General features: G+C 40.8%; 5 protein-coding genes and 1 long non-coding RNA gene across 10 annotated transcripts in view; 3 read left to right on the top strand and 3 right to left on the bottom strand.

The window, feature by feature from the left end:
- LOC115569009 (uncharacterized) overlaps positions 1-1,723 on the top strand; it is a 10,410-nt gene extending 8,687 nt beyond the window's left edge. For both annotated transcript variants that reach the window (XM_030396858.1, XM_030396865.1), the window contains exons 4-5: positions 79-393; positions 875-1,723. In XM_030396858.1, the coding sequence (XP_030252718.1) occupies positions 79-393; positions 875-1,013 (454 nt within the window). In that variant the 3' untranslated portion in view covers positions 1,014-1,723. The remainder of the gene's footprint in view (positions 1-78; positions 394-874) is intronic.
- A 13,121-nt stretch (positions 1,724-14,844) lies between these two features.
- LOC115569003 (uncharacterized) lies at positions 14,845-34,074 on the top strand. 2 transcript variants are annotated; one of them, XM_030396832.1, is made up of 10 exons: positions 14,845-14,921; positions 16,213-16,344; positions 19,588-19,661; positions 28,266-28,360; positions 28,775-28,988; positions 29,282-29,394; positions 31,194-31,305; positions 32,194-32,395; positions 32,674-32,976; positions 33,378-34,074. In XM_030396832.1, the coding sequence occupies exons 2-10, from the start codon at positions 16,256-16,258 to the stop codon at positions 33,571-33,573; spliced, it is 1,398 nt and encodes a 465-aa protein (XP_030252692.1). In that variant the 5' UTR covers positions 14,845-14,921; positions 16,213-16,255; the 3' UTR covers positions 33,574-34,074. The 2 variants fall into 2 exon arrangements, with proteins under 2 accessions (XP_030252692.1, XP_030252703.1); XM_030396843.1 differs by having other exon boundaries at positions 14,862-14,879.
- Positions 34,075-42,766: 8,692 nt separating this feature from the next.
- myo7aa (myosin VIIAa) lies at positions 42,767-82,507 on the top strand. The gene is made up of 50 exons (XM_030405222.1): positions 42,767-42,827; positions 51,234-51,347; positions 51,586-51,738; positions 52,354-52,371; positions 53,367-53,551; positions 53,656-53,777; positions 53,877-54,019; positions 54,122-54,235; positions 54,477-54,545; positions 54,680-54,764; positions 54,914-54,990; positions 55,229-55,348; positions 55,511-55,653; positions 55,759-55,969; positions 56,160-56,295; positions 56,395-56,501; positions 60,687-60,824; positions 61,886-62,044; positions 62,606-62,698; positions 64,296-64,390; positions 64,473-64,557; positions 64,764-64,982; positions 65,107-65,214; positions 65,382-65,591; positions 65,997-66,203; positions 66,377-66,553; positions 66,661-66,750; positions 66,842-66,969; positions 67,088-67,214; positions 67,490-67,609; positions 67,815-67,988; positions 68,186-68,413; positions 68,530-68,697; positions 68,911-69,028; positions 69,139-69,265; positions 69,718-69,887; positions 74,040-74,230; positions 75,545-75,669; positions 75,963-76,120; positions 76,280-76,433; positions 76,651-76,806; positions 77,138-77,243; positions 77,324-77,437; positions 77,694-77,781; positions 78,066-78,172; positions 78,349-78,534; positions 78,845-78,961; positions 79,593-79,676; positions 79,847-79,966; positions 80,300-82,507. The coding sequence occupies exons 1-50, from the start codon at positions 42,810-42,812 to the stop codon at positions 80,390-80,392; spliced, it is 6,555 nt and encodes a 2,184-aa protein (XP_030261082.1). The 5' UTR covers positions 42,767-42,809; the 3' UTR covers positions 80,393-82,507.
- Positions 66,618-67,552, bottom strand: LOC115574044 (uncharacterized). Its single transcript, XR_003982413.1, has 3 exons — positions 67,469-67,552; positions 66,825-67,239; positions 66,618-66,742 (listed from the first exon to the last, which is right to left on the bottom strand). It is a non-coding gene; the product is annotated as an uncharacterized LOC115574044 (long non-coding RNA).
- saxo2 (stabilizer of axonemal microtubules 2) lies at positions 70,315-73,606 on the bottom strand. 2 transcript variants are annotated; one of them, XM_030405216.1, is made up of 4 exons: positions 73,374-73,606; positions 72,451-72,605; positions 71,431-71,582; positions 70,315-71,340 (listed from the first exon to the last, which is right to left on the bottom strand). In XM_030405216.1, exons 2-4 carry the CDS (start codon positions 72,573-72,575, stop codon positions 70,445-70,447), a joined length of 1,173 nt encoding a protein of 390 aa, XP_030261076.1. In that variant the 5' UTR covers positions 72,576-72,605; positions 73,374-73,606; the 3' UTR covers positions 70,315-70,444. The 2 variants fall into 2 exon arrangements, with proteins under 2 accessions (XP_030261076.1, XP_030261069.1); XM_030405209.1 differs by having other exon boundaries at positions 72,451-72,609.
- A 1,009-nt stretch (positions 82,508-83,516) lies between the features above and the next one.
- gdpd4a (glycerophosphodiester phosphodiesterase domain containing 4a) lies at positions 83,517-121,681 on the bottom strand. Of its 2 annotated transcripts, XM_030404500.1 has the most exons (18): positions 121,464-121,681; positions 105,445-105,657; positions 104,187-104,292; positions 103,589-103,692; positions 103,366-103,459; positions 102,344-102,403; positions 102,126-102,224; positions 101,928-102,021; positions 100,196-100,341; positions 100,019-100,101; positions 98,551-98,701; positions 97,722-97,940; positions 96,519-96,676; positions 92,217-92,364; positions 90,796-90,878; positions 89,405-89,484; positions 88,420-88,537; positions 87,400-87,526 (listed from the first exon to the last, which is right to left on the bottom strand). In XM_030404500.1, the coding sequence occupies exons 2-17, from the start codon at positions 105,504-105,506 to the stop codon at positions 88,443-88,445; spliced, it is 1,782 nt and encodes a 593-aa protein (XP_030260360.1). In that variant the 5' UTR covers positions 105,507-105,657; positions 121,464-121,681; the 3' UTR covers positions 87,400-87,526; positions 88,420-88,442. The 2 variants fall into 2 exon arrangements, with proteins under 2 accessions (XP_030260354.1, XP_030260360.1); XM_030404494.1 differs by lacking the exon at positions 88,420-88,537 and having other exon boundaries at positions 83,517-87,526; positions 121,464-121,679.
- Positions 121,682-126,918: the final 5,237 nt, after the last annotated feature.

The raw sequence follows: 126,918 nt of genomic DNA on the forward strand, positions 1-126,918 counted from the left end.
TTATATACTGCTTATGCTGCTAAGGCGGACGGCCTTTAAAACGCTACCAATACATATTTGTAATCATTCTATCACCAGTTGGTCAGAGCTGTTGCCTCTGCTGGAAGAGAAATATGGTGCCAAACAGTGCTTCATGTTCCAGAACAACGTGTTCCCCAACACCGTCACAGATACTCGTCCCAGCTTCATGCCCTCCAACTGGCAGAATGTGCCTGGGGTGAACATCCTGACTCACCTGTACCACGAGCCAGTTGAAAGTGGTTACGGCGACTTCAAGATCATTGTCAACCCTCGAGCTGTGTTCACCCTGACGGTTCACGGGCTGCTGGAACCAGGAACATTCGAAGCCTGCTCCTGGGTGGACAGGAATATAGCACGGATGTACCACACGAGGTAGACTCATGCACACCCGCTTCTGCAATGATTTGTCTTCTGATATTTATTTCATGCATTTGAAACAAGCCACTCACACATTTGCTCTGGCCGTCAGTTTGTTTACATGCAGCAGTTACCCGTCTACAGGAATCTGAGTCCTTTAACACTGTGTTTGATATAGCTCTCGAATTCACATTCAAGAAAATTTTATTTTAGTTTTTTTAATCAAATTACGTTTACATCATTGCTTAACCACCAACACAAGACACGCTCATCACCGCCACCCACGGAGTATAGCGGCGCTGACCTAGCGGTATAGCGGCGCAGCGCCGCTGTTCCACCGTCTGGGGAGAACCCCGCACCTTATAATAATACCCCTTCTATCTAGGTGTTGCTCATGTAATGTGGGTCTACTAATCTCTCAAATGCAAATCCACCAAAGTGGCTCCTCTCACCTCTCACTGTTTGTAAACGTCATGTCTGCTTTCTGTCTGTGCAGACATGCAAAACAACCCAAGCTGACACAGGATAAGCTGACTTATGACGACCGACTGCTGAGCTACGGCGCCCGCTTCACACCGAATGTCAGTACCGTGCTCAGGGAATGTGGACTCCTGCAAAAGGACAGCATTCAGTAGCATCTATTCATGCGTGTGAGCCGGTCCTGATACGATGTGGATGGTCATTGTGTTAGCTGGCTAACCACTTAAATCATCCCACATGCAAGCCAGCTGGTCAACTTCCAAGCTCATGGTAGGTAACAGAGTTTAGCTATAAAGCAGCCAACTTGAGAACATGTGGTTAGCTGTCTTCATGTAAACTTCACTTGGGTACTGAAGATCTTGACTCTCCTGTGAAGTGCTGCCTCCTGTCTGTCTGAGTACCAAGTTTTATGTTTCAAGTTAATATCATGTGACTGTTTCTGTTTTGTTTGGATTTCTGTTTGTTTCATACTGTATGAATAATTTTCTTTGGTGACTGATTTATACGAATCTTTGACATTATAATAATAGGTGACTACGGTTCTGTGAATGTACAGCAAATTAATTACTGCAATCATCTCGGGGAGTCGGTCTGCAAATGTTTGTAAATAATGAAGAACTTCTATATTTTTATGACAGAAATACAGCTTCTGTTTCACAGCAGATGACAGAATATTTGGATTCTATGGCAGCATTGTTTAAAAACTTGAACAACGCTGACATTAAATTGCATTGAGTTATCAAGAGTACTTGAATTAAATCTGGATGACAATCTATTCGTTAAGTTATTTTGTACTGTCATTGTCTTTCTGAAGTAAATCCTGTTGTATTTAAAAAGTACTTTTTCAATAAATGAATTTGCAGAATTTTACAGTGGCATTCTTTTTACACTTTTACAGAACAGTTTTTATAAAAAAGGATATTTGACGTCTAAGCGTATAGAAACTGGGCAGAAGTTGAAAGGAAACAGGAAAACCAGACAAAACTTCCAGCTGTTGTTCACATCATTTAACATATGAGCTGTTCATTTAGGGCTGGTGATGATGTTGACAAGGCAAGTGCTTTACAGGGGCATAAATGACATTAAAAGACTGTGGTATCGCAGCTAATCATTTGATGTGAGCATACTTAACTATTGACATGGGTTACAGTGATACTCCCTGCAGAGAGCATCATGTGTGTTATGTTAAAGTATCTATAAGAGTCCAGCAGAGGGCGGACTGAGACCGTTAAAATGGCCAAGGTTCATATTATGCCTGCAGTAGAAGTAGAGGCTTTCAGCACGTAGCAGAGTTGTACATGAGACATGCTGCAAGTGGTTCAGTAAAGACCTTTTGGAAAGACCAATTCCTGTGTGGACAGTGGATTATTAATGAAGATACGACAAAGACATTAAAAATTGTGTCTAAAATTAATTGAACTCCTAAAACCTCCTGGCTCAGTGGTCTTCTATGTTCAGAGCTTATCTCTGGACGTAGCAGTTCTCCTTCAGGATGTTGTCCTCAAGGTCAAGTTTATTTCTATAGCACATTTAAAAACAGTCAAAGTTGACCAAAGTGCTTCACAGGCTCAAAAATGAACAATTCACAAATAAATCATCAAACAAACAGAGCACACAAAACAACAGTGCGTGGAGGCGAGATGTCCAGGCTTCACTTGGACTCCTATCGGTTGTTTTGGTTTGTCTCGCCTCTCGTCCTTGGCAGGAGGGACTGATGTGTGATGCACAGAGTAAAACAACAAACAACGCTTGCTGACTTGTTAAGGCAAAAATCCATCTCCCGGAAAATGATGAAATTGTCAATAAAGTTCACAGATCGAGCAGCACATGTAGCTTTGAGAGAGGCAAATGTTTAGGGTGCTGATGGAACACATGATGGCAGAGAAAGAGAGAAAGAAAGACACAATGTAATGATACATGAACATTGTTTATTATTATTTTTATTTTTAGGAAAATTGTGGATGCAAAGAACCTGCCGTCTTTCTAGTAGGTCATATTTTTAGCTCAAACACTTCGCAAGAACGCTCAGATCTCTGCAGAAACAAGAAATTATTAAACGTTTTCTTTTGAGTTTGCCGGCTTTAAATTTAATATACAGAAGCTGCAACATTAACACTAACATGGCGACTTCCAAATAATAAACATGAGGATAGATATCTCTACTTTTATACTCATGATATGTTTGTGTCTTTACGAGTGACTGTCTCTTACTACTTGAAATGAGTTTAATAATTTAATCCATCTCTCTTTAATTTGCTTTAGTTTCTTGAATTAGAATTATTATGAAAGTATCAGAAGTCTTTCGGTGTTAATATGTCTAACTTGGTAGATCAGGTTATATTAGCCAGCGTTCACAAACACTGGCAGTCAAATAACATGTTCCATGATTTATATTCGTTCTTCTTCAGCAGGAGTTAACACTGTCAACACTTGGACCTGCTGGGAATGTGATATATACAAAGCTCAACAACACCCAGCAGACATTGTTTGGATGGTAGTGTTGTGTTCCTGTCCGCATGAACAATATGAACAGTAAATCAAACAGTCTATAATCACACATCTTTTGAAATAATAAATATCCATCAGGGTTTTTGTTCAACATTCAACATTTATAATTAACATTTCACAGGTCACATGACTTTGGCTCTTGAAGTTAATTGTTTTGGTTTCCGTGCACACAACTTTCCTGTTCTGCTCCATTCTCACGGTTCATTCTCTCCGAAATTAGGTAAGAAGCTGTAACTTATTCAACTGAATTATAACATTTCTTAAATGTAAAAACAAAAATTAACTAAATATTAGGGCTGTCAAAGCAACTTCTGATTAACGAATCTGAAGAAGAAGAAGCAGAGTTGGCGTTCGGGAAAAACACGGTGGACTGAAAAGTGAAAGTGAAAGTAAATGGAGAAAGGACTTATGAACGGCAAATTAACTTTCAAAACACTGCCAGATGGTTCGGTCGATAGGACAAAAGTTATCTGCACGTACTGTCGACATGAAATGAGTTATCACTGAAGTACAGCGAGTCTCAGATATCATTTGCAGCCAAACACACGGCAGATGCAGAGAGCCCACCGCACCCCTTCGGCAAAAACAGACATTGCCATGTTTTGTATGGAGGACCAAACCTGACATAAGTATAAATAAATAAATAAATGCATAAATGCATAAAAAAATACATAAATAAATAAATAAATAAATGCTGAAATAAATGTATAAATAAATAAATGCTGAAATAAATACATGCATAAATAAATGAATAAATAAATATATGCTGAAATAAATGTATAAATAAATAAATAAATAAAAGTAAATAAAATAAAAGAATAAATGCTTTTTATTTATTTATACATTTCTGTTCACCTACATTTATTTATTTCTGTATTTCTGTTCACCTACATTTATTTATTTCTGTATTTCTGTATTTCTGTTCACCTACATATATTTATTTCTGTATTTCTGTGTCCATATGTAAATGAGGAGGTAGGAGGTCCTAACATCAGTCAAGAGCATGATTGGTCAAATCGGAGAGCCAGACAAAAGCAAACGATTCCTGATCTCAAGCCTCGGTCTCTGTAACGTTGTAAACAGCTCCAGTTAGCTTAATGGCCTCGACCAGTGTGACAGGTTAACTGGCGTTCATTTTAACTTGCGAGGGTCCCAGATGTGCGACGAGCGCTACAGAGCACAAATCGTCCAAAAGTGCATGTTGTCGGTCTCATATCTTTGTTGTGAATCTCTGTACTCTTAAAGACCTCATGTGTGGAACAGTATTAAGCATTTGTTCACGCCGAGCGGCTCGAGAGCGGCGTGGACACCGCTGTTAGCAGTTAGCTGCTAGTTAGCTGTTAGCTGCTCGCTGTAGCGCTAAGAGCGTAGCGTCCAGGTTAACTGTTGACACATGTTACCACCGAGAGTGAGATACATGTCTGGGCTTTCCTATGAACCATTGTCGCTACTGGTGTTTGTATCACAGGTTGATCTGGACGTCTCACGATTTGCCACAGCTGATTGACCTCACGCTGAGCTCGGGCTGGATGTCAACGTACTCTGCAGACTGTTTGACCAGCAGGCTGTATGACAGTGTACAGTTTTCACACCGACTTAGCTTCAGCTTAATAACGATGTATGCGGCTCGGAACGATGGCTTTAAGCGACCATTTGAACAGTGCGGAATAAAAAATACCCGATGGTAACCGGTGTCACAAGGTAGCCTGGACGCTGCGCTACAGCGAGCAGCTAACAGCTAACATAAGAGCTAACCGGGGTCTCCACTCCGCTCTCGAGCCGCTCGGCATGAACAAATGCCTCAGCCTGTTCCACACATGAGTTATTTGAGAGTACAGACATTCACGACAAAGATATGAGACCGACAACATGCACTTTTGGACGATTTGTGCTCTGTAGCGCTCGTCTAGAATACACATATACATGACTTGGAGCGATGAGCAGAATGTTTTTCCTGGTTAGCGGACATGGCTGAGGATCCCTCTCTCTCCAGACGGGATTCTCAAACCACACCACCAGCACACCTGGGACCCTCGCAAGTTAAAATGAACGCCAGTCAAATTCATAACTAAACCAGAGCTACATGAACAAGTGTCAACAACTGCAGCTAACAGTTAGCTGAGCGGGCTTGCTAGTAGCCAGCAACATTCCTGTACAGTGTACAGGAATCAGCGCTGCTAGTAAGGCAGAAGTAGTAGACCCTCATCGAGCACACTCCTGTAACCAATCATGCTCTTGACTGAGGTTAGGACCTCCTACCTCCTCATTTACATATGGACACAGAAATACAGAAATAAATATATGTAGGTGAACAGAAATACAGAAATAAATAAATGTAGGTGAATAGAAATACAGAAATAAATAAATGTAGGTGAACAGAAATGTATAAATAAATAAAAAGCATTTATTCTTTTATTTATACTTTTATTTATTTATTTATACATTTATTTCAGCATTTATTTATTTATTCATTTATTTATGCATGTATTTATTTATGCATTTATTTATTTATACATTTATTTCAGCATTTATTTATTTATTTATGTATTTATTTATGCATTCATGCATTTATTTATTTATTTATTTATACTTATGTCAGGTTTGGTCCTCCATAGTTTTGATCCCATTTAGGCTGAAGGGATATTTTTTGAGCCTTTTATTTTCCTGCATGATTTGAAGTGTTGAATAAACATTTTCATAAAGCAAGCATTTTAGCCTAACCCTAACTCGTTCTTATGTTGTTAAAAGTGTTAAGAACATGAAAAAATACATAAGGTACATTTAGAACAGAAAGAAATGTCCCCAAAAAAAATTGCCATTAATTTGCGATTAATCGCGAGTTAACTATGGACAAAATGCGATTAATCGCGATTTTCAAAATTAATCGTTTGACAGCCCTACTCAGGGGCGGACTGGCCATCTGTGTGTTCTGGAGAATCACAGAATGGCCGGTACTCCAGGACGGCCGGCGGCCGCCATGCATTCATCATCAGTTTCTTGTTTTTTTTCATGTTAATCTACTGTTTCACCATCCAGACCGGTAGGTGGCCACAATGCATCTCTAAATTGGATGCCAGCTGGCAGCCGCCCATGCCCACCAGCAGTGACGGACTGGTAATCTGGAATTGCAGCAGATGCCGGAGCCCTCGTGGACCGTTTAGGCCGGCCGACTAATCAGAGAGTGGCTTAAAAGTCGCGGACATACGGCCTCTTGGTCCAATTCACCCACATCAATTACATTTTCAATCTGATCAGTATTTATATGCCACATACAAGTCTCTATATCACAGTCATGGTTACCCTCTACAATCACAAACTTTTACATCAGTCTGCATTGTTTTGTAGCAAAAATGTCTTATTCAGATGTTCAAATATGTGCATGGTTTGAAATAAAACAATTCCACCTGCAATTTTTTATTTGATTATTTGTTTGCATAAGATAAAATGGAAGTTGGAAGTTAGAAGTTGACTGCATCAAGCGACACAAGGGGGGAGCGGAGGAAAAGAGAGAGAAATCTAAGAGAGCGCTGTTGGCTGACGGTGAAAAATGCTGCAAACTGACTGATTTGTTTTGAAAATCAAGTGCAGCTTCAGCTAACACTAGTGCTAATACTGCTAGCACTATTTTTAGCAACACAGCTGAGTCACCACACCAGGGAGAAAGACAGGACAGTGAGGAATACTAGCCAGGGGAAATGAGCAAGAGCAGGATGAAGAGATAGATATGGATAAAGAATGATGGTTTTATTATGGAGCGGCTGGCTGATGATTTATGAAATTGTTTTATGCATTAGGGTTGTGCATTGCACATCTATCTAGCTATCAAAGCTGTGTGTGCACTCCGTGCATCAAAATTCTATCTGCTCCCCCCCCCCCCCACCCCACACAAACACACACACACACACACTGCCGGGGCCGTTTTTTGTTCCCAGTCCGTCACTGGCCCTACTAAATATAGATCTAGATTTAGAGTTGTTGTTTCATTGGGTCCATGCATGCAGTAAGCTCACTTATATTGAAGCTGGTTAGACTTCTTCCTCTGCCTCTTCCTGCAGACTCATATGGCAAGCCGTTTTAACATTTAATCAAACCACACTCCTATCTGTAATTACATTTTAGATAGCCATAATAGCATTTCTCCAAGTCAAAATTGCATTCTCACTCGTCAGAATGGTAATTAAAGATATCCGCAAAAAACATTCTTACTAGTAGAAATGTTATTTTAAGATATCTACAACTTTGATTGTACTAGTCAAAGGTAAATGTGAGATATCTAAAAATCCTTAAAAAGTACAAGTGGCCATTTTAACATTTAATAGCTAGACTGGAAATGTATTGCAGATATCTGTAATTCAGTTCTTGTATTGCAGACATTCACAATGACATTCTTCCTAGGGCGGCGGCAGCGGTGCATGCAGGTGCTGGTGCAGGTACTTACTCTCGCTCAAAACCCGAGATTCATAAAACGACTGATGGGAAGTTGTTAGTGGAAGATGAGCTTTTGAACTTTCTCATCGTCAAAATGAGGACACTAAGCCACGATGAAATAGGCGGATGTCTGTCATGTCTTCTGGATCCTCATCCAGTGGAGCTGCTGCTCCGTCATAGACCTCCTCTGCTCTTCAATATTTGTCACATAACATTACTTTAGGATTGTTTTTATGATTAATTTATCAATTTTAGTGTTTCCTCAGTTTGTAGGTCTCTAATGTGAAGTGTGCTAAACAACCCTAATGCATATGAGGCCTACTGTGGATTATTATGGACTATTGTGGCAGTAGATTATTGCTCCGAGTGGATTATTGTTAACTCTACTGAGCTAGTTGCGTCTTTCTTTTCCACATTTATTAGAATATTTATTGTGACAATATAATTTGAACACATTTGCCTACATTCCTACAGTTTAGTTATGTTTTTGATGTGTTGCTTTGTTTTATTCAAAAGAATCATAATAACACAAATTAAAGTCAATTTAAAGTGAACTATACAATATAGGACCGTTAGTTCTGCCCACAGAATATATGTTAAGATCAAATCATCAGTTAAGCAAGTAGTTCACTTTGTAATACTCTTTGAAATATAAACTAAGATATTCCTTCAATATCACATAAAGCTCATCAGTCATTTATCTTTGTTTTATAACTCTTTGAAACTGCTTTGACAACTTTGAAATTGGGTGCATGCTTTAAAGGGACACTGTGCTGTATATTGCAAGGTTTAAAATAAAAACAGATTATGAATTTCTCCATTAGTGTAACATAATTCAATTATACGGTATGATTATTTGTTAGGATCTGTTTTGCTTGGTAACCTGAGGAGATTCGTCTTTGCAGGAGCTAGAGATGCACCGATCAGGATTTTTGGGGCCGATCACCGATCACCGAAAGCAGTATCTGCCGATCCTGATATTGCCGATCACCGATCACAGCGTCAAATCCATAAATTCTTCTATATTATTGTCTTGTATAACTTTCATATATTTAATTAATGATTCTTCTTACACAACATTGTAAAGGAACATTGTATTATTAAGTATAAAAATTAGGAGATGAGAAAGTATCATGAATTGACCACCGTTTTATTGCAGGCTGAGGCAATGTGCAATATTTCACACTCTAGAGACTCTTAGAGACAACTTGGACTCGGCTTACATAGAGTAACTGTAGCTTACTAGTGGGAATGCAGTCAGGGTGGGAATTTTGTCATTTTAGGGGCAAGTCCATTTGGCCTTCACTTTTTTTTTCAGGGGCACCAAGGCCACATGACAGGGCACAAAGGCCACTGGGTAAAATGTGTTGATTTACCTTTCAGACTGATACCATAACATCCTAATTTATAATTAGACATGGATTGTGTATTAAAACGTTTTTTTTATACCAAAATCAAGTTAAAGTTACATTAGAAAGTAGTTTTTGTTAAGTAGGGTTAGGGTGAGGTGGGTTTTGTGACACCTCACTGAATATTAGTGTTATTGAATATTTCTCCCAATAGAAATTCCCCAAAATTATGGCAAAGCACATTTTTTCCAAACAAAAAATTGTAGAATAACCAGCAGGAGACCACTGATGTGTGGAGTGATTTTGGTGACACTACACTCTGAATAATAGTGAAGTTATTGAATTTTTTCTAGTTTCTCTTTTCGGTGTTGCACTTTGTAGACGGTCCCTGCGCCCTCGTCTCACAGCTGGCTGACCATACAGACCAGAGTTAATGTCCAGCCGCTCGTTTTGATTAACATTCACTTATGAGTTATTGATCCGGGAAGTTCGAATCTGTGAATATATTTCCAACTTTACCGGACTAAATCCTACCACATAAATCAGTTACGTATCATGTCAAAACCGGCTGCGCTCGCTCGCTGTGCTGTAAGTGTCGTTCTTCTGTTTTGAGACGCTGCTGCTGTTTGAGAGGCTTTCACGTGAGATCATCGTGATGATGAGACTCCACCTGCGCGAACCGCGGACTCACTGAAGTTACTGTGAGTGACTACTGTGCACTCAGGTGGCTGTAATTCAAGGCAAGCTCGCTACGCTGACCAGGCCAGGGGCACAGAGGCCACTGTGGCTGTACGATGAGGTTTTTTTTCACGGGGCATCAAGGCCAAAGTGGCTATGAAATTCCCTCCCTGCATGCAGTTAATGCACTGTCTTTATACTTAAACGTCATCTGATCGGCCTGATGTGATCTATTTTGAGAACTCCGATCAAAACCAATGGGGGCATTATCGGCCGATTGCGATCGGTTGCCGATCGATCGGTGCATCTCTAGCAGGAGCAATTCTGAAGTATTTTGGAGCCGCAGACCAGGAAGCAGCACTGCCGCCATCAGCACCAGAGCTCCACAAGCAGCTCTCAAATGCTGGCAAGGAAGCAGAAATGTTGAGGAGGGGCTTAGGGTAGATCTGCTTGAAACACAAGACTCAGATGATACTGATAATCATCACAGAGTGGTGTGATTGTGTTATATAGTTCTGTATGGTTCCTTTAAAGTATAGTTTTTATTGTTGGTTTGTTTTCATTGTTGCATTTTTATTGTATGCTGGTTTATTGTGTTGGTCCTGAAGGGCTTGTGTTACATTTGAAAGGTTCCTTACTACCTCAACAGTATTATTGTTAGTTCTTTTGTTTTTATTGTTTGCATATTAATATGGATGCTGGCTCATTGTGATTTTCTTTTCTAAGTAATAGCCTATTTTATTTTCTCTAGTTTAACTTTAGCTTCGGGTGGATGTATGTTATATGTTTAATGTCAACTTAAAATAAAATTAAATTGAGGACACTCCATCAGTTTCATTAATTGACCTATCAAGGATCCCTATTGTTTACCTTGTATTATCATTTTCTATCAGTTCAACTTACTAGTGTGGGTCAACTTAAGATGTTTGATTTAAATTTGAGAGAGGTTTTCATGACTCTAGCCTGTTTTCCTCTTACAATGTAATAGATTGTTGCATCTTTATGGATCACCCAAAAGGGTTAGGAATCTATCCATCATAGTTTGACAGAATAGGGGCCCCCAAACAGCATCTTGCATAGGGCCCCCAAAAAGACAGAAACGGCCCTGTGCTATCTTATGGAATAAGAAATATGATCAGCTGGTTAATCTGGTCAGACTGGAAGTTTATTGGGCTGTTGGATTAGAGTTTAATTGTAATGACAAAAAGTTCATTATCTTAGACATCTATACACCATATGAGTGCTACCAAAATGAAGATGAATATCTTAATAGATTGTCATGTGTTTACGATCTGGCTACTACTGATCATATACCCTTTTTTATATTGTTTAATCTGTGCAGTGTACCCTTACTTTGCCTGTGGATAGCGATTCACTAGCAAGGACCACACCTTCAACAAGATATGTTTAAACGATTTATTATGAAAGAAAGAGAAACAAAACAAAAGATCTTGGTTCTTCGAGATCTTCGAGTGTGTTTTGGGGAAGCTCTGTAGAGAATCCGCCGCCACACTCGGGCAGCGACGGACCCCCTCATGGTCCTACGAAGGAGAGGAACGAAAAGAAGAAACAGGAAGAGAGAAATTGGGTGGGGGACAGGGGCGCAGAATACGAGAGTGAAGACGAGGAGAGGGTCAGGTGGTTATTTATAGGAATATCGGAAGTTAGCGCTGTTGAGGCGTGGTCCTGCTCCTGAAACTTCGCCATATAAGCTTCAATACAAATGCAGGGAAACTCGACTGGTCTAACTTAACTAAGGAGGATCTTAAAGAATACACTTCTCACTCTGACGCCTTTCTGGGAGGTATTAAACTACCAAAAGATGCCACTGTATGCTGTGATATGAATTGTAAGAACCTGCAACATAGTAATGACTTATGCTCAATGTATGATTCTATTGTGGAGTCTCTCCTTGCCTCCAGTAAGCATTATTATAGACTCAAGACCAATGTATATCATGTAAAGCCAGGCTGGAATGACTATGTAGAAGAGCTTCATGTTGAGGCTAGAAGGGCTTTCAAAGCGTGCAAATGCGAATTTTAAATATGCCTGTCGATTTATCAAAAGGAATGAGAAAACAATGAGGGCTGACTCACTTGCACATAAGTTGCAAAACAATAGCCACAATGATTTCTGGAAATAAGTTAGAATGATAAACAAATGCAAAACATCACTACCGTCAAATATTGATGGAGTAAGTGGTGCAGATGAAATTTCTCGGCTGTGGCAGAAACATTATTCTGATCTGTTAATCTGTGTTAAAAGCAATTCGTTTTTAGTAGGCAGCTCAGATAACAATGAAAATGCAATTGTTTCTACACAGGAAGTCTATGAGGAAGCCATGAAGCTGGGAGATAAGAAGGCATGCGGTATGGACTATTTAACTGCTGAATACTTAAAATTTGCTTGCAAAAATCTCTAACCTCTGCTTGCTATTTGTTTTACTGGGCTATTAGTCCATGGTATTCTACCTGACTCCATTCTATCTGTTGTATTAGTGCCTGTTATTAAGGATAAAGCTGGTAAATTAAACAGTTCTGAGAATTACAGACCTATAGCCTTAGCCTATAGCCTTAGCTAGCATTTTATCCAAAGTGCTGGAGAAAATTTTACTAAATAGGCTGGAACAATACATCCTGACTACTGATAACCAGTTTGTTTTAAAACGTAAACATGGCACAGATATGTGTATTTTTGCCCTGAAGGAGATTTTAGATAAATATAATAGGCAAAATTCCACAATTTTTATGTGTTTTATTGATGCCTCTAAAGCGTTTGATCGTGTTAATCATGTAAAACTATTTAACAAATTAGATCAAAGAGGGGTTCCTAGATTTATACTGAGAATTTTGGTCTTCTGGTATGCTCATCAAACGATGACAGTTAAAAGGAGGAACTCTATATCTACTCCCTTCTATGTGAACAATGGTGTTCGACAGGGTGGGATTTTCTCCCCGTTTCTCTTCAACATTTATATGGATGATCTATCACTGCAGTTAAATGAATGTGGAACAGGGTGCTTAGTTGGTAACTCTCTCATTAACCACCTTATGTATGCAGATGATTTAGTGATTCTATGCCCATATAGTGCTGGTCTTCAACAGCTGTGGAGGATATGTTCACAATATGGGATAGATTTTGACATCAAATATAATGTAAAAAAGAGTAATATTATGATTGTCAGAAGCAGAGAAGACAGAAAATTAGTATTTCCTGACTTCTTCCTGTCTGACATTGCCCTTAAAGTGTGTAATGAGGCAAAATATTTAGGCCATTACATAACCGATGATCTATCAGATGACAAGGACATTTACAGACAGTGCCGAACGCTGTATGCACGAGCAAACACGTTGGCGCGTAAATTCAGTATGTGTTCAGTGCCTGTGAAGACCTCCCTGTTTAAAGCTTTTTGTACCCCTTTATGTATGTACATGTATGTGCGTATATGTATTTTATTCGATTCGATTTTTCATTGTGCTGTCTTCTCTCATGATGTGTCCCTAATAAAGATTGAACTGAATTACAGTTCGGTCACAGACGTTGACTCCAGTTTCCTCCCATTTGTTCCTCATTTGTTTTGTTGTGCATTTTCTGTTTTCAAGACATATTGCCTTAAGTTTTCTGTCTTGATACTTTGATGTCTTACTTGGTCTACCAGTATGCTTGCCTTTAACAACCTTCCCATGTTGTTTGTACTTGGTCCAGATTTTAGACACAGCTGACTGTGAACAACCAACATCTTTTGCAACACTGCGTGATGATTTACCCTCTTTAAGGAGTTTGATTATCTTCTCCTTTGTTTCTATTTACATCTCTCGTGTTGGAGTCATGATTCATGTCAATCCACTTGGTGCAACAGCTCTCCAAGATGTGATCACTCCTTTTTAACTGCAGACTTGACAGACTTGAGACGTGACAGTGGAGCGACTTGAACCTTTGTGAGTTATAAATCCATTAACATAACTTCCTTGCGGGGGCTAATGTAGTGTCAAACTACTTGTCTAAAGTTTACAGTTATCTGACTTATCAACTATAAAACACTCACAGATGGAGTCCTAAATCAAGGATGAAACAGCTGGTCTTCAGGTCAAAGATATTTATTTCACACAGCAGGATACATGCAGTGAGCTCTCCCAGGATGGAACTGAACTCTCTGTCTGATGCTCCATCTTATATACTATTCTGATCTGGGGGTTTCCACGCCCCTGGATCCTCCTTCCTTTAGGCCTAATCAATACCCTTATCCTCGATTAACTTCCATTTTTAGATTATACGCCTTAGATTATGGCCTTCTTGGGGATTCCTTCTCCAGTGTTTTCTACAGTGCAGGTCTCCTAGGTACTTTCTGGCTCTTACATAAAACAGCTGAGCACTTCTAAATAGGGTGATGGTATTGCAGCTCAGATTTTATACTCTACACTAACAAGTCGCCTTCCACTTATTCACTGTGCTTAAATATGAGTCATATTTCAGAAGAGCGCCCATTTGTGCTTGTTAAGCTAACTGCTTGTTAATGAGAGTTTAGAATAATCTGACAGCTGTCTGTGTCGGCTGTTTATCTGCCACAAATCTTAAACTTCTTCCAGATATTGAGTTTACTGTGACTTTGCTGTTGTAAACATTGCTGTTCCTACTAACAGTCACAGTGGTCATTTCTTGGTTTTGTCACATTTTTAGATGTGTAGCCTGTATTTCTATGTTGCACTTGCCCTCCAATAAACAGTCTAATAATAAACCAGTGTTTCATTGCTTTTTAAGAATTGCAGCTGAATTGCATGTTTTCTAAACCTCAGTATTATGATAATGTGAATAAACTCATGTTGACAATAATTTGTTGACACAAATGAAATGGAAATTGCATATCACTCACAGCTACACAGGATACACAGCTAAGTCGTTAGCTTTATATAAGTACTTTGTTTATTAATTTAACATTAATTAATCTACATATTGTGTCATTAAGGACTGAAAAAAAATTGGGGCGCGCCCCTCTATAATCATGAGCGCGTCCCTACTTCCGTCATTTCACACACGTCACATGTGAGCAGCGTGAGAGAGGTGAGTCTGCTCCTCGTCTCTCAGCAAGGAATGAACGCTCAGGTATGTTTGTAAGCTCAGAATGATGTTTAAAGTGCCTGTGGCTGCAGGAATATTACAGAATGACTTTTATAAACTCAATATTTATGGAGTCTCACTGTGTCGTCGTGGGCTCACATAACGCATAGATACTTTACTTTAAATATTCAAATAAGGCTGATGTGTGAGATGTAAAAATGTGAAATATATGATTAAAAGAAAACCAAAAAAATGAAGTCAGTAACTATTGTTTTATAATATATTAGTTTGTCACAGGTTCCGCAGTACTGCGGTCAGAAAACGAAAGTAAATTTCCGTTATTCACGAGGAGCTCCTATAATATAAAAGATGTGAAGGGGAAATGGAAAACTACTTGTTTCTAAACGATGTTATTTGTAAATGCAGGCCATCGATCCGATTTTAGACCCACAGGTTGATACAAAAGGATTTTTTTCAAAGTTTTTTTTTAACTGGCTGATAGGCGGATCATCTACAGTCTCATGGAGGCGGAAAAGAGTTTCTGCATGTGTTTCTTCAGTAACGGTTCTGTCAAGACTGTAATTTCATTTCTACAAATCGAGGTCTACAGGGCGTGTTTTTTAACACATGCAAATAAAACCAACAGAAATGAAGAAGTGAAAAGTGTTTTTTAACTCGTGTCAATAACACGTAAACGGAAAATGGAGACGTGACAATAAGTGGCGTGTGGTATAAAGTGTTGGGGACTTAAGAAAGGCTCAGAGTTAAAAACATCGCTTAAAAGGTTTCCCAATGTGCTGCTGAGGCCAAGAATTACAAAAACAAACATTGCACCTCTAAATGTTAACTTAAACGACCTTTATACAGTTTATTTTTTTACAATCATAACTTATTCTAAGCCCAGTACCTGAGACCTCCCGCCTCCCAACGCCTGCCTGTAAGTTCTTTTCTATGTGATAAAACAAGCTTCATCGATTCACACGATGAATGACCGGATTATGATGCAGGCGGCATTTGTTTTAAGGAATCTGTAACACTATGATAACACTTATTCTAAATGTATTTTCTTATTTTATTTCTTATTTTTTCTTATCAACTTTTTTAGCGAAGCCTCCTGTTTGTACGTCATTCAGAGTTAAAGGTTGAGTGAATGTGTCGTGTTTGGAGCAGTCGAATATTCAGTCGTTCTGTTTTGTGATAAGCATCAGTGGTTAGTTCCTGTTGTAGCTCTGTGATGATATGCAGTTATCAGGTCTCGGGCAGGACTTTTTTAACATGGTTATGAAAATTAAGTTTGCTCTCATTGTTTATATTACCTAGACCTTTGTCCTTCCAGGTTTGTCCACCTGTCAGCCTGACAGCAGCAGCACTGAGGCATCATGTCTGCACCTCGACTCAAGAAGTTCAGATGGAAGATGTATGTCACCATCCTGATTGTTATCCTGCTGCTCTGGACCTACACATATGGGTAGGTGAAACGACTCGTCTGATCTGCAACCATATGACAATGAAAACTGTTGACAGTGAGGGTGGATGGAGACTTAGTGTGACTTAAACAACCCAATTTCCAGGATCTTATGTATGTTTCTGCAAACCAGATGTGACGAAACTTTGTTTCAGTTCTACCTGATGTTGTGACATTGCCGTCTATACAGTCTGGTTACATCAAGGCACACAAACCACAACCCAGGGTTCAGGGAAAATATCAGTTTTGTCTTAAAGCACCTGGTTTTGTTGCCTCAAACATGGCTGGAAATGTCCCTTCATCTCATTCAAAATATCCATCGGTGTAATGCTTACAAATGTTGAAATTCCATCTTGAACAGTGGTCTCTGGCTTGGCAGCCCTCTCAGCTAGCTTATTAGCAGTAATGCAACCAGCGCTTCCTCCACATCCTGCATGGTGTGGTGTCAACAGCAGCCGCAAATCCTTTTATGATTGAGTGATGGGAAATGGAAAGGAACATCTGTCATGTGCACCCATTAGGAAATTAATTTATTCTCTTCTGTGGAAGAAATGTGTTTCTCGAGTCTATACAACAAAAAGACAATAAGGCAAAAATGCATAAACAGTCACAGAACAGCAACACATGTTGTTAAAGCCTTTACAGCTCAGGGCACATGACTTGTTTCTTTCTGGGGTTGGTTGTCTGTATCTGCATCCAATGGGGAAGAGGGAGAAGTGTGTTGAGGGGATGGCAGGAGTCAGTGAGGGCTGTTAGTGTGGACACCAATTAGTTTAGAAGATATGTTGATGACTTTAAGGTAGGGCTGGGTGATAAAACGATAACGATATCTATCGTGATAGACAGGTGATCAATATCAATAGAAAATACGTTCGATAGAACGTTCAATAATTTCACTGAACTCTGTCAGAAACAGGTGATCTGCAAGCGGCGCAATACAGTGTGAGACCCAGTTGCTGGACGAGGGTTTAAGTTCAGACACAGACACAGACCGTAGAACCTCCGTATCCCTACGCATTAGCGCAACTGGGCCGTTGCGCTAATGCGTAGGGGTACGGAGGTTCTACGGTTAAGAAAATGTAGTGCCAAAAGAAAGGGCGGTCTGACGGAGATGTAAAGCGGTGTGAATTTTCTCTATACAACATACACTTTCAATGATATAGATTTTTTAAGGTGGGCCTCGTTTTAGGTGGTTAAAATTCGCTTTGCACTGGACCGTGTTTACTTCACTTCAAAGCTGAGCGTCTTGGCTGGAGTGGTTCTCTGCTCCTCCAAACTGAGGCTGTGCTGATCGGTGATTACGGTAGGAAACAGATCGACTATAGATATTTACTTTACATGACCCTGCTTCAAAAAACACCAACTATCCCATTAACATATTGTCGAGCAGCAATGTCAGCATCTACACTGTTTTGTCTCGTGTCTTTCGATTCTGAAATCTTGAAAATAATTTTTTTGTCCCAAAAATCTCACCTGTGGTCACCATTTAAAGGGTTATTTTTGAAATTTTACTTATTTCAAATGGGTATAAAAAAAAATGATAATTATCGATATCGACTGATATGAAACACTTATATCGTGATACATTTTTCAGCCATATCACCCAGCCCTACTTTAAGAAGCTTATTTTGATTGGTTAGGGTGAGCATTGTATCGAAGAGGTAGGAGGTGATGTGAAAAAGAAATATTCACTTGAGTCAGATGAGATCAGACCTCCATACATATTTTAATTAAAAGAAAAATACAGTCAGACAATCTTCAGAGTTCAATTATAAACAGGTTTTACTGTCAGAAGCAGTGTTGATTCAGAGGCAACTGTTTGCAAAACCACATTGGTGAACCATATCTCCTTTCATGTTCCGCCATTATGTCATCCTTTAAGTACTCAAAACCATGACAGTATTCTTACTGTACATGATATTTTTTTATTTTGCATGGGAGCTGATAATTAGCCTGTGCCATCCGATCACTGTTGACGTCATCACCTCCCTTCTCTCCGCTTTAACATCCTCATTTCCATAATGTGTCCTTATCCACAGCTTTTCAACAAAGTTATCCTCATTTTAAACACATTCCCTCTTTACACAGTTACTTCTTGCTGTTGTGTTTATGGTAAGCCATGTCAGCCTCATTGCCACGGTGGTTTAGCCAGTAGTATTTGACAGCCATGTGTTATTGTGACGCGCTATACTGTTTTCTCAGTTGCATGTGCAAACTTTGCCTGCTGTAAAAGCTCCTGAGCATTATATTTAGTTGGGGCCTAAGTTTTCAAGACATAATCCTGTGACGTGACGGGTTTTGTTTGCAGTTTGTTTACCATGACGTTTCAGAAATCTGGCATCTATATTCACTACAGCTGTGTTGCAGGGGGGCAGGTTGCTTTAAGTTACCTGTTAAACCACCTGTATGAGTTTATTTTCAGATTTTGCACTCTATACTTACTTATTATTATTTCCATTTGTATTTTAAGTCTTACAGTTTTTGAGTAAATGGATGAAACCACAGCGGCTGAGTGGTTGATCCAGTTATATTCACTACAAAGCTGTATTTGTTTTACTACTGCGGCTTCCTGGGAGAAGGGAGAATATTTTCTTTTAGCAAGATTTTCTGGTAAATACTGAGATGAGTCATCTCGAGTCAGACTTTCTTGAGTAACATACTTCATATAGTTAGTTATTTAACCTTTATTTTACCAGGAAAATTCCCTTTAACAATTAAAATCTCAGAAGTGTACACATGTGAGAGGGCCTCGGTGAAGGACAGGAAATACAACAGGTAGAGCTTGGTCACATTCTGGTCACTGCTAATTAAGGTTTTAATGTTTTGCTATTAATTCCAAAGTCTGTGTGAAACACTGACTATATCATGGAGCGGCTGAAAATCACTGTGGAGCGTCTCTGAATATTTTCTGTAGCTCAAAATGTGTAATAAGAGATACACTGACACTAATGCTTCCTAGCTTCTTCACTTTGTTTCCTTAGTGGGTTTCGTCTGCTCGTTTAAGATTAACACTCGTTGGTGTCGCGATATGAGTGTTTTCTTCATCAACTTCCTTCCCCGTTTTACTTGACACATAAAGCACCACCAGCTCAGAGTGCTGACTTTTGGCTCTAAGTTGAGCAACAATCTCAAGTTTTGTACTTTTATTATACACAACTGCTTCTTTGCATATGTGCTTAAAATTCATTTAAAGTGTCTTGTTAAGAAAAATGTTTATCAGAGAAATCCTTTGCTGTGGATGTGCAGGCCTGATTGGATCTTCCCGTCACTGAATCCAGTGCCTTTGCCAGAACCACTGCATCGTGGTCCAGGACAACCAGGTAAATGAAGCCTTACTGAATACTGCTCACTGTTTAAGATTTTGGGTGTATTAAATATCTGCTGACATCTGTCAGAGGTTTCCTCTTCCTGTCGTCCTCAGCTGCTCTTCATTAATCTACTTTCCTTTTTCCTGTTCTTAAAACTCTCTAGTGATCATGCTTGATTCACCGTTAACTCATTCACTGTCTTTCATCTTTCTTTTACATTTAGACCCATAAGATTTCAAAATATTTCTCAAGTCAATGATATTTTACAGTCTATTCCAGAGCTTATCATTGCTCGTGTATTTGATATCTACACCACAGCAACATCTCAGTGAACTGCTGCTTACATTAGTGTGCTGTTATTACGGAAATGGAAGCGTCAAATGTTGTAATACTGTAAACAAACATTGTGATTGGCTCTGTTATATAACGTTTTGATCCTGTTGGGCATAATTCAAACCTGTGCACTAAAAATATCTGTTAATGCTGTTCTGCTACAGCAAATAGGTACATGTTGAGGAAAATGTAATACAACCTTAAAGTCCATGTAAAGCAGAAATAAATTACAAGTTTGTCACACAACAGAAACATGTGTCTCTGACCACTGAGCCAAATTTGAAAGATTAAAAAATTGCCAAGTATTTAAAATTAGGTCTCAAAATCATGGAAAAACAAGCACTTCTCTCTGCTGTGAAACGCTGGGGGCGGGTCAGAGGCGCTGGAGCCACGCCCATGTGCGGGAGGGGAGCCGCCTCCGTGTACTGTACAAGGACGTAACCTACAGTAACAATGGAAGCTAGCAGCGTCATCGGACAGACCCAGCCCGACCTGTTTGAGCCATCAGAGCCAGAAACTGACTCTGAGTCAGATACTGATAGTGCTCAGCCTTGTTCCTCACAGTCCATGTTTTACATTACACAAACGTAAAACCCCAGTCTACATATAATTCCGTGTCATAGCTATATTGGTGCACATAAAATATTAATTGTAGACTATCATTGTGCTGTCAGATGGACTCTGCTCAGGGAATGAGGCCAAATCATGTCATGATTAAATGCAATAACATTTGCTAACATTACATGGGCATTGTCAGGCCTGGACTAAATGGGCACCGAAAAGGGGGAGATAAGGGGAAGGATTCTAGGGGCCCATCATTGACAGGGGCCCAGAAAGGCCCCTAATAAAATTGTAATGCTGACAAAAATAATATGACACTAATTTGTTAGTTTATAATCATAAATATACATCATTTAATGCACTGATAATAACACTAAGTTTATTTTGGAAACATTTCTCCAGCCCCAGTACCCCCATCTACCCCTGAACCAGCCCCAGTACCCCCACCTACCCCTGAACCAGCCCCAGTACCCCCACCTACCCCTGAACCAGCCCCAGGACCCCCATCTACCCCTGAACCAGCCCCAGTAGGCCTACCCACAACTGAGGAAGGAGGTGAGCAGCTCTGTGTTGAGTTAATCTATTATTATGGAAAAAAAGATAAATTGAAATTAATGAATAAAGATAATTCTGAAATAAAAACACATAGTCTGTATTTATTTCAGAATGATTTAAATGGTTTAAAAAGCATATAGCCTATAACTTTATTTTGTTTTGTTGAAATTTAGCTATCACTGAAACTGAACTATAAACTCACTGAAATACTATGTTTGGTCAGTAGTTTGGGACTCTCACCGCTTGCTTTGCAGTAGAAAAAGGGGAGAAATTTTCAGGTGCTTGCAGACTAAGTGACTGCTCTCAATCCAATCAGAGAAACGTTAACAATATTAAATCGCAACGACCATAGAGCCTCATTTATGTATTTAATTCCACCACGTACAGTTTTGGAGATAAATTATTTTTTTATTTTTTTTTAACAAAATATAAATGTATATAACAAACTTAATAAAAACAACAACAAAAACATAATGTAAGACAGCATACAGTTTTTACATTGAGTGCAGTAGCTGGTCTAAGTATGTGTGTGTGTGGGGGGTGATGTGCATGTGAAAGAGAAATTGTGTGGTATTGCTATAATAGTAATTTTGGAGATAAATTAGACCTAAATGCAGGGCTACAAGAGGGAGACAGTGAGCAGTGGGGTACTGGTTGTGAAAATCACATTTTCTTTTATTTTTGATCAAATCACTGACAGTAAAACAGAATGGTGGGAGGAAACCTGAATCTGGTGATGGTGATGCTATTTCAAATGGTATTACAGGAAATTCTATATAATTCATGTATGTCATGCATTTGTATTTTTCAGGTAATTTAATTTAAGAGAATTTTATATTTTGACCATTAAAGTTGCAGACTTGCAGACAATTAATCTAAATTCCATTGTATTCTGAGTGTTCAGTGCTTCCCCTACCAAGTAACTGTCATGTTGTTCTTTTCACACATATAGGAAATTATAGTCAAAAATATCATTAAAATGCACAGTTTTATGTAAACAGCATAACAAATTTTCGCCGGCCTTATGGCCGGCTATACAGGGGCCCAGTAATATTTCTTTTCATGGGGCCCAAAATCTCTGGCAGCGCCCCTGACTCGAGGCACAACAAATGACAATGAATTTCAAAACTTTGCAAGACAAGGCAAGGCAAAATACTTAACAAGACAAGGCTCTGACGAAGGGCTTAGGTGAACGACAGACGAAACACTTTGGCACAGGACAAGAGGAGACACGGACTTATATACACAGAAGGTTTATGGGGAACGGGTGGAAACAATCAGGGATCAGGGAAGACGACAGACACATGAGGAAGGGCAAGTGACCTGAAACGAGAGGAGAGTCAGAATTTCAAAATAAAACAGGAAGTACACGAGACAAAACACTCAAGACAAGACAACCTCACCGCTGTGTGACAGGCATGACAGGATGCACGATGTAAAATCACTTTCAGGATTTGCACCTTCAGCAAAATGCATTTAATTGCCCAAATGTACATGCAGCGAAGCCGGTAACGCGAGTCTAATCTGACCACTTTTTTTAGTGAGGAGTAATCTAACACGGTAATATTTCCAAACCACTAATCAGATTAAAGTTACTTATTTATATCACTGTGCGTTACTATTATTTTTGTCATTTTCCTTAGTAAAAATATATATTTTTGCTTTCTTTTTGCGTCTCGGGGAGTGACGTCACATGCACGAGAAGTCACGTTTTCAGCACGAGGACACTCACATGTAAAACCAGGCAGCGACACAAACAACATGGAGGGAGGAGAGAGATGCACCTTTTGTTGCTGGAAATACAGTCATTATTTTGAGTTATTTACAAAAAAAAAACCCACACACACACACACACACAAATGAATGAATGAATATGAATGAATGAATGAATGAATAGTTTTATTTCGGTTACAATATAAAATACTTAAATCATGTGCAATCAACTGGCAAACTGTAATCCTTAATTATTTTACCTTTCAATGTTTTTTTGAAACTCAACAGTGATCTACACAATTTCAGTTCATCACTAAGTCCATTCCATAATTTAACTCCCAAAAATGAAACACATCTATATTTAACATTAGATCTCACTTTACATATTTCAAAGACACACAACCCTCTTAGATTATATTTTTTTTCTCTCAATTTAAAAAATGTGTACAATGTCTAAGAATTTTAAGATGCCAGACTTTATAAATAATTTATTAGTGGTTTCGCGATAGGAAGCTTTATTAATTATTCTCATAACTCTTTTCTGGAGTTTAATTTTAGGGTCTATGTATGTCCTGCATGCATTTCCCCAAACTTCAACACAATATGACATATATGGCATTATAAGTGAGAAGTATAATATACACAGACATTTATTGTTCAACATATCCCCTACTTTGTAAATAATACCAATCGATTTAGCTAATTTCTTTTTAATATATTCTATATGTGGCTTCCAAATGAATTTATGATCTAAAATTACTTTAGCAATTTCCTCTGGATTTTCAATAATTGAATTGTCATTATTTACAAAATATGCTGGAAAATCATTTTTACTACGGTTTTTTATCAAACGATTGAGCACTCTCCAGGTACCCTTAATGTTATTTTTGTGTTTTTGCAGCAAATGATCAAAATAGTCTTTTTTGTGCAGTCTCATAATAGATGTCAATTTGTTTTTATATTTTTTGTACTTGTCCTCCTTTTCCTTTGTTCTATATGTGATAAATTCCCTATAGAGCCTATTTTTCTTTTTACAAGCTTTTTCCAACCCTTCTGTAAACCATGGTTTTCCCTTCTTTTTTGGATTTTGTCTGTACTCTTTCAATGGACAATGGTGATCGTAATATAACAAAAATGTATCCAAAAATGCATCATATGATTGATTAGTATCATCTACATAAACTTCCTGCCAGTCATGATTCATAAGATCTGCCTTGAGTGCCATTATTGCCTCTCGTGATTTTATTCTAACTAAGTTACTAGTCTGTGTATTTGTTCCTACTTTTAACCTTTTGTTCATTTCTAACACTTCTGTTTGAAGTGGATCTCTGGATCCGTGTCATTTTCCAACTCATAAGGCTTGTGATCTTTAAAGTCAACAAACTTAAAATCTGTGTGTTCACACATTTTTACCATATTTTGTCACTCACAAGCAGTATTTTGCCATATACCTGTTTTCCATGACACAAAATAAATGTTAGCCATTTCCCCATTATGCCACCTCTCTACCATGTGATCCATCATTTTCATTTGTATCGTTCAAGCTCATCAATGTCTCCGATGGCTATCACTTTAGCCTGTTCTGGTGTTCCATTTAGTCATATCATTATTCTGCAGTTCCTTGTCCAAGTGTCCTGAATCCGCTTTTCCCTTTTCAGGATTGTAGCTTGTCTTGCAATTTCACCATTTCTCTTTGTCAGATGCTCATTCACATATACCCCTGTGCCCTTCAAATGTTTTGCCTGCTTTAGCACCTCATTTTTGTATTTTCTCCTCACAAATCGAATGATGATGTTGGGCCTGTTGGGCCTGTTGGGCCTGATGTCCCGTCGTTGGGGTATAGTGTGGAAAGCAGCTATATTTTGACTGTCTATAGGAATGTTTTTATTGTTGAAGAAGTTGATGACTTGCTGCTCAAGTGTTTGTAGTTCACCTCTTGGTGCATCCTCACCCTCCTTATCCCCTGCTGTAATCCGTGCGTTGGTACGGTGGGTTGTCTCAAGTCCAGATATCACAAGGTCTTCCGTCCTTGTGTACTGCTCCAAATCATCTACTCTTCTTTCAAGCTCGTCAATTTTCTTGTCTTTTTCTTTGATCACAGCCTTCAGTTGTTTCACTTTTTCAATTAATTCCAGTAGACCCATCTGTTGCTTTGCCACCTTACTTAGCTCCTCTGACATGAAGTTCAAAGATTTTTTAACCTCCTCCATGTCTTCTCCTAGTTTTCTTGTCTTTAGCTGATTAAGACAGTACTTGGGAAGGCAGAACAGACCCAGGTAATCCAATGTTGCTGGTATGTTAACAACACTGCGGCCTGCCACCAAACGCGGCCTTCCACCAAAATATCCAAAATCCTCAAAAATGGCATGAAATAATCATCCCAGTTGAAAGGTCTCTTTCTTGTAGAGATGAAAATACAACTCAAACATGTCGATTTCAAGTTATTTTCCTGATTTTTGATGGATTGGAAGAGCCAGGTTGTCTGACCTGCTCAGTCACGTGACTGATCAAATGCTTGATCAAGGGCCGGCACAACCCGGCCCGCGGATATTGTCAGTCCAGGTATTGGAGATATTCCAGGTTGTTAGGATCCGTGGAGGCCTTGGTGATGGGCCTGCTGTTAATAATAGCTTCCACTTCACAGAGAACTGTGTGGAGTCCCTCCTCATCCAAGCGTTGTACCTTGAGGGTGGAGTTCAGTTCACCAATCTGATCAGCCTTTCCCACACTCCTCCATGATGTGATCCAGCAGGGGGGTTGAACTTCCACTTGATGCCCTTTTGGAGTAACACATCATGCACCTGTGCCTGGTTCCACTGCGCAATTGCTGTTTTTAGCTCACGTTCTGCTCCCACAAAATTTGTCCCATTGTCAGAGCACAGCTCGCGGACCTGTCCTCTTCTGGATATAAAACGCTTCAGAGCATTTATGAAGGAGTCAGTATCCAGAGAAGGTGCCACCTCAATGTGAATAGCTCTCAATGAAGGACAAGTAAACAGACACCATACCTTTTCACTGTACACCTCCTGCTCCTCACTTCGAAGGGTCCAAAATAGTCAACTCCCACACAAGTGAATGGAGGTTCATCAGGCTTGAGCTGTTCTGTGTGCAAGTCTGCCATATGGTGCACTTGGACATAACTCTCCTAATAGCAGTGCTTACTCCCGTCATCCAATATTTCTCCCTGAGCTTGGACAACATGTGCTTGCGGCCGCTGTGTCCTACTTCTTGATGTATATTCCTCAGCAGCAGGGTAGAAATATGAAGGTCTTTTGCCAGAATGATAGGATGCTTAGACTCCAAAGGCAGTGCTGCTTTACTGAGACGTCCTCCCACACGCAAGACTCCATCCTTGGACACAACTTATACAGTTGACTAGTTTTCTTGACATTTTGTCCTTTTTCCAGACACGAGAGCTCCTCTAAAAACGTTTTCCTCTGGCAAAACTGAATTATGGCCAGCTCAGCCTTGTCAGTGTCCTCCACTGTAAGAGCTCCCAGGACAGCTGTGCTTTTAAATGTGCACCTTTCCTGCTCCATCATTTTCTGTTGCTGCATGCCCTCTTCACTCTGATTGGCTGTTAGCCTTTTTCTCCTCCTGTTGCAGGACCACAACCATTCCTTGTATTTCTGCCACCAAGCCACAGCTTTCTTTAATCGGATCCATGAGGAATAATGATGGATCAGTTGAGTAGTGGGATCCTCTCCAGTTTGTACAGCATTGACAAGGGCACTTTTCTTCACCTCTGGATCGTCCTGGGAGAGATGGCTCACAGGCTCAGGGTTCACAGGCCATTCTGTTTCAGGTTGGCAAAGAAACAGAGGTCCCATTAACCAGAGTCAGAACAAGGGGACTAAACATACCCAGAGGGTCATAAATAGAGCTTACAGTAGAAAGGATGCCTCTGCGGTTGAGTGGTCTGTCCTTCCATACAATTTTGAGTTTAAAGTTGTTTGACTTGATACACCACTCTACACCCAGCACTCAGGGTCAGTGCTTCCTCCTCTGTCGCAACTCACACCAAACAGTCATCCACATAGAAGCAGTGCTGCAGCTTGTCCACCGTCTCCTCTTTGTGCTCATGTCCAAAATCCTCTGCACATTTCCTGAGGGCAAAGTTGGGGAGGATGTAGCTCCGAAAAGGTGCACCTTCATTCTGTATTCATATGGTGCTTGGCTCAGGTCTCCTTGTGGCCACCAGAGGAATCACAGCAGGTCGGCGTCATCTGGGGGCACTTGCACATGGTGAAACATTGCTTCTATATCAGCCATGATGACCACAGGTTACCTCCTGAACCTGGTCACAACTCCAATTAGTGAGCTGGTTAGACCAGGGCCTTTCAACAGCTCTTCATTCAGAGATTGTCCTTTGTAACTGGCACCACAATCAAACACAACTCGGAGTTTTCCTTTTGTCGGGTGGTGGACACCACGGTGCAGTATTTACCAAACCCTACCGTCACTTCTTTCCAGCTCTGCATCAGGAACTCTTTCAGCATAGCCTTTACCAAGGAGATCATTAATAAAGGTGTGATAATCCCTGTAAAACACTGGATCCCTCTGGAGCCTCCTCTTTAGATGGTATAGACGCTGTTCCACTACTTTCCTGTTATTTGGCATGCTGATGTTTGAATTTTTCAAAGGCAGGGCGACCTGGTAGTGACCATCGATGAGTTTGGCTGACTTTGTGACCATGTCCACGAACCTCAGGTCTTCTCTGGACAGACCCACTTGTTCCATATCCATCTTAAATTGCTGTTGCCACAGTTCATCAAATTTTCCAATGGACACACGGTTCACAGTTACTGGCTGCTCACAGTAATTGGCCTCTCCACCATTTCCTGTCAGTGGTCCATTTACCGTCCACCCCAGCACCATCCTTATAGCGTAGGGTCCATTATGCTCACTGCGGATGACTTCCAGCGGTTCCATGGCTCGTGGGACATTTGTTCCAATCAGCAACTCAATTCCAGCCTCAATCTGTGGTAAGGAGATGTGTTTTAAATATGGCCACCTTGTCAGATCCTTATTTGTGGGTATGTTTGCTTTGTGGACTGGCATTGACAACTGAGTGTATGCTTTTGGCAACTCAATGAAGCTGTCATCTTCAAGTGCCGCCACCTCCAGCTGCCCCATGGTCCTGAGAAGAATGTTGGCTCTCTTCCCAGACAAACTGAGCTTTTGCTTCAGACTCTCAGTACAGAACACTGCAGTACTTCCCTGGTCCAAAAAGGCATATGTGAGAATGATTTTATTGCCCTTCTTTGCCTTTAGTTGGACTGGCACAATAGGAAGCTTGCAAGCCATCTCACCAGCCCCTGTAAGCCCACTGGAAACCAAGGTGCCATCCACTGTAGCCTGGACACTTCTCCCAGCCAGTTCTGCAGTTGCCACAGCCTTTCACCATGCTAAGCGCTTGTGCACCAACTCATTTAACATTTTTCACTCCTGCAGCTCCTCCAGGACATCAAGTTTCTCTTGTGGCAGGCAAGGGGATGAAAACAATTCTGGTATCAGCGTATCAGGAGCACCGCAGAGGAAAGAGGGAGGTCAGTGAAGAGGGCAGGCCACCAATCGTACAGGGTTTTACCCCCTGTGGTGCCAAATATGGCAAAAGGGTTGTGTGTTAACATAGGCCACTAAATATTAAGTGAACGCCAACGGAATTAATCAGTCATGACAGTATTATTTGTATAGCATCCTTCAGTTTAGCACAAATGTTCACTGATGAATGACAAATTGACTTATAGTTGAAATATGAACAATAAAAACAATGTAAGACTGTTGCACACACAGAGATATAAGATTATGTGTAAATGTGTTTTAAAGTGTAGTAAAATAAATGACTTAGGTAAAATAAGAATAAACTTTTTTAAACACCTTCAGAATAAAATGCAGATTTTACATTTACATGCTCCCTGTTGTGTTGTAATAAAGTCCTTACTTGTGTTTTCTGGTGCCAGGTTCGTGTTATTGCAGTGGCGCTGAGGAGCGAGACGGTAGAATATCATTGTGTTTTCTCTTGTGAGGGGCAACTGCGAAAATCTGAAGGTTCCAGATACGTCCACAGCGATCACTTCGACTTTGCATATGGGACTGCAGACATCATGTGTCCTATCCCCTCCGACTGTGAGAGCCCATCTCACATTACTGTGACCTCTAAAGCCGACCCTGAAGGTACTAAATGAAAAGTTCTGCACATAAGGTCTTTAGCATGCTAGCAGCAGGGCTGGAGGGATGGAGGCCGGGACTGAAGAATCTTGGGGCACCAAGAAAAACACATATACAGCGATATATACAGTGTTTCACTGTCAGCAGTGTTTGATTCATACATCAGCATGTATTCTCTGGTCATGACTTCATTTAGTTGTTTTTTTGTTTTGTTTTTTTGATTGTAACAAATTGAACTTTCACAGTGAATGAATGTGGCCATCAAAATGTTTCTGTGTTTCTTGTCTGATCTGACGTAGAAAAACCTGAAGTAGATTTGGAGGTGAAGAACAAGAAGCCAGAAAATGACTCCTTTCATTACAACTTCACTGTCTGCTTCTCCACCATGTATGAATACAAGAACGTGCTGCAGGTAACATCAGATTAACCTCATTTTCAACTTTGTTACTTTCTTAATAATCAAATTGGGCTTAAAAGGTAAAACTAACCTAATCAAGACAGGAAGAAATTAGTAATGCTGAGGGACGAAATAAGACAAACTCAAACTTCCATCGGCTTTATTTACTTATAGGCAAGGCCGGATTACCCAATGGGCTTCATGGGCACAGGCCCCGGGGCCCACATGCACCTGGGGCCCAATGAGCGTCAGCGCCTCCGCAAAAAAAAAAAAGGAAGACATGATTTTTGTAGGTTTAATATCAGAGGGGGCGAATGGCGAATTTAAGTTGCACACAGTGAAAGCACTACACCCTAAGTTATTTTAAAACCGATTGATATTGTCATTACTGCTATTTGTATAATTTCTACAAGTCACTGTTTAAGTTGAGTGACAGCGACCCCCCCACCCGGACCTCGCCACTTCCCGGGGCTTGCTGCACCCCGCGGGGGAGGGATGAGGACTCCCTCAGTGCGCCCCAACCGCGTCGCGCCACATAAAACGCGTCTGGGTTCTGTGTCAATGTCGGGTGAGGTTAGTTTCAGGTTGGGTATTCGGCGGATATTCACTCGGGTCCAGCCGCGTCTCTAGTGAGGTTCACCCAGTCTGAGCAGCACGAGGATGGTCAGCTCACCTCCCAGAGCCGCGCTGAATCCCTGACAAGTGATTCAGGGACCGTCATTAAATTACTTAGCAGAAATATATTAATACAAAATAATTGCAGGTTTCTTCCAATATCTTACATGTCATGGGACCCAGTGGCTCCAAACCAGCAGCAGATTCTATTAGTAAACTGGAGAAATGAGACACAGCTCTTTCTATTGTACTTTAGAGCTTCCTCTATTTTATATGAATATTAATATGCAGAATTCTTTTTTTTTTTTTCACAATAGCTTCCATGTCATGTGGCCCACTGACTTCTGAAACAAATTCTGTTTCCATAAAAAATCTAAGAAAATAATGGTAAAAATGTTCCCTTATGCTCAAGAGGTTAACATATTTTCAAACAGCGATGTCAACTTCTATACTGTTTTGTCTCATATCTTAGATTCTGATTCTGAAATTCTGGCAATACATTTTTTTTCAAAATTCTCACCAGTACTTACCATTAAAAGGGTTATTTTTCAAAATTTTCTTGCCCCCGGACCCCCTAGTGTTGCTAGGTTACCGACTCAGAGCACCGTTGCTACAAAAGAATCTGGGGGAAACACTGTCTCAAGTTTACTAATACAATCTGCTTACTCTACAATCCAGCAGCGGAACACCGCCGCAGAATGCATATAGGGAAAACACTGGTGTGTGTGCGTGGGGGCCATCCAAGAATTGTGCCCAGGGGCCCCTGCCCTCTTGATCCAGGCCTGCTTATAGGCTGTTATTTTCCAACATGTTCTCACTCCCAACTTGCCAAATACAACAGTTGATAAGTTGCCTTAAGATTCAAAGTTTGCACTGCAGAGCGTCAACTGCTGTTGTTTGTACATTTCTGTAAGGCACTTTGAGATACTTTTTTGTATGAACAGCACCATATAAATAAAGGTTGATTTGATTTGATTTGATTTGAACGTAGAGTTGGCAACAATATGTAATATGCAACGTCCACTTCAACTTTCAAACTAAAGCTTGCAGCCAAACATTTCACATACTATGACATACGTTGTCAATCAGTTGTGGTGTGGTTAGGTTTAGGCACAAAAAGTACTAGTTTTAGGAAAAAAACATTCAGCTTTTTTTTCTGCCTGTCATGAACTTACATGCCTCTGTTGTTTGTACTGTAGCTGGTCCAGAATCTGGAGACGCTGCAGTTACTGGGCGTGAACAGAGTCGTCATCTATAAGACCAGCAGCAGTCCTGAGACACAGCGCATACTGGACTACTACACACGCAAAGGTGGAGTATGATGGAGGTGGAATACGTTTTGTATGTATGAGTGTGACTGCACAACTGCAGCAGGGGTATTGTTATCTGTCCAACCATCATACACACTTCCTCTTTCACTGCCATTGTTTAAGCAGCCACCCTTTTCCGTGCACGACTTCCTTCCTTCTGCCCCTTTGAGAGGAGTTGCAGGACGTTTATAAACGAGCTGCAGTATGTCAGGTCAAGATGCTGTAAGAAAGTTCCACCAGACAAAAACAAGTACAAAGCTTTTCAGGCCTGTGGCTTTCAGGCCTGTTTCTTCATTAGCTGGAGCTTGTCCCTGGTTGCAACCATATCCAATGTCCTGAAATCTCCTGTATTTAAACCGGATATGTTTGTGTACAGTGGGTGTATCAGAGCTTGGAAAAACCGCGACCTGCTGCCACTGGTACCAGTGGGACTGAAAACACACTTAACAGGCTCCACAGAGTAAATAGAATAGAAGAAGAGAATAAATGGACTTTGGCTTGAATTGCACACAGAGCTATATGGAAGTGAGGTGAAGAGGCCACAGCATGTTCACCAGTTCAGTGTCTTCATTTGAAGAAGCATCAGCAGGATGTGGTGCTACAATAAGCAGTATCTTAATTCAGCTCTGATAAAGCTGCTGTAGGAGACCTGATGTCAGAATCAGCAGTGTGTCATTCTTCATCCTTCATGTGTACGAAGGCATTTTAATTCTGGTAGAAGAAGAATCTGGGAATGGCAAACTCTGCCATTACAAATAAACAATTGAGTCAAGAACATGCTAAGACATAATACAAAAGTCATTTTTGGTAAGTTATTTTGTAGACTGTAAATAAGTCTGTGAAATCCCTTCTGTTCTTGTGATCTGATCCTCACCTGTCTCCTCCTCAGGTTTGGTGGAGGTGATTCCTTGGACTCTGTCCAAATTTCTGAAAGTGTCTCGCAGCTGGCGGCCTGAACGTAGTCCAGGTGATACCCATTACTTCGGCCAGATTCCTGCTCTCCATGACTGTCTTTACAGATATATGTATCAGTCCAGATACGTGGCCCTGCATGATAATGACGAGCTCATTCTGCCCCAGAAAGTCTTCAGGTAGCTCTTTATATATGAAGTGTCTTTTTGATAAATCTACTTTCAGCTCTGCAAAATGATTCCTGCTGTCAAAAAAACATTCCTTATTGAGTTGTTACAGCACACAGACAGTATGACATACACTCTTACTACTGAAAGGGAACATTTATTCATGTAAGACTATTCAGACACAAGGCAATTGAACTTGTATTGATTAATTGCTTATATACTGCTTGTGCATTTAAACGGACGGCCTTTAAAACGCTACCAATACATATTTGTAATCATTCTATCACCAGTTGGTCGGAGCTGTTTCCTCTGCTGGAAAAGAAATATGGTCCCAAACAGTGCTTCATGTTCGAGAACAACGTGTTCGAGAACGACAAGTTCAACAAGAAAGTCAGCGACTGGCAGAATGTGCCTGGGGTGGACATCCTGACTCGCCTGTACCACGAGCCAGTGCATAGTGGTTACGGCAACTTCAAGATCGTTGTCAACCCTCGAGTCGTGTTCACCCTGACGGTTCACGGGCTGCTGGACCCAGGAATATCCGAAGCCTGCTCCTTCGTCGACAGGAATATAGCACGGATGTACCACACGAGGTAGACTCATGCACACCCGCTTCTGCAGTGATTTGTCTTCTGATATTTATTTCATGCATTTGAAACATGACACAGCACACATTTGCTCTGGCCGTCAGTTTGTTTACATGCAGCAGTCACCCGTCTGCAGGAATCTGATTCCTTTAACACTGTGTTTGATATAGCTCTCATATTAACACCATGTGAAAAGTTTTGTTTTGTTTTTTTAATCAAACTTAATCACTGACACAAGACAAATAATCTCTGGAGAGACTTAAACCATATAACACACCTTATAATAATACCCCTTCTATCCAGGTGTTGCTCATGTAATGTGGGTCTACTAATCTCTCAAATGCAAATCTACTAAAGTGGCTCCTCTCACTGTTTGTAAACGTCATGTCTGCTTTCTGTCTGTGCAGACTTCCAAAACAACCCGGGGTGACACGGGATAAGCTGACTTATGACGACCGACTGCTGAGCTACGGAGCCCGCTTCACACCGACTGTCACTACCGTGCTCAGGGAATGTGGACTCCTGCAAAAGGATAGGACTCCGACAACCCTGACCAGACCCACAGGTTCGGACCGGGTTCAGGCCGAAAAAATACGCAAATAAGCCGGGTCGGGTCGGGCCTCGAGCTTCCTTTTTTATAAAAACACATTTCATAAAACACATTTCTTGCAGGTTTATTTGTAAATATTGTTCGTTGTGAATCATCGCTGTTCACGTGTGGTGAAGAGTAAGTCTGGCTGCCTGCTTCATGGGGAGGGGCAGACGCAGACCAGACGCCGCTGCTCACGATACCAAGTGTATTAGGAAAACAATGCAGGCGTGTGGGAGGTCTGCAAATGTTTGTAAATAATGAAGAACTTCTATATTTTTATGTCAGAAATACAGCTTCTGTTTCACAACAGATGACAGAATATTTTAAATCTATGGCAGCGTTGTTTAAAAACTTGAACAACACTGACATTAAATTGCATCGACTTATCAAGAGTACTTGAATTAAATCTAAATGACAATCTATTCGTTAAGTTATTTTGTACTGTCATTGTCTTTCTGAAGTAAATCCTGTTGTATTTAAAAAGTACTTTATCAATAAATGAATTTGCAGAATTTTACAGTGGCATTCTTTTCACACTTTTACAGAACAGCACATGTTTATAAAAAGGATATCTGACGTCTAAGCGTATAGAAACTGGGCAGAAGTTGAAAGGAAACAGGAAAACCAGACAAAACGTCCAGCTGTTGTTCACATCATTTAACATATGAGCTGTTCATTTAGGGCTGGTGATGATGTTGATAAGGCAAGTGCTTCACAGGGGCATAAATGACATTAAAATACATTAAAATGTGTTAAAATGAATTGAACTCCTAAAACCTCCTGGCTCAGTGGTCTTCTAAGTTCAGAGCTTATCTCTGGAAGTAGCAGTTCTCCTTCAGGATGTTTTCTCAAGGTCAAGTTTATTTCTATAGCACATTTAAAAACAATCAAACTTGACTAAAGTGCTTCGAGGGCTCAAGAATGAACAATTCACAAATAAATCATCAAACAAACAGAGCACACAAAACAACAGTGCGTGGAGGCGAGATGCACAGGCTTCACTTGGACTCCTATCGGTTGTTTTGGTTTGTCTCGCCTCTCGTCCTTGGCAGGAGGAACCGATGTGTGATGCACAGAGTAAAACAACGAACAACGCTTGCTGACTTGTTAAGGCAAAAATCCATCTGCTGGAAAATGATGAAATTGTCAATAAAGTTCACAGATCGAGCGACACATGTAGCTTTGAGAGAGGCAAATGTTTAGGGTGCTGATGGAACACATGATGGCAGAGAAAGAGAGAAAGAAAGAGACGGGATGTAATGATACATGAACATTGTTGTTATTCTTGTTATTATTATTATGAAAATGATGGATGCCGTCTTTCTAGTAGGTCATATTTTCAGCTCAAACACTTCGCAAGAACGCTCAGATCTCTGCAGACATAAAGATATTATTAAAACTCTTGTTTTGAGTTTGATGGCATTCAATTTAATATACAGACGCTGCAACATTAATACTAACATGGCTACTTCCAAAAAATAAATACGAGGATAAATATCTCTACTTTTATACTTAATGATGTGTTAGAGTCTCTAACAGTGACTGTCTCTTACCACTTTAAAGGAGTTTAATAATTTAATCCATCTCTCTTTAATTTGCTTAAGTGTCTTGAATTAGAATTATTATGAAAGTATCAGAAGTCTTTCGGTGTTATTATGTCTAACTTGGCACATCAAGTTGATGTAGTTCCTGTTGTGCACCACTAGATGGCAGCAAACACTCATGACAAACTCTACAGGCATCAAGACACCCGGCAGTCAGCTGTTAGCACTCAGGTGATATAGTTTTTAATATTGTTAATATTTACATTAGTAACGAATTGTTCTTTGAATTTAGTAACATTGAGATCAGTGATGAAAACTAAACAATAAGTTTTGCAGTACCAGAACTTCCCCCACTAGGTGGTGCTGAACAGTCAGCTTTCAAACATTATTCTTAGAACTCACCACTTTTATTTGATAACTTCAGCTATAAGTTACTTTGCAGATTGTGTGTTGAATTAGAGCCAAAATACGTAAGTTAATAAGTGCATTTTTTGCCAGAAAATGACTTTTGATGCTTAGGTACATTTAATATCAGATACTTTAAGTGCTCATTATATGGGTGAGTCTTTACTTTTAATTGAGTATGAGTTTTGGATACCTTTTACAATGTTGTTTAATGTAAGTAATTATTCAGTTTAATAACAAAGTGTGTATATTAGCAGAGGTTCTATTAAAGGGGCGCTGTGTCGTTTTGGAGAAGATAGTAAAACTTCTTTTTGAGCTTCAATACTTTCAATAGTAATGAGTTAATGATACAAACCTTTTCCATCAGTGAATAAACAAGCTGCTCTCAGAGGAAGATAAAGTCTCAGAACACTGTTTGAAACTAGAAAGGTGGCAGGGTCCGCCACATATAAACAAAGTAAAACGGTATGAAATTGTGCTGTCTTTTAAGGTCAGTTTATTTATCCAGTTTATTTGGTCATGAAAACAAATCTCAGGCAATAATTCCTGTTGGTTTTTTTAATATTGCAAAGTCTGTTTTTTCCAAAAGTATTCAACCCTAATGCATTAAAAAAAACAGTCTTGAGAGAGTTCATACTCTGCACAGCTAGCCAGCTGCTGCTTGGATGTTACAGTCGACGCACACTGGCAGCCACACTGAACACATCAGGGAGCCCGGGTCGTCTTGCAGCACAGTGTCAGAACTCTTCACACTTTACAGAAGCATGAATTCATCAGCCCGAACAATCTGCTCCATACAGTAAGTTGTAATCTATGATCCCAAATCTAACTCCTGCCCACACCTATCCAGCTACTGATGGGCCCCCGAGGGAGACACACTGAGCCCCCACTGGGAGAGCAAAACCCTCTAATGGGACGGCTGTTGACTAATATTGAACCCATGGCCGATTGATTATGGGTAACTTTCCAGACAACCCAAATTAAAAGTGATAAGTGAAAGGCTTTTACTGTGCAGAGGAGGTCTGGAGGCATGATATTTCCAACGGGCAATGTCGTTTTTTTCATGGTCAACACATTTACTTAAAAGTGTTCGTGTGTGTGTGTGTGTGTGTGTGTGTGTGCGTGCGTGCGTGTGTGTGTCTAATTACAACCTCCTCTGTGCTTTACCTCATCACCCCCCACTGACTCTCTCTCCAGCCGTAACAGGGATCGGTAGCAGTGAACGAGCAGCTTGCCGTGTCACCGTTAATACCAACAGGAGTGAAAGAGGGCGGGAGGAGAGAGGAGGAGGAGGGAGTCATTCACGCTTCATACGTCTGTACACCTTTACATGAGAGGGTGAAGCTCCTAGACAGCTCCTGGAACTCAGCACTGGATATAAAGAGTGAAACAATCAACAAATGATCTGCAGACAGAGGCTGGAAAAGAGATAAATCCACACTGACAAGAGGAGAGAGAAGAAAAAGAAAGAAGCCACGAGAGGCAGAAGTTCAGAGGTAGGAGGAAAGATAGAGATGAAGGTGTCACCCTGCTTCTTCAAGCTTCTTGCCAGTGTCTGAAGACTGAGATATCTCCTTGTCTTCTCAAGTTCTTCATCCTTCCATCCACAGAGGAGGACATCAGTTAGAAGACCAGAACTTGAGTGAAGGAGGGACGGAGAGAGAAACTGAAGAAGGAGAGACTGAGAAGAGTGAAGATCACGCAAAAAGGTAAAGACAGTCAGTCAGTGGGCTTAAAGACGCATGGTGGCTTTGTGCATAATCTCCTTACTCTCCTTACTACTGTGTGTGTGTGTGTGTGTGTGTGTGTGTGTGTGTGTGTGTGTGTGTGTGTGTCTGCATGTGTGTGTTTAAAGGGCCATGTTGTATTTTTGCACCTTGGTCCAGTTAGAAGTTACAAGTATCTCACGAAATGTACAGAAATGCGTCAACAACACAGGAAACTCACTTCAGACTCATTGTAGGAGTGTTGAGCGGCGTCAACAGTCTGCAGCTTTAAACTTATGACTTGCTTTTTTGATGGGTATCATATTCTGCACGTCTAATTATTCATGAATCACCTGCAACCAGTTTGTGACTGGACTACAAGTAAAAACCGTTATTATATACTGTTCAACAGGGTTTCCCATCCAGGGTCAGTACATTCAGTCGTCACACATTTATATTTATTATTTTCTTTGGACTTTCCTCAACTTGTTTGAAATATTGGAGAGTTTATTTACAACTGACATGAAACAATTTGTGAGGGGAAGAGCTGAACTGGTGATATTTAAGAAAACATAAGTATATAAGTCTGAGATTATTTTTTTATCCAGCCGTGCAGCAGATTAAGTCTGACTCCCGGTCCCTCCCTGGGTACTCACAAAGCTTTTATACTCTTATCTTGAAGAATACGTTACGATTTCATTTGGTGAACTGGGTGTATCCGAGGTCATGTCAACATTTATATTTCAACACAATCCGCTCATGTGAGCAGATTCTAGCTGACAACACAGTAACATCAGTTATTTAAAGCAGAATTAATTGACTTCTTTTGCATATTGAGGTCGTCAAAACAAGCAGAAAACAACCACTGTGTACCTCAAGAGACAATAATCTGATCGCCCCTGTATTAATCAGCTGGGAGATGAATGCAAGCGGCAAGTTCACTACAATTCACATGTGCAGTAACACAAGGCCTGAAGACAAACTTTAATATGTAAAACACACTTCTCTAAGACTTACTACGTCCTTTTGTTTGCCCGTATTCAAAAAACACAAAAAAACATCCAAACTGCATCACTCACTGGAAATTGTGCGCGTGCAAACCTCCATGCACAGTGAAAGCCGTTCACCTGTCACTCTCTATTGGGTTGCCTCAGAAATTTGCCCATAATCAATTCAATATTAGTCCACAGCCGTCCCATTAGAGGTTTCACTCTGCCAGTCTGCCCTCCCAGTGGGGGCTTGGTGATGACTCCCTCAGGCTCATCAGTCGGCCGTGAAGGGTGCAGCCTTATGAATGTCTTCCAAAAGAGACTGTCTGCAAATGTGTGCTGTTGACCTCTTTGTTAAAGTGGCTATAATCAATATTTTTTACTATAACTATTTCATGAAATGACAATGGGAAGGGTTTCTCTGGAGTTACCAGCTGAAGCTACAGCTAACCTCAGCGTTACAGAGTTGAGTTCAGCTCATTGTCCACAACTTTACTCGTTTCCCTCTCATCACTCCTACAGACTGGTTTGAGTCACTGCACACAGCTGTTTTCAGAGAAAAAACACTAAAAACTCATTGTTTTCTAACTGAAACCTCAAACCGTAGACAGACACATGTTGAGACTTCACCTTTGAAGCATCTCTGTCTTTGTTTTATTCCTTCACTTCTTTGGTTTTCCGTTTCTCTCTCTTGTTGCAGGATGTTTTACTTTCACCATGTTTCTCACTTTTTGCTAATGCGTCTTAATGTACAGGTATAAAATCTGATATGTTTAGACCACACACACACACACACACACACACACACACAGTGGCTGCACACAACCTTTGTTCCAGATCTCTGCAGGGATAATTAGATGCTGAAATATTGATAGGGAGTGTGTGTGTGTGTGTGTGTGTGTGTGTGTGTGTGTGTGTGTGTGTGTGTGTGTGTGTGTGTGTGTGTTGGAGTGTGAGAGAAACACTGAGAGAGATGTAGTCTTGTATGTCATTGTTTACAATACTTGTGTATTTGTGGTGTGTGGTCATTCTTTCAGGACTTCGTATTTAGTCATTTTTAGGACATTTCCTTCATTGGAGAGTCAACAAAGGTCAGTGAGGGAGAGAGAAAGATAAATGCAGCAGGAGGTCTGAGCTGATATTACATTCTCTTCTTGATTTACAGCCTGTTCATCGCTGTGCTCTGCAGCCTTCAGCTGCTTCAGAGCACGAACAGTGTCTCTTTAAGTCGATCAGCGAGGAAATACAGGTTCTCTTTCCCCTCCTCACTACCTTTTCTCCCATAACTAGCTTGTATATTTGTGATTGGATCGCTGCTTTTAAATAGCAGAACAGTTGCTGACCATAGCTCCAGTTTGTGCCTCTCACACATGGTTGCTGGTTATATTAACAACAGCAAGCATTCACAAACATTGGCAGTCAAATAACATGTTCCATGTTAGTTAGAGTTAACACAACACTGGGAATGTGATATATACAAAGCTCAACAACACCCAGCAGACATTGTTTGGATGGTAGTGTTGTGTTCCTGTCCGCTCAGATCCTTTCTTAGAAACCAGGAAAAACTGTTCATATATTGTCTATGGAAAAAGCAAATGTAAGTGTATTTGTTTTGTTTTTTTTACCCTGGTCTGGGGGAATACTCAATTCTGATTGGCTGCAGGGTGTCCATTAATCCCTGATATATGGACACCTACTAAGTAGTTCCAGTCAAATTGTCTGTTCACCGTTCTAAATTAATGCGCTAGCTAGCATGTCAGCCTGTCTCTAAAATGAAATCTGAACATTTTATTTCCAGCGCTGAGTTCAGTCTGTCAGTCCTTCAGTGTCTTATCCTCTGAACACCACAGGATGGCGACTGTAACACACAAGCTGCAGAAAGTTCACTTCCCCTCTAAACTTACTGATACTTTGTGTCACATAAGCGAATAATCTCACATCCCGTTAGCTGTTCAGCTCTCTACTTCAGGCTGCGGCCACAGTAACGTTACACACAGCCGATCATTTGTTCGTGAAAATCTTGATATTGATTTGGGGACAATGACATGACTGGATAGCTAGCTAGTCTTGTTGTTAAACATACTGTCAAATTATATTTACTGTTTGTCAACCGTACGCAGTGTTATTGACTTTGAATCTTGCTAGCATAGCGTTAGCTTTCTGACTCATCGCTGAGCGGACTAGAATATCTCCCGTTGCCAAGTCGTATCTATGGTCCGTCCTATTTACTGGAGGAGTGAACAACGTTTCCGTTGCCTTACGGGTGGGGAATGATTGTTCCAGGTATTAGTCAAACCCTCAGGCGTTACCAGGGAAACTAAGTTGAAAGCTAAACGCATGAAAATATAAAGCGTTGTCCATTAATCCCTGATTATGGACACCTTGTCGGGCATTATCCCTTACTTATAACACAACAATATTTGATTGGCTATCATTCAGTTGTAAAATAATTGTGATCAGGCATTCTCAGAAGAATCTTAAATGGACAGATCGTTTTTGTCCCTCTTTTCTTCCCTTCATCTTATCTCATCTCTTCATTGCTTTCTTTTGCATTTTTTCTAACACTTTTTATGGTGACAGGCGTGTGAAAGAACACTAAATCACACCTGATATTTAAGTATTAGCACTGCCTTCATTGAAGTCATGAGGGAGCAGTTCCAGTGTCCGTGTTTAAAAGAAACCTTCTGAAAGGTTCCCAGCGAGCGAAGTGACCCCCTCCCCTCGTAACAGTTTAGCTTACAAGGAGTCATTTGGCCCCCTGAAAGGCAGCTGTCACTGCTGTCAGGTGTCATAGGTCAAACGATCCAAATAAAGATGGATAATGAGACAGTGAATAATTTACCATGGCTAATTCCCATGTACACACAGGCTTGCCACCTTGGTGAGGACTCTGGTGAAAGCAGGTACTGATTGAAATGAGCATTATTCCAAACTAGTTATTGTTCACTTTTTTGATTGTTCATGAGAAAGATTAAGGATACTAAATACTCACAAAATGACGTTGTAAATGCACTAAACTCTGCTGCAGTGCATCAAAGAATCAAACCAGGACTCTGCTTTGTATCTCAGGTGAAACTCTGACTCCACATTCAAAGAGAACTGAATGTCTAATGAGGTCGAGGTGTCACGGCTGCCATGTGTCATAAAGTCAAAGGATCAAACTAAAGCTTCATTAAGGGAGGCTGCATTATTTACTAGCTTTAATACCTTTACACACACACACACACACACACACATACACACACACACATACTCACACACATGCACACACACATGCACACACACATAAATATAGCAGCAATTACTCTGTAGAGCTAACATGCACATTCAAAGCAACTGACCTTAATAAATAACACATGCAAGGACACGCAACTACCTGCTAACACACACGCACACACACACACGTACACACACTAATGGACGACAACAAAAAGAGGTAATTGGGTTTGTTAAGTGTCGTGTGACACGATCAGTGAGGTGGAGTCAGTCACAGGTCACATGTGAGCTAGTTTGATCTTTAATGTGTCTTATTAGTCCTGGATATTGAATTTAACGTGCTTAAAGGAGGAAATTCATTAATTAGAGTTCCTGTTTTTATAACCATCCTATTGACATTCCAAATCAAATGTTTCTGTAACTACAGACAGTAAACAGAATACATATTCATCTCTAAAATGTGCGTGCTGGACACAAACACAACAATGCTGATGTCTAAATAAGCATCTGTTTGCTACATTTACATTAAAGTTAAGTAAAGCAAATGTTCTTCAGTCGTCCGGTCGTCAGTGATTAACTCATGACATTTATATGATAACATGAAACAGAATGTGTTAGCTTCCACCTGGTTAATTGAGCAAATTCTTCTTAAGAATTAAATTGAAAAACTTTTCATTACCTAAAGAAAAATCACTAAACATAAGTAACAATACTGGACACTATGTATTTTTACTGCATACCATTAGTACATAGTTTGTGTTGTGTTGTTGATTTCTCCCACAATTCACAAATATGGTAAATAGACATTTTTCATGGTGTTTTTCCAATGTACTGACCGCTGTTCACATTCACCCATCCACACACATCTTCATACATGCTGCCATGTGTGTTGTGCAATGTGTGTGTGTGTGTGTGTGTGTGTGTGTGTGTGTGTTACCTGCAGTGTTTTATATGGATCCTATTAGCAGACTCGGCTCTGCTAGTTAATTTGACCCCAACAGAATTTTAACAAGCACGTTTTTATGTGTCTGCTGCTCCTTTGATCATGTTTATAGCTAAAACAGTACGTGTGTGTGTGTGTGTGTGTGTGTGTGTGTGTGTGTGTGTGTGTGTGTGTTATGCTCACATTGTGTGCCACTGGAGCTGATCAGCACACTGAGTCATCCCTATTGTCTTGTTTATTTTTTAATCACTCTTGTTTTTGTTGATAGATTTTCCGTTTTACTTGTTGCTGAACTGTATGTAAATATGAAATAAATCCACCAAGTTTACTATCAATAAAAATGTGCTATACGGCTATAAATAGATGCCTTTATGGTTCTCTGTGTCTCTCGCAGGGTCGACCGGTGACTGCTGATGTCCAAACATAAAGACAGGAACCAGAACCATGGTCATTCTACAGCAGGTAAACACACACAGCACACACACACTGACATGACAGAGAGCTGAACTTTTGTAACAAAATATTAACTTTGCATTCTGTGTGTGTGTGTGTGTGTGTGTGTCTGCAGCTTGTTGCAGTGAAGGTGCAACACTCGTTAATGATCAGCAGCTCGTTAAGCTGCATTGTTCACACTGTTTCTTCCTTGTGTGCGTGTGCATGTGTGTGATTGTGTGAGTGTCATGCGGCACTGGCCCAAGTGTCGGTGTTTTTGATTCTCAGTTAATGCGTTGCTGAACTCATCAGCCTTTCTGATCGACTAATCAGCTCCGACAGCGTCCCCCCCCCCGCTGTGGAGGCCCAAATGGGACGAGCCAATAAAACAAACGAACACACACACACACACACACACACAGATCTGCCTTCACCCCTCTCTGAGGATGTTTGTCTCATCACACACACTCTGACCTCCTTACCTCCATCCAACCTGTACAGGTGAGATCAAACCGTGCTGGACAGGAAGTGTGTGTGACTTTAAACTCTGCTGCTTCAGGATCACACACACAATTCTTGATTTTAAACGGGAGAAGAAGAAAAATTATGGATTATATTTGAGCAAAAGAGGAACATTTTTATCACCAGTTTGAAGGAATTTCTGGATGCAACTGTTGAATTTGGAAGACGGGATTATCGTTCAGTTATCAGAAAACGTTTTTTTAAGGATGTTCAAACTTTTCTGGCTCACATGGAGTTTGAAGAAGTGGATCATTTTTTACAACATGACAGATTTTTGACTGTAATTGTTTTCTTTTCATTTTATTTTGCTTCTGTGCTCAGGAGATTTGTTAATCGACTGACCGGCACATCAGAACAAGAAGGAGGCATCCATGGTTTAGTTGATTTAGTTTTTTTTACAGACCTGTTTACACTCAGAATGGTGTGCAGATCTTAAAGTAGATGCGGTAACCATGACAATGAAAATGGACAGGAGGGGATCTGATTGGCCGCCGGCAGGCTGGGACTTGAATGCACGCCGTCTGAGCTACAGATGCACGACCCTCATCCAGGTAAACTCAGGCTTCATCCAGAGAACAAGGTGCCTCTGAACACTAACAACTTCAACAGTGAGGTGAAACAAAAGTAGTGGATGTGCCCTTTACGTCTTTATCTTTCTCGGCAGACAATAAACATCTGTGGAGTCATGAGAACACCATTTGTTAGGGTTAGAGTTCCCCTTCACTGTGAGAATATGAACAAATCTCAGAGTAAGCTGCGGGTCACAGACGGAGGAGGTGACTCAGCGATCAGCTCTGTGGATTCAGATAGAAAGTTCTGGTTCTGTCTTTGTTCACGTGGGTTGTGTTGAGGTTTGTGAAGCAGTCATGCAGTGGGGTTGTCCCTTTAACCTCCCAAAGGTTCCTGTTTGACATTCTGTTGCTTCAGGAATAGTTTTTATTATTCCTGGTTTACATTTTAGCAGGTGATGTCTGTCAGTGATTTCTTTTATGGCTCTTGTGCTGTTTTTGTACTGTAACTTGTTGTGTGGTTAACTGTGATTCTGAAATCTTTCCTGATCTCAGAGGTTGTTTGTCTTTTTGGAGATGGGAATCAAAGTGTACTAGAAGGTTCTGGTCTCAGAAATGTGAAAGACTTCAAATCTGAGGAGAGCAAGGTGACGATAGACTTTGATTTTGATCAGTTCAGACAACTTGTTAAATCACTAAAGCTACTGAAGGTTTGTTGGTTGTTTATCTGCGATGTGTCGTTGCTATTTTCTGTCTCTGCTGATTTCAGTGCAGCGTTTAATTCCACTGTGATGGAGAGCTGGTATTCATTCACTCGTTCATTCATGCAGCAGCTCGCTCACATTTACTGGTCAAACACAATGGGAGCAATGTGTGTGTGTGTGTGTGTGTGTGTGTGTGTGTGTGTGGGAGAAGGGCTGAGGGAGAAACACAGTTTGGCTATTTTGGGTGAAGGAAACCAAATAGCTTTATGTATTCTATTACTGTCGAGTACTCCTGCTGGTGAGTTTCATCAGCACCAGCAGACGGCACACCTTCACCTGAACCCCACCTCCCACCTGAGATAACAGGTAATAATGAGGGTAACAAGATAAAGCTGCAGCTGTAGATTTATACTGAACATGAGTCTTTAGTGAAGCTAAATTAAACCAGTCTAGATTGACGTATTACTTTTATTTGAATAAATGACCTGAATACTTTTTCCACCAATACTTACTAGAATTATAAAATAATAATAATATTCTCAGTTTACTTGTTGTCTCCTCTTGTTCTGTCCTCTTGTGGGAGCAGAACAGAGACAAACTGTTAATGTTGACTGTCCACTGAAGCAGAAAGGAGAGCCGGTCCATCCGTCTGTGTTTTTATAGACAAGTTAATTCAGAGACAAATACCAGCACAATTACCTTGTCACTATATCTCAGCCCCTGACCTTTGATTTATCTGAATGATCTATCTAAATGCAAATGAGGTGAGATGGAAGTAGCTTTATAAATCACAAAGCCTTTTAATAGCTGAGCCCCTAATTAAAATGCTCCACTCTATAGTAATTGGATTAATCTGAGGTTCAGTTGAGTTTCAGCAGTCTGTGATGGTCTACATGTTCCTTTAGAGGCTAAAGGAAAATATTGGGATACGCACACTACGTAACTGGTGATGAGTTTTATAATCACCAGCAGAGGGCAGACCCTCACCTGAAGAAGACCTCCCACCTGCAGACAGACACTGTGTAGTCGTCAGTGGTGAGCTGTGGTCTGCAGTGCACACTTATAGACCCTGGAGGGAGCCTGTGTGACGGGAAGTAAACCAGGTACAGTTACAGTAACAAGAGGCTGCAGTGAATATTCACAGACAACATGAGCCGTACATCAAACAGTCTATGATCACACCAGGGTCCAGCATAGTCTTTGTTCAACATTCAGTAGTTATAATTAACATTTTACAGGTCACATGACATCGTTTTGGTTTCTTAGCACACAACTTTCCTGTTCTGGTCCATTCTCACAGCTAGTATGACCTGTTGGTTGCAGCAAGAAGCTGTTTTCAGAGAGAAAGAGCTCTAAAAACCCATTCTGTACTACTTCCTCAGCACCAAACCGCTGACAAACATAGTCAGCAAACTAGCTGGTGGACTCAGTGAAGTGTTTAGCAGCTAGAAAGACAGATTTTTCAAAAACAGAGGAGCAGTTTAAGAGCATCCCAGTCACCAGATTACATTTTGCCATTTATGTTTCTGCAAATCATGTCTATGTTGACTCTATGCTGTAACTATTCATTTCTTAAAATGGTGCTAATGGTCTGGTTATGCTAAGGAACAAAATCCACCAATGAATCACCAATATTTGTGGTTTGAAAAATTTAAATCCAGCTAACATTTAATTATAGTGACTGGGCTGTTTAGAGTTTTTGCTGTCATGCACAGTCTCCTCGGGCAAAAAGTGTCTATATACAGGTGGTGGTGCATTTTCCACTTTATTTGGAGGAAACAGGAGAAAAGAAAGAGTTGAAAAAAACCATGAGCGAGTCCCAACAGCTTCTTCGTTTCTGTCCTCTGTGTGCGTTGTTACCTCTCCACACAGCGGTGACATTAGCAGGCGTAAGTGAATACCTGGCTCATGTCTGGCCTGAATTATTTACCTGAAGAAAGAGATGATGAGAACACACACACACACACACACACACACACACTCATCCACCTCAGGCATTACATCACTGCTGTCCTGCTCGCGCCACACCAGCACGGTGGCTTGTCTCAGTCACGTTTGTGCCTGATGTGTGTGAGATAACAGGCCTGCTTGTAGCCTAACGGACGTCCTGTCCTGTGTATCAGATTGAGCCGCTGGAAATATGTAATTAGAGGTCTAATAGTTACAATAAAGACCAGGGAGTTTATTCATTAAGCTGTATTATTGACTTATGAGATACTTTTCTACTCAGTTACATCCAAGAGGCAAATATTTGCACTTTTTACTCCACTAGATTTGTCTCTTAGCTTTAGTTTCAAATGTCATATCAAATGTAGAGAAATCCAAACTACTTACCACTGCTCTACTGACGATCAGTAGTGACTGCTGTGTAGTCTGGTTAGTTGACCTGAGGGTTTTATTGATCTGTAAATGACTTCTGTAAAAAGCCTCTAAAGGCCTGTGAGTTAAATCAACTCTTTGTCAATGTGAGACTGATGGTTGTGGTGCGAGAACGCTGCCATTAAAAAGAGGCATTACTAGGAGAATTTGGGTCGGCCAGTCAGCAGTGACACATACCTACAATTTTATATTTCCCTCTCATTTCTCTTACTCACTATTTTCAAAGTTTGTTATTTCCCTCCAGATTAGGGTGGTGATAAGCCAAAGTTCACATGTCAGCTCTAAACTAACAATGTCACATCTTTATGGCGTTGCTTCATGATGCCAAACCACAATAATCCTCCATTTCAAACTGACTTTTAAATATATTTTTATGTCAGTAGGCTAAATTCATTGTTGGTTTTGGTCTTTTAATGGGATGTTTGTTGATGAAAACTACATCATGAGCCTTTTGGTTGGATGTTAGTTACATTATTGTTGGCAGTGTTTGTGTTGTTGTGTGATGGTTTGCTGGTCTTGCTCGATTTAGTGGGAATGTGTAACTTTTTAGAACAATTCTGATGAAAAAATGTTTGTGTTTAACAATTACTCTTCATAACTAAACCCTTGTTTTGTACTTCTGTCATTTCTAGATAAGTAACAGACTAAAGGTCAATGAATGTTGCCTCCATCATCATCATGATCACTTACAAAAGTGACATAACGACATAAATAAAAGAAAGAGAGATGCACAGAAGAAGAAATATTGACGAGGAGACAGACACCAAACAGATCCTCTCTGCTAAATAATTCAAAACGTGGTTTCTGATAGTTTGCTGCTGGCTCACTGCCTGTGTGTGTGTGTGTGTGTGTGTGTGTGTGTGTGTGTGTGTGTGTGTGTGTCTGACAGGTGCTTGGTGGTGTAATGTTCGGGTAGCTCAGTTTGCCAGACAGAGTATTTACTTAATTAAACTGACATGTGTGTAACACACACTCAACCAGCAATTCATCACACTCACACACTCTCATGCTACACACACCTAACCTAAGAAACTAAAGCTAAATGCTAAGAGCAGCATGCTATCATCCTGACAATACCAGCACGCTAATGTTAAGCAGGTATAACGTTTAGCATGTTTAGCGCAGTAGCACGCTCACATTTGCAATAAAAACACACCGTAGCCGAGGATGATGTCGTGTTTTACAGTCACCACAGTGACTTCAAGATCCTTGATTACAAGACAGAAAGCTGCAGATGTGAACAGTCTGAAGGTGATGTAGTGTGACCATGGTGTTATTCAGGGAACACAGCCGCCCTCTCTTTGTCTTAAAGCACCTTAACAATGTCTTCCTGCCAGGAGCACCAGAATTCAATGATAAAACATTTCTTGTTATTGAGTTATGAGGACTGGTTTTATTGGCTCTTAGAGGATGAACCCTTTTCATTTACAACATTTAACTCTGAGGAACACAAGGTTCTTATTTTGTCTTCAATTACTTTGTTTTTGATAATTCCTTATTGTAAATTATGCTTTAATAATCATGACATAATGAGGAATTGTGTTGATATTACTCAGCAGGATGTATCACTAGGGTTTGTGCAAAAATATCAATTAAGAATAGTTTTTTTGAGTAATTGATTAATTGTTATAATTTGTGCGGATGGTTCAGAATTAATCAGGAGTGAGAATCGATCATTACCTAATGATTCATCAGTCTGTTCTCTGGTAACTCATCAGTCTCTACTATATAGTCTTCAATTCAGAAACTACTCATTAATGATGCATTAACGCTCGAGTCATTCATAAGTCGCTCCTCACTTTACTGAACTACTCACATTCTTGTGTACCTTCTTATAAAGTGTTCACACTATTATTAGTATAAGTCGTGTTCTATATTTGTCCTTTATGTTTCTCAGTTGGTAAACACACCGTTTATTCCTCATAACCTGCAGAATTTACGTTGTAGTAAGAGCCTGTAGGTTCTCTCAGGAAATCCAACACCATACGACACACCTGAGGAGGAAGTGTCATCTTGTTGCCACGGGCGACAGGGGAGGTTGTGGAGGGCTGGGTTAACAAAGTGTCAGTGTGATAGAGAGAGAGAAGGAAGGAGAGCAGGAGGATTGTCCCAAAATGTAACTGCAGAGGAAACTTCAGAGTGATCCGAGAATAATCAGAAGGCTGGATTTTATCTAAACGTTTTCAAATTGATTTTTCAAAGTGGACCAGAAATACACAGAGAGGCTGAAGAACTGATGTTGACAAACCAGGACGATTGGACCTGTTGGACTCAGAGATGTCTGATACTGGACCTGTTTGTCTTGACATCTCTTAAAAGGCAGTTAAGCTTTTTTTGTTGAACCCACTGAAGAGAAGCAGAGCTGACATGTGACTGTGACCTGCTGAACCTGTCGGACCATGAAGACTCCAGTGTTTTTATGACAGCTGCTGTTTATGTGGAAACATCAGATCAATTCACTCACCTGCCCACCTGTACCTGTGGATAATTAATCCATCCCTGGGTGGAATACAAGACTGCTACTGCTGGATATCATTGTCAGGCTGTGTGAGATTGTAGCGTGCAGGTGAAGATGTACAAGCGTCGGGACTATGTGGAGCTCTATGAGAAGGATCTGGCAAAATGGGCGCTGCTACGCAACGTCAACACTGTGATGAAACCCACCACACTGCTGCCGGTATGTGTGTGTGTGTGTGTGTGCGTGTGTGTGTGTGCGTGTGTGTGTGTGTGTGAGAGAGAGGGAGTGTTTTTAGTTTGATGACTCATAACTGTATGTCTTCATTCTGTGGCATTTGTGTTCTGTATGTTAAGTGCACATGCTGCCTTGTTTCATGCATCAAATATTAATTATACTTCTGTGTGGACAGTGTGTGTGTGTGTGTGTGTGTGTGTGTGTGTGTGTGTGTGTGTGTGTGATTATATGATTCTCATGTGTTATTTAAATATGAGGCTGTGGTCAGAAGTCGGATACCTTAGCTTAGCACAAAGATTGCACACAGAGATGCACAGGTCCGTAACACATCTAGATGTTTGGGCATTTTCAAAAACCATGGTGGTGGTTTGCAGCCTGACAGCCACAATTCTGATGCAGATGCTTGTATTCCTGTAGATTGCAGGTGAGGCCGGCATGGATCTGACTTTGTGACCCAATGTTCCTATGGATTAGGATCTGGAGTCAATGTTGACATCTTGAGCTCTTTGTCATGTTCCTGAGTAGTTTTTGTGGTATCAGAGGAAATATTATCCTGTTGGGGAGCCACTGATGTTCAGGAGAGGCGACTGTTGGACTGTGTGGTGTGTTGGTGGTTTCAGGATCCAACGTTTCCCAGCAGAACATTTCACTGTAACAAGACAATCAGTGTTATTCACTACATTGTTTCTGGACAAAAACGTAAGCAGCTCACTGTTAAACAGGATAAAATACTGATGGAGGTGTTTTTGTTCATTGAAAACTAACAACAGCTGATCACATCATACACTGAAGTTCCATTATAGTTGGCAGATTTTAGAGGAATTATGGGCTTGGATCACAGATGGACGGATGAGAAGTGGATTAAGATTCAGGAGCAGCTTGGAAGGTATTTGATACCTGGTGCTGGTCCAAGTCCCTCTCATTCACAGAGCTAAGCATCAGATTTAACTCTGTGTCCTCAGAGACTCGAACCCTTCAGGGAGGGAAACATGTTGCATCCAGTGTGTTTTAATCTGTTTCTCGAGCTGCAACTGTATTTCCTGTCTAGCTGAAAATTAACATAATGATGTTATTGCTGTTTTTGTTGGATATTTAGTATGAAAACACAACGTGCTGCACTAACCTTCTTTCTTCTCCTACATCACGTCTGTCTGCTGGTTAGATGCTCCACCTGTTCACCTCAACAAGTTCCTGGTACACATTTTGTTGTTTTATCTTGGGTTGGACCGTCCGCCCGCAGCAGGAGATCATCCGGGCCTCATTTCACCTTTTTCAGACTGCACCATTTATTTCAATTCATTCACAAACCCTGCTGAGTGTTAATATAACGGCTTCAGTAAACATAAATTCTGACCCGGGTTAAAAGAGTTCATGTGTTCAGGCTGCAGCATGTCTGGTCCAGGTGCAGTGTGAAAAAGATTATGATTCAGTTATTTAATCAAAGTAACATGGGTTCCAATCATCAATCAATCAATCACATTTCTGGTCCTTTCTGGTTCTGATTGTCTTCATTCACTTTATTCTGATCCTGATCTCAAAGTTTGATTCTTTTATGAATGGATTTATTTAAGTCCTGATTCTGATCCCAGTCCCAGTCCTGGTTTTGGTTTAATTCTGGATTTCTTTCCAGGGCGACTATGTCTGGTTGGACCTAAAGACTGGTCGGGAGTTTGAGGTACCAGTCGGCGCAGTGGTCAAACTCTGTGACTCGGGTCAGATCCAGGTGTTGGACGATGAAGGAAATGTAAGTCCTGAGTACTGTGTTGTTCTTTAGACATTAAAGGTCCTTTATGTCGCTGTAAGAATATCTTCAGCTCAACAGAAGTTTTATTGAAACTCTAACGTACATTTTGTTACAAGTAAATCGTTCATTACGTCTGAGGTCCAAGTGATTGTTGGAATAATAAAACTGTTGTTTAGTTTGTCCCAGAACTCCAGTTAACGGTGTTTGGTTCTGACCCTTAATGTCCCTCCTCCTCCAGGAGCACTGGATCTCCCCCCAGAATGCCACCAACATTAAGCCAATGCATCCCACCTCCATCCACGGTGTGGAGGACATGATCCGGCTGGGAGACCTCAATGAAGCCGGCATCCTCCGCAACCTGCTCATCAGATACAGAGAGAAACTCATTTATGTGAGTTTCACTGCAGCAGGACTGTTGTTATACTGCAGCTGCACACTGATACTGATGAACAGAGCTGTACAACTCATATGTGTGTGCACGTATTACGTATTATTAACAAGTTATCTACCAAAATATCTGTAACAACTGATCATCGGTTCAGTTCAACCCACATTCTGGCAGTCTACGTTTTATTAGCAGAGCTCAAAGAGTTAGCCGAGTTAGCCGACCGTTCAACTTGTTGTTGTTTTTCTAAACAACAGATCAAAAGTACAGATCTGAAGTTAAAATGAGAGTCATACAGCTCAAATTATCAGAAGATGTATCATAAATGTGGACTGAGCATTAAATTCAAACAGTATGAGTTTGTTTTCCACTTTGTTGGCTAGTTTATGTGCAAGTCTGGTTCCTCAAACGTACCTACTGTATCCTGAACTCACTCATTATATCCACCGCACTCTTTAAAGACTACTACAGCTTTTTTACTACAAACCTTTATCCAATCCCTCAGTATTATCTCAGACGTCTGCTCTGGCTGATTTTCTGCGCTACACCTCAATGTCTTGCTTCTGTATCCTCTCTCCTGCCCTCCTTCCTCCTTCCTCCTTTTCTTGTTTCCCCCTGAAGACAAACTGTGGTGGCAGGGTAAGTCAGCGCCTGCACGTCAAGCATGGCTGGAGAGAAATCCAACCTCAGATGATCTAACGCGCTTCATACATGTATTTAATGCACGTCTTTAATACAACACCTGCACAGCTTCAGGAATCCAGCATGCAATGATAAGCTGCACGTACAGAATGTTGCATGTTGCAAAAAATTTTAAATGATTACAGTTTATTTCATTTTGCTCTGTAGAAACATGTCTGCTGCCACTGAGTTTAACACTACAGAAACACACAGTGTGTCATAACTCGGAGCTTAAACTAGGTAGAAAAACAGAGAAATCCACATCACTCTTCTGGCAAAAAGGTTAAAAGCCTTGAACAAGCTCATTTTCACCATGCACTGTCAATGTTTTTGTAAGAACGTGTCTTTAACCTCTTCACCGGGAGGAGGAGTGTCTAGGAGTTTTCTGTTTTTGGACTTCCCTACCAAAGAGCACTCGACGTCCCCTGTAGGAGAAAAGAGCAGTTCTGAAAGACCGTTCTTAAGCTTTCTAAAGCTTTGGATTGTCACGTACCTGAAGTCAAAAGCTTTATGTATCTGATTCTGTCTGACTCAGCGGTAACAAAGCTCAGCGGCGCTGCAGCCTGGCTGCATGTTGATTTGTTTCCAACATGGCCGTCTCTTCTCCCGTGGTGAACACTGATACGTTCTTATTGTCATCCTTCACCATCTGAGTTACGGGACCGGTGTCACCTCACGTACCCTCCACCTGCTCCGGCTCACTGTGACGCTGCCCTGAGAGCAGAAGCCCAGAATCTGAAGGGTTTGATTTTATAGATGGTGTGATTATTATTCCAAAAGAGTCATTTGAAATATTTCTTTTTTTATACCAACATTGTTGTGTTTTGCTGCAGCTGTCTGAAGCTCACTTGTAGCCCTGGTTCCAGTTTGTGTACCTCCAAAAAACAACAGCGCTAATAATCAGCATCACATCGGCCGTGACAAGATTTTAAAGTTTCCTCCTCTGTGTGCAGACGTACACCGGCTCCATCCTGGTGGCCGTCAACCCTTACCAGCTGCTGCCCATCTACACAGCCGACCAGATCCGCCTCTACACCAACAAGAAGATTGGTGAAATGCCGCCACACATCTTTGCCATCGCCGACAACTGTTACTTCAACATGCAGAGGAACAACAGGGACCAGTGTTGTATCATCAGGTAGGAAAGAGTCCAGACGGCAAAGCTCCAGGATGTGACGACGAGCTCAAAGCTTTAATGTGTGTGTGTGTGTGTGTGTGTGTGTGTGTGTGTGTGTGTCACAGCGGTGAGTCCGGTGCAGGGAAAACGGAGAGCACCAAACTGATCCTTCAGTTCCTGGCAGCCATCAGTGGTCAACACTCCTGGATAGAACAGCAGGTCCTGGAGGCCAACCCAATATTAGAAGGTAGGAACACACACACACACGCACACACACACACACACACACACACCATCATCCATCTGACATCATCATTATCTCTGGTACATGTTGCTTCTCTTCCAGCTTTTGGCAACGCTAAAACGATCCGCAATGACAATTCGTCCCGTTTTGGGAAATACATCGACATCCATTTCAACAAGCGAGGAGCCATCGAGGGAGCCAAGATAGAGCAGTACCTGCTGGAGAAGTCCAGAGTCTGTCGACAGGTGAGGCTGGATCAGAACACCTGTCCACCTGCTCCAACACTAAACCCTTGCACACAACACGTGTACATTTAAGGTTTCATCTGATGCACCTTCTGTCTGCAGGCCCACGACGAGAGGAACTACCACGTCTTCTACTGCATGCTGAAGGGGATGACTGCAGACGAGAAGAAGAAACTGGGGCTGAGCAAAGCCACCGACTACACCTACCTGACCATCGTGAGCACCGTTCCTCCTCACATTCATGTAGACGCTGTCAGATACCTGAGCAGAAACACTGAGGGAATTGTTTTTGATTGTGCAGCAGACTGAATATTTTTCCACAGGTGATGTTAGAAGAAAGAAAGATCGTCAGGAGACACAAACTGCTGCTCATATCAAACTGGATGCAGATATTTTGGGGGGATTAAACGGTTAAAAGTTAAAAATCCATCACGTCCACATTTGTGTTTCTCTGCAGGGAAAGTGCACAGTGTGTGACGGCCGAGACGACTTGAAAGAATACTCCAACATCCGCTCTGCGATGAAGGTACTGCAGAAACGTCATCAGTCAGCAGCGACGTTAAGACTTTAACTGAAGATCAATACTCCAGTGGATCTTTAAATAAACCAGAAGGTGAAACAATTTCTTCTCCCAACAGTTTCCTGTTCTCTGTTCTGCAGGTTCTGATGTTCACAGACAAAGAGAACTGGGAGATTTCTAAGCTGCTGGCTGCGATTCTACACATGGGAAACCTCCGATATGAAGGTGAAGTGAAAAAAACATTTTACAGTTTAGTGCTCGACCTGATAACAGGAGCTGAACTGAACACCTGCAGACTCAACAAGAAATGCAACATATGTACAAGCTTCCAATATTTCTGTATTTCTGTGTTTCGTTGACCTTTGACCCTGCAGCTCGTACGTATGACAACCTGGATGCCTGTGAAGTCGTCCACAGCCCTCATCTCACAACTGCTGCTACACTGCTGGAGGTGACACACACACTTACACACACTTACACACAGACACACATATACAGACACACACACAGGACAACTCCACTTTATTTACGGTCTCTCTCAACAGCCAGTTTGACAAAAGCAGTGTAGAACGTCTTTACAGTGACCTGATATTGTGTTTTTCGTATACTTGTTGAAGATGATGAGATCTGTGTGTGTGTGTGTGTGTGTGTGTGTGTGTGTGTGTGTGTGTGTGTGTGTTTGTGTTCAGGTGGACGGTAAAGACCTGATGAACTGTCTGACCAGTCGCACTCTGATCACGAGAGGAGAGACCGTCTCCACCCCGCTGAGCATGGAACAAGCTCTGGATGTCCGGGACGCTTTCGTGAAGGTACAGTTACACTTCTCTAAACATCTGAGACTAAACTTCCTCAAACTGAGTTATTTACATTCAGTGTTACAACTCCCCAAAACACAGCATGTATCCTCGAGGTCTAACGTGTGTGTGTGTGTGTGTGTGTGTGTGTGTGTGTGTGTGTGTGTGTGTGCGCAGGGAATTTACGGCCGTTTGTTCGTGTGGATCGTGGAGAAGATCAACGCCGCCATTTACAAGCCAGCGTCCTCTCACCCCAAAGTCCTCAGACGCTCCATCGGACTGCTGGACATCTTCGGCTTTGAGAACTTCACTGTCAACAGGTACAACAAACACACACACACACACACACACACACTCACACACACATTGAACTCTTCCCTGTGGGCACACACGGCTGTAGATAATATACCCCCTCCCTCCTGCAGCTTCGAGCAGCTGTGCATCAACTTCGCCAACGAGAACCTGCAGCAGTTCTTTGTGCGTCACGTCTTCAAGCTGGAGCAGGAGGAGTACAACCTGGAGCACATCAACTGGCAGCACATCGAGTTCACCGACAACCAGGACGCTCTGGACATGATCGCCATCAAACCCATGAACATCATCTCGCTCATTGACGAGGAGAGCAAGTTCCCCAAGGTACGCACACACACACACACACACACACATACACACACACACACACACTGATGGTGAGGTCTGAAACTGATCAACCATCATCATCATCCAACACCTGGTGAGTGAGTGAGCAGGCGGGCGGTGGTCATAGTTAGTTCCTGCTGAAAACAAGTAGAAGTGGAATCTATGTCTTTGTGGTTTCCTCCGTCAGGGCACAGACACCACGATGCTGAACAAGCTGAACTTTCAGCACAAAGTCAACACAAACTACATCCCACCAAAGAACAACCACGAGACTCAGTTCGGCATCCAACACTTCGCCGGAGTCGTTTACTACGAAACAAGAGGTCAGCGTCGCTTCACACACCAGAAACAGGCCGAATGAACACGTCGAAGGTGATTAATGTGTTTCTGTGTGTGTGTGTGTGTGTGTGTGTGTCCTGCAGGCTTCCTGGAGAAGAACAGAGACACTTTGTACGGTGACATCATTCAGCTGGTTCACTCGTCCAAGAACAAGTTCATCAAACAAATCTTCCAGGCTGACGTCGCCATGGTAACGCACACACAAACACACACACACACACACACACATTTGCAGCCATAGTTCATGTTCAGTTAAATTTTGGCTCACATGATTAATTCAGCGACACTGACAGAGACTTTGTGTGACTCAGGTGACTCCACCTGTTCACCGTTTCTTCTTCTGCATGTTTCTCGGTCTCGCCCGGCTCAGAGTAACATGTCTGTCTTCCTTCTGTGTCTGTGTTTGTGGTCTTTGCATGTGTGTGTGCTGCTTCTTGCCAGTTTCTGTGTGGTTACTCTCCTGGTAGCTCAGTAGGTCTCCCTGCCAGAACTCTTCCTAAGGTAAAAATAAAAAGCTTACATCTCAGACACTCTTCACCTCTCCATCTCTTCTTCTTCCTCAACTTGAATTAGAACAGAGCATCTTGTTTTTAGCCTTGTGAAACCCTTTTTTGTTTTAATTTTACTTCACACTGGAAAATGTTCAGGAGCATCAGTCTCTTAGTCTGACTTCAGACGTGCTCCGGAAAAGCTTTCTCTTTTGTTGCTGTTGTTTCATCATGTCAGGATCAGATTATACTAAAAACAGATTTAATACTCGTCCATGTTGTTATATAACGATCTGGGGCCGATGGTCATATCACAGAAACTATTCGACACATTAATGACCTTTCAAAGCAACATAGTGTTTTTCTTCACATAAATGTTTCATCATTCACCCTCCTTGTCATGTTTTCATAAAAGCCAGATGTTTTTTCAGTGTTTATCTTAAGATTTACATGCACACTGATGTAGCTTATACCAATGTTTTGTTTTCATCTGAGGTTAAAGAATCAGCGACATCTTAAATCATTTCTCAAAATGTTTTTTTTAATTCATAACTGAAGTTTGTCATTGTTTAAATCACTAAATGCTCTGGTTACAAACCCAGATCAGCTCATTTTTAAATAAATCTTACCTTGTTATCATGTCAGGACATTTCGTGGTGTAGTTCCTCACTGTGTCCACAGGAGGGCAGTAAATACTCTGAAAACAAGTGTAGAAAAAAAAAGTATCTAATCAGACATTCATGAGGAGGACTTTCAGAATAATATCTATATTTTCATCTATATATTATGTCCATCATCTTGCATGTAAATAGAACTGAAAAAAAAAACATTTACAAAGGTTGTGTTTGCTGCAGGACCTGTTATTAGAAGTGTAATGGTTCATTTGCAAATTGCAAAGTGCAAGTGTCTTTTAAAGACTACCTGAACATAACAGAATTAATCAATAATATAAATATGTGTAATAATTATTTACACCACCAGAAGAATGAGTGTCATTAAATACCGTGTCATCAGTCTTGTGGTGTAGAGATCAGCTGCTGTGGAGCAAACTGACCTTCCTGTGTAGAATCGTGAGTGTTTGCTGCCCTCTAGTGGTCACAGCGGGGAACTACAACAAGTTAATAAGTCAAGTTGGAAATTATAACATGAGCATGAACATTGATACTTCCGGTCGGTGCTTTCAAAATAAATCCATGACCCGGCTCAAAGCGTCGGTATTTCTGTTGTTGGCTAATATGCTTTTTTATGTCCCCAACAAACAGACAGACAAGGGTTGTATTAGCCAAATATGGTGTCTAAAAACACACCACTCGTGTTATTTTTAATGTTTGGGATATGAGTTTTAATGTTAATCTTTTAGAAAAACCAATAGAGTGGCGATCTGTCGACATAAACAATCTATGTCACCGCCCCATCGCGACCAGACAACAAGCTAACCTTAGCTAGCGGGATACTTGAGCGCCGAAGTTGATAGATAGACAGCTGTCTGATGGAAAGAGTCGGAATCTTAATTTATCATGTTATAAGTCTCGAAAATCTACAAATGAGACGTTAAATGTTCACAGCAGTAAAACAGTCGGTCCTGGCCGTTAGTATGTGAAGCTAACGTTACAAACAGCTAGAGTCTAAAACGCAAGTGACGTTATTAGCAGAGTTTCATCTTTATCATAACTGATCAACTGTGCAGCTGTTATTCATGGATATAGCGTCAGTTTTGAGCATGACTTTATTTTAACATTACTGAGTAATGATTGAGACAAATGTACCGCTAGCTAACGAAATATATGACAATAGTAAGTAAATACAAATAGCATAGCTGACACTGAGGTATTAGCTAGCTTGGCAAGTTTTTCAAAAGAATCTAACGTTAATGTTAGGAAAGTTTCCAACTGGTCCCAGGCCGCTTCTTGCTTCGGCTTGTTTAGACATCGAAACATGCAGAATATGACAGAATATCATTTGTGATAGTGTGGTCACAGATTTATTTTGAAAGCATTTACCGGACGTTGTTTTACAAGTTTTGTAATGTTATCGTGTCTAATTTGACGAAGTAGATTGGTGTAGTTCCTCAATGTGACCACAAGAGGGCAGTGAGTACTTGTAATTCCACAGGGAATCATGTCAACAGTCAACTTCACCTTCAAACATGCAGATGAGCCTATTTTATTTATTTGGTTTGTTTGTTTGTTTGTTTGTTTTATTTGCATAAAATTGGGTGATTAAAACATAGCAGATGTCTTCTTGACACATCTGCTTTGTTTTAATCAACGAAAAGAAGACCATGTTTCGTTTTATATAATCTCCACATCAGAACAGTGTATTTAAAACCTCCTGTTTATACGATATCTTTTACTAATAATGACGTTTCTGGTGACATTTGTTATACATTCACGTTAATCACGATTATCAAGGCCATGAATTTATTGCAGCGTTGTAGTTCCTACTGCGCCAGATTAACAGACAAAATGACATAGTCATTTCCGGTGGAGGTTTTCAATATAAAAACGATAGAAGTGCGGTTTATTCAAACACTACGTGGTTCAGGGGTTTCTATGACATATATTGCTAACTTCGCCAGAATGCCTCAGACCTGTGGCGCTTTTGACTTGATATTTGTGTGTAGCGATGTTCGTTTGCTCGCTCGCCACATGCAAAAGTCCCGTACGTTACAGTTGTAGTTGCACTCTAAGATTCAACACTTATAAATACGATTCTTGATAAAAAAATATTTTGGGGTCAGGTTGAGGTTGGGCACCACACAGGTGGCAGGTTGGAGTTCATAATAATTAAGTTTAAGTTAATTAGGTCACAGACTTTACCGATGACAGAATACGGTGTAACACCAGCACCTTCAACTTGAAGTAGAGGGTCTCTGAGATTAAGCTAACTAGCTAGCTAGCTTGGTCGTCTGACAGAGCGGTTTGTTAGTCAGTAAATCGCGTCAGAACGTAAGTTAACCACTCGTTAAACCGGAATTCGTGTTATATGTTGCTTCATGTGTCAAATACAGACAAACATGATGGAAATAAGGCAGTTTTGATGATGCACGAAGCTAACGTTAGCTAACGTTAGCTCGCTGAGCGTAAAGCCCTGCGTCAAACAAGTGACGTCACCGCGTGAGCTCCTGGTAAGATGAAAACAAATGAAATGCATTTTTTTAAAACATTTAAACTATTAAATCCGTTTCTGGCACCACTGTCACTGTGATGTATGTGTGCTGTTTGATTTTGCCGATATTGTTAAATTAGTGATATTTAAGTTATTTTCTCGGTTAATCGATCAGTTGTTGTGTTTATAGAAGGTCAGTTCTTTGTGATAAAAGACTTTAACCTTTTGATTTGACCTCACAAAGCCACAGAGATGTGTTCAGATTACTGGATAAATTTTACCAACACTAAAAATAGTCAAAAAATCTAAAAATATTCAGTTTATTACAATTAATGATAAAGAAAAGTAACAAATCTTGAAGCTTGAAACTGCAAACTGCAGCACTTGTTGGTGAATTTTCTCTGGAATAACTGAATACAGTTCTCGAAATGAGGGAGAAATATTGGAATATTTTAGTTTTCAGACACATTTCATTGACTTGTATTTAATATCAAGTCACATGCATATATGCACTCATATCCAAATATCCCAAACATATTTTGAGTGATTGCAGCTTCTTCCTCGTGATATTTGTTGCTCTGTCGACACTTTTTCAAACATTTATCTGTGAACCTGCACCGTCAGCCACACACAGACTTTTTATATCCAGAGACACAGAAAGAGGAAAAAGGTTAGTGTGAGAGCTCAGGAAGAGAGAAAAGAGTTCTCATTGTTTCTGACCCTGACACTTTCTCTATGTGTGTGTGTGTGTGTGTGTGTGTGTGTGTGTGTGTGTTCAGGGCGCAGAGACCAGGAAGCGGTCGCCCACTCTGAGCAGTCAGTTTAAGAGATCTCTGGAGCTGCTGATGAGAACTCTGAGCGTCTGCCAGCCGTTCTTCGTCCGCTGCATCAAACCCAACGAGTTCAAGAAGCCCATGGTGAGTGTGTGCTGCCACTTACATCCAATGAGTTTACTTCTTAGAGATTTAATTGACAAGCAGTGCAGCAGAGAGTTAAACTACTTGGTTACTAGTCGACTGACTCTATAAGTACAACATTTCTCAGCAAGTTTGGTTAATGATTGCACTAAAAATGAAATATGAGTTGTTTGGTAGACAAAATAATATAAAATGTCTAAAACGAGGGCGCTCATTTCAGGTTGTAAAGCAGCTCATAGCAGTCATAGAGCAGTCGGACATTTCAGATATCAGTTCATGTTGTGTGTCGTGGTCAACTGTGGGAGGTCAGGACATCACAGTGTGCAGAGTTGAAGCTCACTAACAGAAACATGAAGTGCTCCAAAAATGATCAACTTAATCTGAGCGACATTTTTGTTGAAGCTGTTGAAATTATTTCTCTCCACACTTTTTGGTGTTTCTGCTGTTTTGATAGATGGACAAACGTTTGTGTTTTTAAGTGCAAGATGAACCTGAGCGTTTTATTTTTAGGGACATTTGGGGGGAATTAAGTGATTTTGTAATATCACGAAGTTGCAGAAGAAAAACAAATCCATATAAACTAACAGTAACAGTAATTTCTTCCTCCATTAAAAATGAAAGCACGGGTGTAAGTACTGATTCTTTCAGGCTTTTCTCTTTGATTCAACAAATGTACCAAACAATAACTTCTGTGGACATTGTGCGATACTAATAATACAAACTACAAAGTTCATATTAAGAGGTGCTGAAACACAAACTGGAGACTGTTGATCATCCTCTTGAATTTGTTAAGGTTGAGCTCTGGTCAGAACTGACATGTATGGAAAATTAAATGTAATAAAAACTGAAAGTAAAGAAACTCTCACCCACAGGTTCAGATTTCTGAGCCCTTTAAAAGTTTAACTTTATAACCTGCATCATGCAAAACCCTTTTTTTTAAGATTGTTTCAACAAGTGATTAAACTCCATTTTGAATTCCTGAGGTATCACCTGACTTTAGAGGATGTAATGAGCACCTGAACCAGAAACTTGAGTGACAGCTGTTGTGTTTGTGCCTGCAGCTGTTTGACAGGGAGCTTTGTGTGCGTCAGCTGAGGTACTCTGGGATGATGGAGACCATTCGGATCCGCCGTGCAGGATATCCAATCCGCTACACCTTCGTGGAGTTCGTCGATCGCTACCGGGTGCTCATGCCTGGAGTCAAACCAGCATACAAACAGGTAGAGTGGAACTACAGGTGTTGCATTATGGGTTGTTTTCAGCTTAAATGTTGCTAAGCTAACAAGTTTCTTCAAGTTTAAAGTGAGTCTCTGAGAGTTAGTCAGCCCTAAACAGTGCTTTGTTAGTGTGTTAATGACTGGAACCATTCAGACAACACCAAACATGTGACACTTTGTTTGTTCAGCGTGCAGTTTTTCCCACAATCCATCAGCACTCTGTTGTCCTTGGACTCCTACATGTTATGTTTTCCTCCCTCTCTCTCTCTCTTTGGGCGTCCTGTAGTGGTGTAACAACAGCATCCCGTCACATCAGCTGACCAATCAATAAAGACATTTAATCAACAGGTTGTTTCCATCCTGTAAAAAAGCTCCTGCAGAGAACACCACCTCTCTCTGCACACTTGTCTCCTCAAGGTGCATTTGAAGGGAATGAAAGATCCTCCATGATGGTGGAGGGAGAACAGGGAGGATGGAGGACGAGAGGAAGCCAGCGTAAAGAAAAGCACCTCGTTTTAAAGTGAATGTAAGATGTGACATTAATATCTCTCTCTCTCCCATCAGGAGGACCTGAGGGGAACCTGTCAGAGGATTGCAGAGGCCGTGCTCGGCAGAGACGATGACTGGCAGATGGGAAAGACCAAGATCTTCCTCAAGGTACTCCTGCATTAAAGGGCCAGTCTGTTCAATTGTAGTGATGCGTTGAACAAAAAGAGGAAACGTCAGGATTTATATGACTTCTCATATCCCCTGAATTCTCTGTGTCATGGATTCAACATGGTGCTGTAAACATTTCTCAGAGACTCTTCTCTATGTTGACATGATGACATCACACTGTAGCTGTGTATAATTCAACACATTATACAGAGGAGGACCTTGATATCAGACGCCTCAGCTGCAGATGACTGTTAATGAACTAGTTCAGCCCAGTAGTGAGGCGCTGCTGTGATTGTTTCCAGTTCAAATGTCTGCTGACGGAAAGAAAGGACTGTGTTTTCTTTTCCAAATGTGTGTGTGTGTGTGTGTTGCCCTGTGTGCGCACAAGAGAGACTCAAACGAAGACACAATAACTTAAGGTGTTTATTTCCCTTCAGTTCTCTGTGTGTGTGTGTGTGTGTGTGTGTGTGTGTTTGTCTGTGTGTGTGTGTGTGTTTGTCTGTGGTGTTGTGTGTGTATTTTTTCAGCAGTTGTGTGTATGTGTGTGTTTTGGTTTCCTGCCCAGTGAGGGCAGATATTGTCCAGAGGTCAAAGGTCACTGGTAAGGCACATCCGTTAGCTGGTTGCCATGGCGACACTGTCACTTCTCTCCCCAGAGGTTCAGTGAAAATATCAGCTGATGACAGTCGAGTCTCAGCTGTTTGTTTTCACAGTGTGTTGAAACTTTGTCTTTCCACAGACGGTTTGTTTATATTCTGATGGAGTGATGGACGACATCTGGTATTATTCTGTGATTTTTCTCAGAGGTTAGCCAAATGTTCAGTTGAACTCAAATCTAAAAGCTGAAGAGGCTGTCGGTGTTGTAGTTAAAAGTAGAGTCGGTCTTTTTGTCAGGTAGGAAACATCCATCAGAGCGATGGAGTGCTGCCCTTTATACATGTAGTTGTAGTTAATGATTCCATGCTGGTCTCCATCAGGCCTCGCTGCTCGGCTGGACAGGAAGATAAACGGGAAGTAGAACGTGCAGCGGGGTGACGGCAGGCCAGCACCCACACTTCCCTGACAGGACGGATGGACAGATCACAGGACGAAGAGATAGAAGAAGTTTAAGGCACTTGTGTTTTATTTAATGTGTCACATTAGAAAGCTGGAAAGCTGCCACATTAAATCTGTGTTCACTGTGTCTTCACTTCAGAATGACAAACAAAGTTCACTTCGGACGTGTTGTGGAGGAAGAGAGATAATCACAAAACATCTCAGCAACTATTGGATAGATGGATTTATTATTATACTTTGGACAGACTTTAGTTGTTTCCAAAGGAGTAAGAGACTTTGGTGATCTCCTGACTGCTCCGCTGTACTCTGTGTTGAGAAAACGTTATCACGCTAAAATGCTAAGCTCATGAATTTGTCGAACTTTAAACCTTTTAACATTTCCAAACAGAAATATCTTGACCGCTGTTCGAGGTATTATCATGATATTTATTAATGTTACTGTGAGCATGATGGCATGGCTGCTGGCTGCAGACTTGAAGTTGATCAGAGTCTCGAAGGACTCAACCCGAGCTTCGTGTGTGCATTTTGTTTCTCTGCGTAGGATCACCACGACATGCTGCTGGAGATCGAGAGAGACAAGGCCATCACGGACAAGGTCATCCTCATCCAGAAGGTGGTTCGAGGTTTCAAGGACAGGTAGGCCTTAAAAATCTGATTCCAGTCTTTCAGATTCAGGAAAACTGAAATGTTCAACCAAACGTTCACTTCCTGTCATCAGATCGAACTTCCTGAAGATGAGGAAGTCGGCTGTGTTCATCCAGAAGACGTGGAGAGGGTATCAGTGTAGGAAGAACTACGGAGCTGTAAGGAACCTGGTTAATTTCACACATACACAACAAATTAAACTATAGAAAAATGTAAACAAAAGTGCAGATGAACATTCAGATCAAAGTCAAACATTTGCTTTTATATCAGCGTGACTGTAATTCATCCAACAACCAAGTTATTATCATGTAAAGATAACAATATGACTTTTTTTGACGTGTCTTGTTTTTCCTGCGTCCCTCAGATGCGAGCTGGCTTTTCTCGCCTTCAGGCTCTGGTTCGGTCCAGGAAGTTGTGTGCGTCGTATCATGTGGCCCGTCAGCGAATCACCTGCTTCCAGGGTCGCTGTCGGGGCTTCTTGGTGCGCCGAGCGTTCAGGCACCGACTGTGGGCCGTCATCACCGTCCAGGCCTACACCAGAGGAATGATCGCTCGCCGGCTGTACAAGAGGCTGAAAGGAGAGGTAGACTCACACATACACACCAAGTACTGTGGTTCTTGTAATTTATTTGATGCCTTCTATCCTTTAATTCTATTTAATTTGGTTGAGCCTGAGTTGTTTTTGGACTCCTGTCTCTTCCTCTCAGTACCGCAGGCGTCTGGAGGCTGAGAAGATGCGTCTGGCTGAAGAAGCCAAACTGAGGAATCAGATGTCTGCAAAGAAAGCAAAGGCCGAGGCCGAACGCAAACACCAGGTGGGAGTTCAACGAAACACTCAGTTCATTCGTCATATTAAAACAATCTTTAATCTCTAAATCAAGTAGAAATGATCTTGAATTTCTTTTATTTAATTTGTTACTTGCTTTTGTTGCCTGTTTTTTTCTTATCCATCTAAACTGTATAAATACATTTTTATTTCCAGGAGCGTCTGGCCCAGCTGGCGAAAGAAGACGCTGAGCGAGAGAAGAAGGAGAAGGAGGAGGTTCGCAGGAAGAAGGAGATGGTGGAGCAGATGGAGAAGGCCCGTCTGGAGCCCGTCAACGACTCCGACATGGTGGACAAGATGTTTGGCTTCCTGGGGACGACCGGCTCTTTGCCAGGCCAGGAGGGACAAGCTCCCGCTGGCTTTGAGGTGAGCTGAAAAAAAAAGGATTAAATAAACAGTTTTCTCTTGAATGATAGAGCCACTACGCCACTTTTGGTTGCAAGCTCTCGTTCTACAGCGAAGGGGTTTATTTTTGTTTAGTTTTTTCCGCACATAATGCAGTGCAATTTTGATATAGTGTGAGACTCTAACATCCGTTTTCATTTATCCAGTTTACAGCTTCCAGTTAACATTTATCCATTTATAACTGCTTTAAAATTATATTTGTATAATTTTTTTTTAAAGGGGCAAATCAAAGTAACTGGATGCGGTGGGTCACAGAGGCGTTATGAAGGCATGATGCAGGTGTCTGATGAGAAGGAGGAAAAAAGAAATTGTTAGTTATTAGAAAGTGATGCAGTGTGAAGGTTTCCTGTCCCGTCTCCTCTGCAGGACCTGGAGCGGACCCATCAGGAGCTGGAGGAGGAGGATCTGGACGAGGCTCTTCCTCTGCCTGAGGACGACGACGAGGAGGATTTATCAGAGTACAAGTTTGCCAAGTTTGCTGCCACCTACTTCCAGGGCACCTCCACTCACACGTACGTCCGACGGCCTCTCAAACAGCCTCTGCTGTTCCACGACGACGAGGGAGACCAGCTGGTAGGCCACCTTTGACATCTGAGCCCAGTTTGACAAGTTGCTCATGTCTGGCTGCCAAGAACCAAAACTAATCTGGTTTAAAAATATTTTGAGAAGAGCTTAAAAAGCATTAAATGTAAGTGTCTGCTACTTGAAGACGCCCTGATGGATATTTATTTTGTGCTCCGGTCAAGGCTGCCCTGGCCGTGTGGATCACAGTGCTGAGGTTCATGGGAGATCTGCCAGAGCCCAAGTACCACACAGCCATCAGTGACGGAAGCGAAAAGATCCCCGTCATGACCAAAATCTACGAGACGCTGGGAAAGAAGACCTACAAGAGAGAACTGCAGGCGCTGCAGGGGGAGGGGGAGGTAAGAAAGAGAACGGTTGAGATTTATATAGTCTGAGCAAATTTACTTTAGTTTATTTCACATCCCTGATCCGTCTTTGAGCTGTTTCCTTCCTGTCCTGCCTGCAGACGCCTCACTCAGACAGCATCAAGAAGAACAGCGTCCGACACAAGCTGGTGTCCCTCACCCTGAAGAAGAAGTCCAAGATCACTGAGGAGGTGAGAGACAGAGGAGGCTTATAAAAGCTGAATACCTCTCTGATAGTTTCATAATGCAGAACTAGAGAAGTTACTGTGTGATGCGTTTCAGGTCACCAAGCGCCTTAACGATGGAGAATACAGTCTCCACGGCAACAGCATGCTGGAGGACCGGCCCACATCCAACCTGGAGAAACTTCACTTCATCATCGGCAACGGGATCCTGAGACCAGCACTGAGGTACACACACACACACACAGACACACACACACACACACACACACACACACACACACGAGCTTTAGCTTCCTAAACAAGTGTTAATCTAACCTGTGTAATCTCTGTGTGTGTGTGTTAGGGATGAGATCTACTGTCAGATCTGTAAGCAGCTGAGTCAGAACCCGTCTAAGAGTTCTCATGCTCGGGGCTGGATCCTCATCTCTCTGTGTGTCGGCTGCTTCGCTCCTTCAGACAAGTTCGTCAAGGTCAGAACATCTGGACTTCTTTTCACTTTAAATACACAGAAGGAAAAAGTCTTAGCTTCATATATTTCCACAGTTGGTTGTTTTGTTCGTCTACATTTAAAGACAGCAGGATGAGTTTAAGGAGTTTTAGTTTTTTTGTGAAAGAGATGTTTACATTTGCATAAAACCTACATACAGTACATATGAATTATCACTTCTTAGTAAAGAACTTGGCAGTTTTTTTGTTGTTTACTTTTTGAACACGTGGAACTTACATCTGTTTTGTTTACGTTCAGTATCTGAGGAACTTCATCAGCAGCGGACCACCGGGCTACGCTCCGTACTGTGAAGAGAGACTGAGACGGACATTTGTCAACGGGACGAGAACACAACCTCCATCCTGGCTGGAGCTGCAGGTACACACACACACACACACACACACACACACACACACACACACACACACACAGATGTGATCACAGGTTTCTTTGAGTTAAAACTGATGCACCACATTTTCAGTCCTTCTCTACTTCTAAATTCAAAAAACATTTGGTGCCCAGAAACAGTTGATTTGACAACCAACCTTTGAAAACCAACTAATGCCCTGAAATTTATATCCAGGCCACCAAGTCGAAGAAGCCGATCATGCTGCCGGTGACGTTCATGGACGGCACAACCAAAACACTGCTGACAGACTCGGCCACCACAGCCAAGGAGCTCTGCAGTGCGTTGTCTGATAAAGTCAACCTGCGGGACCGATTCGGCTTCTCTCTCTACATCGCTCTGTTTGACAAGGTACGCACACAGTAGCATGTACTGCAAACACGTCAGACCACCATTGTCACTGTGCAGTTTTTGTTGTTGTTGTTACTCGACCTGGATGTTTGAGCTTCACTCTGAGGAATGATGTTTGTGCAGAGCTCATCTGCTGTGGAGGAAAGTTGCAGTCATTGTAGTAACAGAAGTAGCCATAAATGTGTGTCCTCCTGCAGGTCTCCTCTTTAGGCAGCGGGAACGATCATGTGATGGACGCTGTTTCGCAGTGCGAGCAGTACGCGAAGGAGCAGGGAGCTCAGGAGAGGAACGCCCCCTGGAGGCTGTTCTTCAGGAAGGAGATCTTCACGCCGTGGCACTCCCCTGCTGAGGACCAGGTCGCCACCAACCTCATCTACCAGCAAACCGTCAGGGGGGTCAAGTTCGGAGAATACCGCTGTGACAGGGTGTGTTTTCCTTTCTATGCTTTTAGTTTAAAGGAATAATTTGACATTTTTCTCTCCCTTTTATTGGAAGAACACAAGTCCAAAAACACTTACAGTATTTATCTCTGTGTCTTCAGGATGACCTGGCAGAACTGGCCTCTCAGCAGTATTACGTCGACTACGGTTCAGAGATCCTCCTGGAGCGCCTGCTGAGCCTCATCCCCTCCTACATCCCCGACAGGGAGATCAGCACCTCCAGGACGGTGGAGAAATGGGCTCATTTCATCATGGCGGCACACAAAAAGGTGCTCATTCTTGGGACAAATCTTTTTTAATGTCCCTCCAAATAATTTATCTCAGGCTTTGAAAGTTAGTCGGTCAGTTTGTCCAGAACCCTGATGATATGTGAACGATCTGAACAGGTTTTTATTAGCTTTGAATCATCAGGGCAGTTGTTATGGAAAAAGAGAACAATTTGTATCTGCATAGATACTGACGGTAGGAAACACCATCTGCAGGGGATCTACACCCAGAAGAGGTTCGACACCCAGAAGGTGAAGGAGGAAGTGGTGGACTTCGCTCGCCACAAGTGGCCTCTTCTCTTCTCTCGGTTTTACGAAGCCTTCAAGTTCTCAGGTGAGCGTCTACGACATCTTTCAGCAGTCATCAGGTGCCTGGTGTTTCTCTTTTTAAGCTAAGGAAGGAGAATCTTTCAGGTTTAAAGTTTTCCTTCTTTTGCCTCTAAGGTCCTAGTCTGCCTAAAAATGACCTGATTGTCGCCGTCAACTGGACAGGGGTTTATTTTGTGGACGAGCAGGAGCAGGTCCTCTTAGAGCTCTCCTTCCCCGAAATCACTGCAGTATCCAGCAGCAGGTGAGGCAGGTGTTATCACTTAACAGTTAAAATCTCACACTGGTATCCCTCCCTGTCCTTTATTTCAGTCCTTCATCCACGTTTCCATCCGTCCATTATTGCCTGTTTCCATTGCTATTCCTATTATTATTTTACTTTTACTGATCAACCAGCCTCTCTGAGCACATCCTCTCTTTTGTCTCTCTCTTTTATTTTGAAATCATCTCCCAGGAAAAACAACTTTTATACAGTTATTTCAACAAGTGTCAAAGCTCCTTACAGCAAAGAAGGAAATGACTTGACGTTGGTTAAGACTGAAGGGCCTTCAACATCATGTTTTAAAGAAATTAAATAGTTATTTTAAGCCAAACTATGATCTTTTTCTACCCTCAACTTAATGCTTTTGTGGAGAGAGCTGACAATCCATGGGTTTTCTGTAGTTGTATAATTTGGAGGACTTGTTGGTCTTTCAGGGGAGGAAAGTTGCAGAGTCAGAGTTTCACTCTGGCGACCATCAAAGGAGAGGAGTACACCTTCACTTCAAACAACGCGGAAGACATTCGGGACCTGGTGGTGACGTTTCTAGAAGGCCTGAGGAAGAGGTCGAAGTTTGTGGTCGCCCTGCAGGACAACATCAACCCCAGTAAGTCCTGAAGGGTGACGAAACCATTATTTAACACATTTTTTAAATGTTCTTTGTTTCATTAAAATCCCCAAAATGTCCACGTTGAGGTTGAGACCATGACAAAGTGCGAATACGGGTGAAGGAACCTCTCCTGGTTCTCTGTAGTCACTGGGGTCCGTGTCTGGGCTCTCTGGTATTTACAATATTAATGATACTACAAACTGAGTAATATTCATCTTTTTCATTACTGAATAAACAAGCTGTTTTCTGAGAACACATTAATAACAAGTAAAACAGTATGATACTGTGCAGTCCTTCAGTTTTATTAAGTTTGTTCAGTCAGACTGCAAAATCATCTTTCATTCTGATTAAAATCTCTTCCCCAGAAGTACAAATGCACAAAAGTAACTGCAGTTTGAATGGTAAAGACAAGAAATACAAGTAATGGACATTACTGTTGCTTTTTATTATAAGTAGTCCAGTCACCTCCAACAAACCCTCACATTACATTAGTGTCAATGTACAAACGACCTGAGGTAATGCGTGTCCTGGTGCCGAGGACACCTTAGCTCCTGCTAGAAACCATGCAGCTTATGATTCTGTGATGGTTCGTCACAAATGACACCATCGGCCCAAGCCCCTCCCCTGTCCAGAGAGGTGGTCCACCTTCTGGACTCTTCGGCCCCATTGGAGATGCATTCAAAGCCATAAAACACTCGATTCTCAGCAGGACATTGAGCTTTCTCTGAGGAATTACGGACTTGAGTCTCATTTGGTGTAGAAGGCAGGCTAACAGTCTTTTGGCTTGTTCTGGAGCTCTTAGCATGATTAGGTGTGTACACTGACAGTGTTTTCTTGTGCCAGTCCAGCTCCTCTTCATGGACAGATGGGGAACATGGAAACGTGTACCAAGCTTTGTAATCCTCCTTTGTTGTAGTCGTTGCCTGAAAGGGCTTCTTGCCTTTCTCACTCCTTTGCATAGACGGCAGGACCGGTTTGGTGTGCGGGCATTGGTGTGCCTTGTGGTGTGCATCTGTTGTAGGAGGGAAGTTGTAGGGATCTGCTGGTGAACTGGAGTCTTTGGCTTTTCCTTGGCTGTAAAAATTAGTATCCAGGGACATGGCCTTAAATTGTTGAAAGAATTCCTCACTTGTGCCATACATCTGCCTGTTTACATCCAAATTCCCCTTTGGCCTCATGGACACTGCAGGCTCTATGGTCAGACTTTTGTTGGGCTTCTCCCTGTGAAACCTGGGCTGCACTGGGTGACTCACATAAGCACTCCGGTAGCTTGTTATGCTTTCAATTGGTTCTGGTTCTTTCACTTTCGGGACCACTGTAGAGTTGGCTGAACCTTTAAAATAACCTTTCTTGGAGTCACCTTCAGGGACAACTAATCCTTGGTTGGGTTTCAAGCTGTCATGCATCTTGTACGGCTGGCGCTTGTTTACGTTCCATGCAGGGAAATCGTCTGAAAACAACAGACAGGGTGTATTTAAATCATGATGTACAGTATCTATTTGTTGCTTTGTTGGAGCCTACAGAGCTTCATATTGCTTACTTTGGTACACTGACTTGTAGTCGTCCACCTTTGGTACGAAGGACACAGGATTGTGTGGAGCGCTCCTGCATCTCCGGTGGCTTTTTGGCGACGCAGGTGGCTGTGGGGGCTGTGGTGGGTTTTTCACCCACATCTTCTTCACATAGTAGGATCTGAAACACAGTTTAATTATGTAAAATTAAATTTTTTAAAAATATTTTTATACCCCTGAAGGCGTTTTTCAAATCCTAGTTTTCTAAACTAATTTTGAACAATTTGACTAAAAACATGGGAGTTCATATCAGGAGGAAATCAACAATCTACTGCTCAACAGCAGCAATCAGCAACACCAAGGAGTTGATTGTTGATTTTAGAAAGAAGGCGACAAACACACACTCCTGTCTGCATCAGCGGAGCAGGTGAACAGTTTTAGGTTCCTGGGAATTGACCCCACAGTGAACCTGTCACTGACACTGCACATCACCATCAACAAAAACTTATAAATAAACAAATAAAGCCCAGAAAAGGCTGTAATTCCTGAGGAAACTCAGGAAGGCTACATTCCGGTTTCAAGATCTCATCTTGAGCGATCGAAAGCATCCTGATTGGAAAAATCACAAACTGACTTGGTTTGTGCTCGGCCCAGAACAGGAAGGTTCTGCAGCGGGTGAGTAAAACCACAGCGGGAAGGTGATATGTCTGCACAGAACCTGGAGGATACTTAAAGACAGTTTGTTCACCCAGCTGACATCTGATAAGACATACAGAATTTTCCGCTGCCGTATCACCAGACAGCCCAGCAGCTTCTCTGCTCAGGCTGTGAGACTCCTGAACTCATTCTTAACGCTCCACCATAAAGAAAATATATATATTTAGATATACTGTGTAGACTTAAGGAACTACAGTGTGCCTTTACATTCCACAGCCCTGTGTTGTAGAGTGACGATGAAATGAACCTTGAAAAAAGTTTTCACAGTTTTTGTTGTGGCATATTCACTAAGACGTGTCCAGTTAGTCAAGACAAAAATGTGTAGACCTTACCTTAAACCGGTTACAGAGGCATTTGTCCCCTTGAGTTGATGGTACGGACTTTTGTGGGTTGAGGTTGTGACCACAGCCATGTGATAACATGGGGGACGGAACCGTTCCTGGTACTCTGTAATCATCGAGTCCCGTGTCTGGGCTCTCTGCGAGAGCTTCCTGGTCATCAAGGACATTGTGGAACATTTTAAACAACAAGGAAATTGTGCTTTGACCGTCATAACGCATACAAAGGCATTAGAAGTCCTTTAAAAAAGTTAAAAATGCACATTTAAAGTACCAATATGTAAGAATTTATACTCCAAACAAATAGGGGGCAGCATATCACCTGAGTAACCACGAACTGGAGCTGCCGTTAGCAGTTACTTGGATAAGCTAGTGCTTGTGTTAGCTGAGTCTGCCCGGCGCAGGAGCTCGGGATCCAGAGTAATGTTGGTGATATATACTATTGGACCATCATGTCTTTAGGTAAAAAGTAAAAGTGGCTAAGGGCTAGCTGGTTTGCATGCTAACTAAAAAAAATATCCCTGCAAAACAGTGACATAAACGTCTTTGAAATAAATCGAAAAAGTTATTTCTTCACATTCTGTTGCTAGTTGTAGTACATGTTTAAATTTTCTTTAAACTAGAATTATAACATATAGCACCTTTTAAGCCTAATTTGGAATACAAAAGTCGTTGAATTGGCAGCTTCCTGCACAGATATTTAAACAGTTACATACAGTTAGCTTAAAACAGCCTGAAAACACATTTCTACAGATATAAAAACAAACACACCCTGCAGACTGCAGCTCAGATCATTCCACATCAGATAATGCAAAACAAAAACAAAACAGAAGGCTTGTATTTTATGTTTTTTTTTAAAAAAGCCCAATGAAAATTGCTAGCTAATAGATGAAACACTGATAAATAGCTGACCTCACCTCATAGATGTGTTGTTTGTTGCAGTGTTGTTGTGTGTTTTGCTGCCTCACAGTTTCGGGGGTTTGCTCATCCAGCGGTGCGCTTTTTAGATGTCCTGAAGCTCACAGTAGTTGCAGTCTGCTCTCTGTCTCCTGTGTGCAGGCCTACAAATTATGAATTATTGACCGGAGGAACACAGGCTGTGTGTTGAACGCAGCACGCAGCAGCTGAGAGCTTCTAAAAATAAACACCAGTGGATGACTCTGATGCAGGCCGGTTGTCATGGCGAGAGGATGCACTTTTTTGGCACGTAAAGAGGATAGTAAGCCCTGCTGTAGTCATGTTACATAAAGTGGAGTAGCCATTTTTGAAAGATACAAAGTCCTTAATGTGGCCCCTTTTAAAATTATATGGCATTAGGGGAGATTATGATTTTTTTAATGCCATTTTTAATATGCTGAAGATGCAGTGTGCAGTCAGGCTGTGTATTCTGCAACATGACTTGGTCTCAGGACTCTACAGACAGGGAAGGTCTCATTTTTCATGTGGGTTGCAATCTGCTCATCTCCAGACGATAAAAATGTAATTAATACATATAAATTGCTATAAATTGTTACATAGAGGGCCTTTAAATAAACACAGAAGACAAATGTTTATAAGTAGAAATCATCCTTTCACTTCCACAGCTGGAGAAGAGTCCACGTTCCTGAGCTTCCTGAAGGGAGACCTGATCCTGTTGGACCAGGACACAGGAGAGCAGGTCCTCAACTCTGGTTGGGCGCATGGAGTCAACGAACGAACCAATCAGAGAGGAGATTTCCCAGCCGACTGTGTCTACGTCCTGCCAACAATGACCCGACCTCAGCAAGACATAGTGGTGAGAGTAAAAAAGATTTTATGACTTGAACTTGTGTTCTCTGTCAGGAGACTCGTTTTTACAGCGCTGACTTCCTCTGGTTGTCTTTAATGGAGAGGAAGCTGTCTGATGTTACCGGCAGCGCTGACTGCAGTGTTTGTGTCACAGCCCAGTCTGCGGAAATGTATATTTAGCTGTTTTAATTTGAAAAAGTATTTTTAGTTTAAGTCAAATGTGCCACAATTAAACCAAAAGTTCAGCAGTATCCAAAAACAAATTAAGAAGTCACTCCGACCTCCCAGCAGGCAGCAGAAAACCAAAACTGTCTATATAATTACTAGAGATGTTAATGTTTAATGATTGATTGATTGATTGATTGATTGATTAATCGCCATTAAGATTTTACCCAGTTAAAAATGTCTTAATCAACAGTCTGAGGCAGGCACAAATACAATGAAAAAAAATTGAACAATAACAGATTACAGATAATGATTTTCAAATATATCCAAAGTAAACACAAATAACTGATTTGAGAAAATGTATTTAATTAAAATACAAGTTATTTTGTCATTAAAAATAATTAAAAAAGACATTTGACACAATTGGATTATGACATTTTAGATTTAGTTACCTCAGCATGGCAATTTAAAAGTCATTATTTTGTGTTTTTTCATTTAAAATTCAATTAACTTTATGTTTACTTTATCTTTTCTTTTATCTCCTAATGTAGCTGACTCTGACTCTTTACATTAAACATACATCATGTCAGTGGTTGTAACCGTTTGATGAGGGAAAAATGTCCAACATATTTCATAATCGATTATTAAGGCAGTTAAGATCAATTAAAGAAATTACTTAAAATTTGCTCCTTAATACTTACAAACAAAGCAAAAAACAAACTCATTGTTCACATGGACAAATACTTATTTACTTTATCTTTATAGGATATACTGAAAACACCAATTCTCTGCCTGATCAACATGTTTTACATTAACTGGCACACAGACGACTTTAAAGTGATACGTTATAGTTTGAGAGTCTGATTTCCATTATTCCATTTATTTCTTCTCTAACTTTAAATATCAACTTTAGACCTTTTGGGTCCATGTATACATATCAAAGAGAACATTTCTCAGAGACATGGGGCTCAAAAAAAGTCTATAAATATTATATATACTATATAATATTTTTAATGGAATAAAATAAAAATTCTATATTTTTTTTTTATGTTCATCTATAGGATGTTGAGTCTTTGGACACCCTTTGTCACTTTGAACAAAAGTATCCGTCACATGAATGTAATGTAATCTGATGTACAGTAATATAACCCATCAGGCTCTGGTAACCATGACGCCGGATCAGCGCCAGCAGTCGGTTCGTGTTTCGCAGGTCGTCATGCCAGAGACCGACGGCCGGGTGAAACCCTACACTCTGGAGGAGTTCTCCTACGACTACTTCAGGTACACGCTAGGATTGAAAACAAATCATGCACAATCATTATAGACAGTTTGTGTTCTTCCTTTACCTTTAAGTCAGTTCACGGCATAATATCATTAAATTACTCACATTACAAACAAACAGTGAAGCTCTTTGAACTGTAACACAAAACCACATGTTTTTAATTGTTTACATTTTTACTATATTGTTTTAATAATATGAATTGTTTATAGGTATATAGCTTTTTCTTGTTATCCACATCAAAAACACATTTCCACTTCTCTGACCTGACTTCACTGATTCACTTCCTCTCCAGGCCTCCTCCCAAACACACCCTGAGCAGAGTGATGGTCACTAAGAATCGTGGGAAAGACAAGATGTGGAGCTGCACCAGAGAGCCGCTGAAGCAGCCGCTGCTGAAGAAGGTTGTCAGCCACGAGGAGCTGGCTCAGGACGCCTGCATGTCCTTTATAGATATCCTTTCCAAACTGGATTTTCAATAAATGTTTATATTCTGGACCCTCAAAGTTGATGAATATACATGATAATTAACCTGACACTCTCTGTCTCACAGCCCCATACATTCAAGTGTTCAAGCTTATCAAGTTGTTTGATTCCTTGACGTTTTCTCACCTATGATGAAGTACATGGGCGACTACCCATCTAAACGGACACGTTCAGTCAACGAGCTGACAGATCAGATCTTTGAAGGAGCGCTGAAGGCCGAACCTCTGAAAGACGAGATCTACTGTCAGATCATCAAACAGCTCACCGACAACCACGTCAAGTGTGTAAACTCGCACCATGATCACTCTAATCAGTGTACTTAAGTGTGTATATTAATATCTCTATCTAATTAAATATATTAAAGGGGATATTGTGTGGATTGAGCAAAGGGGATTAAAACACAGAAAGATGATGTTCCGCATGTTAATCATTTAGTCATCGCTGTAGCTGTAGATATTTATACACAGAATCTGAACTTGAGTTTTGTGCCACTGCAGGTACAGTGAGGAGAAAGGCTGGGAGCTGCTGTGGTTGTGTACTGGTCTGTATCCTCCCAGTAACGTCCTGCTGCCGCACATCCAGCGCTTCCTCCAGTCCAAGAAGCACCACCCGCTGTCTGGAGACTGCATGCAGAGGCTGCACAAAAGTCTACGGTAAAACTGAACCCTGAAGTATTAAATGTTTATAACATCGGGTTACTCAGAGGTCGCATGTGCCTCATGTCAAGTTAAAAGCTGTAGTTTGAAAAATTGTGTTATAACTACTTACTGGACTTTGTTTATTACTTACACAGTCCTATGAAACTTTGGAAAATAGTCAAGCTCATGAATCGTTTGTCAGTGGCTTGTTCCACATAAAACACATTTAATCTACTTAAACTTTTAAGCTTTAAGAATTAAACATTTTTATTCCACTGATCCTTAACTCTAATCTGGACTGACTGTTGATTCCACTTCCTTTTTGCAACTGTTGTCATGGTAACAGTAATGGATCCAGGAAGTATCCCCCTCATTTGGTGGAAGTAGAGGCCATCCAACATAAGACAACCCAGATCTTCCACAAAGTCTACTTCCCTGACGACACAGATGAGGTATGAAAAACAGGTGTAAATGTCATCTTGTCAACAAAGAAGTGTCTTTAAATTTTTTTTATTTGTTTGTCTCTCTGCAGGCATTTGAGGTGGAGTCCAGCACCAAAGCGAAGGATTTCTGCCAGAACATCTCAACCAGACTGCTGCTCAAATCTCCTGAAGGATTCAGTCTCTTTGTCAAGATCTCAGACAAGGTCAGCGGTCAAAGATTGTTTATTAGATTCAAAACAAACTGTTAGAAATCTACTACAGTTTTTAAATCAGGTTGGTCCGGGTCAGGATGTGACAATGACGGGAGGAGGAGATGTTAGGTGGGATTAAACATCGATTTTACAGCCTTAGATCTTCCTTTATATCTCTACCCAAAGATTTAATTCTTAAGGTTCTGTTACGTGAAACGTGATTGGCTTGCAATGAGCGAATATATCTGATTGTGTTTGTGCTCTGCAGGTGATCAGTGTGCCAGAGGGAGATTTCTTCTTTGACTTTGTCCGACATCTGACTGACTGGATCAAGAAATCTCGACCAGCTAAAGACGGTTCGTACACACAGCCGTCTCACCTCTGTGGGATCAAAATATCATTTCATGTCAAGTTCTGGTTTGAAGTTTGGAATATTTCTGAACGTCCAAATTTGAAATATTATTGAGAGATGCTCATCTCAGCAGACTTAATTTAACTGTATCATCATTTTGGAGAATGTGATTTTGGTGCTGTTTAACTTTATTGCATCACACAGTGAGATGTTTCTGCTTTTTAGGGTTGAAGCTGAACAAACCTGCACTTAAACTAATACAATTAATATTCATATTTGACCTTGCAGGAATCGTCCCGTCTCTCACCTATCAGGTGTTCTTCATGAAGAAGTTGTGGACCAACACAGTTCCAGGGAAGGACTCCTTCGCTGACTCTATCTTTCACTACTACCAGGTTGGTCTTTTTACAATCCAAGATACAAGATTGTGTCTGCTGCTTCTTTATCTTTCAGCAACTTGCTTCCATCACATTTATAATCACTGTAATTTGTATTTTATTTTATTCTAGTATTGTGCCTTTGTGTATATACTGGCAACACTCCTTTACTCTCATTCTCGTCTTTTAATTAGGAGCTGCCTAAATACTTGCGTGGGTACCACAAGTGTTCACGAGAGGAAGTGTTCCAGCTTGCAGCTCTCATCTACCGAGTCAAGTTTGAGGATGACAAGTCTCACTTCCCTACGATACCCAAAATGCTTCGGGAGCTGGTTCCCCAGGATCTCATCCGTCAGATGTCCCCAGACGACTGGAAAAGGGTAACAACCTGCAAAACTCCACTAACAAGCTGTATTTTCTGTACATATTGATATTCAATATTAAATATGTTATTTACTTTAACCATGCTACACCCCTAGTCAACTTTTATGTGCAATCTTATAAATTATGTGTATTTTAATAAGTAAGGTAAGGACAGGAAATAAAATAATTGTTCCTCAAGAAACACGTTAATAAAGGAAATGATCCCAAGTAATCAGTACTGTATGTTATAATGTACAGTCAGGAAACTGAAAATTAAAGTTTTGATCATCTGAACAGGTTTTTTATTTTTTATTTTTGTGATTCCAGTCTGTGGTTGCATACTTCAACAAGCAGGCTGGTAAATCGAGGGAAGAAGCCAAACTGATGTTTCTGAAGATCATCTACAAATGGCCGACATTTGGCTCCGCCTTTTTTGAGGTCAAGGTAAACACACCTGAGCGTGTCACTTCCTGTCTGTAGCTCTGAATGGGTGGTTTTGTCTGAGTTGGGTTTGTTTCCATGACGTGACATCTTTTCCTCACGTCCCATAGGAAATCCACACAGGAAGTGTTTTTAAGTCTGTCATGCTCCGTCTCACATAACAAATTTCTTATCAAATGGAACGATGCACCTGTGATGCATCTCACTACGAGACCCCCCACGTTTTTATGCTCTGTCTTTTTTTCCATCTCTCTCTCTCTCTGGCACATTAAGTGAAGCATAATCTCCACAGGAAGCTGTTAAAATCAAACCACACTGTTGTGAACTTAATGGCTCCTATATTGTGTTCCTGTGAGCTTGCTGGTTTTATTTTAGGCATTATTCAAGAGGAAAAAGATTAATCAACCAAATAAAGTGAGATCTGGTGTAAAGTAAAGAATATGGAGGTGCAGGGAAGAAACTCCTGATTAGATTACAAGTTGTCCTTGCTGCTCAAGTTTCATCTGAGGTGGAAATATTTAACATCAGATTTGCAGGGAGAGATCACAACTCTGCATGTAAAAGTGATAATATATGATACATGATCAACAGATACGTTGTTGTCACATAACATTAATCCTTCTTTTGTCTTTAGCAAACTACAGAGCCCAACTTCCCAGAGATCCTGCTGATCGCCATCAACAAACATGGAGTCAGTCTCATCGACCCGAAGACGAAGGTTTGTGTTTGTATAAATGACTATTGTTGTTTGGACTTTGCTCATTTACGTGTACATGGTAAACACATTCACCGTCTTTAATTTGCATTCGATACTGTCATGCATTAAACACTTCAGTAGGCATCCTGTCAGTCAGCAGCCAGTCAACGTCTCTGTGTGTGTTTGTGCAGGACATCCTGACCACCCATCCCTTCACCAAGATCTCTAACTGGAGCAGTGGGAACACCTACTTCCACATCACCATCGGCAACCTGGTCAGAGGAAGCAAACTGCTGTGTGAGACCTCACTGGTGGGTGGCAGCAACACACACAACTGTCAAATAAAAGAAGTTCTCAGAATAGAAAATGAGATCTTCATGATAGCCACGCCACAGGCAGCATGAACAAACGCTTGGGTAAAAACAACTGAATACATGTTGTCTACTACAATGGCTCACATGATACATAAATACGTTTAAAAATAGATCAAAACTGAATGCAATAATTTTCAAATGAACGGTATTTACTGACAACAGTTTTTACAACTTGTTCCTGGGCCCATGTAGAAATCTCGCTCACAGATACCATCCACCTGAACTCACCTGACTTTGTTTTCATGTGTTTTTGTGCGTACACACCTGCAGGGCTACAAGATGGACGACCTGCTGACCTCCTACATCAGTCAGATGCTCACCACCATGAACAAGCAGCGCTCTGGGCGGGGCCACAGCAAGTGAACTTCTTACTGGCAGGAGGCCGCTGAGCTCATCCGGCTCTTGCGCCCTATTGGCCAGCACTGCAGCTGGGGGCGGACCTTTGCCCACCAGTTGTGGAGGATGAGCCGCAGTCCTTCTGCTAGCTCCGAAGGGTCAAAGCTCACCTGGGAAAGTTCGGCTGCCAGCAGCGACCCCGGCGAAGGCCCCAGCAACCGCTACAACTACAGCTACGACTTGGATGAGGACGAGCCGTCCAGTGAGGATGACTACCTCTAAAACCTCCAAACTCCTCGTCCATCACGATATCTGCCTGGTTTGGTTCCTGATTCAACAGTCAGACCTGCGTGTACAGAAACACAGTGTTCAGTCAGTGCTGCTGTCATGTTTATTATTAATTTATGATTCAGATCAAACTGAGGTGCAGCAACCAAGTGGCAGCCGCTGTTCACTGCCTTAATGTTTGACATTTATAAGGACTTTGATACCTAAACGTTGAAATGTTCCTGTGACATCATTAAACTTTAACAGTAACTTCTTTGTCAGCTGTCATCGGCCTCATACGTCCTGAAAACTTCAAGTGGACTACAGTAGCTAGAGGGCTCATTGTCTCATAATGTGCACGTTAATTTGTTTATCAATCCATCCATCCATCACTTATCTGTGTTCAGGTCACATTAATTGATTAATTATATTACTATGAATAATTTACTGACAACAAAGACATGCGCCTAATATATCATTACATGCCTTATTGTTCCTAATTTTGTTTTTATCCATCACTTACTTGTATGATTATGGAAAAGATATTACATTTAATTCCTTTCGGTATTAAAAAGGTCTTCTGAGTCAATGTTGCATGCAAATGATCACACATTACCATACTAATGATAGCATTCAGCTGAAAACACTTAGACAGGTTGTTGAGCTGAGTCAGACAAGTTTAAAACATCAAACAAATGAACTAAAATGATGAACAGAATGTGGAGAAATAAAAAGAAACCCAAGACATCCATGTACTTTGTTGCAGAGATATCTACTGAAGTCAGCATGCTAACCAGCTGTATTTAAATACCAACAAAATCAAAATCTAATAGAAAAGAAAAGCTTGGATATTTTGTAGGTTTGGCTGTAATTTCTCACAAAAAAACAGGTCAGTAGTCTCTAAGCTTTGTGTTTTCTGTTCTTTCTTCCCGACAGAATACTGCTGCTGTTTTTAAGAGTCAATTGTTTCACCACTTTGAAAAATATGCAATAAGATTCCTTCTTGTTTGGGTTAAGAAAGGTATTTGTCTATTTCTCTGGCCTTGGATCGTAACTGAAGTGGCATTAAGGGACCTTGTCTAATTTATTTAAAGCTCTGCTATTGTTGTGTGACACACTACAGACGGGCTGTGATGTGTTTTGGGTCTCGGCCCATGTGTAGGATTTTTATGGCCTATTCTGTGTCTAACAGTTTATATGTGTTTTGTTTTTTTAATACTGAATTAATGGTTATTTAACACCTCTTTTCTTCAATGGTGTAGATTAGTTTTAAATTTAATGCCTTGATTGTTTCTTTATTTCTGTTGATACTACATTACCCAGCATTCCTTTGGAGTGCAGCTGTTACGGTGATTTTGTAACCTTCCTGTAGTTTGACAACATACATGTTGCAATGCTTTACTCGGCATCTGGACCTGCATCCAAATACACGTGAGGAGACAATTTCTGATTCATGGTCTGTAACTCTGTTGCCAGTTCAAACAACATTTGGTTAAAAAGAAAAAGTGACACCGGAGCAAGAATCTCGTTTCCCCAGAAGACAAAATACCTTCTGTAAAATCAGATAAACATTTTGAATATTTGGTTCTGTCTTGTTTGTATAATTTCTGGTATTTTAACAGTGCCAACTATTCCATTTGATACCTAATGTTGCTGAGTTTGTGATTTTTCTCTGTGGACGAATGCAAATGTCTAGTTATTCCCAGTTGTGTTGCTTTTTCGGTGGAGTTAATAGTTGTTTTGTTTATGACTGTAACTTAGTCATCCTGACTTCCTGTACTGATTTAATTTTCCGTGTAATGTGTGCTCTTACTTTTGTATTTAATGTTCGATACATTTGTTTTGACTTATATAAATAAATTAATACCTCATGTAGTTCACAGTGTACCTATCATGTTATTTATAGCATGGTGGAGGATGTTGGTATGTGTAGCAGGATACTACTGTCACTGCTGCAACATGTTCTTTCTTTACTGTAACATTTATATGTTGAATGACTTGTTAAGTTTGTTTGTGCCAAAAGAAATTTCTTTTTTTCATGTGTGGAACAGAGTGAAAAGAAAATTTTCATGAGCTTTTCGTTCTCTGTTGATCCAAGTAAAAAAAAATATATTTCCAAGAATTTCTTTTTCCATGCTTGGAAAAAAATAATTATCACTCTTTTTAGTCACCTAGAAAAAAAATTGTTTTTGTTTCAACACTTTTTTTCACCTGAAAATATTCACTTTTTTAAATTTCTCTTCAACACTTGTTTCTTATGTCACCAGAATAATTAACTCGTTTTCAACACTTGTTTTTATTTTCACCTGAAAAGATTTGCTGTTGTTTTTCGTTCACCAAAAAAAACACTTTTTTTTTAGTCACCTAGAAAAAAAACTTTTAATTTTTTTACCTGAAACAAAATTCACTCCTTGATTCGATCAGCCTAGAAAAAAAATCACTAGTTTTTATATTTTCAACACTTTTTTTCACCTAAAAAAAATCACTTTTTTTTTTTATTTCTCTTCAACGCTTCTTTCTTATGTCATCAGAAGAAACACTGTTGTTATTTCCATTCGAGGAACCAAGTGAAAAAAGACACATTTTCAAGAGAAATTTTTTTTTTATTTGTGGAACTGAGTGAAAAAAAAAAAAAAAACACCTTCACAAGAAAAAAGAATCTAACAAGAATATTAATGAAAAAGGTTTCATGTTTCAAAAAAGCCAAAAAGCCAAAAACCCAGTATAACTCAGGCTCTAGTCAAAAGTTCAGCGTTTCTCTCTAAAAAAGTAGTGGAAATGAAAAACATCTCCCTCCAGCTTTCAGCCCCGACTGGCAGTATACTCTTTAAAAAAGAAAAAGATGATGGTGAACCAGCACAGACAGAGCTACCGACAACCAAACCTTTTTTCTAATGTTTTAATACCAGATGACAGTAGCATTTACAAACAGAGAAAAGTTACAGTAAAAAAAAAGGAAACCAAAGACTGGGAACGCTTCTATAAAATAAAATAAAAATAGCCGTTGAGTACAGCACGAGATGTAAAATGCTACAGAGATTAAACCATTTGAAGGAACGGCATCTGGACTATACTATAATACCCATATAATACTACTCTATTCTACCTTAGCTTATTATTGTTCCCCAGCAACAAGTGCTGCAGTGCATTATTCAAAGACAGTGTTGAGCTTTTGTACACCTTCAGATTTCAGATGACACTCAATATTTCAGTGCGATTTTTTGAGATCCAAGGTTTGACTTGGTCTGAAAACGTTTCTTACAGTGGGCATCTCTTCAAATAATGTTAAAATCATAACAGCATCTAACAGGACCACAGCTTCCTCCTCCCACACAAACCAAACCATTCCAAATCTGAAACACAGCTCTGATATGGAGACCACTGACCTCCAACGTGTCCTGTAAAAATGCATACCTACAGAGAACTCTTGTAGGCATCAAGACAGCACAGCAGGTGCTTCGTTTTGATGATGACTGGGTCAGAAATGAAAGAGTGAAGTCTGGAGTGAAGGTGGCTGAGTTCAAACAAAGAGCAGCTGTTTGCCTCCTGATGATGTGTGTTCCGTGTCATAAACATCCATTTCCTCTGAGTATTGTCCTCATGTTTTTTCCTCTAAATCTTTATGGTTTGACCGCATTAATTCAAGTTTTCTTGCATTATCTTAACTGATATAACATGCAGAGCAGCATGCACGAGAAAACAATGTAACACAGACACAACTTAACTGGATGTTTGTTGCACAAGCTAAAGATTTAAAAGCAAAACAGAGACTGAGGTTAAACCTCTGCTTTCAGGGGGCCCGTTCCTCTCTTGGTTGTGTTGCAGATACCAAACAAATCTGTCTGTCAGCTGATTTAAGTTCAGACGGGGGTAAAGTGATTGTTACTGCTGTCATGTTGTCCACTTCTCTGCTGTTCATTTGCATTCTCAGTACACAAACTGTTGCTGTTTCGTCAAAATAAGACTCAAAACATCTTCCATGTTATGTAGTTAGGTTTCATCTACTGTGGAGACAGATTTTGGTGATTTGAACACACCAGGTACGTCTGGTTGGTGGAAGAAGTGGATCACACAGCAGCAGAGGTTGGAGGTCCAATGAATTCATAAGAGGTCACAGATCCTGCACTGAATTTCAGATTTCAGATCAGTTCAGTTTTCTGCCTTAAAGAGCAGCGATGACCGTATTTACTTAAATTAAAAGAGAAAAGGCAGAACTCCAGAGGTCAAAACAGAAACATAATCACCTATGTTATGAAGCAGGGCTGCAGCTCACAACTTTTTCACTGTCAATTAATCTGATGATTCATTCTCAATTAACTGATTCATTGTTTTGTCTATTAAATGTAAAAAAACAGAATTTTGAACTTTGTTTTCTAAAATTAAAATGACACAGCGGCCTTTAAATAATCGCTGCTGTTCACTGGAGCTTAATGTTTTTGACCTGTGAAATGCTGCCATTTTATCTGTTCGTGTTTTAGGAAAAAAATACATTTCCATGACTGTTATTTTGTTTTCAAGTGAAAACCTGTCAGCACTTGAATCATAGAAATCTCTTTACAGACTCCAGTTCTGTCTACTCCAGCTGAGTTCAACACTAACCAGAAAGATTTTTGGTGGGGTATCACTTTCAGAAAGCATCCATTTAATAAATGTTGAATAAATTCATCACATGCAAGGCTCGAAATGCATTTCCAAAGGGACTCACTTTAAATGAACGGCCTTACGGTGAGAAACATCATATTCAATAGAATAAATATGGCTGTTTGTGCAGCGATTGATTAGCTTAACTGCTTATCCTACCCAACAGATCAGCTACTATATTCTCAACAGGAACACAAATACAATTAAACTAAGTGCTAGCCACTTATTCATCTTACAATACAGTACAGTACATTAAGTTGCGCTGTTGCATTTGCAGTCTTAGACAGTCGTGTGATGACTTCAGTCCTATAAGCAAAGTTTCATTCTGACCTCAGGACGGAGGAATGCACTGACCACAGTCTCATTCAGAGGTCTCGTGTTGCACTAAAGATTTTTAAGACAAAATAAATAATCCAGAAACTTCTGATAGCAGCCAAACATTCATCTGTCATCAAACATCCACCTCAGTCAGACAAACATCAACCAGGCCGGTGTGAGTCCAACGTGAAACAGGACACACAAGTCCTACACTTGAGAAGTTCAGTATTAAGACTACAGCTAAGAATGATTCAGAGCGGGAGAGAAAATGCTAAATGAAAGGCGAGTTGAGTAAAATCATGTGCACATGGACTCAGTCTGCAGGTTCAATGTAATGAGCAGCCCACTGGGAACCATGTTGGATTTATTCATCGGAAACTATTGTAATATTTTATAAATTAATTCCTGTATGTTTACTTTGCTGGATGGACAATAAAACTATAGTCTTTGTAGTTTTTAATGGCACTTACTGCAGCTCGTCCTGCTTCCTACTAGAAACCCGAGGCCTCTAACCTCATGGATTTCACACCTGAAAAGTCGAGACAAGACACTCCGGATTTCAGATCTAAAATCAGTTTCAGTCAGAACAACATTGTACAGACGGACTATAAAGTCATACTTGCAGAAAGTACTGTGTGCGTATATTTGAGGAGAAGCAGAAGCTGTAATCGTCGCCTCTGGTTTCTCAAAAGCATCTTCATCTTTATTCCGAGCAGCTGACACCAACATTTGGCACCAACCTGCAGCCAAATGGAAATGACCCTCAGCCAAAACATTCCTTATATGCTTTTGAGAAACATGGCTCCACATGATAATACATTCACTTTAGTACAAAACATAAACAGTAACTAACAATTCCTTCTCAAACCTCAGGTTTACATTCAGTCTGTCAGTCCAACAGTTCACACAACACATCCAACAACTCACAGAGATTAAATCTTAAGACATGGTTTAAGGTTTGGTCTAATGCACCTGATATCTGTACAGCTGAAAATGAAAAAGTAAAGCTCCTACAGAAGATGATCAAAGTCCATTTTTAGCAGCGTCCAGATGTCTTTTCATTACCATCAGTTTTCACTCAGAGCTTCACCTTCACTCTTTTGGTTTTTATTGACTAGAAACACGAGACGGAAAGAGTGAAAGTAGAAAGTATATGTTCATTCGTTCCTTGTTTCTTCTGTGAGGTTTCATTTCGTTCACGTCGTGTGTCGTTGAGCTCAGCTGGTGGAGTTGAATGATGAACATGTTCTCAAACATGTCAGCCTCTGGGCCAGTGTGTAACTGTCCTCACTGCCCGGGCATTTTAATGGCATCTATGAAATAGCAGTATGAAAATGATCACGGACGGTCCTGGGCTCGTTTCCAGAGTCTCTCAGCTCCGTCCCTGATGGCGGATCAGTGAATGAGGTTTGGTTCAGCGGTTCAGTTTCTGCAGGCACTCGGCCGCAGACTGAGAGGATGAGAGAGGAAGTGGAGAAAGAAGAGAGAGTGTGTTGTCTCTGACTTTACCTCACTTTGGTCACTTTGTCCTGATTCTTAAATATTTCCCAAAATCTGCTCCTTTCTTCTTCTCTGATTGGGAGAATTCATAATCTTTTTTCTCAATTTCAAGATATTTTCTCAATCTGCTTCTCGGTATGAGTGACACACAATTTCAGCAAAAGACAAAAACAGATTTGGTTATTTTGCATGAGTGACTGACACATGTCTGGGTTCCTCTGAGCTTTTCTCTCTCTCTCTCTCTTATGTACGTTTTTTCCATCTCTCGTTATCTGTACCTCTCTATCTCGCCTCTCTCTTTCTTCATCTCTCTCTGTGTCTCTCCCAGTCACTCCTCCGTGATGGTGGGCAGGTGAGGGTTACTGGGTGAACTGGGCGTGCTCCGTAGGTCAGGCCGGACGTTGACGCTGGAGATGGACCACACATCACTCAGCTCTGCAAAACCAGAGGCAAAGTTCAAACAGTTTAGAGTTTATTCCTCCACCTGATAAGAAGCATTGTGGGTAATATAAGGGAAAGTAGCCATGCATCTAGACATGCAAAGATGAGATTAACAACATGCAAACTGCTGAGTTTGGTGCCTGATGCAGGGAAATGTATGTAGCGATGAGGACTTATTTCAAGGCTTTATATACTGAACGTCATACGAGTGGTTTCAGGATGTTTTGCACCCACAAGTTCATGATACTCAAACTTTTTGTTCAGCAAGATAAACTTCACACATGAACACTACTTTTGTGATTTACAAAGCGCAAATTAAATCTAAAAAATAGACAGTATTAGTGATGGATTGCAGCGTTAGTTTGGCCCATGTCCCCTCTGCTGACACAGAGAGGGAGATGTTTATAACCTATGCTGCAGCCAGCCACCAGAGGGCGATCAAGATGTTTTGGCTTCACTTTCAGGGAGCTGTCATGTTGTTCATCTTTATATACAGTCAATGCTTTACAGAAAAGATGTTACTACATTGACTAAACCTTATTTTCTGATTAAAGCTAAAGAGCTTAAAGGTAAAGAGCGCTGGTGTTTCTGGAGCTTTTGAGATGTCCATCACATGCCCATCTCTGGATTTAGGATATTATTTCTATGATTTTAAGATGCATATATCACGCATCAGTACACAACCTCTTTATTTTTCACATTTTGAGTATTGTGTTGCTGTTGCTTGCCAAGTGAAGCTTAATCCCCCCAGTTATTTCAATCACAGAAACTCTCTGCATGGCATCAAGGTTTTATAGAGAGTTAATGCTAGTTTTCTACAGGAAACACAGAAGGTTGTACAGTTCACACAGGGTTCAGGGTTCATACAAGGTTCCTGAGGGACTGACATGCAGGGCTGACATGCAGGGGGTCATGGGTTGAAGACCAAGGGGAGGGAGACGAGGGCTCCAGCAGGGGGGTCAGAGTGGACGGGGCTCCAACGAACACAGATGACGTCTGAAGAGTCTGACACACACAACACAACCAGCAGGATGTCACTGCATGCAAAGACGGTAAACATGTAATAATGTGGAGCCACACAACATATCAATGAATACTGTGACGTTTTGGGAATGTTTGTTAGGATCATAACAACTACATCTCTGTGTGGGTTAGTGTTCGCTTAGAGACTTGAATAAGCAACTTCTTACAAGTTTCCAGCTTCACAAAGGTATACAAGTGAACCAAGTGATTCTAAGATTTGTTGGTAATGAGATGGGACAAATCAACAACACTTAAGCTGTTGAAAAGTGTTTTTCCTCTTTTAATGAAGACCAGAAACTCCATTTAACCACATCCTAACTCTGTGCTGATCAGCAGGGATGTATTTGTTTGGATACTAACATCAGTCCTAGCAGCCAGGACTAACAACAAGAGAAGACAAAAAAAAAAGTGTATTTGCCAAAATTAATCCGACAAAAATCTGGCCAAGACTTTCTCTGTAAGTCCCGATATATTAAATTTACGTTAAATCATTACATTTGTTGATTCTAAACAAAATGTTTTAAATGCAGAGAGAAGTTACACTATTCAGTTTTTAGACTTTTTATGCTTGTTTTCATTTTCTTATTTTTTCAGTAACACTGTTAAATAAAAGCAAAAAGGACCCTTTACATTTTGGTAGGTTGTCTAGTTAGTGACAACGGCCTTTCCTCTAATAGTTAATATGACTTTTGTCGTTCTCTCATTTAAGCAGTGAGATGCGTTATCAGTGATGACCCTGATTCGGAGTCAACACAGCTAATATCTAACAGGACGCAGACGAGCATTAAATGAAGTGGAAATGAAACAGGAGCCCCGACACAGCGTGAAGAGAAGAAAATGTTCTCGTACCCGTCCTGAACTTGCTGTACGGTCCGTTCTCATGAGTCTGGCGGCTGCCGGACCAGAAGGGCAGGCCTCTCTCTCTCCACCTGTGACACACACACACACACACACACCAGACAGAAAGATCAGAGCAGCAGACGACAACCAGGTGCGTTTCTGGGTTTACCAGACTGCTTTGAGACGGTCACATGAACACACACTGCTTTGATGTGTACACCATGCATGGATAGGTGTGTGTGAGGGGGTCCAGGTGAATGTTGATAAAGCCCAGTATTAAAAGGAGAAGAGAGGGACTGATGATGAAAGAAATGATGCTAAACAACAACAGAAGTGAAAATAAAACCACAGAGGCAGACAAACATCCCGTCCTTTGTGGTGAAGGGCCTCATCTGGCCCAGAGGAGGCGATGACCCTTCCTGACATTCACACTCTCACTCTGTAAATAACCTCAGTCTGACGACCTCGTTATGCTCAAAAACAACAAGCCAGAAAGCAAAAGTTTGTATAATTGTTCCTAACAGACTGAAGGCGGGTAGAAAAAACAGCCACAGCCACCATAGAGGCAAAATATGATAATCATTTAAAAAATTGAGAAAACAGTGCACATGATCAGACAATCTCTTCCTGAAATGCATTTGAGCGTTGGACTCATCCGTGCACATGAAAAGTGACGGAAAAACCTGTGTAAAGAAAAACAGAAATGCTTCTTGTTAACCACATGAAGCCTCTAATCCCAGGGACTCTAACCTGAGCCACTGCTGTGTGTAGTTTGAGTGTCACACAGCTCCCACAATTAAAAAGGTTTGGGGGAGAAGAGATATCATCTCTGCAATTAAGCTTGCATTACTATCTAAATGAGTAAATAAGTTGCAGGTTGAAAAATAAATCAGCAGTTTAGCATTTTTGAGTTGTCTCCTCTCTCTCTTTGAAATAACTGAAGTCTTTAATCTTGAGCTGCGTTGCAACCTAAAATACCCCAAACTTCTGGTCGAGGGAACGACTTTTCAAGGATCCAAAAGGTTCTTTCAGCCGTCGTCGTCTGTGTTTCATTCACAGAGGAACAGTCACATTAATCTGTTCATGAAACTGAAATTATGAAAAGCGACAGCTGGTTTTATTTATCAGTTTTGCAAACAAACTATGCAACAACAATAACGTCATATAAAGAAACATTCCAGCTGGATTTCATCCTCGGCACAAATACACGATAAGAACTGGACTTCGCCGTCAGTCGATCTGTAGACTGACATCTCACACAATATGAATAAAACCTCATCAGCAGCCAGGATGACTCAGTCCTGCACAGCTTCGCCACCCCAACACCAGACGTTATCATTACCAAAGGAGGATGATTACAAGAGCGGTGTGTGTGTGTGTGTGTGTGTGTGTGTACGCACCAATGGAATATGAAAACTGCGATGATGAGGAAGGCAGACACAGCATCAGTCAGGATCCACATCAAACTGTATTCCTCTGGAGTCTGGAGAGAGGCGGAGATAAGAGGAGTTGATTACATTTGCTGATAAAAGAGCTCCACAGATTTGTTGGAACAGAAGACAGAAGGGTGTGAACATGAATATCATCATTTCATTAAGTGACATCAAAGAATTGGGCTCGGACTTGAACACTCGTATTAAAAATATAATCAAACTTCTTTTACACAGACGTGTAGGTGGTGCGGGAGAAGGTTTATGTAACCAGAAGGTCACAGACTCAATCTTCAAACACCCACGACACCTGCTGAAGAGATTTTCAGACTGATACAGAACCTCCTACACGCCGCGAGTCAAAGTGGATAAGAGCAAATTCAAAATGTCTAAAATATAACAGCACATGTCTGGAGACGTGCTGACAAACATCCTGAGGCCAAAAAGAGCTCCTGTGTTGCCAAATCAGCGGTGTGCCTAAGAGTAATTCACAAAGTAAAGGTAGCTCTACGGCCTGGTCCACACGTGCATGGGTATATTTGAAAACAGGTTCTTTTCGATTTATTTGTTTTTTAAATATCTACATTCAGACAAACCAAATTAATAATCAGACTGTTTACTACAGAAAAAAACCCTGAACGAGGCAGAGGAGTGCGACTGTCTTCACAGAATCTTCTTTAGATAACTTGTCGACAAAACATTGTTAGTAGCTTCGTTGATCTTTCCTTTCCATCACTGTATTGTCAGTGTCCATTTTTGCCTTTCTAAATGTAACGTCAAACAATATAACATCCATTCCATCACGGCACAAACTCAAATACTCCAATATCATGACATATACTCTAAGTTCACATTTGCAAAGTCTGATAAACGTGTGTGTGTGTGTGTGTGTGTGTGTGTGTGTGTGTGTGTGTCTCATTGTTTCCAAAAATGTCCATTTCTGCCTGTTCAGACATAAACACTGAAAAACACTTTTCTGAATATCTTCACCCTGGAAGTCTGAAAGAAGTTAAGAGTTAGTCCAGAGAACTCTGATTATAATACATGTTGATGGCAGCCGGTTAGAAAAGATTCAGTCGGTTTACCAACAAAAATTATCCAGTAAGACTGTAGATGATGGTTTGTACTTGGTAAAATACATTTTTGTAAAACGGCTTCACAGCGCTCTTTAAAACCTTATTTGTCTGACATTTAATGCACATTAAATTATAGATAATTTCATGGCCATCACTGGATTATCCAGTTAAATTGGTGCTATATTCAAATGTTTTTATGTCCTTGTATAAAAATATTCATATTCACTGAGACAGACCAGTCACCTGTCCAATCGCTGTGGACAATTAAGACAAGACCTTCGTTCCTATCTGATAATCAGAGTTGGATCTGCTCACCATTAGGAAGAGCGGCTTGTCGATGTTGGACAGGATGTGGATGGAGTTGGTGGTTACGGACTGAGCTCCAGCACACCAGGCCAGAGTGTAGAGCCACGGCTGGCTGATCACGTACAGGTTCGTACTGATGTTCTCTGACTGGTACTTACTGTAGAGACAGAGGAAGGGAGAGAGTAAAACACTATGTTGTTTAAATAATCCAGGAGGGACACATTTAATCTCCTTAGTCACCTGTAAACTCACTCACCAATAAATCTAGACACAACAGAAAGAAACACATTATGGTCTTGGACGGAGATTACCCAAAAAAAACCCAACTGGACCCAAAACTCAACTGTCCTAAAATGCACCAACAGCCCTGCATGTCAACACAAAAGATGGAAATAAGTTGATGACAGCATTGATGATATAGAGGAGCTTGGAAAAAGGTAGTGCAGACTAACATCTAACTGTGATCTGCAGCCCACACACACCATTTACACCTTGCACACCTGGCTGTTCAACTTTAGAGAGCAAGCAAACAAAAAGGCAGAAAGTGAATTATGCCTCCGATTAAGAATTATGTATCTATTCTGTGCCATGACAGCGCCAAAACTGAGTTAGTCATTAGTGATTAATAACTGTGTGTGTGTAACAAGTCCAGCTGATCTGCTGATGTCAAGGCAGACTGCAGCACACCAGGACAAACTGACAAGTACATTAATAACTTAATGTTTTATAATTGCTGAATATACAACAAAGAATTTGTCATTTGTGGTACACAGCATTTCACAAAGTTTATAAAGTTTCCCCTGACTCATAAGAACTCAGATTAATCACGGCCAGGACTCGCTCTGGTGGACACAGATGTAATTTTCTATGAGGATAATGAGAATGCATTAAAGTACCAAGTGTACACGCAGGCAAGATCGGATCATTTATTATCAGGGATAATATGTCAGGCCACAGATCCTGTTTTAATACCAAGTGTAAACTTCCTCAATAAGGGACACAAAATATACCAGCCGACAAGAATGTCATACGTGCAAATGTCCAGAAATCTCTGCAAAACAAGAGCGACCGCATCTTGTATGTTTACTCTTACTATAGCCAAAGACCAAACACAGAATTCTCCTCCAAAAGGACGTAAATTGGACCTTAAATCTACCTCTGTACTCTTGATTCAGTACGCGGACTGACTTGTATGACTGTATTTATTTTTTTAATGTTTATATTACTGTGGGCTGGCAGTTTGTCTTGTTTTGTTTTGTCTCGTCTTGTTGTGCTCTGTGTATTTTGTTGCTCTGCTTCTGTGTGTCTTCTGTGTGGTTTAAACTTAAAAAACTTTATAAATAAAGCGTTCAAAAGGACGTAAATTAACATATAATATAATATAATCTAACAACATTCACGCCAGCAAGGCTGATTTGATTGGACTTTAGAGAAAGGAAAGATCGGAGGAGTAGGAGGCGGACGGAAGGTAGGAGGAAAGAAGGAAGACAAACTGCAAGATGGCTGATGGTTACAGGAGGGAGGGAGGGTTTGAATTAGAAAGGAGTGAAATGATGGAGAGGGGGAACGAGGAAGAGAGTGACACACACACACACACACACGCAGAGTCCCTGACTGCCTGTTGGGATGAAAGTGTCCTTTGAAAGTCTAATGATCATCTACTGAGATAAACAGACCAAGAGGGAGAGAGAGAGATGGAGAGGGAGAGAGGGAGAGGGAGAGAGAGATTTTCTATTATGAGAAAGATCAGAGCTGAGACGAAATCTTTGCCAGGTTATACAACCTTGAGTTGTATAATCTCCAAGAGTTGTATAATCTCATTATTATTTCTGGTTGCGACATCAAACTAAGGGTCAGTTCAAACGGTGCACTTGTGTCTTATTAAATAGCTGTTGAAAAAGTCTAAAGTACCAGCGTCACACTTTATCAGCCCTTAAATACCCTCTTCAACTGCATAACTCACCCTGAATGTTATCTAAACTCTTAACACCATTTAAAATGGGGAGTGAGCTATTCTAGACAGCTGAACAAAGCAGCGAGCAACATAAAAAATACTGTTTTGCACTGAAATCGACTGAAATACTGCAGCTTATAGCAGTATTTTCCTCTCCTCTTTAATCTTTAATGAATCACTTTCTGCTGCTGCAATAAAAAGTTATGTATATGAAAATGTAACATCGACCCCCTTTCAGTCGTCGTGGTCTCTCGAAAAATTACACAGGTGCAGTACGGCAGAGTAACAAAAGAAACTTAAAATAATAACAATACATGTTTTTAATTAGGCACAACTTTCACAATGGGTAGGAAGATCATGAGGGAGTTAAAAACATATATACTGCATGTACCGAATGTACATCGTCTATCGTATTGTGTACCGTTAGCTGTACTGTTGATGTGAAAGTCTTGAATCATACCCAGCCCTAGTTTTGATATAGTAAAACTTGTCTATTAGAGACTTCCAACATCAGTCGATGACTCTGCAGATTAACGATAAAATGACCGTATTATTTTTGACTACCCACTGATTACAGTAATCACACAACCAAAGTCTAATGAGCAACTTTTACCACAACTGTTACCGCACAATGTTCCAATATGACTCATCCGACCAGGCCTCTCCAGGCAGTGACACATACGGTGCAATCAAAGCTGTTATTTCCATGTTTCAATGAGATATTACAGTAGCAATGAATCAGCAGCAGCATGAGGAAACTATTTCAGTGGACTGTGTGAGATCTGTTAAAAACCATCACTGTGTGAGTCACTCAACCATCTTTCAAGCCCCGTTCTCTCCACATTGTTCTCCCACAGCTTCTGTTTATGCACAAGTACGTCCCACTCGTTTCTCTTCCACCACTTCGCAGCCTCTCGTACCCTCTTCTCCTCTAAACCACCTCCTCTCCAGCCTGTCTGTTCCTCCTGCACCACCCCCCCAATTACTGAAGAGATTCCTCCTAAGTTTTAATTTCCTCTGCTGCTCAGTCTCTCCTCTTGTTCTCTCCTGACTCCCGACATAAACTTCTCACCCACCTGCCCTTGAACTCCCTCTCTCCCTCCCCCTCCGTCCTCTCACTTCCCTGAGGCTGTTCCAAAAGAACCAAAATGGAGACACTGAGGACTCGGTGGCCATCTGTACCTTGAGTTACATAACTTCACACGCACAGACTGGAAGTGCAGACCAGGCTGTTTCATTAGGTAGATGGAAATGATTTCATAACTGTGCTTGAATGTACTGCATGTTTATAATAAGGGGCAATTATTTTCAATGTTTTACCAGGCTTTGCTTTAGAGATGCAAATATCTACACCCTTTGAATCGCTCCACAGATGTAGTTTTACTGTGATATGTTTGTTCTATGGTGCAAAATCGGGAGCACTTGTCTTCTCATTAATTTCAAGAGGACTTTGTTGTATAGTGTGGTCATTATTAGCCGTTTTTAGACAGGGCACCAAGCCGCCAATTTGCCCGTCCTTTTGGCGGCTCGGTCCACGGTTTTAGACAGAGGGCGGCAAATTGGGGGTCTGTTTAGGTCCGCTGATTTGCCGCCTCGGAGGGTACACTAATTTCCGCCTCGCCTGCTATCTAAAAACGAGGCGCCAATGTGCCGGCATCTGCGTGAGGTGGGCGGAGGAGTCAATGACCTGCACTGTTGTGTGACCCACAGCCGGGGAGTTTTAAAACCAGGAAACAGCTGATCACAGCAGTCAGTCCATCACTTCATCTGTGGACATTAAGATGAGCAACTGGACAGCTGCTGAGATCCAGGAGATGCTAGCGTCTCCTCGCACTCTGTAGCTGTTTGGTTGTGTTAGCTTGTTGTTGTGTTGGCAAGCTAAGGACAGTAGCTACTTTCCAATTAAAACCCCCCGCTGAGAACCCAGCTCTAAACTCCAATGGGGTGCAATGTAAAGCTCTTATTTTGAAGACAAATTCATTGTCACTGTTCACAGCTCAACTTCGAGCTTCACGTCACATCACATGTTTACACCTACCTCAGAGGCGGCTTTTGGTAAAGGAGGAATATTACACCTCCGTTTTAGAAAGACAGGCCGGCACATTGCCGCCCTTACCTTGAAGCAAATGTGCCGCCTTTTCTATCTAAAAAGGGCGAGTGTCTTCTTGCAGCACAAAACATAATGAGGTTGTAAAAACTGGTGAAAATCTTTTTTTTTAGGTCAAAATCTGTCAATAACAATAATCCTTAAAGTTGAAAAATGTGTTCACTAAAAACTGCATGAAACTGCATAAAATCGTCTTTACTAAATGATTGTGCATGTGTGTGTGTGTGTGTGTGTGTGTGTGTGTGTGTACCTGATCTGCTGCTGTGACATGGTGCTGTAGTGAAGGTTCAGTCTGGTGATGTGGCCGTCTGTCAGTTCCTTGATAGAGGCCTTTTCTCCAGATGTCTGTTGCAGCTGTGGGTCCACAGCCTGGACCAGCTCTCTGTCCTCAGATGGCAGCCACAGCACCTACACACATTTAAAAAAACAGCACAATCAACACATAAACAAACACAAACACACGTCAATAAATGCACAAAATACGTGGCAACAATCGGAGAGATCAGAAGACGTCTCCATCAAGTCATAAAGATCGGTATTGTAGCTCACTGAAGCACATTTTACTGGTTGCAAATGTTGCATAATAGTGAAAAATGCTTTGTGTCAAGTGGTTCAATTAATGGTGAATTATGGTGTCCATGTACATGAATTTACAAAACCCTGACTCTAGATCTCTTTCTCATTAGCAAAGAGAATTTGTCATTTTGTCATCAGTTGCAGGTCATATTAATGTTAATTCCTGTGTAACTTAATGACGCAGGAAACTGAAACTTGGCTGCTTTCAGATTTGTCTCCACCAAAGATCTTTTGTGAGGGAAGACCATCCACAAAGTGTCTCTGTAATTCAAATAACTCTGACAGAGTGAGGCGTCTTCTCTCTAGCAGACCACATCACGTCAATTTCACTAGTCAGAACCTCCCATTAAACTTTTTAATTTAATAATTTAATACAAAAACCCCTCTGGAATTTAGAATTTTGAGAAAAATGATCCCAGATACATCTTTAATCAAAACTGGCCATGATACAAATTCATTTCTAAAATGTACTCGATACTGCTGAATAAGGGCCCAAATCCAGGTTTGCTTTAATTTAGAGCAAGATATGAACAACTGATGAATAGCTCTGCTGCGACACATCAGCAGGTCTTTAACTGATTCCCAAATTAAATTAATGGAAATCACTTTAAGTGTGGCCAGAAAAGACGTAACAGCGCCATTGAAATTTGATTCTCCTCAAATCATCTTTGGCATTTGAATTCCTCTTGAAAAGATCATATATGGTCTTATAAAAGAAAATAATATGTGTGAACGTGGCAGCCTTGTCTACAGTATATGGGCACAAATTGTATTCGTAAAATAAAATATCCCATAAAACATATCATGCTGCTGTGTAATGTCAGTTTGAATTGGTTCCTGATTGGAACTAAACTGTCCATCCACCCAGTGCACTTACCTGTGAGGAGTTGATGTGGGCTTGCACCACCTGCAGAGTGATGTTGATGTATGACTGACTGTAGGGATGTCCGTATGGTGGCCTGCGCAGGTCAAAAAGCACTAGTCCGCCACTTCGAGCCGCTACCTCCAGGAACTGGGCTAGTGAGGGAACAGACTGGTTCTGGGCCTGGGAGCAGTCTACCTCTGACAGGGATGACACGGTACCAAATGGATCCCTCTGTAAGAGACCGTGTGTTCAGTCATTCATAGGGAAAAATCCAGATTTAGCAGGGTATATTTAAAATATTTATAATCAAAAAAAGAGGGAGAGAATGAAAGAAGAAGACAGAGAGCATCAGAGAAACAAAGACAAGAGAGGAAACTCGAGCAGAGAAATGAGACATTGATTCTCTGTTAAGAGGAAGTGCTGAGAGAGAAAGAGGGAAGGCAGGGAGATCTACAGCTGAGTAATCCACGCCAAACAGCAGAAAATCAGATTAAAAAAAAAAAATCATTAATAGAAAAATTGGAAAAAAAATTACTCAAATGTGGTCAGTTTCCATTATCTTACAGGACATTTCTTCTCAACCTCCGGATTATATGAAATAAAATAAATCAAACATTAGCATTAACCTAAAAGGTAAGACAGATCTAAATGTTGAGATGTGTTTCAACGAGCAACAATATTGTAAAAAAAACATGACAGATCTCAAGATACCGTAGCTTAAATGTCTTCATGTTTTAGTCTTTAGGTAACAGTGTCTGTCATTCAGCCTCCAGTTTGAATTTCACACTTCAGTGATGAAATGATATTGCATTTTTTGAGTATGTGCGTGTGTCAGCCTCACCGATAAGAACCAGTCACCAGCGTTCAGCTGCTGCAGCTCTGCCCAGGTGAACATGGAAGCATCGAGGTGTGTTCGATTTGGAAAAACCTCTGCGACATTAGTGGTTCTCCTCAGAGTGGAGTCATGCATCAGGAAGGGAACGCCGTCATAGCTAAAGAGAGAGAGAGACGGAATATTAAAAAGGCGTCAGCATGAGGAATCAGGATGTTGGCGAGGTGAGCGAGTGCAGGACACAAAAATGAGAGTTAAGTCGTGACAAGTGAATGTGAATGTGAGGAGAGGAAATGAAGAGAGAATGATTCACGTCACCAATAAGAATCTAATTCCCCAAATCTCTGCTCTGTTCAACACCAGAGATCAAATTAAGTCACCCCAGCGATCTCAGTGAGATCAGCTCATCATCTTAATTAATCACACGATTGATATCAGTTATGTATATGCCCATAAAAACAAACACGTAGACACCCACACAGAGAGTAATAAATTGCCTCACAAAACCCTTGACAGTTTAATTACACAGAAAGTGCCCAGCAGCCACAATCATTCATGCAGACCACACACACCTCAGTTTTACACATCCAACCAGAACCACCGGGCTCACTGGGGTTACTAGCTGCATGGGATTAAAGCTAACCCACTAACGCTGAGTCATGCCATGCAGCTAATCCCCCTGTTTTCAGGCTGTGAATGAGCGTGCTCACCCACCAGCCGTGGGCTAATGAGAGGGCTAACGGCTAACTGGATTAGCATGGCAGTAATCACCTTAGCGCTGAGGGTAGCACGCTAGCATCTGATCTGTACAATTAGCATCAAGGCACAGACTCAGCATCACTTCACAGTTGAGTGAACATCTTGTGATCCTTTGTGTTATTAAACGCTTAATGATTTGAAAATTTCACTTTTGGTGAAATATAATTGCGTCCCCTTGAAACAACTGCATTTTATCCCTTTCTTCAATAACAACAGAAAGCAGGGAAAAGGGTCATTCACTGCCAAAGGCCAAACCAACTTCAATAATGAAGTTTTAAATTTCTGTAATCTGACTTTGACTGTACTTCAGACGCCTTTTCCTGCTATTAGCTGTTGGGCTTTTAAAATGTATGTTGTTCAAAGAGGCCATGAAATATATGTCATGATCTTTCAAACGAAAAAGTTATATTAAAGTTAAGCTATCTAACTCGCAGTATTATCAAAGTCATGACATTTTGTTGTGGGTGGCTTTAGTGTAAATGGGCAATGCATTGGACAAACCCCCGGCACTCTGTGGAGTTTTCAGTGTTTCAAACCAAAATGAGAAATAAAATGACGAGTTGCTTAGCATTACAGGCTAACAACTCCACGCAAGAATCCACCTTGCCATGCTTCGAATTATGCCGAGTCCTCAAGAAGCGCAGATGCTTTTGTTCATTAGTATTTCTCATGACAAGACTGCATGTTCTACAGACACACAGGTAAGAGCCGGTAATACCTGATGGTCACGTCGGTCTCCAGTCCTTCTCCTCCGGCTTCCACTGCCTTCTCAAACGACATCACAGTATTCTCTGGAGCCAGCTACAGACACACACACAAACACTACGTCAGCATCACCAGATGTCGGCAGTGAAGTTGATGACTGAAATATCCTCATAACCAGTTCCAGTCTCACCATGGGGGCTCCTCTGTGTCCGATGAGTTTCGGGGCAGGTCCCAGTGTTCCTGCCTCTTTGATGCAGGGTGAGTACATCCCCAGAGGAACCAGGTAGAGAGTGAACAGCACGGACAGGTACAGACCCAGGACAGCCACCTGACGCACTGGAGACAACCCAACAACACAAAGATACAGAGATGAGCATTGATTCAAATACTTGTTTTAATCCTACTACAAGATGTTGGCTTTCCTTCTTAATCCAGGATTTACAAAATCTTATTGCTGATGAATACAAATTTCATCGTGGCTGCAAGAGGATGAAGCAAAATGTATATCACTGTTCATTTGTTGTGTGTTTTTAACAATGTTTTATTTCATTTTAAAGAAAGAAATATAAAAACCATCATAAATAAAACTTAAAAATAGTGTCAACTGGTAAACCACTAAGCATCTGTGTATAGACTATATGCATTTATACTAAAGTTTGGGAACCACTTTTCTAACAGTCCACTAACAACACATTTGTGGTCCTCGTCTACAAATGCAGACCACCGTAATGACTTGTCAGAATGTGACTTAATCAGGATTAAATACTGTAAATCGTTCCTGATAGGATCATCATGGGGGTCTGGTGCCGAAACGCAGCCATATGGGCAACAAGTAGAGTGACGGCTGTCTGGTTAGGAGGCAAATCTTACTGGGAGGGCAGACCAAGGTCTTGAACAAAACCTGTAAGCACACCCAACAGTGATATGATGGTGTAAAAAAAAAACAAAAGTACAAAACTGATCCATTAACTCCTCCCTGACACACCAAGAGTTACATTACATCCTGTGCTTTGGCAAGTCTCGCTCCCCTTATCTGCTGCCAGGAGAGACCCTCACTATGACTCAGCATCACTTTACCCACTGAATCACCATGGCAACCAGGGACAGTACCCATGGAGACCAAAGAGAGAAGAAAGGCGAAGAGAGACGTAGAGGTCAAAGCCATTCAGCGGAGAGGAAACGGCAGCCAGACACAGTGACCGCGAGAGAATAGAGAAACAGAAACAGACAGCAGCAAAAGAGGCAGAGAGAGTAAGAGAGGACGTCAGAACGATCAGGAGACCAGAAAAAAACAGAGTGAATGAAAGAAGGTAGAAACCATCAGAGAGAAGAAGACAAGAGAGCAAAATGAGACATTGATTTTCTGTTAAGAGGAAGTGCATGAAGCTAAAGCAGGAGGGCAGGGAGATCTACAGCTGTGTAATTCATGCCAGACAAGTGCGTCACTCTGCTGAGGGGGTATGTTTGATGTCAGAATAACTTTATTCCCAGCGGGCGGGGCAGCTCAGTCATTTCAACAAGGTCCTCCCTTTCAGTTACTGCAGTGACGTCTAAGAGATTGCTTGTGCTCTTCACTAGATTTCTATTCAAGTGTTTTGATGTACAAAGGGTCATAAAGGGCCTGGGTTGGCTGGTTAGGGGTCTGGACAGAGGAAAAGATAAATTATTAAATTGATCAGTTAAAAATACTCTGCGAGGGACAGTAATAATTCTTTTTCTAGCATAAACCAACTGTTTACATGTTGTTCTTCTGGATGAAACTCAATGCCAATAACGACTGGCATTAAAATATCAACATCCTGCCAATATGTACATTTCTGCTAATATGACCTGCAAATCAGATGGTTCTTTTTATGCATATGCGATGTGAACTGTTGTTTGTTTATCTTATTATGAAGATAAACACTCATCAGCGTGCTTACCTCTCTTGTTCATGCGAAAGAAGTGCAAAGCTATTGGCCAGGCGAGAATCACCATAAGTGAGACTGCAGCCACATGGAGGAAAGGTGCCGTCACCTAAAGACAAGCGATCGGTAAAAGAGTAAGAGTAAGTATGACTTTTATATACACAATATAAATAGTCCCAGTATTAACTGGCTGGTCTGTCAGGGTGGACGAACCTGCAGCGAGAGGAGGAGAGTCTTCCATTCTTTGCTCCAGAGATCCGACAGGATGGCCGTGGCTGTGACGGAGAACGCCAACGTCACCACGATGCCAGTCTGACAAAAAAAACACAGGAGAGAAGTGAAAACACAACTTATGACAACTTCTAACAAGTGGAAGCACAAAAAGACATAGCTGTGTGGCAGTGTTTGTGTTTATGTACTGTGTGGTTTACCTTGTGGCTCCAGTGGAGGTACAGCCGCTGACCCTCAGAGAGCAGACACAACGCCAGGACCTGAACAGTGTTTACATATTTATTAAAAATACTAAATAAGGCTTCTTCAAAGGACATTTAAGGCATCTGCTTATTTGAATTTACTTCTTCACAGTTAACTAATGAGAACTCAAACATGGTTTTGTTTTTTTGAACCCTTGTGTTTTAAAAAATGACGATACATTTACTTTCTAACCTTGCAACTTGTTGAAAGTAAACTTTAGCTGGAACGATTGTTCAATTGATCGCCAACAATTCTGATAATTGATTAATCAATTTGAGTAGCTTTTGAGAGAAAACAAGTCAAAATTCTGACTTCAGGTTTCTGGTTTCTTTAACTTTCTGTCAGTAAACTGAGCATCTTTAGGTTGTGGACAAAACAAGATTTAAAAACATCATCTCTGATTTACATATTCCAATAATTTTGGGACACTTTATAGACAAAACGAATCGATTAATCAAGGAAATAATCAACAGATTATTTAACTATTCAAATTCTCGGTTGTGAAGGCCTGAAGTAAACTCTGTTGATTCCTCCGTTACTTCCTCTGTGTCCAATTTTTGAATTATATAAAAAGTGTTACATGATAATTGTCAACTCATGCAAGTGGACAACTTCCAAAATGTCACACAAAGTGCTGAGAGGCTGAGGTGCTAATGTGCACTTGCCCCTAATGAAATACATTGTTTTCAAAGCACTCAGTGTTCAGAGAGAAGACTAAAGTGACACTCCAACCACAACGTCAAGTCGGGCCCCATCAGGTGTTTCCTGACAATGTTGTACTACCGGTACAGTGGTTCCAACAGAAGCGGTGAGGTCAAGAGTTTTGTTTGACAACACTACAGTGACTGTGAAAACAATGGAGTGTATAATCAGACCTCTGAGTATACTAGAGATGTGATTTGTTTTTTGCTTCTTTTTGATTGCCACGATTGCAAATGTTTTCATGCTTTCAGGCCAGAAATCACATCAGCTTGCATACCAGTAGTAGGGCGATGTATGTGAAGAGAGAAGCAGCAATGACCAACAGGACCAGAGACCAGGGAAACCAGAACCCCAGAGTCCCAAAGTTGAACCTGAAGAGGCAGAAGAAACACTGTCAGCAGCAGCTAACACACACAGAACGCTTCATGCCAACAGACGACCTGCAAATCACAACAAACATGCCGACATGTTCTCCACAGGATGAGCTGTGTGTGACCCACCAGTCAAAGTCGTTGTAGTCGTTCTGAGCTTCACTCCAGAAATAGAGGAACAGAAAACTCAGGAAGAAGGTGAGGATCAGGAGGCCAAAACTGCCACACTCCACCTGGATCAACACACATCATATGATTGATTAACTACAAAATCTTTAAAGCGCTATTTGATCAAATGTTTTGGGTCTTTATAAACAAAGCATACAGCTTAATGAGCCTGCATTTGTGATGATTAGAGATTTAACGTAAGAAATATTGTTTACCACGTTGGCAGGATTTTATAGTCATAAATGGAGGCAAAACAGAAACATCCTGATGCAACAGAATCTGTCAGATAAAGAGGAACAAGTGCATATGGAGGCAGGATATTTAGATACGAGCTGACAGAGTATATATGTGCTGATATTTTTCAGAGAAAAGCAGGAAGTGACTGTTGGAGTCAGCAGGATGGACGGAGAAAAACTGTCTTGGGAATCAATACTCTCTGCACGATCAGCAAACTAACCAAACTCAACTTACTGCTTATGGATGGTGTGTGCGTGTGTGTGTGTGTGTGTGTGTGTGTGTGTGTGTGTGTGTGTGTGTGTGTGTGTGTGTGTGTGTTTACCTTGCTGCAGCAGCACTCTCCCGGCTGCGCCCGCGCTCTTTGGTATCGTCTCCATTGGCAACCGTAGAGGCCGGCCAGGCAGGAGACAAACGGCTGGTGTTCATACCTGGTACAGTCAATTAAACGATGAAGCAAACATCAGAAGAACATCTGATTTAACTGAAACTATACCAACAACATTATCATGTAATGAAATAGCAGAAATAGATTAAAATTTGGTACATTTTAACAGCGTGAAAAAGATTTTAAAGATAAGGTTTCCTGTTTTTGTTAGAGATATGGGTGTAAAGCAAAAAAGACTGATTAATGTCGGATCTTGCTCCAGGTTGATTGATTTACAAAGATCTGTCAAAACTCTTCAAATCAAATCTTTCACCTCTCCTTACGCTTTTTAATCTGTGACGTGCAAAACAATCAGGAAGCTTCAGAGTTTTAGCAGCTGCTAAACAAATCCAAACCGAATCTCTGACATTAAATTGTTTTAGACTTAAAGGTCCTATTTTCAGGAAAAGTAGATTTTTGAGTCTTATTCTGAAATTGTCAAATACTGACGCTTTGGGGTTGTAGAATGGGTCGGCCAACATCCCAGCCAAGCATCAGTATTGGATAAGTTGGCAGTAAAACTCAATAAGACTCAAAAATCAATATTTCTCACAAATAGGACCTATAAGTCTGACATGTGAATCAAGCTGGGGTCGAAAAGGGTTCAGATTCTACAATCAGATTTGATAATGGGTTCAGTTTAAATACAATGCTACCAAACCCCACATCCCCCGCTGTGTTTAATATTAAGCAGTAGTTATACCGATATCACAAAAATAAAGAAATATCCCTGTTTAGACGACGCATTCAGATCGTCTCTGTACAGGAAGAAGCACTGTGACTCAGCCCACTGTGCAAACACAGACAGCAGGCTGCCACGAGTCAGAACAAGCTGTTCTCCATGAAAAGATTACACAGAAAAGTTTATAGATCATCCTGTAAAACACAACTTTGTTTGGAAAGAGACTTTGCTGCTGGATTTTTTTTGGGGGGGGGGGCTTCAGGTGCATACAAAAAAAATGACTGCTAATTATCTCCATAGTCACTGCAACAGTTTCCACAGCAACCAATAATGCAAGTTCATCATTATGTCATTTATCATTTTAGTTCACAATGCCTTTAAACAGCATTAGGGAGGAATTAGTCTATATGACTGAAATACGTCAGAAGACTCATGAAGACAGTTGTGATGATGGTGATGTGTGTTGTTCTGTACCTTTGCAGCAGCTGCCGCCGCACCACCTTTAACTTCCCCAGCTTCAGTCTGGTCACGGGCATACAATCACCCACAGCCCGGCATCACAGTGAAAGACAGAGAGAGAGGAAGAGAGAGAGGGAGGAAGAGGAGGATGAAGTAGAGTCTGGAGAGAGAGCGAGAGAGGACGGAGGGAAAAAGAGGCAGGAGCGTCAGCCTCCACACCACCTTCACCTGGAAGGAGAGAAGAAAGTTTGGATCAATTTAAAATGTATTTATAGGAAAACTAGACTCAGCAGGAGTGTGTGTGTGTGTGTGTGTGTGTGTGTGTGTGTGTGTGTGTGTGGTAGTGGAGGCCTAGTTTTATCCCCGAGGCCCACTTTAACTAACCCAGAACATACAGATACTCTCACAGAAATACACACTGACCTATATCTGATATAACCTGTGGTGTCTGCTCAGGTGACTTATGCTGTTGCACACACACACACACACACACACACACACATACACACAAACACACCAACAACACCTGCCCTATATTGTCTGTGTCTTTATGCTAATCCATCATCCCATATCCTCCGTCTGACCCTTGAATGACTCCAGTAAGACTATAATTAGACCTGTCAGTGAGGAAACTCCCAAACAAGTCTGCCAGCCAACCAGCCAATTATCCAACTGGCAGCAAAGTCCTGGACTCTGAACTAAACCCACAACAATTGGCTGATTAATCAATTGATCAACTGACAGAATATCAGAAACATTTCATGCTTGAGTAATTATTTTAATACTTAGGAATGCTGGCTGGACAAAACAAGCATATTAGATGACAATGTGGGCTTTTGGAAATTATAGTGTACACATTTTACTATTATCTGACATTTTATAGAACAAGTGATTCATCAACTTATTGACTAAATAAATGGCAGATGAATAAATAACATTAGCGACAATTAGTTTCCATCTAATACCACAAAAACTTCCAGGAGGACGTCCAACGTGATAAGTTCATCTAACTGTTAAAGTTTGTTTTCTGATCAGTCAAACGAAGACCAAGAGCCAAAATATGTTCTGTGTTGCAGAGTTTTCACGGCAGAGTCAAAGCCTGAAGAGAAAATCAATGTTATACAGATAAAACGAATGGCACAACACAGGAGGTCCAACTCCTCAGGTCGAGATTCTGCTGTCCACTTACATCTGAAGGAGAAAAATCATCCCTCTGAGGACAACAATGTGAACATCTTGTCCAGAGAAGACAGATGCGTTGAAAGAGGAATAAAGAAATCCACTGGAACACCCGTCTTCAAACAGCGTAGGATGACCAAGACATCACTTATCGCCCACCCACAACGCAGTACTGATTCCCTCCCCAGACAGCTTAACAACCATTTACACCTGAGTTCACCTAGTCCTAGCAACCAACATGAAGGCAGGTTGGGTCAACGACCCATAAGTGGCCCTAACGACCCTTTAAGGACACTCCCACAGCGAACTGAAGAAGCCTCGTGGATGAGATGTGAAACACGTCCAGTTGCCTACAAGACAACTCTTAGAATTACAATGACCTGGATGACTGAGAGCCTTCATCAACATATATAGAACATAACTGTATTAATGTATTTCACACATGCAATTCTATAGATATTAATACCTTTGTTTTCTTCAAGCTTTCCATCTAACACCTCAACAGCAGCGGCAGCAGTGTGGTTTAAAAATAATAGTTATGCAACAGCTCTACATCCAGTGGCCTACTGCACCAAATACCACAGCCAGACGACAATTAACATTTGTCATTAGGCCAGCCGGTGAAGCAGGCTAATCAATCAGAGCTGTCAGTTTACAGCCTTGGTTTGGTTTACCTGTCACATCAAGGACCAACATTAAGTTTGTAATAGTATAGTAACATAGTTAATATAATCCAGAGAAAACTTCAACAACCACAAGTTTGTTAAACTTTGAATTTTTTGCTGAATTTAAAAAAAATTAACGGTTAGCAAATCCTCACATCTGAGAAGTGATGATTCATGGCACTTTCTCTTACTAAGTGATTTAAAACAATTCATTATCCAAATTGTTGCCAATTATATTAATGAAAAATCAAAGATTAGATCTCCACAGAGCAGACACAGCAAACCACTGAGCTTCCTTGTTCCTGTGGTTGTGCTACATCCTGATGTGTTCCAGACCCAGATAGGTGGCCTAAATCGGCTTAATGTAGGTCCAGCAGCAGCTTTTAACAGTGTGCTGGAGTTCAGAACAAAGAGGTCAGCTTAACGGCTTAACACACACTCTCCATTATAAAAACTGTCTCGTCCAGAGTGCGAACTGGTTTGGTCAAAAGATACAGGATGTGTTGTTTCCATACAGAGAAGAAGATTAGAGTGTGTGTGTGCATGTGTGTGACTAACAGGATATAGTTGTATGGGTGAACCTGCTGTGACAGATGGTAAATACACTGTTGTGTTGATCCCGAACACACGGACTGTGTTGCTCCAGCACAACAGGACTGAATAATAGATGCTGATGTCTGTTGCTTCATGTCGTTTGTCTTTTCAAATCAGCAACCGCCCGACCAAGTCTGAAATTCGCTGTTTGGATCATCTTACAAAAAAACAAATGTACACCAATACAGCTGATTTATTCCCTCTCCTTTGTTTGTTTTTGGCAGCTTAAATTGCTTTAAAAAAAACCAAAACAAAGTTGTTAGCAGTGCGAGGGACACGTTTTCAAAATTAATTATCTGATTCGATTTTTGATTTAAACATTTTTTTTCCAGACAGCCATCGTTAGACTCACACATCTGGAGTTGTAAAATCAACAGATCATTGATTTTATGTCCTGACATTTACATTTTACAACTCTTCTTCTAGAAGATACAGGTATTTCTACAGCAACAGTTTGACTTGATCCTGTTGGCTTTTTGCAGGTTGGAGTCAGACAAGTTCAAATAATATTCACCAAATATAAAGATTCTAGGGTCAAACAGAAAACACGAAATAGAGAAAGAAAGTTTGGTTTCTCGAGTGACTGGAGTGAACCTTTTTAACAAAACAAATCAATAAAGGAACTAAATCCAACATGTCTGACACTCTTCATGCAGTGTAGCTGCAGGTTACCAATAAGTCATCTCTGACGTGTTGTTTTTCTCTTTCTACGACCAGCACAAATTGAAAGAGATGGAGAAAAATGTACTGCTTGAATCATCAAGCTTGCTTTTGATTTCGATGATTGAAACCGAAAACTCATTTCCATCCAATTTCGATTTAGAATCGTGACGACCCCAGTGAGCAGCATGGGATCATGCCAGTCTTCATTGTTACACAAACAGCGCTGTATGACTCAGGCAGAAATGCTCCCAGATGAGGTAAAGTTTATTTTCATTGTGATTAGTCAGATTCAGCTTCTTCCTTCCTCGCTCTCTGACGCATCATCATTTCCTGAAAGTTATAGCGAACAGGGATGAAATGAAATGCACTGTTACCTTGAGTACAATGACACATTTTCATGGGTTTGAACAATTTTGGAAACATTTGGGATAATGTAGGTACAATAAGTCATTTTATCAGCCTGCTGGGTTTGTTTTTACAGCTTTTTTCACCAGCGAAGACTCGTGAGAATATTTTATAAAGAGGAGTTTAAATTTAAAAACAGGATGATTTATCTAATGACTAATTACATTTGCAATTAAATAAATGAAACATTATTAAGTCTGTAGCATCATCACTGCAACTGACAGTACCACTACAATCCTACTGTGCACATACTCTCTTTATCAAATGTGCATTATACTGTTCTTTACTGTAGGCTAGTTTGCATATAGTTTGATCCAAATCCATCATATAGTATTTTCTGCTCTCACCAATTACATTTGGGTCAATTCTTGTGTATAATTATCCATCATCTTATTTTAATTAAACTCTAATCTGTGCAATGTAATTCAAATGAACTGTATTCTATTCTAATATAGTCAGTACAATACACTTTTGTTCCATTTAGTTCTGATTTGTTTTGTGTCTGAAGTCAGCCGCCAGACCACCGGACCGATTCACCCGGCCAAGTCATCAGACAGCTGCCATGGCAACTGTGACATCAGATCTGTTATTATTACTGCGGTAAAAGATGAGGGGAGGTGGAGTGAACAAGAAAGAACCAGATGGAGTAATAAAATAGGGAGACTGAAGAAAATGGCAGAGTGAAAACATGAGAGAGACATTAACGTCAGGAGTCAAAAGGCTGTTAGGCACTAGACACAAAACCAGTCACATCTGCAGGATGAGATACAGAGAGATCGTCTGTCCCACACACACTCATAATGAAAACTGCATTTTAAAATGAGCATACGGCAGCATAATGGTGCATAAGAGACACTCAGCACCTGCATTCTGACATGCAAGTGAAAAGCGAGACAACTGAAGTCTCTTACCAGGAAAACTTCAAAGACAATGGGTGACGCATTCAACCCAGCAATCTAAAACCTAAAGATAATCTATAGATTATGATAAAGAAGGAAAAGCATCTCCTCTAAACATTGAAAGAGATTAAACCAGTGCGTGGCATTTCAGTGCCTTGGATATTTCTGTCTGAACTTTTGTGCTCTCTTAATTTCTGAGGACTTTGGAATAACAGTCTTCATTTTATGTACTTGTATTTTTAAACACAGTGTATTGTCCACATGGATAAACATGAATTCACTTACAAGCTTCCATCAAAGTCTCTATAGTCTACCTGCTCCTTCTGATCATTTAATAAGTCGAGCACATCATGATCTGACCTCAGACCTGACTTTGAATCCTGACAGCTGTTTTATCACTGAGCAGGTGTCATAAAGTGTACAAGGTTATTATGGACCAGTCATCTGAGGTCAGTTCAGTCTGAACCTGATGTTTAAATGCTCACTCCCTCACTGAAGCTCAACCTCAACACATTTTTTAATAATGTCAAGTTGGAAAAATGAAGAGAATATATTCTATAATAGCATAGAAGACAACCTGATTGATGGGCAACAAGACACAATGTTTCTCAGCTGCTTAATTATGAATTTCAGCTGTATAAGTAAAACAAAGTCTTTGTCTCCATTGGGCATGAACTAATCGACACCATTTTGGATAATACATGATACGTTTTGAGTAATTTCAACAAAGAATAGTAAAAAATCTCTTGTTTCAGCTTCTTAAATGTGAACATTTATGGTTTCTTCCTCCTCTGTGATGGTAAACAGAATATATTTGGGTTGTGGACAGAACAGGATATTTGAGGACGTCATCTTGGGTTTTCAGAAACACTAATCAACAGTTTTCCCCATTTAGTCGAGAAAAGAACTCAAGTATCTCTCAACCCATCAGCTGCCATGTTTTTTCTTTCCCTCAATACTACGTTTCACATTCAGTGCTTTATAAACTATGCAGGTGGAGGCGTCACGACAGCAGTGACGCACTCGCTGAGCTCCTGAGGTGAAGAGAATAAAAAATGTCTTCAATGTTGTCGGAGGAAATTTCTCAACCCCTGCTGTCCATGAAGTGAGGACACGGAGAAAGATAGCACAGAGAGGAAGGAGGGAAGGCAGGGGAGGAGAAAGAGAGGAGACAGTGCCTGAAAGAAGAAGGTGGACATGAAGCTGTAGATTAAAATATGTTCTGCTACAGATGATTCTCTCTTATTTATCCCCTCAGTGTTTTGTCTCTCTCAACTTCTTGTCTTACTCTCAGTTTTCCTTCCATCCTCCGTCCTCCCTCCCGTCCATCTGTCCATGTTCCTCTTCCTCTCTGCCTCTGGACGATGGCCAGTTCCTTTAGCAGCTTGACATCAAACTACATGACTGGACAGCACTTTATTCAGCCACTTTACAAAGAGAGCCAAAGTCAGGTGAGGTCAGCGCTCCCATTCTTTACTATTTTCATGTGAAAGTGAATATAGGGGACAATTTTTTGACAATGTTTTTTTGGTTTGTATCAGCTGCTCTCTTGCAGCCGTTATTGTTCTTAGTATGATAGAATATGGTAAAAACTATTGCATCAGGTTTGTGTCCGCCGCTCTTGCAGCTGTATTTCACTGCTGCTGTGGGTGTACTGTAGGTTCTCAGTGACATAACATATGATTCAAATCTTTAAAAAAGGCCAAAAATCAATTCAGACAGGATATGCAGAAGCCTACACTATAAGCAGGTACCTAACCAAGATTCAAGGTTTGAATATTTTATTTTCTTTCAGTGATGAAATACTTAAAAAATGGCATTCAGTAGAGTGCATACCTCTGTCAAAGGCCAAGAGTGTCTTTCTGTACTCACTCATTATTTCTGTCATCAAAATCCATGTTTTGTTCCCTGAGAGTTGTCGAAAAAAACGCCCTGTTTCACAATGTTAAAGAGGATTTGTCCCCTTTATCCAGATCTGCATATAACGTACAGATTGTGAAACAGTTTGAGGCAAATTTGAGTTACTGAAAATCCTCAATTTGACTCAACAATTAATGATCTGGAGAAAAAACAGAACGACCCCTGATGTCACTCTGCAGTGACCTCTGACAACGGCGACCACTGCAGAGTTTCACTTTCTCACAGAAACACACAAAACAAACTTCAACCCTGATTCCATTATTTCTCTTTGAGAATATACACTCATTATGAATGTGAAGCTTATAACATAGCAAAGTAAGAAGAACCACAGTGTCCCACCAGTTTGGAGCAGGGTTGTATCTGCCAGCCGGTGTCTGTTGCATCAGGCTGATTATGACCGACTGATGCACCTCCACAGTTTTACTACCAATAACGACAAACTCTGAACGCTCTCCTTTTCCTGCTGCTGCAACACGATGCTCTGACTGACAGTGAAGTAAATATAAGATATGATCGATCATTATGACATTACCTGGTGCATCTCATCTGGTGGACAGATTAGTAACTAAATGAAACTTTGTATGTAAGTATGTTTAAGCGTGTCACCCTCGCTGAGTGAAACAGAAACTCTGCACTTTTCTCTGTGAAGGTCAAAAGTAACCATCTATTTTTAAAGCTAGTTTGATAAACTCTATTTTAGAAGAGACATTCTGCCTCTGCTGTAATAAACTGTGGCAAACCCTGCATGACAGACAGGTTGACACATATACACCCACATTAACAACTACACAAACCCACAGAGAACATGAAACATAATGCAGAACATCAAGACCTTGAAGCTGTGAGCCAACAGCTGTAACCACTAAACCACTGCAGCACCACGGGAGCAACATGACGCAGGTAAGAGTCGGTGTTTGACACAGAGTCAGACAGGCAGCACTGCTCTGATCCCAGTGTGGAGGTTCACTGACATGAAAACAGACAGAAGGAAAGGATCAAAACCATGCAGCATATCACAAACAGTAAAGAAACATGGTGGTAAAGGTTGTCATCATGATGCCCTTGACAACAGCTCCAGCGTCTGTCATCGCTTTATTTGATCAGTAACACAGACGGATTACAGGAGGAGTACGAGCACAGTGAGGTGTTCGGTAACATTATCAAACAATAAAACTGAGAGTGTCCTGATTTCAGCTTTAAATCAAAAATCGATCAAAATGAGCCCTCAATTTCCACAACAGAAATAAAAAAATCTACGCAGATTTATCTCTGCTTCTATCCTTTGCTGTTGGAGTTTAACACACTCAGAGGGAGTTCATGGTGCATTCAGGTGCACGTCCTAAACTCTGAAATCGACATTTCTTTGTACCGTAAAGGATATGTGTGCTGACAGGGTGGTCATGGTGAATTAAATGTAAAATGGAAATGGAAGTCGTCAGGGCATTAAAGTCTAACGAAAGCAAAACATGTATTAAATCAAACGTCAAAGCGAATTGTGGATTCGGAGAATCACGACATCCCTAAATACAACTACTACTTTATACTAAAATTAAGAACACACTGATTATCAGACTGGAAGATTATCAGGGGCAGATGGATTTTAGGTTTCAGTGTTTTTTGTGTCAGATAAAATAATTCAAAAATGCAAAACCTTGACTCTGATGCACAGTTCTGTCTCTGTCTGTGGTCTCACTATATGTCCTGCCCACAACTATCTTATTGAGTACACACCAGGAGTAACAACCTATCACCACTGAACAATCTGAATCTGCAAGGAAACTAATAACTAAAGCTGTCAAATAAATGCAGAGGAGTGGGAGCATGAAGAAGCAGAAAATGGAGGACTGTACTTAAAATTCAGTTCTTTCTAGATACATTCCATCACTGGTCAATATTAATTCTGACACTTCAAATACATCTCGTGCTCCAAACATCAGTTATGGAAAAAACATCAGTCAGTCCCTTTAATCCCTGTTACAGTGAACAGATTACAAGTACAAGACAAAACAAAATCAAGGCCAGCTGAACTGAAGGTATGTCATCATTCACAACAATGAACAGAACGCAGAATAATCACTGATGGACACTTACATATTAAAACGAGTGACAGGGTGCACTGCAGGTCTACATGTCCTGCTACTGACCCGGGAAAAGAAGAAAGGGGTGTTCTTCATCACTGCTCCAGTTTCCAGAAGCCTTGTTCCAGTTTTCCGAAAGGACTGATTGTTGAGAAAGTGTTCAGTGAACAAAGTCTGCCTTTCTCCTCTGCTGAGACCCAGGACTTGACAGTATTTAGGTCAAATACAAAAAAAGGAATTCATCAATGAGGGCTCCAACAATCAGCGCGCTAACCGATATCTGTCTATCCGGCTGACTCCAGAGATTTACGGCCACTGAAGCCATCACATCTTCAGCACTTCTTGAATAGGTGAGTCTGTCTAATCCGGAAAGGACACTACAACCACACATGGTGCCAGGGAATAGATTTAAAAGGTTCCTCCAGGTAATACGGAGCACTGAGGTCACACAGTAGCTCAACAGACTACAGCAGAAGTCACAATAAAGTCTGAATGGTAGCTAACTTCAAGTCATTTAAAAAAAAAGTCAAAAAGAGCTTTTTTGAAGATGTTGGATCTTGATCCTACTGTAAGAGCCAGCTTACGTTTTAACACTAGAAGCAGCTTTCTGACGTCAAACAGCCGACTTAGCAGTTCAAAGACCGCAATGCACCAACTCTTGACTGGACTCACCACATGGACTACAACAAAACAATAATAAGTCAGGTTTCATCAAAAAGAAGGCCTGCTGTAGCCCTGCTATTGTGGGTCTGTATACGCTTTGAGCCATCAGAACCTCAGAGAAGCTGTAGAAGAGCCGTCTCACATCTTCATCCCTGGGTGATGTGGGAGACTGAGGCAGCTGAGTCGAGAGCGGGTTAGTAACCCGTCATATTTCACTTTCTGCTCAGCTCCATTACATCTGACAGGATCACTGCCTGCCTTTTGTCCCCGCCAATAATTTAATTATGACCCAACAGGACTGAGTACAAATACTGCACCTATTCACATGGATCACTACAGCATCCAGGGAGACAAGAGGCGGATGCAGAACCAGACAACCATAACAGTCTGACACAGTCTTCTTCTGAAACCAGACAGTAGAAAAAAAAAGTGCTCCTTGTCACAAATCCTTCAAGCATCATGTTAGGTGTTTTCTCCAGTACTTAAGTCATCTATAGATTGTAGTTGTGCATCCATGGTAACAATGCAAACAGGAACAATAATCAGGTAACCCAGGATGACAGTTTCTGGTGCAGATTTGCAAAAATGAGAGGTGCTACACCTCAGTGTTCTCCACTCAGTGCCCCATATAAGTCAAAAACATCCACAATGTCACTGCACACAAGTACGTTACCATTTATACACACACCTGTACAATTTAATACAACTGTTGTGCCATACTGTTACTTGTTTCTGCACCAAATAATGTAGGATCACAGCATTATATACATGTTTACTTCAACATACAAGTTCTTCAACACACAACACTGTTATGATTTAATGAGTTTTGTTTGTAGTTCACACCTACATTAAGTCAGACACATTGTTACAGACCTGGGATTTGTAAAAATGTAAATTTCAACATAATGATGCCTTAACTGTAATACATCCTACCTCAAAAAGGTGAATCTGAGTCTATATATTTGTGGGAGTCCATTTTGGATGCTCATCAAATAAGAGAGGACTCCATTATTTCCAGAAGGATCCTGACAGTGACCACAAAATGAAGACCTACATCGTACAAGCTCATAAAACAAGCGAGACACCCTCACACACATTTATATCTGAGCAAACAACTCAAACAATATGAAATTCCTGCACACACCAGCTGGTGAGGTGCAATACTGTGAAAATACAGACTCCGTTTCGAACTACCAGTGTCAACCAGGACAGAAGCAAAACAACAAACCAATCTTCTCCAGCCACAATAAATGTAATGGATATTAGAGAATACAAATATCAGGTTTAAAAACATTACTTGAGGTGTTTTCTGCTGACACAAATGCAAAAGTGAACTGACAGAGCTGAAATACATGAGAGCAGAAACGTGCACGTGTGTCTGATGGAAAGAGAGACGTCTATTTAATTTAATTGGCCCATGTGGAATAAATTACTGTGAGTGACAGTGGTAATGTGTGTTCACGTGGCTGTTTGTTTGCATGTGAGTAACGCTATGACAATAGCCATATCTAATGTGTTTATCTCAGGCTCACTCCCACTGCAGTCGTGTCAGGGAGAGAAGAAGAGGAATAACAACAATGTTGAAACAACAAAAAGTAAATCGAGAAAACAGGATTAACTTAGAAAAAAAACTGTTTCTGTCAGTTTGCTGCCAAGTGGCACTTTCACAACTTGGTCTGTATTCAGGTTTTCTTGTAGCAGTGACAGGAGCAGCTTGTTACAGCCAGGACACTGGTTTGAATCCCCAGATAGCTTGTGGAGTGCCCTTTAAAGCAGGCACTTAATCCCTGCTGCTCCTGTGGAGCTGCACGGCTGTGGTTTCAGGATGTGATTATGCACAAGATTAGATTAAACTTCAATGATTCCCTTGGGTATGGGTTTTAAATATATGACAGCTCGTCAGGTTTTTTGCTCTGCATGTGAAATGACATGAGCGACTGTAGACGTAAATAAAACAATGAGGGACCGTGCTCCCATCATGCAGCCCGGCAGCAGATCCTGGAGCTGAATGTGATTGGTTCTTAGACAGGGAGAGGGCAACGAAAAACAGCAATCACAGAGCTGAATACTGAATAGACAATGCTGGAGGCCGCCTGTACAGTGAGAAGTGTGTCAGAGTGTCTGGTGTGTGTTGAAAGTTCATCTGTGTTTCAGTGTAAAACGTGACGCAGCAGATCACACAACATCGCAGACGAAGACATACTGAATGTGCAGACGATGGAGAGGAAAAGATATAGAAAGAGAGACAGAGAGCTGGGAGACAGTACACATGAGACAAAGCAGCCCTCTGTGTCCGGACCAATCAGCTCTCTGCTGTCGAAACACATCACACCATAGCAAACAACAACAACAGCAGCACATCAACACAACAACTGCCCAGCATGTGTTCATCCTTTGTGTACAACATGTGACTCTTCACAACTAATACATTTTGTAAAAAAATCAGCTGGAAAACTTTAATTCCAACAACAAATCTCAGACAGAGCCCTATGTCTCTGGACGTCTAGTAATTTATAATATTAGATGATTATTTGATGTTGTATCTGATCTTAATCCCATGCAAATCTGCATCTCTGTGTGTTTTCTGTTGTCAGACAACCGAACAAGTATGACATTTGATCGTGGCTCACAACATGTTGAACAGCAGCCTATAGCTGTGCTGTGAGTTCGGCTTTATTCACGTTTAAAAGTGATGACAGAGAAGGTCAGGAGAGGTTGTAATATTCACGTGCAGCATCTGTTACTAGAGCTGAATAAGATGAATATGTGTATTTATGCCACAACAATTTTTTTTTTCCCTCTCGATTATTGATTATCTGTCAGATGTGACAAGTTATAGCTAATCAGCACTGAAAAATCTGAATTTGCTTGCTAAAGTAATCAAATAAATGAAGTGTAGTTAAAGTATGAAGTAGCAGATAATGGTAATACTCGAGCAAAGTCCAGATTTTGATTCTTCTTGATTGAGGAGATCAGTTCCAATTATCTGTTATTATTGTCAGTGTGCTGGATTACTAATAATCGGTATTGACCCTGAAAAAACATACCAATCGACCTTTAGTTAAAATTTAGAAAAATGTCGATCATTGTTTCCCGAAGAAGATGTTCTCAAATGTCTTGTTTTTTCACAAACCAAAGATTTTCATCTTACTGAAACAAATATTTACATTTAAGAAGCTGCAATCAGACAATCTTAATCCAAACAGTTATCAAAGAAGTTGCTGGTTAATTCGAAGGATGACAACTAATTGATGAATTATTGCATTGCTACAGAAAGTACAGTCCTCCTCTATTCCGTGCAAAGTCTTCCCTCAATAACATCCACATCATTTAGTTTCCGGTACGTTGCCATGACACTGACTGACAGAATCTCCTGTTATTATGTTCTGTTTGTGAAGTAAGTTGCAAATTAGCACCACGAAACGCATGTTAGACATTAAAGTAACCAACAATAACCTGAACTCTTCTGGGAATAAATGCATGACTGTGTTATCAGAGAAAAGGTTTCTTCTACACAGACATCTTCACTCCAGTTTTCTCGTTGGATCCAGGCACATTCAGAGATACTACAGCCTGGCTACTGTTACCGCTTGGCATCCACTTCTCAATATCCACCCAAAGAGCATTAATGACAGCCTGTCATGTGCTAATGTGATACAGCGCTCAGCCATTGAAACCCAACTAAAAACAAAACTGACTCAACCTGAACACTTCTTTTCACAGTCAAGTCAGAATTCCTCAGTAACAAACCACTTGTCTTCTTCAGGCATCAGCAGAGACCGCACACGTTATGAAGAGGCATGTATCATCACTGATGCTAATGAGTCGTGGCAGATTAATGTCAAGCTCACCAACATATTGATTTATTCATTAAACTGCTCGTTACATGTTGTCATCATCACAGCTTCAGTGCAAAGGAAATAACCCACATCAGAGGACAATTTAATTGCTTTTTTACTGCCAGACTGGGATCTCTGTCAGCCTGTGGGAATATTAATTCACGGTAATAACGCCAATTTAATTAACTAGTGCAGAGAAATTTAAATAAGGCTTAGTAAGCACCTTATAAATACATGCACAAGCTCACTGGAATTCAGACTCTGAGAACTAATTCCAACTGTATGACTCAAAATCTGCATATAATTAGTGCCGTATTAAGATTTGTTTACTTTGATTTTCTTACTATTTTAATCCTCTGGGAGAAACAAGTCACACATTAAATCAAACACACGTAGACATGACAGTAGCTTAAAAAGGTCGGGTTGGTTTAGAAGGAGGTCAGTTAGATTCACCTGACATGCTGAGAAGTAATGAGTGCATTTAAGGACTGCAACTAAAAATGACTTTCATTATCGAGTATTCTGCCAACTTATCCAGGCCTTGGTTCCTTATTGATCATCACAAAAGACAAAGATGTTTGATACTTTTGATGAAAAAAGACTGAAACGATTAACAACTAATCAAAATACTTACTTATGACAGACTTATCACTTAAATGGCTAATCATCGTCTCGCGCTTTTAGGAAAAACAATCAACTCAAGCTGAAGAGACAACTTCTGCTAAACAAAACCAACAAAATGAAAACTATTGTCTCGATCTCACAAGGATCCAGCTAAATGCTGCTGGTTCGAACCATCAGCTGAGGAGTCACCTATTCAAACAGGTGCAGATTTTATAATCCCAAGACTTTTACAGGGAAAAACAAAAAGACGACAGACTTCTAGAAGAATGTCGGATGATCGTATAAATGACAGAGATAATGTGTTGTCACATATATAATTGATGGTTTAACTTGTTTATTCTGTATTTCTGCTCCTGTTTCTGATTGTCATGCTGACACCTCTGTCCACATCTGGACTGTGCTGTACCCTTAAATGATGGAGCAGCACTGACGTCATGCAGAATCACAGAGAGGCTCAGCAGAACGTGAACTCCAGTTTCTCTCTGACCAGTTGAGAAGAGATTTAATGTGCAGAGCTTTGACGGGAAACTGTTGCATCACTGTTGACCGCTCCAGTTCTTTGGGTCTGATCGGTACCGCTCTGTGTGTGTGTGTGTGTTTCTATATAATCCAACTGCAGCAGATTTTTTTAGGCCACCTCTAACACACAATGCCAGTGACGACGCTCATCGTTTCAAATTGCTAGCTGACACCTGAACTACGTGGCTCATGGACGTAAATATGACAACAACAAACAAACAATAAAGAACCTTTATAACAGTTGGAATTTGGGGGGATTTAAGAGGATCGCGAGCAAGACTGGGTTGCAAATCCAAGATGAATCATTTCAGAAATACTTTGGACATCTGAATCTGTGGTTAAGGTGTCCTCTCTTCGCCTATTCACTTCTGTTAGGTGTGACTCGTTTGTCTCATCTGTCAGTTCATTTGTGGCTGGCAGCTTAGGCAGACAACAGGACTGAGATCACACAGCGGATAGTGCCACGCTGATTCTGATTAGCATGTCAGTGTCGTGCTTCGGGCTTAATGAAGTCTTTAAAAGTGGGAAAAGACAAAACATCTGCCACATGAAAACATAACAATATACGCTACCTTTCTGAGCACTTCTTTAAAATTCATTACCACTTCATGTGTCATTTCAAGCAGACATCCCAAGCTAAGAGAGTGAAGATGTCTGATGATGTTGATGCATTAAATGACTGTAGGTAAACAAACGGTCATATCTGCAGTATAACTGTGGGAATCTGTCCGGATGTCAAGGTGGCTTTGAGGTTTTGACTTCCGCTCCACATGGTGATGATAACAACACGAGCATATCTTGTCTCACCCCATTAACATCCTATTGTTCTTCACAGAGCTGTAGGTCTATGAACTGACCTTGGCAGGGTTATAAATGCATAAATGTGAATCTGATGCCATATTATTGAACCTTGAAAGCGATCCTGTCAGTGTGTAGTGTTTTGATTTGGACCGACTGAAGGGATGACAGTGAGGCAGCCGGACAGAAAGGTGATTCGCCATTCAGTCTGTGGTTAAAGCAAACAACCGCAGGAACACAATCAATCACTGCGTGTCCCCACATCAAGCATCTGCACAAGAAACGCTGTACGAGCCGAACACTGAGAGTATCATTCACACTACGACACGATGTTAGACGCTGCTGCAGCTTCTGTCGTAGGAGAAAGACTCAAAATGCTCTTAATGAGCAGCCACAGCAAAACAGACTGAAACTGAAAAAGGAAATACGTGTTTGGTGATGCAGTGCTGATGAAATAAAATGTGCTTTAATGGGGAAATCCACACTCAGAATTTTAAAATGCACATTATTAATGAGGTAATAATTTCCATAGTTGAATAAACAAGCTGGTCCCCAGAACTCTGTTCGAAGCTACAAAGGTGGCAGGGTCCGCCACACATACAAACAAAGCAAAGCAATATGAAAATGTGTCTTTAAGGTCAGTTTGTTTATTAAGTCATGAAAAACAAAACACTCCTTTAATATTGACAATAACTATAATCTTACTCTGGATGATGGCAAATATAAAAAAATATAACTTAAAAAACAAAAAGAGGCTTAAACTCGATCTATCCATCGATCTTCCTTCAGTTGTTTCACGTTTTACTGTCATGTGCAGCCAAACGTCAACTTGCTTCTCAGTAGTTTGAGTAAAAACAGGTCAACGTTAAGTCGTATTGAGCTCTAACGAGATATTGATAACCTCCCGTGGTGACAATATTTCAATTAAGCGACCAAATGTAAAGAAATGTCTTTAAATAAAAACTGAATACTGGTGGACATGAGAGAAGAAGACAAATGTGTGTCGTCTTCGAGCATATCGAGACGCAAAGACGCAAACAAATACAGGATGGCTGACTGGATTTCTCATTAAACAATATTTTAGTTCTCCACTCAACACAAACTGACAATCAGGCGACACTTCACGTGTGAAAGGTCGCTCAGGTGATGCAGAATCATTCTCTAGGAGACAAATGAATGTGTTCTCACCTGTCAGACGTGTTCGCTGCTCGGCTGTCCGTTAACTCTGCCTCATCTTCAGCTCTGAGCTCGACGGTGCGCTGTGGAGCACGAGCCTCCGCTGCAGCAGTCTCGTGCGGCGGTGCAGCCTCTCGAGCTCCGTGTGTGTGTGTGTGTGAGGACACGGGGATGTACAGTACCAGCACGCGCTCTGGCTGGGTGAGGATGTGTGAGGAGGGGGCGGGGGGAGAACTGCAGGCACGAGGCAGCCGCGAGGGGCTCTCCGACCAACCTGTTGCTTACGTCAGCACAACGCAGTTACATTCAAATGACCCAACAGAGACAAATAACATTATTAAATATATGGCAGAGACATCCAAACACTCACTTAGTTATTTATTTTAATTCATTTTAATTCATTTTAATATATTTATTGGATTGCTAAAATGGAGTATTTGATATGCAGAGGGGGACTAAGATATATTATATGTCCATATTATTACTCTGCATACTTTTCTTTATTTATAATCGTTATTATTAATGTTGTTGTTGTATTTTTGTTTTATCATTATTATTTAGTCATTACAATTCACCATTTCTGCAGTGGAGTCTCAAAGCAAAAATATTTTTCACACGATTTTATTCATCCTTCATGTTGCATCTCACCAAAAAAAGTTATGAAACTAAAAAGATTATTTTAACTTTTTTATCGTATTGATAATAAATATTCAGGCACTTTTTGTCAGGGAAAACTAGTCAAATGTCCCACTGTGCAGTACACTTTTCTTTGTTAATTTTGAAAACAATAGTAATAATGAATCTTTATTCAACACAATTCAAACCTGTAAATAAATAAAGTTTTGTGCTTAAAGCGGCTGCACTGACTTTCATTGTTGTTGATTCTGGCGCCCCCTGTGGACGAAAGTGGTACGCACACCCTTGATTTCTTGATCTGGCTACAGTTTTAATTTTATGTCTCATCCAACCAGAATATGTTGAAATCTGACCCAGTGACAGACATTAAGAACGACTATAAAATCTCTCTACCGTAGAAATAGCTGAGCTTCTCGCTGGTGTTGGTGCTTAAATTCTAACTCTTTCATAACCAGTTAAAATTTTGTAATAGTACTTTTAACAGAAAATGTAACAATATATGCATATTGTTTGTGTTGGATAAGCTTCTGACTGCGTGACTACAAAGAAATCCCCAAATTTGCAAAGAGTGCTGATTGTTCCTGAAACACTGATCTGCAAATTTTGTTCTGTTTGTATTTAATAATTCTTAATATCACAGTGCATTGTGCAAGTATGGTGAGCGTAGTAGCCAAGATTTATTGCATATTTTGTTTATTTAGCTATTTTCAGTGTATAATTTTCCAAAACACTTTTACCCACAATACTTTTACACGCTCATAATGAAGAAAACAGGAGCAGGATGACGAAAACTTACCCACAACTTTCTTAATAATAACATAAGACACTGTGAAGTCAGATGGTCATCCCTTTATTGTTCATATTCATTATTTGTTTTACAAATACATTCCCAAATACAATAAACAACAGTCCTCTTCACATGCTGGTTCCTCAGTAAGTTCATGATGTCCTGTTTTTGCCTATTTATAAATTATCTTGAGCAGCATTTTAAGGAATTGTGCCCAGAATTTAACAGTTTTATCCCATAAACTGACATGTACAACTGTTTTATTGTAGTGTTGCCTACGAACTTTTGAAATATTTTTTTCCTCTTTTGTCCCTTAAAGGTAATGTTTAAATACAAACCCACACCTAAAATCAAAATCTGTTTGTTTTTGAAGAGAAATTACAGTACGATTGTGTATTTTCTCTATTTAACAGTCCTGTTATGTAACGGCGACCCCTTTCTATGCATGACACAGCATCAAAACAGGATTTAATCACAGTCAGAACAACAAAGTTGTGCGTATTGAATGAGCAAACACCATTAAGAGGGTGAATCAGTGCGTGTTTACATCAGTGGAGAGTGGTAAATCCAAATTACAGCCTGCAGAACAGTGATAAATCTGCTGACAGCTGAGTAGAAGACAGTTCAAAACACACTTAAATGTCAGGCTGCAGTTGTTATTACATCACCACATCCAGGCCTGATCCAAATTTCAATCACTCTTTACAAACTCAACTTATTTCTGTAACGCTAAGCTTTGTTTGAGAGGGCACACAAACACTCTGAGAACAGTCATTAACTCTATTTTTCTGGAGGAAATATTCTCTACTGAGTGGATGGAGCAACTTTAAAACAAGACTGAATAATGAGCTATTTAAATAATCTAAATCCAAACGACTGCGCATTAACTGGCATGAAACAGCTTTTCTAAACACAGGGACGTAAGTGGCTCGCAAAAAAAATAGAACAAACACTATTCCAGTCATTCGCTGGTAGCATCGGTCACTATTCCCTATACTGCAACATTAAACTCATATATATATATTTAACTGTTGGAAAGCGTCGATTTAACTGTCATTGGTTCAGGCAAAGATTAAAAGACAGTTGATTTATTTTCAGACGTGCAACAAATTAAATGTAAATATTTAGTTCCAATATAGAGCAAAAAAGTGAACAGGGGAAACTCACCGTGTGTGTATAAAGTGTTCTAATACTAGCAGTCAGTTTGTGATTGTTCCAGAACCTGAACCACATTGTTTTGCTGCCTAAAAATAACCACACCTGAGCCAAACTGTGATGGCAAACATCCAACTGAGGAAAGCTGGCACTGAACATTTTGCAGACATGTGCTGAGTGAATGCACTGATTGGTTTTTCTTGGTCGGGAGGTTCTGTTGCAACTTACTCTACACTGTACAGTTTAATGTAAAATCAGAAGATGAGCTTAGTTTTTACATAAAATGTTAGAATAGTTTCTAGAAAACAACCTTCAGGGGAACTTTGAGGCAACACAACTACTGTTTTCAAGGTCAGCAATAAACTTTGAAGCCAACATGGAGGAGAAGTTCTCACAATGAGCACCGTGATTGGTCAGTTCCAATGACGTCCCAACCTGATGTCATCCCATACTGAGAAGTTCCTCACAGGCTCAATAATAGCTTAATAATAACTGGGCACACTCTATCGGCTAAGATTACATAACACCACAGAAAGCTCCAGAACAGCTTCTAAATGGACCTTGTTGTGACACTGTTTCGTCGCCTGCCGTGTCTGAAGTCAGGAACGAACGTGGGAGCTCAAGCTGCTCACTGTTTACTTGAATGAGACACAAAGCTGCAACATGTGAGCGGCTGCGAGCCCTCCAGCAGCAGACTGTGGTTGAACTGGTCAGCTCCCAGTTGTGAATGTGAGTAACTGTTTTCATGTGAAGCCGAGAACCGCTGGAAATGAACACTCACGCTGCTAAATTTCCCCGGATACATACGAGGTTAAAAGAGTGAGACACCGACAGTCCGGTCCTGTCGAGTGATTCAGAATAAAGTATAATAAAACCTCCTTTGGTTTCAGGTCAAGAGCATCAATCTGCAACACAGACACACACACACACACACACACACACACACACAGTATAGATACACATCGACACAGCCTGTACACACACTGAGATGTACACACAGATAAAACACACACACACACTCTCACACACACACACAGTTGCTGGGGTCCCCGCTCGCAGCTTATGCAACTCCTACGCAGATCGTTGTCATGGCGACTCGGTGCACCTTTACTCATAATGCGTTGAATCTGGTCAACAAGGCACGGGTCGCCACGGTAACAGAACCATTACAGCAGCAACCTGTGCTCGAGGAGGACACACACGCGCACACACACACACACACACACACACACACACAGGAAACAGTTTTATTACAGTACAGGAGTGATGATGGTCAGTAAAAGACATTTGTTCACCTGAGCAAACAATTAGACTTTGAACGGGACGGTTCTGGATGTTGAGCATAATAATAATCCATCATAAGCAAGTCTCTCCCACCGTGCTGGTGACAGCAGAGAATATTCGCTCTCAGGTGTTTGTTACTGACTACAATGAAATGCATCCCAGCTGCTCTCAGCAGGAAATACCTGTCAGCTTACATTTTAATCAGACTTTGGCTCTAATTATTTCAGTTGCAGGAATGCACTGCTACATCCAGACACACTGCTGTCAGAGAGAAACTGTTTGTGCCACACAGGATGCTTTACAGCTGCATGCTGAAGAAATGCGACGCTGTTTAAAACATAAATCAAACAGAATATGAACATTAGCCATTCCCTGTTGACGTATACTCAACTGAAAACAGTATAGAGACATTATATCAAATGTTCTCCTCATCATTTCACTGTGTATGGTTATTCTGGTTTTGATGCCAGCAACACGTTTCAAACAAGTTAGGACAGAAAAGTCCTTCTGAGAGTGAATATGGTCAAAGCTGCTGGAGCTGATAACAACCCTGGTCATGTACTAAAAACATGTTATTGTTGTCACTGACATTTTAAACATATAACTGTGTCCTTCAAGACAGCAACCATCCTTCCTGTACCTAACGAGCTGGCAGTGTCTAGTCCTCCTACCTTCCCGTAGCGGAGTGCTTCGAGAAACTGATTCTCCAGCACATCAAAAACAACATCTCTGCCGGCCTGGATCCTCATCAATATGCTTTCAGAACCGACAGATCCACAGAGGATGCAATAACCACTTCCCTTTGCTCAGTCTTCACACATTTGGAGAATAAAACACAAAAGGTACATTTCAGCCAATTCAAAATATCCCTGGCTCCAAAAGCTGCCGTGCCCCCATCATGCGTGAGGCCACACAGCCAGGTGAGTTAAACAGATCTGATCTCCTCAACAAAGACTCAGCTGTGAAGTTTTCTCTGCCTTCAGAGGACAAGCCACTGAAAACTCCTGCTGAGAGTGAATATAAATAACGCTGCTGGATCAAATACCATAACTGGCTGTGTACTAAAAACATGTGCCCATCAGCTAGCTGATGTTATTACTGACACTTTTAACATCTCACTCTCACCGTACACTTCTACAACACAGTGAAAGCAACATCCCTGCCAGCTTTGACCCTCACCATTTTGCATACAGAACCAACAGAGGATGCCGCAATCCACTGTCCTCTGCTCAGTCCTCACACACCTGCAGAATAAGCCTACCGCTACATCAGAATGTTGTTTTGTGGATTTTAGCTCATCTTAACACTAAGATGCGAGGTTAACCACTTTGAGAAACACGTGATTGTATGAAGGATAGCACTACATGGACTCAGGAACACTTTGTAAACCTGTTGTCAGAAATTCATTAGAACAGGAAAAATAGAGCCGTCTTCAAGGACGTGTTTCATTACGTAAACCTGCAACCCAAGGTCTCCTTTCAGGCCTCATTGTGGTAAATAAGGGAAACGAATCCTCCAGCTTCCGAACTCTGGACATTTTAGACATTGTGCTGATGCTTCACTGTGAGTCAGCATGTAGTGAAAGTTATGTCACGCTCCATCACG

The sequence above is a fragment of the Sparus aurata genome, chromosome 2, assembly GCF_900880675.1.
Source record: "Sparus aurata chromosome 2, fSpaAur1.1, whole genome shotgun sequence".
Taxonomy (NCBI): Eukaryota; Metazoa; Chordata; class Actinopteri; order Spariformes; family Sparidae; genus Sparus; species Sparus aurata.

What these genes read in the sequence shown, in the direction of transcription:
- gdpd4a (XM_030404494.1), bottom strand. Translation starts at nt 105,506, where the DNA reads ATGCCCGTGACCAGACTGAAGCTGGGGAAGTTAAAGGTGGTGCGGCGG. An exon ending in ATGTCACAGCAGCAGATCAG is followed by an intron (nt 92,365 to 96,518) that starts GTACACACACAC and finishes CTGTCTCTACAG; the next exon opens with TAAGTACCAGTCAGAGAACA. An exon ending in GTACAGCAAGTTCAGGACGG is followed by an intron (nt 87,527 to 89,404) that starts GTACGAGAACAT and finishes CTGGTTTTGCAG; the next exon opens with AGCTGAGTGATGTGTGGTCC.
- saxo2 (XM_030405209.1), bottom strand. An exon ending in GCCTCTGTAACCGGTTTAAG is followed by an intron (nt 71,583 to 72,450) that starts GTAAGGTCTACA and finishes ACTGTGTTTCAG; the next exon opens with ATCCTACTATGTGAAGAAGA. An exon ending in CTACAAGTCAGTGTACCAAA is followed by an intron (nt 71,341 to 71,430) that starts GTAAGCAATATG and finishes TGTTGTTTTCAG; the next exon opens with ACGATTTCCCTGCATGGAAC.
- LOC115569003 (XM_030396832.1), top strand. Translation starts at nt 16,256, where the DNA reads ATGTCTGCACCTCGACTCAAGAAGTTCAGATGGAAGATGTATGTCACC. An exon ending in TCGTGGTCCAGGACAACCAG is followed by an intron (nt 19,662 to 28,265) that starts GTAAATGAAGCC and finishes TCACTCCTGCAG; the next exon opens with CTCCTCCAGGACATCAAGTT. An exon ending in CTCTAAAGCCGACCCTGAAG is followed by an intron (nt 28,989 to 29,281) that starts GTACTAAATGAA and finishes GATCTGACGTAG; the next exon opens with AAAAACCTGAAGTAGATTTG.
- myo7aa (XM_030405222.1), top strand. An exon ending in ACAAGAGGCTGAAAGGAGAG is followed by an intron (nt 64,983 to 65,106) that starts GTAGACTCACAC and finishes TCTTCCTCTCAG; the next exon opens with TACCGCAGGCGTCTGGAGGC. An exon ending in GAGAATACCGCTGTGACAGG is followed by an intron (nt 68,414 to 68,529) that starts GTGTGTTTTCCT and finishes CTGTGTCTTCAG; the next exon opens with GATGACCTGGCAGAACTGGC.